This window comes from Chrysemys picta, chromosome 6, assembly GCF_011386835.1.
Source record: "Chrysemys picta bellii isolate R12L10 chromosome 6, ASM1138683v2, whole genome shotgun sequence".
Taxonomy (NCBI): domain Eukaryota; kingdom Metazoa; phylum Chordata; order Testudines; family Emydidae; genus Chrysemys; species Chrysemys picta.
The window spans coordinates 56,430,219-56,569,604 of NC_088796.1; the positions used below are offsets into that span (position 1 = coordinate 56,430,219).

Here is a 139,386-nt window from a genome sequence, read left to right on the forward strand (position 1 = left end):
TTAGTCCTGCATGGGGTAGATGGCTAGGCAGACCAATTAACTCCACTGGCTGCACCTGGCGGAAGAGCCAAGGCACAGGGAACTAATTGGAAGCAGGTTCAACTGTGCAGGAACAGGCAGGGCCTGTATAAAGCCAGGTAGCTGATAGGGACTGCTAGGAAAGGCTGCAGGAAGCAGTCATTTCTTGGGAGGAAGGTTTTGGAGCTGGTACACTCAGAGAGACAAAGGAACCCAGGTGTGATAGGAAGCAGTCCAGGGAAGGAGTAGTGAGGGCTGAGACAGGAAAGCCCAGAACTGCTAAGTTGAGGATTCTTGAACTGGAACCCAGAGTAGAGTGGGCCTGGGTTCCCCTACCAGCCACTGAGGGAGTGGCACCATGGGGCAGTGAGGGGAAAGATTCCTGCAGCCCCCATTGGCCTGGAGCGGTGAACCGCAGCCAGTGGGAGCCGCGATTGGCCGAACCTGCAGACGCAGCAGGTAAACAAACCATCCCAGCTCGCCAGGGCTTTCCCTGAACAAGAGGCGGCCCTAGTTTGAGAACCACTGGACTAGACAGCCCTCTAAGCCAGAATATTGTTTAATTTCAACAGTGGGAACAAAGCATTTAGAGAAAAAGGATTTTAAAACTGACTATATGCATGTCTTTTCTCCAAAGGGAGCATCCTGGATGGGGGCTAAGGCAGAGGGCTTCTTCAGACACCCTGGTGGGTGCTTCTGTCAGCCTCGTTCTCCACAACCACCTCCCTGCTGGAAAGTGTCTCTTTTCATCCTGCCGGAGTTCCTTTGTTCTTGTCAGTTCATAGGGTTTGGGACCTGCTTGCCAAAAACCAGTTTGGTAGGCTCTGTATGAGATTGAGACAGACTCCTCAGATCCAATGACTCTACCATTGTCCTGTAACAGCTTGCAAGAGTTTGCTGAGGGATGGCTTTTCTCAAGCTATTCTACTTCCTGATTGTTTTCTTTACACTCCCATATTTAACTAGACCAATATATTCCTACAGAAAACATTCAATAACTAGATCAATTTACAGTATTCAGAGCAGCTCCACCTCTGTCACGGGATATGAGGGTTAAGGCTGGGCCAAACTTTGCTGCTGCAATGACATCTAGGGGACTATTACAGGCTGACATATTTTAGAATAGCCCCATGATTGCTCTAACTGATGCTGGGAATGTAGAAAAGTGCTTAGAGCTACCTTTGCTATCTCCTTGGCATATATGAGAATTAAACCCCTAGTGTTTGATTTAGCTCAGTGTTTCTCAAACTGGGGTCGCCGTTTGTGTAGGGAAAGCCCCTGGCAGACCGGGCCGGTTTGTTTACCTGCCCCGCCCACATGTCCGACCGATCGCAGCACCCACAGGCGCGGGCCGGGGGACATACTGGTCGCCGCTTCTAGCAGCTCCCATTGGCCTGCAGCGGCGAACCACGGCCAGTGGGAGCCGCGATCAGCCGGACCTGCAGACTGGGCAGGTAAACAAACTGGCCCGGTCCGCCGGGGCTTTCCCTACACAAGCGGTGACCCCAGTTTGAGAAACACTGATTTAGCTTCACACACAGTTTCAAACAGTGGCTTTCTATCTTTTTTTAAAAGATTAGACCCAGTTAAGCTCTAAGTCCTAATGGTTACAAAGTGCATTCAGGAAACTTAATTTATACCCACATGCACATAGGGCATTTCCAAAAACAAATGTATGAAGTGTTAAATTAATGTATTAGTTGCGTCCAAACTATTGATCTTCAACTTCCTTAGAACACTTTTACTATCTGGTGGCTTATATTTATCTGTCTTGATAACAGGCTTATCAGCCCCTGTCTTTCTAACAAGATCATCTCCTGTGTTTTCATTACACCTAATCACTGTATTAATTACTTTGTTTGTTCTTTATCTTCCCTTTACTGTTTACAGACTGTGCTGTGTTTTACATCACAAGAAGTGTGTGAAATTCTATACATCTGAATTGTAATTGTCTTGTTTAATTAATATAAACCTTGAGAAAATTTGGACTAAAACTTTTCCTAGTCTAAAATATATGCAGCAACAGATGACAGGAAAGAAAATATTATATTTAACATACCTCTAGTAACTCAAAGTAAACATTATAGCATTTAATATTTGAGCCTTGTGAAATATTTGCAATATCTACCATTATTTGTCATGTTACTGGAAGTAACTGCAATGATATATTAACTGCAATTTTTATTAATGTATTTAAAAAGAATTATGGAATATAAAATTAGACAGAGTAACCATACTTTCACTTTAATAAAATTAGTCCTATCTTACTTTTCAGTTAATAAGCAATAATAAATCTGCAGATCAGAAATGTTCAAAGACTGATTTGAATTCCTGTTGGGCTTGGTCTATACCCAGATTTTGTACCAGCATAGCTATCTTAGGGGTGCAATTTGGGGTTTTTGGTTTATTTGTTTTTTAAGTTATACCAGTACAGCCCCTCATACTGACACAGTTCTACCAGTATAAAGGTGTCAAGAATCAGGGGGTAGCCATGTTAGTCTGTATCTACAACAACAATAAGGAGTCTGGTGGCACCTTAAAGACTGACAGATTTATTTGGGCATAAGCTTTCGTGGGTAAAAACCTCACTTCTTCAGATGCATAGAGTGAAAGTTACAGATGCAGGCAGGTGCTTAGTCCCATTCCCTCTTTACTTCACTGTGTCCATGTTAAAATTTTAAGCTCTTCAGGGCCTGGACCTCTTCTATTCGTATTGTGATGCACTTTATACATCAAGTGCTGCAAATTAAAAAAAACTGTCACTAATCTGTTCTGTAACTGTTGTTCTTTGAGATGTGTTGCACATGTCCATTCCACTTCAGTGCCCTGAGCATGCATACACTTGGTATGGGAGATTTTTCTCCCCGCAGTACATGTTCCTTGCCCCTCTGCTGCTGCATGATGGTACAGAGGGCAGAGCTGACCTTGACACCACTCAGTTCCTTCTTACCAAACGGACTCTGAAAAAGAAGGAAACGAGTGTGGATCATGCAATGGATATGTGCAACACATTTCAAAGAACAACAGTTATGGAACTCTTTCTTCTTCTTTGAGAGATTGCATATGTCTGTTCCACATCAGGAGACTCCCAAGTAGTTTGATCTGGATGTGGGATCAGAATCTAGCTGAATAAGAGATTGGAGAATCACATATCCAAATCTGGCATCATCTCTATATTGCTGAGAGATGACATAATGTGATGTAAAAGATATGTACTGAAGACCAAGTTGCAGCTCTGCAACTGTCAACAATAGGCACATAGGCTAGAAAGGCTGCAGAGGCTCCATCTGATGTGGCTGAATGAACTAGTACCCCCCTCGGTGCAATTACACAGCCCATGTCATAGCACAAATTTATACAAGAGGAGATCCATGGAGAAATTCTTTAATGAGACCGGAAGGCCCTTCATCCTGTCTGCAACTGCCGTGAACAATAGCAAGGGGGATCTAAATGGTTTAGTCTTGGCCAAGTAAAACACGAACACTCTCCTAACATCTGATGTGTGGAATCTCTCTTCATCCCTATGAGCATGTGGTTAAGGGAAGACAGTTGTTAACTATATTGCCTGATTGATATGAAAGTAAGAAACTACTTTGGTGAGAAATTTTAGATGAGGGCATAGGTATACTTTATTCTTGCGGAGGACTGCATATGGAGGGTCACCCATTCTCCTGGCTGAGGTGGATGACCACCAATAAGGCTATTTTCACTGAGAGATGGAGCGACAAACAGGTAAACAGCAGCTCAAAGGGAGGACCCTTAGGTTTGTTAACACCAGGTTCAATTCCCAAGGCAGAATAGAATCCTCTACTTGAGTATATAACCAGTCCAAACCCTTCAAAAACCAGAGTGACGTGGGATTGGAGAAAAGTGATCATTTATCAATTTGAGGGTGGAAAGCCAAGATAGCTGCTGGGTGAACCTTGATGGAACTAATGGCAAGCACTTGCTGTTTTAGGTATAACAAATAGTCCAGCACATGTTGTAATGGAGTCCAGACCAGGAAAATTCTCTTTTGAGGGGACCAGATGGAGAATCTCTTCCACTTTGCCTGCTAAGTATACCTGGGAGAAGGTTTCCTATTATTCAAGTGGATTTCTTATACCTCCTTGGAACAGGTCTCCTCCTGAGATGTTAACCAGACTGTCTCGTGAAGGGCCTCCAGGTTGGGATGGAGCAGATGACCATGGTCTTGTGAGATCAGGTGTGATGCTGTATGATTGAAACATGACCATTTACATCATTAATATTGCCACTTTTAAACAATTGTAGCAAATCTTGTACGAAGGCTTTGCCTATACTACACAGCTTTTAGAGACATGGCCGTGTCACTAAAAGTCAGGCAGTGTAAATGCTGTTTATCTGCACTTTTGCTGACAAAATACTTCCCCCACCCCCATGAGCGGGGTTCACGTTGTCGACAGGAGAGCGCTCCTGCCAACAACGAGCCATTTACACTGCCACTTGCCGCAGCAAAACTTTTGTCTTGGGTGGAGGAGGAGCTTTTTAAAGCACCTGTGAGTGACGAAAGTTTTGTCAGTCAATTGGCAGTGTAGACAAAGCAAAAGTATACCATGTAAGGTGTCAATGAAAAAGCTGTATGATTTGCTGAGTATGATTATCCTGTTTGTATGCATGTGTCATTTTTGTATGTCAGCATTTATAACTTCAATGTACTGGCATCCTACATATGTGCCGTATTCCTGGGTATCACTCACCAGGTAAAATCTTACATCAAAGCCAGACAGCTTTGCATTAATGGCCCATTAAAGGCAATTAACTCTCACAGTGGGCCATCAAAGAAACTCATCCTGCCCAGCAAGTCTTCTTGTGGACACTTTAGCCAGAATATGGGTAATGGCTGCTCCTATGAATCAACAAAGCATGAAATGGCATGTGACTTGCTCATGTGATCCTGGACTCCATCTTGTGCCAGGAATTTTCCACAAACTAAGACTGAGAGCAGTCCCTCCACATGGGAGAAGTTATAAAGGATCCTGGAAGCATCTCCATTTTGCCTCTTTCCTGCTCTGATCTCTGGACTATGGACTTAAACTAAAAAGAGCATATTGACTATGGACTGAAGATCTTCCAATCTTTTGGAAGTTACCAGAGACTTGGTAAGCCAGCAGTCTGTAACCTCATTGCTACAAACATGTTCCAAGAACATACCAAGATTGTATGTATATGACTTCCTTAACCATTTTAAAACTATCCTCTTTCTTTTTCTCTTATAAATAAACCTTTAAATATTAGATACTAATGGATTGGCATCAGCTTGATTATTGGGTATATATTAAGTTATATATTGACTTGGCTATGGGGATGATCTCTTGGGATTAGAAGGACCCTTTGTTTGATTAAATTGGTTTTAAATAACCACTCATCATAAAGTCTGGTGTCTAGGGGTTAAATGAGTGCTGGAATGCCTAAGGAGACTGCATTTTTGACTTCTTATTAACTAGTGTGATGAGACAGAAGTTTACTTTTGTTACTGGCTTAGTAGATTTGATGGTAGAATAACCACCATTCTGGGGTGTGTCTGCCCTATTTCTCATCAGTTCACCCTGAATTTGGCATCGTCCACTATATGTACTGACCCTGTGGGTGCTCCGGGGCTGGAGCACTCATGGGGAAAAAAATAGTGGGTGCTCAGCACCCACCGGCAGCCCCACCAGAGACCTGGGGGGGAAGGAAAGCATAAAAATGTTCACACCCCTGTGAGGATACATTATACCTCTACTCAGTTTCTTTTAGTTGTAGGCAGTATGGAGGAAGGAGTTTGCCTCAGCACTTCAGTGGGTTCCAGAATAGCCTCATTTTGTAGGGAGCATTGCTCAAGAAGTTCCCACAGATCCCATTCAGAGAGATTCACTGGAGCAGATTGCTGCTATTCGGTACGGAGCCCGGTACAGGAGCAGCTTCTTGCAGCTCTTGACGGAGGTGATTGTGACACCTATCAGAGGATGTAGTGGGTGCAAAGAGGGTGCAAAGACAATTTGGAAACAGGTGGAAACCACTGAGAATTCCAATACGACTACTGATATGGTCCTGGAGCTCCATTCCTTCCTGTCCAAAGGTCTACATCAGCCAGCCGACGTGGAGCTTCTGCTGCATACCAGGGGTGGAACGCCCTCAGAGAAGAGTGGTTAACATGATGCAGCCATGACAAATATGAGCCCACTTCAGACTGATGAAGAACTGAATTCCTCCAACCAAGAAGGGGAGGCTCCTGTTGGTGCCAGAGATCAGTGTCAGGAGCCTGGAGTGGAGTGGAGTCCCTTGCTGCTGCTGAGCCGACAAAGACATTACCATCGAGCCTGAAAGTACACATTAGAAGGCCCGGCTTGTTCTGGTAGGGATGATTTAGTTGGGGTTGGTCCTGCATGGAACGGGGTTGGACTAGATGAGGTCTCTTCCAACCCTAATCTTCTGATTCTATGATTCAATGGGGATGATACCGGTGCCAGCATCCACGACCCTGCCTGAGGTGCTATTAGTATCAGGGAGCGCATCGATTGCGTTCCACCCTCATTCCCTGCTTGCTTACTGAACATCAGTGCCAGGGGACCTTGATCTCCTGGACACAAAGTCCTTCTGTGTCATTCTTCCAGTACCTCTTCTTTGGTACCACAGAAGGAGATCAGTGTTGAGACTCTGTTATTCAGGCAGAATGCTCCTAGCTGAAGCAGACATGCAGTGGGAGGTTCTGGTGATGGACACAGGGCTGCCTCCAACAGAAGGAGGTTTAGTCTGACCTCCCTGACATCTTTAGCTCTGGGCTTAAAGTCCCTGGAAATTTGGCACCCGTCTCTGAAGTGGGTTTCTCTTAGGCACTTCAGGCACTGAGCATGCGGGTGGCGAACCAGCATCAGCTTCTTGAATACAATGCTAGACATGAAGCCTGGGGATCAAGGCATACCCCTGCAAGGGGCACCGGTACCCAAACAGCGGGAACTGAAGAGTACAGAAAATACCCCAGTGAAAGGAAGCTAAAATTAAAAAACTGAGTAGCAATTATGTACAACATTAAGAACAAGGGAAAACACACAGTACCAAGGAAGAACATTCCAACAACTGTCATGAGGCTTGGGGTAACTCTCCCCTTTACACCATCATGCAGCAGCAGAGGGCACATACACCACCCCAACGACTATCACTGAGGGAAAAATCTTCACCACCAGCGCTCTGGGTGCACACACACCTGCAGTGGAATGGACATGTTTAATCATTCAAAGAAGAAATAACTTTTCTGACAACAGACAGGGGCTCCAAACCATGGCTGTGCTTCAAATACTTCACACTGCTCTACCTGCTCAAAGTGGCCATAAACCTGAAGGCTTTCACCTCCCATGTACAGTTATCTGTTACGGACATAGAGCCACTCTCGTGGCCCCTGCAAAGTGCCCCCCCCCCCAGTTGCTGGAGCAGGGAGTGTGCCCGGGACTCTCCTGTGACTTGGCTATCCCTCACTGTTATAGTGTCCTCTTGAGGCAGTTAGTGTAGGTCAGAACTGCTACTACTTGCTCTAACCTATACATGGGAACCACTATGTCACGTACATCTTGTACACTGGGGTGGCAGGGCTGCTACTAGAAGGTCAGGCTTCTGTAGTAGAGATGGACAGGTTACAGAGCTTCCTTCTCAGAGCTATGCAACAGCTGTGTTCACAATAAGATCCTTTAATATTCTGTCCGGTATGGTTGATGTTAGCTTAAATAAGGTGTGTTACACACAGCACCTTGTAGGGGCTGAACTGTATAATACAGTTTAATATTCCACTACAGACCACACAGCAGCCTGAAAATCATAGTGTAAAGAATATCCTTGTCTGCCCCAGCCTCATCAGCTGCGCCTTAGTGCTTCTCCACTGCGGTTCAGGATTTACCTTGCAGGAGAGAGCATTTCTAAGGAGGAGTTTTACAAATGTTTTCAATAACTGTGTAAACACAGAGAACTATGCAACTAGCAGAGATACATTTCATACATAGCTCACATTTCTTGGGAAAGTTCTGTTCCCAATTACACCAGTGTTAAGAGTAATTCTTTTGACTACAATAGCAGAATTTGGCAGAAAATAAAACAGGAGGAGGTGACAGTTCTCAGGCCTATGGCTCATATCTTTTGCCATCAGGGAAAAATATACAAAACTGCATCGTGTTAAAGTCATTATCTTGTCACAGAAATAAGCATCATGTATATAAATACCATAAATAGGGCAGTTCTTTAGAGTTTCTGACTGTGTTGTGAGAAATAATTCTATGATAAATAAAATATTCAATATCAGTTATAAAGAGACTCATTAAACACCAGCAGTTTAAGACAAACTTTCACATACCTATTTGTAAAAGCCTTGTTCATATGGTGTTCCTTATCCTTGAGAAGCATTTAAAACTTTGTGCACAAAATGGTAATGGTATGGCTGGTGATCATCATGTGTTCCCCAAGGGCAAATGCCTTCCAGCTGCCTAGAAGTGGGATTGTCAAAAGTGATTTAGGAGCACAAAGCCTCATGATTCTCAATGGAACTTGTGATCCTAAGTCACTTAAGTGCTTTTGAAAATCCCACTCTAAATCCTAATGTTGGGTGGCCTCATTGCCAGTGGAAAAACAAACCAAAAGGACCTCAGTATAAAAGCAAGTTCAATTACATGTAAAAAGAATTCTAATATTAAACTCATAAGGCCAGATCCTGGGCAGAGCTTTGGACAGGCTTGTATTATTCATCTGACACAAACTGCGGTAAAGCCAGCATAACCAGTGCCATAGAGCTGCCATAACAACTCCCACTCCATCACTCTCCCTGTGGCCACGTAGTGGGCATGCTCCCAGAAAAGAAATCATCCATGGAGTGTCCCTAAAACTCAGCAATCATTAACTGCCCTAATGGTCTCTCATGACCATTGGTGTAAGCTTGCATTCATTCAGATTGCTCTTACTCATTATCCTTCCAGCTCATGACTACAGGAGCACAAAGGCAGCTTTCAGCATACTGAGTGTGCAGGATGCACTGCTGTTTTCTGTTCTGTACCTATGATATCTGTCTCCATTGGGAACCATTGGCAACCACCAAATGAATAAAACCCTAGGCAGAGCAGGACTGGATAGGTTTCTCCTAAAACAACAAAAGAGATGAACAGGCAACGCCTCTGTCCTATCTCTGACCAAAAGGACTGAGGGATGGAGGGGAAGGAAGTGACGTGATTAACAGATCTCTTTTTCAGGAATTCTAGTCTCATGGGCCTGGATGCACAACAGGATTTAGGCAGTGTGATGCTGAGCATCACAGAGCCTAACTTTTAGGCACCTAGAAAAATCACTGGGATTCAGAAAGCCTGAGTTAGGTACTTAGGCTTCCTATACATTAAATGGGGAGGGAGCAGTCCCTAAGACTGCAGTTCTTAAAAGCTAGTATGCTGGGCAAGGAACTGCCTAAAGTTAGCCAATGGGAGATGTCAATCAGAGGGGTGTCTGCTAAGACCCATCCCTATCACAGAGACAGGCACCTAAATCCAGGCTGCAATTGTCTCTTGCTAGTAATTCTCAGCTGTGAACCCTCTCTTGGATTTAGGCATCTACAAGAGTTTAACAAGGAGGAACTCCCTCATAACTTTTAGTTCAGTGGTTAGAGCACTCTGCTGGGATGTGGGGATCCCCCACACACACACCCCAGGAGGGCCAAGGGATTTGAAGAGAGATCTTCTCTCTGATGTATATGCTAACCATTGAGCTATGAGATATTCTGATGTGGGAGTCCCTCCGTTTTCCTTGTTGAAGCTGTTGCACTCTGAATAAATACTCAGAGTCATTTCTGCTACAGCGAGAGAGAGCACAAGCATGAGAATGATTCTAGAGCCTGGTGAATAGCTTGCTCAGCCATGATGTTGGAAACTTAGGATCCAATCCCCCCCATGTGCCTAGGACTCTTAAGTTATTTATCCCTAGTGCAACAACTTCAACAGGAGACACTGAGGCAGCCCCACATCTTACTATCCTAGAGCCCAGTGAATAGGGCATTCACATAAGAGATAGGAGATCCCTGTTCAAATCTTCCCTGCACCTGCTGTGGAGGGAGGACTTGAACTGGGAGTCTCCAGCATCTCACGTGAGTGTTCTAGCCACTGGGATAAAAGTGATGCGGGTGGGCCTCTTTATTTGCTGCCTCCTCAGCTGTTTTGTGTGAACTTGCTTGAGGGGCCTGATGTGGTTGACATGCTCAGAGGGTGCCTATCTGATCGGGCCCTGCACATGACTTTATGTGACTAAACATCTATCTTCCCTTGTTTGTGAATTGTTCTGGGTCTTAGGCAATAGACAGGCATCTGGATGCCCATAGGGAGGCACCAATGCACATGCTCAAAGGCAAAAACATAGGTGCTTAGGGAGCTTTCACTACAAAAACTTAGGAACCAAGTGAGTTTAGGCACCTACAGACATTCAGTGGGAGCTTTGTGCATTGCAATGGTCTCAAAACTGGGACTTAGATACCTAACTTCTTTTATGCATCCAGGCCATGATGTCTTCCATCTGTTCTCTCATTCAATTCCTTGTATTTGTTTGTTTTGTTTTGTTTTGTTTTACACCCAAAAGTCACATGATAGCAAAATATTGTGAGAAGACACTAGTTCGTACTATAATAGGCCCTGCTTTTTAAACTTTCTTGAGACAATTCTTGATGAAAAGATGCAGAAAAAACTGAAGAAGTCCACCTGAGTGTTAAATTTTAACTTACAACTAAGATATTGAACATGATAGCCAAGATTTGCAAAGAGTGGGTAGTGATTTTGGGTGCCCACCTACTGAAAATTGAGCCCACTTTAGTGATGTTGGGTGCCCAACTTGAAACACCATAAGTGGGCTCAATTTTCAGTAGGTGGGCACCCAAAATCACTACCCACTCTTTGCAAATCTTGGCTATCATGTTCAAATGTTCAAAGTCACTAGTCACTTTTGAAAAACTTCTGCTTTCCATAGGCTGAATATACAGCAGAGACACTCTAAGCTTCTTGAGCTTCTTCTCCATTGTACATGGAATGCCTAATGTTTGGAGGCACAATATATTCTGAGAGATGCTTGATAACACTGCACCCATCAAATCTTGTTAACTAAATGCTTCAGAAATCATATTTGTGACTTAGTGATAGCCACAAACTTAGAAATGATTGCCTTGTTTGAATATGTGTATGATATTTGCTATTTGTAATAATCACTACAAGCAAAGAGAGAATGGAAAAATAATGATAAAAAAGCTTAATCCATTCTACATTACTGGGCTGTTAGTTGTCTCATGAGACATAACCCAGTGACAACTGACATTTTGTCCTCTAACCCTACCTAAGTCTTCACACAGTCGTCAATTTCCCTTGAGCTAGGCAGATATAAGCTGTCAATTAATAGATAATGTAAGTTTACTTAGATGTCATGTAATGCCGTTATCCATGTGGAAAGACATCAAATGTCCTCGTTTGCTCTCAAAGCTATGGTGCTTAGTAAAAATCTTCTCCCATGGGAAGCCTAGGCTTGACAAATGCCTGAGGATTAGTCATAGTCAGCCAGCTCTTTGTGATGCAAAATGACACGATCATTGACTTTTTCAAATAGTATTACACTTATACTTTCTCAGAATAGAGAATGCAATCCCAGCATTTTTAGATTATATAGACAAGTTATAAATAGTGATGTCTTGCTAAATCAGAAACACTGTGGAAATCTGATATTTTACATAATATCTTAAATTTCATTAAACTTAGGGATGTTTATAAAAACAGTAGTCTTCCATTCAATATCATGCATTATAGTTCTACTTTATATTGGATTTCTCACCATGTAATAAATGCTTTACACCATTCTCTCTTAAGAGATCATGGTTATGGGCTGGATGCAAGTTTACACAATATATGTTCATTATCATTTTATTGCATTGATTATTTGTATCTTACTGGGGGGGATTAAAATTGTTTTTTAAGCAAAGTATGGCACTGTTAAATTAAAAAAATAAATTTTTAAATAGGACCAAAACTCAATTAAAAATACTTATTTTTCCTAAATCCCAACATCCAAAACATCAGGGAAAAAATTGCCTCTAGGTATTGAAAGTTGTTGCCTTTATCACACTGTGCATCTGAATTCCCAAGGATGATTGATTTAACGAGGTTTGCACATTAAAAGTCTTTTCCATTGTTACAATAAGAGGAAATCACAAGAAAGATTAATGCCCTCTGCGTGGTGCCACCGAATTAAAATATCTTTCAAATGTCTTCACTCCAGGAACACTCCACTATCCAAGCCTGTACTTAGTAAAGCTTTTCTCAGTGTAAAGAATGTATTAGTCATGGCTGATGATGCTGGTGTGCTAGAACATAAATACCTGGAATATGCATTTATTAGGACAAACTGGTCACTATAAAAAGCTTAAAATAAGTGTTCATTTTTACTGATTGGTACAAGGAGATTCCCAGTCAGAAACACACAAGACCACCCAAAGGCATGACATGCTGTCTTGACATCTTGTCACATTGCAATGGTGTTATCAGACATGAAGCAAAGCAATATGCTCTCCCATTACTTTAAAACTTTCCTACACTTAAAGCCTTACTAGCTTTTTATCTGTCTAAACTGACAATGTTTCACCCTAGGATATAATGTATTAATACTAATACAAAAGCTATTTCTTACTTCATCCACTCTCACAATCACTAAGAGAATGGTGCTTACCCCAAGATTTTCCCCCTTCTTCACCTACAGACTTCAAAAGTGGTAGCCACACGGACCTGAGCTGGCTATTAATAGCTTTGGCTTTCCTAACCAAATAAGTGCTATCATATGAATCCCTTGCATGAGAAATTAATTCAACTGTTAATTTAGCCAACATTTAGTGAAGCAATAGTCCGCATGTAGGCATACAGATAGGTTATTAAATATATAGTACACAGTCACATTCAAGTTATGCATAGCAAAAATATGGCGGTCCCCAAAGAAACATGAGAATGTATCCCTGGATTCTGTGAACTATATGGTTCAGAAGATGGCTGATCCATGCATGTGCATGACACAGGATGCCAAGTGAAAATATATACCGAAGAGCACAAAACTGTTGAAAAGAGAGATAATATTAGTGTTTCATGCTGTAGTGTGAGTTGGGAAGTAAAAGACAATAAATATCAGGAAATAAACTTAGAAATGGAAGTGTCACCTCAGGGATAACTATAGCCTCGCCAGACCAATGTTATAACCTGGGTCCACTGTCCTAGTCACTATTATTAGTAATTATTTGTATTATGAGCGTACCTAGCGGCCCCAAGCAAGATTAGGTTCCCTTTGTCCTAGGCATTCTCTGAGAACAGAATAAGCTACAGTCCCTGACCCAAAGAGCTCACACTCTAAATAGACAAGACAAAGGGTTGGAGAAAAGTAGTAATATCATCTCCACTGTACCTATAGGGAACTGAGGCATAGGGAAAGGTTAAGGGTAAAGTTTTCAAACTTGTTTAAGTGACTTAGAACTATAAGTTCTATTGACTTTCACTGTTGAAAATTTTACCTTACTTGCACAATGACTCACAAGAACTCTGTTGCAGAAGCAGAAATTTAAGCCAGATCTCCTGAGTCCCAGTCCAGGGTCTTAATCACAAGGCTATTCACCAGTAACTCCTCACTTAAAGTCATCCTGGTTTTTTTATTAGATTGCTGATCTATTAGATCAGGAGCACTGGGTCGGCAGAACGGGGCAAGCCCCGACCCCACTCCCCAGCTGGAACGCTGGGTGGGCAGAGCGGGGCAAGCCCCTGCGCCCCAACCCCACTATACCCCTGCCTCAACAAGCTTCACTATCATCATTGGTGAGTACAGTATTAAATTGTTTGTTTAAAATTATTTAAAACTCATACTGTATATGTACATAATGTCTTTTGTCTGGCAAAAAAAAATTCCCCAGATCCCTAACCCGCTATTTACATTAATTCTTATGGGGAAATTGGATTCACTCTACATTGTTTTCCTTAAAGTAGCATTTTTCAGGAACATAACTACAATGTAAAGTGAGGAGTTACTGTACCACAGAAGAAAATTGATGTTAATACATGCGCATATAATTATTGAAACAATATCCCTCTTTTATTCTTTGTCTTTTTTCTTTTGAATAATTAAATTGTTTTTAACAAAAAATACAGATGGGCCCCAATGTGATATGGTGGAATGTATAGATGGCTAAATACAGTCCTGCCTATTTTATTATTTCTCAAATGGAAAAGAAACCTTTAAGAAAATATTTACTGTTTTTATAATCTCCATTAAATGAGACATTAAACAATGCTATTTTAATTTAAAACATATTACAAGTATGCAGAGAAAACAATGGATAAATCAGCTAAAAGCATTACATGTGCAATTACATTCGGTGGATAAATGCTAATTACAAATGTAAAAAAAAGTACAAACATGGCACTATTCCACAGCTGTGGGCCATATAAGTGAAGACCTTTGTCTTGCAATTATCTTCACTCTTTGACTAACAAGACAGAGGTGTGTGAAGGGCTGCAATCATGCAGCTATTCTATTCTATGCAGGTTCTGAGCACCTTCCATTAATGGTTTAAGTGATCTGACTAATATCCATCACGTATCTTTCATTCTCATTTCAACTAGCTCTCGGGCAGTATGAAAATATCCTAAATAATTTGACCACCCATTTGAGTATTTTGTTATGCATCAAACCTAAGAGGACTGAAAATCAGGCAGAAATAGATCTAGGAACTTTGCAGCATAAATTATTATTGTGTGAGGTAGAATTAAAACATCAAATTCTATGCAGTGGATCTTAAACTATGGGCCATGGGCCAATAGTTATCCTTTCTAGTGGCCCACAGAATGGAACATTTGAGAAGCAGCTAGTGGAGAACTGGAGAGGTTGGTGGGAGAAATGGTCTGTATTTGGATTAAAAGGTTACCATAGTAACTGGTTCTTTGAGAATTGCCCATATAAATGTCATAGTCAGGAGAGGTACACAGCTGCTGTGGGAGTCTAGGAGCTTATTGTAAACAAAGTATATTAGAGCCATTTGCCCTGCCTCCCCCAGCATTTAAAAGGAAACTGGCCCTAAATATCCTTCAACCTCTTCTACAAACTCCGGAATCCTTAACATACCACTCTGAAAACATGGGAAAAGTGGAACTATCTCCTACATGCTGCAGAAAAGGAAACATTTCCATTACCTAATGGATGATATCATAGCTTTCAGAGCCGCAGCCCTGTTAAGGGGAGGAAAGAGATGGCATGGGAAGTGCAGGGTAGAGTGGCAGTTCACAATGTCATCATGCTTAAAGAGGGCAGAGACAAACAGGAGCAGCTCGGGGTCTTGGGGAGCAAATCCTGTTGCAGCCCTCAGCACCAGCCTCCAACTGCCAGTGGCTCTACTCCCTGTGATGTCTAAAGCTGCAGGCAGTGTTCTCACACTGCATTTACACTCAGGGACTACAAGCAGAATTCTAGCTGTGCGGTTGCACAAGGATCCAATGTACCATCCGCCTGCTTTGTGCATCTGTTCCTGAGCAGCCAGGATACAAACCTTAAGCAATAATTGTCAGGGAGAACATCCATACCAGTTACTGACTGGCTAGAGGAGTTAAAGACTGGAGTTAACTGCCAGAAAATGCCTAACCCAGAGGTCTTTATTGACGTTATTGTATAAATAGCAAAAATATGAAATTGTAGAAAAAAAATAAGTAATTGCCATTTTGATGTATTGAAAAATAATTTGAACTGAGCCTTGATAGAGATACAGTGTTTTGTTTACAATACTGATCATTGCACATCTGTTAATAACCGGTATAATGATCAATACAGAAACAGCACTTTTTTCTCAACATTCCAGTAGATTTAGAATTATTGTAGTGTTTTATTCCAGCAAACTGTCACACTGGAATTTAGAGAAAAATATTGCTTTTGTATGTTTTGCCTAAAAGCACTGACCACACAACTTTGCAGGCTGTTTAATAATTCCATCTTTAAATAAGACATTATTGTGCCTGGATTGATTCCAGGTTACCTTTCGTGATGACAGTGATATCTAACTGCCCGTTATATGCATATTTGTGACTTTCGCTCATGCCTCAATCCTCAATGTGAATTGAAATACGCTGCCCTTAGGAACTATAAATGTGATTTGCCCGTTTCAGTACTGCTGTACATTAGTTGCTTCTCATGGGTGGTTTGTCTAATTGGAGAACAATGAAGCTGGCCCTCATGGCTCAACAACTGGAAAACTGCCATCCTCAGACTTAGACAAACTTTGTTCTACCTCCTACTTGCCCCAAACAACAAGACTGATTCTTTACCTTCCTATTAGATTGAATAGAACAAAACTTCTCATAGCTGAAAATGTATTTTGGTGGATAACCATATTATATATTTGTCATTAATACTGACAACCTGCATGCAACAGATAGTCAGTTTTTTTCAAATTTTGACTATTCATTGAAATTTGTCTTTTGCTTTTCTACTAAAACCCTAAACAATTTAAACAAATTTCATCAAATTTGGAAAAAAAAGTCATTTTTTTTTACAAAAATTCCCTCTGTTTTACTATTTTTTAAACAATTCTAATTCTTACCTCTAAAGGTGGTCACTCTAGAATATAGTTAATATATTTTGATGGAGAAGCTTATGCTGTTACTGGCTGTGATGTATGTGTTGTGGCACCTTTCCTCAATATTACATTAATTCTTTAAAAAAACAGGAAAGTAGAAGGATGGGTGGAAATGTGTTACCTGGTGCCAGAAGGAAACATTTCACTGAAATCTGCACTTTGAATACCAGATTTCCCCCTGTAAAGATAAACAGTAAGCTTTGTTATGATTGCTGCAAACTTCAGTAGAGATGACAATGATGGCTCTTCAGGAGAAGCAGAGGCAAAGTGTATTGCATATCTTTGAGACACGATCCTCTACTATCAATATTTATACAATATTTCAGAGGATAATAGATGGAGAAACAACAGCTCTAAAATGTACCTAAATTAATCTGTTTCAAAATGTTCTATGGCTATAGGAATTGTAAGATGACGACAGTGACTTATCTGAGGAGCAAATTCTTTAGTCCTATCCGCAAGCCAAATTTAATGCAAAATTGTAGATATTCCATTGGACTAAAGTTATATGAAAAAGAGTTGTTTTAAGATTCAATGAAATACTCTGCTTCTCACCAAGTAGCTACATTCAGTTATTTAAAGATAAGAATAATTTCCAGGAGATTTAGGATTAAATTATCAAGTGTTGTGAGATCAGTTGCACACACAACTGTGTGCACAAAAACTGTGTTTGTGCAAAGTCAGTAACTGAATGCATAGATATCCATTTGCACAGGCAATTGCCTATTCATTCTTCATGTGCAGATTTGGGTTTGTGAAAACAGTGGATGCAAGCAAAACTTTTACAGGCATTAATTACAGCAACCTTTGAAAAATGTAGTCCTTAAAATGCACCCAGCTTTCTATTGTTTTTGTTACTTAATTGGGTCACACAAACAACCCACTGCTAACAACTAGGCAACTAATGCAAAGCTGTATTTTTTAATTAATAAAAACACTGAGGGAAGATCATTTATCTTTCAAACTGAATATATATGAGATTCAGGAAATCAATCTAAATTATGCCTGCATGCACTAGAACAATGCTTTGGATGGCCAATGCACAGCAAAATCAAATTCCGACAGTCCACAGGAAATTGGATGTGGTAGGCAAAAGGTATAGGGGTGAACCTGCTGGCTCATTAGTGGGCATAGTTGCCACCCATTTCAACATCCAGCCAGTAGAGGGCTCCATAAACTCCAAATAACAGGATAAGGAGGTAATATCCAGAGGTGAGCATGCTCAGCAGGAACCTAGACACAGGCACCTGCAAAGAGAGGACTGAATTGCAGGCAGCTGGGAAGTGGAACTGTAGGGCCAAAGAGATAGATTTGGACTCGAAAGCTTGGGAACTGGGACTTTATTCTTTTAAACCCCTGTACTGGACTGCCCCAGGGGCTGAGTTAGGAACTGTCATTTTTATCTCTGTCTTATAACTTGAAGTCATTGTGCTTAGGGTAATTGCAACTTTTATTTCTGGCAGGGATAGTAAAGTAATCCTCTTATTTGAAGTCTGTATTTTGGGAAATCCACCAAGGGCTAGAGACTGAAGGGCCTAAGTGCTTGGAGTGCCTACAGTGCTTGCCTCTGAGTTTACGGTATGCCCAGCATGCTACCAAACATCTAGGGGGATTGGTGTATTACAGCATTCACAGCAATGCTCTGCAGTCAGTTATAGTATTTTGGTTCAGATTAGTATCCAAATTTGGATGCCCATCTAAACCTCTTACATCTGCAAATTGGAATGGAAATTGTATGAAAATAGACACCCTCAGTTAGACCTGGACTGAAAATCAAGCTGTGGGGAGGGAATCAAACTTTTTTGTTAAAAATGTTTAACTGAAATTTTCTAACCAGTTTGACTCTCATGAGACTTCTAGCAGTTCCTGCTTCAATTTGGAAACAACCTTTCTTGGGTTATTTTGTAATTTCCAGTTCCAAATGGAACCACAAAATGTCAAATGATGGGGTGGGGGATTGTTTGTTTGTTTTTAAAGCTTTCCAGTCTTTCAAACCTCCAAGAGGTTTAGTCTGGGTTTTTGATGAAGATACAGTATAGTGCTTCTTTTATTGTTGGCAGTATTGTTGTAGCCATGTTGGTTCCAGACCTGAAGAAGAGTTCTATGTAGCTCGAAAGCTTGTCTCTTTTGCCAACAGACATTTGTCCAATAAAAGAGGTTGCCTTACCCACCTGGTCTTTCTAATACTTCTTTTAGTCAGTCCATCCTTAGTCCTGATACAGGAAGAAGCCCAAAGCACCCACTAATGCAATTATTTCCTTACCAAAATGGTTATATTTTACATATGAAGAAAACCTAATAGTTTAAACCAGCTGGGGATTCTCCCAGTGTGGGAGAGATCTCAGAGGACTGGCAATATGCCAGGCTATTGTGCCATCTTCTCACCCAGGTACAAGGTGGGCACCACCACCTCCTCCAACCAAGACAGGAGACTAACTCATTCTCACAAGAAACAACTGCCTGGCTCCAGGAGATGGGTTCCCAGCTGTGGATCGCAAGCACAGCTGGGCACCTCCCCGCAGCCTGGACTTAGGTGCCTATCTCTGTGAAAAGTGTGGGGCTTAGAACACACCTCTCTGGTCAGCATCTCCCATTGGCTAACTTAGGCAGCTCCCAACTTATAGTGCTGGCTTTTGTGGAATGCACTGTAAAGCACCTCTCTCTCCCCAGTCATTGTATAGGGAGCCTTAGAGCATAACTCAGGCTTTGTGGATTGCAGTGTTGTTCCTGTGATTTTCTAGGCACCTAAAAGTTAGGTGTTGTGACACTCAGCATCATAGCGCCTAAGTCCCTTTGTGATCCATGCTTTAGCCTCGCTATGCCTCTGTTCCCCATCTGTAGCATGGGGATATTAGTACTGCCCTACCTCAGAGGAATGTGGTGAGGATAAATAATTCATAAATAGTGAGATGCTCAGACACTATGGTAATCACAGAAATGTAGGGCTGGAAGGGACCTCGAGAGGTCATCAAGTCCACCCACCTGTGCTGAGGCAGGACAAAGGAAACCTAGACCACCCTGACAGGTGTTTGTCTAACCTGTTCTTAAAAACTTCCAGTGATGGGGATTCTACAGCTCCTTCCTTGGAAGCTTACTCCAGAGCTTAATTACCCTTATAGTTAGAAAACTTTCCCTAATATCTAACCTAAATCTCCCTTGCTGCAGATAAAGTCCATTACTTCTTGTCCTATCTTCAGGGACAAGGAGAACAACTGATCACCATCCTCTTTATAACACCCTTAACATACTTGAAAACTGTTATCAAGTCTCCCCTTAGTCATCTTTTCTCAAGACTAAACATGCCCATTTTTTTAACCTTTCCTCTCTGGTCAAATTTTCTAAACTTTTTAGCATTTTTGATTCTCTCCTCTCGACTATCTCCAATTTGTCAACATTTTCTTAAAGGGTGGTGCCCAGAACAGGGCACAGTACTCCAGCTGAGGCCTCACCAGCACTGAATAGAGTGACACAATTAACTGCCTTGCCTTATATACCACACTCCTGTTAATATAGCCCAGAATGATATTAGTGTTTTTTCACAACTGCATTACACTCTTGACTCATATTCAATTTGTGATCCACTATAACCCCCAGATCCTTTTCAGCAGTACTACCATATAGCCAGTTATTCCCCATTTTGTAATTGTGCATTTGATTTTTCCTTCCTAAGTGTAGTATTTTATTTAATTTCATCTTGCTGATTTCAGAAAAATTCTCCAATTTGCCACAGTTGTTTTGAATTCTAATCCCACAATCCAAAGCACTTGCATCCCTTCCCAGCTTGGTGTCATCTGCAAATTTTATGAGCATACTCTCCACTCCATTAAATAGTAATAGACCCAGGGCTGACCCCTACAAGACCTTACAGAATACACCCTCCCAGTTTGACATTGAATCATTGATAACTATGAGTATGGTCTTTCAACGAGCTGTACACCCACATTATAGTAATTTCATCTAGACCACATTTTCCTAGTTTGCTTATGAGTATGTCATGTGGGACTGTATCAAAAACCTTACTAAAATCAATATATATATCACTTCTACTTATTCCCCTTAACCACAAGACCAGTAACCCCATCAAAGAAGAAAGTTAGGTTGGTTTGGCATGATTAATTTTTGACAAATCCATGCTGGCTATTCCTTGTAACCTTATTATCCTCTAGGTCAGGGGTAGGCAACCTATGGCATGCATGCCGAAGGCAGCATGCAATCTGATTTTCAGTGGCACTCTCACTGCCTGGGTCCTGGCCACCAAGTTGGGGGGCTCTGCATTTTAATTTAATTTTAAATGAACCTTCTTAAACATTTTAAAAACCTTATTTACTTTACATACAACAATAGTTTAGTTATATATTATAGACTTATAGAAAGAGACCTTCTAAAAACATTAAAATATATTACTGGCACACGAATCCTTAAATTAGAGTGAATAAATGAAGACTCGGCACACCACTTCTGAAAGGTTGCCGACCTCTGCTCTACGTGGTTAGAAATTGATTGTTTAACGTTTGTTTCAGTATCTTTCCAGATATCAAAGTTAGGCTGAATGGTCTATCACAGGGATCGGCAACCTTTGGCTCGCGGTCCGTCAGGGTAAGCACCTTGGCGGGACGGGCTGGTTTGTTTACCTGCCACGTCCGCAGGTTCAGCCAATCGCGGCTCCCACTGCCCGCATTCGCTGCTCCAGGCCAATGGGGGCTGCGGAAAGCGGCACGGGCCGAGGGATGTGCTGGCCACCACTTCCCGCAGCCCCCATTGGCCTGGAGCAGCAAACCGGTGCCAGTGGAAGCCGTGATTCGCCGAACCTGCAGACGTGGCAGGTAAACAAACCGGCTGGCCTGCCAGGGTAAGTACCCTCATGCCAAAGGTTGCCGATCTCTGGTCTATCATTTCCTGTGTCCTCTTTGTTCCCCTTTTTAAAGCTAGATACAATGTTTGCCCTCCTTCAGTCCTATGGAACTTCTTCCATCCTTCGTGAGTTCCCAAAGATAATTGCTAACAGTTCAGCTAGGACGTAAGTACCTTAAGTATCCTAAGATGAATTTCATGAGATCTTGCTGACTTGAATACATCTAATTTATCTAAATGTTCTTTATACTGTTCTTTCCCTATTTGAGCTTGTGTTCCTTCTCCCCTGATGTTAATATTAATTGTGTTGAGTATGCGGCCACCATGAATCTTTTTAATGAAGATTGATGGAAAATAGACACTAAACACCTCACCCTTATTGATGTAATCAGTTATTAGCTCAGTAAAGGGCCTACACTTTTCTTCATTTTTTTCTTCCTCCTAATGTATTTAAAGAACCTCTTCCTATTCCCTTTTATATCCCTTGCTAGGTGTAACTCATTTTGAGCCTTAGCCTTTCAGATTTTGCCTGTACATGCTTGTGTTATTCTTTTGTACTTTTCCTTAGCAATTCGTCCATATGTAAACTTCTTGTAGGATTTGTTTTTGATTTTCAGGTCATTAAAGAGCTCCTCATGAAGTCATAATGGCGTCTTACTACTCTTCTCTTTCCTTCACATAAGAATAGTTTTCAGTTGTGTCTTTAATATTATCTCCTTGAGAAACTACCAGATCTCCTGATCCTCTTTTGTCCCTTAGTTTTTCTCCCCATGGAACCTTACCTATCTGTTCTGAGTCTGATAAAGTCTGTTATTTGTTCTGGAAATGCCTCATCCACCTCCTCTCATGATTTGGTGGTCCATATTAGACCCTCTACCATGATGTCAACTTTATTTTTTACCCCTTTATCTTTACCCAGAGACTTTCAATTGGTCTAGCTCTTACCTCTTTCTGACCTCAATACAAGTGCATATATTCTTGATGTAGAATTCAACACTTCCTCCCATTTTATCCTGCCTGTCATTCCTAAACAAGCTATACCCTGCTACACCAATATTCCAGTCATGAGACTCATCCCAACAAGTCTCTTTTATGCCAGTGGGGCCATATAACTATTTTTCTATTTTTAGCATGCTAGTTCAATCAAAGCTAGCACACACATCTTAACACACTGGAAGGTATATCACACACCCTTAGATAGATAGATCATAACCATGAGAATCATAATAGGCTTCCTAATTGACCCCTTCCCAGCAGAGCTAAGTGGAAACTCATTGAACCAAAGAATTTGTGACCTTATGTCTCTTGAAACATTTGTATATCAAAGAACAATAAGCACTCTAATTAATATAAAGAAGCTTCACAAAATAGTTCAATACAGATTATGACTCCTGTAAGGTCTCGTTCTTATATGAAAATTGCATCACTTATTGGGGTTGTTCCATAGTCTCTGTAGATCTTGATAAACAAAAGCCTTGTCTTCATTTGTATTAATTACAAGATATTCAATTAATCCATTTTAGAGTCTGTTAAGCACATGAACATTAATGTGCAGTTTGTTCTGTGGTGGCCTCAAAGTAATTGCTAAAGAATCAACAACATGAGAAACAGTATAGAACAATTGTTGGAGACTCTTACTTTCTCTTACATTGCTAACATTCTCATTCAGGATCTAATTCTAGGGTCAGTAACCCAGCTAGACAACAGAAATTCCTACAATCAAGAAACTGCTAGGGCACTGAATAATAATGTACATAAAGGATCCTGTTAGGTAAAGCACTCAAATACTTGCTCAAGTCCATTCCATCCAGCAAGGTGCTTAACTTGACTTCAATGGGACTTAAGAACATTCTTAAGTGCCTTAGGAAATGGGGCCTAAATAGGTTTATCTAAGCTAGTTCAATCCCTCAAAACCAGAGCTTGTATGAAAGAGAAAGGGCTATGAGCAAATCTTGGTTAATATAACAAAATTAAGGTTATAAAACTGTTTCTGTTATCATCTTCTGTTTTAATGTGCCCATAACCTTCTAAAATTGAACTCTGGGCTTACATTTTCTATAGGCTTGTTTACATGGAGATTTAGTGTGTGGCCAGTTGGGGTATAAATCTACAGTGCACTAACTTGATGCACACTCATTGCCCATGTGGAGCCTGTTACCATGCACTGAAAGTTCCATAGCACATTTTGATGTACAACTGTTTGTATGTCAAAGCGCACTATGGAACTTTTTGTGCACTGTAGCAGGGTCCGTACAGACACTTAGTGTGTGGCAAACTAATGCACTATAGATTTACTGCCCAGCTTGCCATGCACTAAGTCTCCACACAGACAAGCCCTATCTTAGTCTCTGCCTGAAACTGATTTTTTTTAAAGCACGAGTAAAAGTCCTTCTGCTGTACTCGAGCTTCATGGAGGTAGGTAGGGAAAGTATTCTAAAACCCAAACAAACCAAAAAACCAAACACTAAGAATTTGGTTTTAGACAAGGCTACCCTACAACAAAAAACACTTAAGTCTGAGGCTTAGAATGGACATAGCCATGTTGTAAAGTGGTGTCTTTGATCGGATTACCGAAAATTCTTTTAAATAAATGCAAGACTTGTAGCAGAGCCTACTAAAGCCACACCTCTTTTGTGACATCACTGCACATTCTCTCTAGGCCATGTCTACACTAGCCAAATTCAAACCTACAATTCACAACCTGCAATGCTCTGTTGATGGTGAAAATGGTGGAAGTGTTAGTGTAGAGAGGGCTCCAGAGCTTTTACCATTGTGTCACCCAGCCCTGCTCAGAGATGCTATTTTTGATTGACTAGAGAATTTTCATTTGATTTTCATTACGATGGCTGTATCTGCAGTGGAATACATAGAAGTGTCTTTTTAGCAGAAGTTCCAGAAGTCAGTCAAAAGTGCAAAAATTCCAAAATCACAGGCTCAACTATTTTTACACTCAAGATTCCTGTTCCAAAAATTAAGGCAGGCTGGTTGAGAGTTTTGCAGAATTTTGCTGAATGTGACTCATAGCAGCTCTTTAGTAACCAGTCCTTCTCTCTGCCTGAATACCCTGGTCAGGCCAGTTAGGATTAATCTACACTAGAAAAAACTGGATCAGCAATTTGCCATTGGTACTAGCAATGATAGAAAGGCTAACATAGACTGGGCCTGGGTCTTCTACTATTGGATTGTCTAACTCTTCTCTGAAAATTTTGTTGTGAAGATACAGCCATCCCAATGAAATCTCCAGCCAAACAGAAAAGTAGCAGCAAAGATGGGACATCCCCTTCTTTCGCTCTATTCTCCTCAATGCAGTATGGGAGAACATCAAAGCCTGGCTGCAATCAATCAGCTGTTCATATCATTAACTACAGGCCACTTCTTTTTCTTCTGTTTTGATTTTTGTTAAACCAAGGAAATTAAATGCCAAACATTCTGCTAATGTACCACTAAAACTGCAACAACAGCAAAGCTTTTTAACTTGAAGATGTTCTTCCACACGTATTACAAAAAATATAAGGTAATGGCCGTAGAGAAGTGCAGTTCTCCTCTCCTCCTTCCTCTTCTCAGTACAAACCAGCAGGAATGAGGAGGGGGAGCCTAGCAATGGCAGTCCATGGCCTTCTACCAGCAAGGATCACTCAGTCAGCAATGCAATTAACATGAATGTAGCTGTGTTCAATAATCTACAGCAAAAATCTTCTTTTTTCATATAAATCCTCCAAAAGCTGCCCTTAGGTAGGAAGCAATCTTTGGAAAAAAACACCACTCTTTTTTCCAGGGTGGATACCTCAGCCACAGTTCAAAGGATTTTTTTTTCAGTAGCTTTCCCAATATGTAGTTTTATAATGATGTAACGTGCATCACTGTAAATTATATAGCATGTGTCAGAATCAAATGCTCTTAAAATACTCTCAAAGGGTGCTAAATATATTTTGTACATTCTTTTCTAACTCTATGTTACAAAGTAACTGATACACAACCCACAAAACATCTAAAAATACCCTTGCAGCCTAAGCGATGCCTACAATTTCATCTGCTCTGTGTAGTTGTGGACCACAAAAAACAATTTGAAAATCCAACTATGGTACCATTCAGGAAGTTACAGATAGGAAACCACTTTCCACAACTCAAACATTTGCCTTGTTTTCCACTAGCTGCCAACATGTCCAGGCTGCTAAGGAATAGAATCAGCCTAGAATAAATGTTTATTTTTTCTATGTGTCTTAATGCTATTTTTCTAACTTCATTAAATAAGATGTAATTTAAAATGTGTATCTAGCAAGTAAGAGATGAGAGGTTTGCTATTTGTTTGTTGGAGTATGTGGTTTAAACAAAGCTAATTCATTTCAACCTGTATACCATGTATCAAGAAACGTTAACATTTATTTTTAATTTGTGTTCTTCCATGACTTATTTATTGCTTTTTTCTTTTCCTTCTCTGTGCTGGTAGAGACCATGTATTCATCTCTATGAACCTGCCCAGTCTTAAATTTGTAGTGCAATATGGAACAAAGACCCAAAATGAAGGACTGTCATAGGGTGGCTGACCCCTATAAATGAAGCAGGTCTAGGGCACCTGTACTAGAACAGGTGTTCTCAGTTGGCCAATTAAGAGGGCAGGGCAGCATATTGGAACTATAAAGGACATGGGAGACTTTAAGAGAAGAAAACTGGGTGAGATGTGGGGATTAGAAGAAAGTCTCTGCAAGCTCTTCCTAAAAAGAGGCAGGTATTATTGTGCAACCAGCAGAGAGAATAGCCTGATGACCATCCTGAATCAAAACTATGGGAAACTAAAAAGGGCTGGAAACTAGTAGAGGGGCTAGTCTACTGACCAGCTGGAGAGGGTTGAAGGCTGAGGCCTTGGCTACACTCGGGACTTCACAGAGCTGCCGCAGCAGCACTGTGAAGCGCAAGTGTAGTTGCACCGCCAGCACTGTGAGAGAGCTCTCGCAGTGCTGTATGTACTCCATCTCTCTGAGGGGAATAGCTTGCAGCCCTGCGAGCGAGCGTGCAGCACTGCAGACTCTGATTACACTGGTGCTTTACAGCGCTGTACTTGCTGTGCTCAGGGGTGTGTTTTTTCTCACCCCTGAGCACAGCAAGTTGCAGCGCTGTACACCGCCAGTGTAGCCAAGGCCTCTGAGAGGCAGTGGGATGTGCCTGCTGGCTCTCTGAATCAGAGAGGGTTGGAAGTGGGGCATGGTGAGGGTCACTGGGACTCTACTTCATATACTGCCTGGACTATGGTTCTGGTGTGGGACTTGTTTTATTATAGTTTTTGTGTATGGGACTTTCTTGGGTAATTAACCCTGTAAGGGATATATACATTCAGAAAGCTGTGATTTCTAGGGACTGTAAGGGTATGTCTCCACTGGAATAAAAGACCTATGGTATAGCTGAGGCTGGCCCAGGTGACTGACTTGAGCTCAGTGGGCTCAGGCTATGGGGCTAAAAATAGCTGTGGAGATGTTTGGGCCTAAGCTCCAGCCTGACCCTGAATGTCTACACAGCAATTTTACAGCCCCACAAGCCCAAGCCTGAGTCTGCTGACCCCGGCCAGCCATAGCTGTCTAATTGCTCTGTTGATGTACCCTTAAGGGTAAACTGAAGCAGGCGCACCTATTTTGATGCAGCCTGCCACAGGAAGACTCTCCAGGCAGCCGTGGGTACCATATTACAGGGAAACACAAAATATAATCCTGCAGACTTAAAATTCTGTGGGGTTCATTCCTTTAACAGAAGTGGTTCTTTCTACAACCTCAGTTTCATGATCTTTTATTTCTGTTATGAATGGTGGTTTTGTTGTTGTTTTTGTGTGTTTTGTTTTGTTTTTTATTCTAAGGTGATACAATCTGTGTGGAACATGATCAGTATACCTAGTGGTCTGAGACAGATTGTCTTTATTTTTTATTCCGTGTTTTAATTCCAAATTCTTCTAAATCTAACACATAAGTGCTAACCAACATTTCTTCTTCTGCCTGTAGGGCATGCAAAAAGCTGCTTTCACAAGCTGATATCTTGCTGTCTGTGACAGATGTAGTCCGCCTTGGCCTAGTAAATGAAAATCACAAGTCAACTAAATTTGCAACCCATCCCATATGATATAAACTTCCACTACCCTGATCTAGGGTAAAATCATTATAATTATACTACATAAACTTGTTGTTTATTTCTGCTAGATCTCTGATGAATTGAAGGGGGCTCATGTCTGCTCATGCAAACCCCTTGTTAACAGAGCTGGCCTTTGTTCCTTTTAAAATAGTATCTGTTTTAATCTTTTTTGAAAAGTCTGTCTAGCCCTTTTCCTTCCAGAGAGAGACTTCTGAACCCGTGCAAACCAATCTCTAAGGTCAAGAGGAATATGCAGCTGGGTTCTTAAGACTAGGGAGGCTTAATGATCTTCTGTGACCGCCCCCCTCCCCACACACTTTATATGGATAAATCAGTTACATTTGAGAATTGCACCCAGGAATGACACCCATGTGAACTGATCCATGTCTGGGAGGATGTGAATATTATAATTTACTCTTTTTAAATATAAGTAGGGTAAAGGTACATAAGTGAGAATGATAAATAATGGAAAATAAAATGCAAACATTATGGGAAAGGAGTAAGAGTCCTATATTTTGAGTCCTGAAACAATATTTAGGTCATATTGAATTATGGGTATGGAGGATGTCTCATGACAAGTGCCTCTAAACACTCTATGTAAATCAGCAGGTATGACCACTTGTCCAGAATGGTTTTGTTACACATCTTTTTCTCAGCCTTGTTGCTACCAGGTTCAAATGATGATACAAGCTCACTGTTTATTTAACAGCGCTAGGAAAAGGCTGTAACTTCATTAGATTATCTCTCATGGAAATTTATCTAAGCTCACTAGAGGCCACTAGCCATCAGCTCCACTATCCTCTCCTACCCTTTATCTATCAACCAGACATCCAGTCTGTTCTGGAGATTCATGTTAAAAGCTGATGTCTGAACAATGGATGCCATCAGGGTTAAATAGGCAGGGCCAGTCACACTAGATAACATTATGCATAATGATCTCGCTACCAAACCTCTCAGTTGACCACTTTCCTGACCCTGTGCCCCATGGCAGGTGTCATCACCTCAGCAACAACTCCAACTATCCGGAAAATCTTTCTTGAGTTCATTCCAGTTGTATTTCAAATGCTGGCTAAAGAGCCAAGCTGAATGATAATTGCATCTAGACTAGTGCAGTGGACTCTCAGTTCATGTGTGAACAGGCCTTGAGTCTTGCTATTATGCCTCCCCACACGTGTATTCTCAGACTTACAAATATCTAAATGTTATAGTGCAAAGCAGTCATTTTCAAATGAGAGCGCCTAGCAACCCTAGATGCATTTAAGGGCGATCAACACAATAATGTTCAGGCTTGAAAAATGTACAGGACAAAATCTAAGTTCCTAGCTGGGGTGAATTGTACTGCCCTGCTTTATGTAGACATTCTGACCACATTTTAAAGAAGTCAAACAGTTGTGTACTGATGTACACAGCATTTAGTGGTATAAGAAACATGAATTTGATTGACAAGGAAACGTTTATTACATTTTAAAACCTTTAGCTTACTCCACTTCTCTCACTTGTATTACACCACTTTTCCTCTTCCTAACTTTACTCTTTTTCTCTTTTCCTTCCTATCAGACATCACAGTGCATCTTTTTCCTTTGTTGCCTTTAGCCTCGTTTCCAGTTAGTCTTCTCTCGCCCTGCCTCCAGGCTATCAGACCCAGGGACAAAGCTGATTCTGATAGCACCCCAAATGTGTTAGGCACTGTACAAAGTCATGGGCACTGCCCTGAAGAGTTTACACAGAGATTCCAAATACTGAGAGGATGATGCAACTATATGTGGTCTCATGACACCATATGCATTTAAAATAAAGAATTAAAATGTGATGTAACACAAATAACTGAAGAAATAAAGTAATTTTTTTTATTAAAATTACAATTCTTCTTGCTTTTCAATGTGATTTAAAATGATGTGGTGTAATAGTAACAATAAAAGCCCCGAAGAGCAATTAGTTCCACAGTATGAGGTACCCTCTATGCAAAATTATAGAGTTAAAAGTATTCTGCTACTCTAGACACCTGATTGGCTGAATGTCCCTAAGTGCTTTATAATCATAAGAGTGCCTGTAAGTGCACATATAAATATATAAGATAAAAATGTTCCAAGTAGACCTTGACACAATAAACCTTAACAGCTCTATTATGGGGTAATGTGTCAAGAATCCCTGTTTTAATAACTAATTGATTACATACTTACCCAATCTAGTGATCATTATGTGTTTGCTGGTAAGGACTATTGGGTAAATACATAATTAAAGAATTATTGAAATATTCACTCTAGGTAATTTTTTCAGCAACAACAAAATACTAACTTAAGAATGCAAAGCCAGTTCAGCTACAAAAGGCTACACTTAAACAAAGCTTTAAGTCTGACTTAAACAGACAAAGGCCAAAAATGTAAAGCTAAGGCTGAGATATCCAGGCTGACACTTTGGCTGTTGTGCAAAAAAACAAAACAAAAAACCCCCACAGAGGAGGAGGAGGCACAACAGAGTGTATTAAGGCTAGAACGTCAGGGCAGATTTTTAACTTTAACTTTGAATTTCCTCGCTTTTGTCAATTTAAGTGTGACCCTTATATTTTATAAATGTATTAATTTGTACTTCATACAATAGGTAAACAAAAGAGGTGAAATTTATTCTATTAATCCACAATGGAGAAACAGACTAAATGTTTCAATTATGCCACTTGTTATAGTACACATAGAACAAGGCACCATAATCTGCCTCTATACATACTCTTCTACAACACCATGGTGGGACTATTATAGTCACTTTACTTCAGCTTTGCACGCTGATTCAGTGATAGAATAAAGTACTTCACAGATTAGCTTAGTCTGCAGCACTTAAAGGTCAGAATTTATTGTAATGTAAATCACAAAGCAATTTTATCTTGACAGAGATTACATACTGTTACAATATTTCTCACTGAATCTTGTGATGCGTTTGCTTTTTCTTTGCAACTGCTGTGCAAATTGGACTTTAGCCCAGAAAAGAAAAAGAGATGGCAGCCTGCTTGGTTTTTCAACAACAGCTTAATTTCTCTGTATTTTTCAAAGCTCCAAAAAAAGTATTAAAAAATTCTTCCATAAATGCAAGCAAACCTTTCACAATATGAAAGTAGTTTATATAGGCATTAGACAGAACATCCACCAAGTTACTTGTAGAATTACTGACACCTGACTCCTAGTGATCCAAGCCAAAAGATGCCATTTACACTATGCTGAGGTACCACTATTTCATGTTATTAAATACACATTTATTTTAAAAATTCTAATGTTTATATCCATATTAAAATTGCCAACAGTAAGAAAATTTAGAGTTGAGGCTAATACTTTATTCTTACTCTGCCCCACTTGGCTTAAATATTGCCAGGATTTCAGAATAATGTACCTCTTACAAATTATTGTGCCACATTTTGCCCCAACATGTTTGGAGGACTGCTACAGGTGCACATATTAACTTGCACCCACATTCTATTCAGCTTCTCATTTGGTGCTCATCGCTGTAGTATTTGAGTATCTGTCCAGTAGTGCATTAAGCAATGTGACTCATATCTGTCATGTTGTTTGTTCTCTTATCCTCTCTCCAAGGGGAGAAGTATGTGCAGAGGAGTGTCTTGTTTTAATAGGGTTTTAGGTTTGGTGGGGGGTTCAGTACTCCGACAGGCAACAACCACACAAAAGTTAGTCATGGATGGAAGTGTCTGCCCAAAGGCCATTATCAAGTATGCGAATGTACAGTCAGCAGGCTGACTCATAAACATGCCTTAAAGGATCCTGTTATGGAGAACCTGTAGGGTAATGTCCCTATGGAAGCCAGAATTACAGTGAGCAATTTCAACCCTGTGCATCCCTTCTTTGAGAGAGACTGCACAAACCGTATAACAATGTGGTCTAATACATATAATGGGAAGATAGGCATGACATGGTGGGCTATAGATAAAGCAAACATCTGATTATTCACCTGATGAGAAGCAGACTTAATTGACTATACATTTCATTATTGCAAAATAAAAGGCCAAATTCTTTCCTGGTATAAATCTATTGAACTTATGCCAGCAGAGAATTGGCTCTGTGCTTCCAATTATACTATACCAATTTTTCCCCCCATGTTAATCTTTTGGACATGATTTTTTCATACATGTTGCATAGGTGGTTAGATGTGTTCTGGTATTACACTACCAAACCACGGGTTCAATTTAATCATAACCCCACCCAAATGTTTTGCAAATGGAAGACAACTAGATTGGACAACAGTTACACATCCCTAATTAGAAAGGCATTTCCATAGATATAAGTAAGGGTGTAGAGCAGAAGCACCCAGAGACGATATTTGTTTATATAGTGGGGTACAGGACATATTAGAAGATGAGGTTGTGTAGCCCAACACTATATGTAGGATGATTATTTTTATAGGAATTATAGTCTCCATTTCTGGCAAGTAACTGTGAAGACTATTACTCTCTCTCATTGTATCATCAGACATCTCTCTTAAAAAGAAAAATATGTGGGAAATTTTAAAGCTGTGACAGCTCCATACTGAGATATTGATTTCTATCAAAATCCTTATTTTTTTAAAAAATAAACTATTTTAATATTTGAGAAAGGTGTTAAACGAACAACCTGGTTCTTCACAGACCAGATGCCATGCAAGCAGTGGAAAATGGGAATATTGAGTAACAGTTGGGATGTAATACTCTTTTTGTATACTGCTTTGCTTAGATCTCTATTGGAAAACTATGCCCAGTTTTGGTGACTATACTTTAAAAAAGATTATGTAAAATCTGGGGAGGGTTCAGAAAAGAGTTATAAGAATGTTTTTGGTCTGGAAAGCACAAATTATTATAATAAACTTAAGGAGCTCAACCTTATTTAGAATATTAAAGAGAAAGTTAAGAGGTGATTTGATCACAGTCTATACATACCTCCAGAGAGAGAAGATATCTTGTACTAAAGGGTTTTTTTATCTAGTAGGCAAAGGCAAAATAAGATCCAATGGCAGGAGATGGCAGGAGGAAAATTTTAAACTGGAAATAAGATGCAAATGTTTAAGAGTTAGGGTAATTAACCATTGGAACAGATTACCAAGGGTTGTGGTACTTTCTTCACAACTTGAAGTCTTTGGAAATCAGGATTGGATGGCTTTCTTAAAGAGATGCTCAGATTCAATGACAAGTTACTGGACTCAATTCAGGAATCACTGGATGAAATTCTATGGCCTGTATTATGCAGGTCAATCCTCCTCTTTGTTTTAAAATCTGATTCTTCTGCACTCCATCCCATTTTTTGGCCTAAAACTAATCTCAAGAGACTATCTCTTGGAATGAAATTATAGTTCATTTTCAGTGCCAATTCATTCCTTCACATTTCTACAGAGAATACCAAATAAGGATGCCAATTGTTAAAGTATCAGTCTTCACTTCAGAGCTGGAGCAGAAAAATCATTATAGACCTATAACGGCTCATATAGTCTTCTCTTGTATTTTAATTAGGGATGGAATAAGTAGTTTGGCTATGGGAAGAATCTGCCTCAGTGTTCACCCAAATCTCCAACTATACCAAACCTTCACCTTTCTAGGGGCTAGACTGTGATACGCTTTATCATATTGAATTGTACTTTTCACATTGAGTCCTATTGGAGTGAGGTACTACTCTTGAGGAGTAAAGTACTACTCACAGTGAGTAAATATATCACAATATGGCCTTAAGTTTGTAGAGAACTACTCTTCCTTTTCTTGACTCCCATGTTATTTCCCCACTCTGTCTTTTCAAGGCTAGCAATGTGGTAGCAGGCCAGGAATTTCAATGAACTCCTCTTGTGTGGAAAACACAGAACAACGAAACGGAAGAGAGAAAAACTGGAAGACAAAATGGTGAGTTGAGAACCTTAGCAGAAGACAGTAGTATTTTCATGGATTTCTGTACCACAGATATGGATTTAGGTGGGGACTTGATAAGAAGTTATATTATACAACCATTTGCATAGTTGTATAATCACATTAATTTCAGGACTCTGAACATAACTGGACTTTCTGAGCCATGTTTTAGTGTGTAGGGCTTGCACTTTGACTTCTGGTTTGGTAGATACATTTGTTTATTCTATGTGTTGGTGATATGTGTGTAAATCAGGCCTGTAATTTGGAAGTCATTAAGGCAATGAACATAATTCTGCATTCACAGTTTCACTTTTCAAAGTACAATCAACTTTACACAATTTTTTTAAAAAATCTATGTTTCTGTTCAAAATGCAGTGCAGCACATATGTATACCATTGGTACAACTGCCATACATCCAGAGGAGCAGGGGGCAGATGGGCTCTATCTGCCCATCTTCCTTCTCAATTTCACAGCTCCTGCCCTGAAATTGACAAGACAGCCAACACAGCAGATGTAAGCTAGGCAGTATCTACACAGACACTGTGTCACCCTAACTATACTGACATAAGCCTTACGCCTCTTGTGGAGGTGGAGTTATGATGTTGGTTTAGTAGAGCACTTACACTGGCGGGAGGAAGGCTGTAGTGTAGACACTGACATAATTAGGTCGACATAAACTGCTTTATGTTGACCTAACTGTGTAGCATAGATGAGCCCTGAAATTGCAACTTAGACTCCGGTGGATTTTGTGGATTCCTTTACTGATTTTCCACCTTTTAAATTAGTTTTTATTTTATGAGATAGGTAAGCTTGGAAGGATTAGAGGCTTTTTTGATAAATGTTGATAAATGTCGATTTCACTGTACCTACACAAACAGGCAAAAAAAATTATTTCCATCTATGATGATCTAAATTTATAGACAGCAAAATTAAGAAAACTGCTGCTTGAGAATTTATTAGAATTTGATTTAAGGATATTTACTTTCTATGTTTTGACATGTGATGTTGATAAATTTGTGTTTTACGGTTGTAAAGCTTTAATTTTTTGAATCTCAATGTCTACTGTCATTAAATAATTATTGGTTGAGCCCATTATTGCCTGAACCGCCCCATAATTTACCACAACATGAAAATTTAAATTCATAAAAATAAACATTGATACTATCCACTGACATTATTTTTAAAAAATGGAATTCTGCAAAGTGTAAAGAAAGGGTTTTAAAATGCAACTAAAAGAAAGAAGGATATATGTAGAATCCGTCAAATACCATTGGACTGAGCCCCAGGTTTGAGAAAGTCACATGTATTCACCACACTTGCTTCTAATGAGCATGAAAAGGAAGTACTAGTGAACAAGCAAAATCCAATTTGTACAGTTTGTGAAACTTTGTATTGTTTAAAAATGTGGAGGAGATTACAATAATTCATAAAGGATTTTTGAACCCCATTAATATACTTTTCAGCAATGAAGTGCTAGTGTAAAACACTGTCAAGCAGCAAGAATATTTTATATATAAAGAAGCAAGAGCGCACAATAATTATTTTCTTGTTCTCTCTAGTCTTGTCTTTGCATAGTTGCTTGAGCAAACATTAAAGCAGACCTGGCTATGCTTGTATTTAAGACATACTATTTATTTATGACTTTATGTATTTTAAAAAAGCAAAAACAAACAAACAAAAAATACTTCTGCATGAGTTTGCCACTACTCTCTTTGCATGCTCTCAGTTCTACCCAGAGATAATGTGTGTATTACAATTGATTTAAATACAAGTATCCTGTGGTCCTTCTTGAGCAAAGATTCCTAATTTATTAGTTTTTACATCATTGTCCTTGCATGTAAACTCCCACTTTCCAAAGAAAAATAGCACAAAATCAGTCATAATTTTTAAAAGCACACATTAAAGACTGCAATCAAAGCAGGTTAACAGTACATTTAAGTAAATTCTATTTATAGATCAGCCAGTGCAAATAATAAAGTTTTCAATTTACAGCAAAAATTTGATATAAATGTCAATCAAGATGTACATTTTTAGATGGTCATGTAGAAATCAGGCTTAAATAAGTGGCTGAAATCTTACTACCTTGTGATGAATTAAAATAAGATCATGTACATTTTTGCAGTTACGTATATATATTTAACTCTTATTGTTTATATCACGTTCATGGAAACTTGAATATGAACTATCCATGTTGTCATTTTCTCCTTCATCGTATTTTTGATCCTTTTTTTGAACAGAGTTAGAAATATAACATTTTGTTTGAATTTTAATGTGCATTCCAACATCACTGATGATCTCAGTACAGCTGTGTAAAGTTAATTGTAAGACTGCTGCTGAAGAAGCAGCAGAGGGAACACAAGACTACAATATTTATAAACAATGGCTTTTTCATTTCCTGTTTTAGGGCCTGAGTATCCTCTCTGCACTTGATCAGGTGGATTTCTCTGTGGATGTAGATGGAGATGCAATAGATTACAGCATTCTTCAAATCCCACTAAACTAAATCAGGTTTAAACCAATATGCACAAAGTTGTTCCAGTGGGACTGTATTGGTTTAACATCACTCCTTTAAACTAGTGCAACTTTGTGTGTACACCAGGGCTGTGTATGTGTACAGACCTGATCTTAGTTGAGGCCTCAATGTATGGGAAAACTGTTACGTTATGTATTCTAACTGTATATTGTGTTATGGCATCGTTTTAAAAATTGTTCACAATCACCATTTTGAATTCTGTAAAGTTGTCTGGGAGCCATGTTGGTCTCCCTTCTTGTTGGGCTTTTGGCGCCCTTCTTCTGTAAGGTGGGAAAAGATTGGTCCCATGATCTGGCAATTCTGCCCAGAGACAAGAGAGTATATAAGTTCCTCTCACAGGCTATAAGGTGCTGTCCATCATGGTGGCAGCCCATGTCCACGTCGGTCATCGGTCGTCATGAGCAGTCTCCGAGAGGCAACACATCACTCACCCCTACTTACCTGAGATTGAGGGATTCTGGTCCAGCAGCTGATTTGATCCGTGTTCCTCCTGTGTACATCACCATCACCAGGCACAGTAGAAGGTCTGGGTTGTCCATCGCACTGGAGCTGAGGCAATCAGTCAGACACAACCCTCCATCTGTGACTGACGTCTTATCTGTAAAGTATAGATTTCTGGACTGTTAGTTCTTAACACATGTAAGGGCTAGAGGGACTGTGCTTCACACCCTTGATTCCAAATCACTGAGTGTTCTTTACTTTCCTGTACCTAATAAACTGTCTTTTCGTTCATCTTTAATCTTGTCCTTCATCTGTTTCACTGACACTATAGGTGACAGACCCTAAATCAGGGATAATCCAAACATCCATCATCAGCAGGGATCCTTCAATACCCTCCCTTTAATTCCCTTTTTCCCGCACATCAAGGGGCTACTGAAATTCAAATAATTTTCTTTTTTTAAAAAAGAACACTTCCATTCTGTCTGCCAAATTTTACATATTTTTCTATTTTATTTAGATCAGTCTTTTTTTTAACACCAAACTACTTCAAAGTGAAAATTCTTATTATTTATTCCATGCAAAAAAAAAAAAATCTGTTCAGGGAACATGTAGGTGGCATGGTTAAGGAATCAAAATGCCAAAAGGATCAAAATGCTAAAGTTAAGGTTGCATTTACCTCATCATATGGAGCCTTTGCCTTAGTTCATAGGCACCTACAGAACATTCATATGGCGTGTAGCATTTCTAAATGAGTGCTTTGAGTTTACTAAAATAAAAACCAAAGAAAACTCCATACTAAATGTGGTGGAGGGGTGCATTCAAAGGCATGCTTGGGGCAAAACGAGACAAGAGAAGAGACATAGATTATGCAGAATTCTGAATACAAGGAGTGAGATTTGGTGTTGTGCCTCTACGGAGGGGCAAAGGCAGTTTTAATCAATCTTTGCACCTTTCTGGTCATGGGTTGCGTTCAGTGCTTAATTTGTGCCAGGGCTTGCCAGGACTGAGCCCCAACACCTCCATGCTTGGCAGTTCATAGCCCCAAAACCTCTGGGCTTACTGCATCAGTTAAGAAAGTTTAAAAAAAAAAAGCTTGAGCCCCAGCACCTCTTTCATTACAAATTAAGCATTGGTTGCTCTTGAGCAGTGGCTCTCAAACTTTTTTACTGGTGACCCCTTTCACATAACAAGTCTCTGAGTGCAACCCCCCTTACAAATTAAAAACACTTTTTTATACATATTTAACACCATTATAAATGCTGGAGGCAAAGGGGGTTTGGGGTGGAGTTGACAGCTCGTGACCCTCCATGTAATAACCTTGTGATCCCCTGAGGAGTCCTGACCCCCAGTTTGAGAACCCTTGCTCTTGGGGCTACCCCCTCTGAGATGCAGAAGAAATGCATCCCTAACCCCACCTCAGACCTCAAGGACCTATTGTCCCCTTCCAGGAAGCCCAGCCAACTCCACCCCTCTCCTTACCCTCCTTGCTGACAATCTTTAGGTCCATCCCATTACCAAGTCCCCTGGCGCTGACAGCAGCCACAGTTTCAGCAGGTTGAGGGCCCAGCCTCCAGAGCAGGACCCGGGTGCTGGCCACGCTCCCAGCCATGTGACGTGTGCGGTAGTTACAAGATGGGTGGACAGCCTTGCAAGTGCGCAGAATACAGGGAACTTTGGTCCCAAGTGGGAAAAAAAACACAGCACATTAAATCTTTTCACTGGCAGTGCAAACACTAATTAGGTGGTAATCCTAACTGCACTGCAGCCCCAGCATAACTGAGACAGCAATGGGGGATTTCTGCCCCCAATACGTCCTCTATATTTGAGCTGGCAAGGGAGTCTCAGAAATCAGCCTTATGGCTGGTGAGCCAGGGAGATTCTCCCACAGCCAGAACTTCAGCTTTTAGAGCCCCTTTATGCTGCTCTGACCTCTTACCCTGTGTAAAAGTGCAGGAATTGTGAGGAGCATTTTGCCCAAGGATCTAAATTTGATATGGAAGGTGGAGTACAAAGGGATCCCACAAATAATCCAGCCTCTAATTAATCCATCTCTTAACTGTTCAAGTTCACATGATTTATCATAGAATATCAGGGTTGGAAGGGACCTCAGAAGGTCATCTAGTCCAACCCCCTGCTCAAGGCAGGACCAATCCCCAGACAGATTTTTGTCCCAGATCCCTAAATGGCCCCCTCAAGGATTGAATTTACAACCCTGGGTTTAGCAGGCCAATGTGCAAACCACTGAGCTATCCCTCCCCCCCCCCCCGACTTTATTAGGTCTGTAACATAATGGTCAGTGATCTTACCATGCAGCTGATTTCTTGTAAAGAAAATACACCTTTTCCTGGTGACATTCTTGCATGGATTACAGTGTTCTTGACATTCTGGAATGATTTTGTCTAGCAGTGTAGGAGCTCCCACTGGAATGTATTGTAGATCTTCAGTGCTTCTGGGCCTGCTACATGCAGCAGTGTGTAGAATTTCACCCTCTCAGATGTCTGTGCTGTACCACTTGTTTCCAGAGAAATGTGAAGTGTTCAAACCACCTCCTCCAGTTCTCTTCCAGGTTCCCTTCCATTAGTTAATCAAGAATTTATTACTGTATTTCATCATTTCATTTCACCAAATTATAAGAACAATCCTGTATTCCTTCCACACCCACAGCTGAGATTAATAGGAATTTTGGGCACACCTGAAACATAGAATTGAGCCCTGCCACAAATTCATTCTTGATTTCTGTTTAATTTTGTCATAGTGGAAGTAGATAGCAAGGTTACCTCTTGGACAAATCATGGCCTTGTAAAAATGACTTTGATTCAATTTTTTCACCTGCTTAAATACATGTAAATAATAAATATATTTTTAAAGTGCTTGGAAGGCTGCCATATGAAACATATCCAAATTCCCAGCACTAGATGTTGGGATAAAATTTTCAAAAAAATCCTAAGTGACTTAGAAGCCATGGGTCACTTTTGAAAATTGAGCATAGGCCCCTAAGTAACTTAGGCACTTTTGAAATTTGTACCTCTAATCTCTAAATACACAGTTACATTGGAAGAGATCCAGCCAGGGCCGGCTCCATGGTTTTGGCCGCCCCAAGCAGCCAAAACAAAACAAAACAAATAAACAAAAAAAGCCGCGATCGCGATCTGTGGCGGCAATTCGGCAGGAGGTCCTTCGCTCCCAGGCGGAGTGACGGACCGTCCGCCGAATTGCCGCCAAATACCTGGACGTGCCACCCTTCTCCGGAGCGACCACCCCAAGCACCTGCTTGACAAGCTGGTGCCTGGAGCCGGCCCTGGATCCAGTTAAAAGGAGCTAATATTTGGTTCACTACAGCATTCTTATTACTTGGTCAGATAATTACAATATTACATATTTTGTGAGAAAACTCTACTGACATAAATGATTTAAACATTATTTAACATTTGAAAAGGTAATTGAAAGATTAATTTTAACTTTTACTCTGTTATCCACTGCAAATTTTAAACAGTCCAAGTACATTATTTTAACATATTGAAATGTGTGAAATAAGAGGAATTGATCAAACCAATATTCTTTCTGAGGAAAGGCAAAATGTTCTCAGCGATTACATATTTACCAATAGCAATGGGAACAACAGTAAAAAGGATCCACTGTGAGCAAATAAGATTTAACTCATTATTTCTGAATGCTCAAAAGGGAATTAGGCACGTCACCAAAATAAGCAAAGACGCAGCCTGTAAAGACTCTGCAAAGCATGCAATCCAGTGGTCCCAACCTTTTTGTGGCCAGTAGCACATTCATGTTTTCAGAAGAGTGTGGCGGGTGCCAACAATTTTTCAAGGCTTATTTTGTATTTGTACATTAAATAATATGAAAAACATCATATTTAATATTACATAATATATAAATCCATAAGATAAAAAAAGTAATTTTACAAGTAAAAGGTATTAATTCAATTATTCGGCAATTACTCTTTCACCTTACCATGTGAATTTGCTCTTTTTTATCTAGCTGTAAGAAAAATTAAGGAGTTTTTACAAAATAAATATCATAAACAGTTTTCATCTTATTTATTTTAAAAAAGTAAAACATTGTTGAACTGCTGATCCAAATATATTTATTATTCTTACTTTAACATAGATAGACAGTTATGGTTAATTAAAAATATTCTTTGTATTGTTACTTATATCTGGATTTCAATAAACAAACAAACAAATATGAAAAAAGTTAAACACAAGTTAATCGTACATGCTCATCAGCACTTAATGGAAAATAGGTATTATTAATTCATGTGTTTTTTTTAATAAAATCAGTGTGATTTTTGGCACTGCATTTCTTCAGCCAATTTTTCGTAGTTGGGAGAGTAGGATGATATTCCCATTCATAAGCATCATCAAGATGGGCATCTGTAAGCCAAAATCTGCATTTTGATTTTATGATGTTCATTGTTGAAAACAGAACTTCGCATAGATAAGTGGAACCGAAATAAGATTTTATTTTGTATGCTACATTTTTTAAGGCAGGAAACTTTTTTCAGTCAACCAGATTCCAAAAGTTTTCATCTGTTGCGCAGGATTTTAGAACAATATCATTTTGAAGGTCCAAAATCTCCAGTTCCACGTCTTCTATTCTTTCTTGAATGAGACTCGCAATTGATATAGCCATTTCTGTTACCTCTATTTGGCAAGTAAAAGGATTCACAAGAAAGGCAACTACAGGCTCAATGATGGTGAACTGTTGAAATCTCTTTTCAAATTGTTCCAGAAGTGTTTGAATGTGGATAACAAATGGTGATGGGTTAAAATCACTGTCACATACCATTTTCTTCATATTTGGGAAATGTACAAGAGACTTCGTCTTCATATGTGACATCCACCAGTTTTGCTTTGAATGATTTTACAGAACCTATCATTTGAGCCATATGTTTGTTTTTTCCCTGGAGCTCAAGATTTAAAATGTTCAATTTGTCAGTGATGTCGGCAAGAAAAGCCAAGTCCATTAACCAGCTGGAGTCTTCTAGTTGCTCAAAGTTCTGATTTTGGACTTCAGAAATTCTTTGATCTCTTCAATTAGGCTTAAAAAATGTGCAAGAACTTTACCTTTGCTCAGCCTTCGTACTTCTGTGTGCAAGATAAAATCAGATTGTTTATCATCAACATCTTCCAACAGGGCCTTAAAAAGTCGGTGTTGCAAAGGTTTTGCTCGAATAGAGTTAATTATTTTAATAACAACATTCATGATGTGTTGAAAAGAAAGAACTTTGACGCACAAAGCTTCTTGGTGGATAATGTAATGATAAGACAAAGTTCAGAAAGGATTCATTCTTCTTACAGAGTGCAATGAATCCATTGGCGCTACCCCTCATTGTTGGTGCCCCATCAGTGGTGATCGCAGACAGCTTGTGTAGTGGCATACTAATTGATGTTGCGTATGATTTGAATAAATTATAGATGTCCTCACCCTTTGTTCACCCTTTCATAGGCAATACTTCTTTTACGGTGAAGTCACTAAATACCATCCTCACCATAACTTCCAACTGCGTGGTATCCAATATAACTGTCACTCATCAAATTGCGTTTGGAGTACTCTGTCCCCAGCAGGTGCGGGGCCCTGGCTTCTCCCCCCTGCTGGGCACTAGGCAGGCCCCGCGCTTGCCGGGGACAGAGAACACCGGCGCCTGCAGCCCCGGAGTTCTCTGTCCCTGGCAGGCACAGGGCTGCGGCTTCTCTCTGGCTTGAGAAGCCATGACCCCGCGCCTGCCAGGGACAGAGAACACCGGCGCTCTCAGCCTGCAGCCCAGGAGTTCTCTGTCCCCAGCAGGCATGGGGCCACGGCGTCTCTCCGGCTTCAAGACGCCGCGGCCCCGCGCCTGCCAGGGACAGAGAACACTGGCGCCCGCAGCCTGCAGCCCCGGAGAAGCTGGAGAGAAGCCGCAGCCCCGCGCCTGCCAGGGACAGAGAACACCGGCACCCGCAGCCTGCGGGCCCCGGAGTTCTCTGTCCCCGGCAGGTGCGGGGCCGCGGCTTCTCCCCCCTGCTGGGCACTAGGCAGGCGCACATAAATGCCCCAGCGGGTGCCATGGTGCCCGCGGGCACCGCGTTGGGGACCACTGATGCAATCTAAATACAACACGACACAAGTGGGCAGTATAAACAGACAAAAAGGCAGAAAGAAAGAATGGGAAAGGGAAGAGCAGTGTGACAATAATAGGATAACATGGATATTAATCAAGCAGAGGCATATAAACATTTGATGGTTTTTGCTATGCTTTTTGGCTAACTTTACCTCCCCCTAACTTTTCATAGTGGAAATAATTTTTTAGGATGGATTTGAATGAATGAGGGATGTACCATAGCAAAGAAGTTGAGGGGGGTGAGGGGGATATTCCACACATGAGGAACAGTATGGAAGAAGGCACAGAGATATTTATGAGAGAAGGAGATGAAAGGTATATTGAGATTGGCATAACTGGCAGAGCATTCAGGTCATGGGCATATATGAGAGAAGACTAGGTCAGAGAGATGAGCAAGCGACTGAGTGTTATAGGGCCTTAAAAGCAAGAAAAAGACATTTAAATTTGAGGCGCAGCACAATGGCAAGACAGTGGAATGACTTAAACAAGCGGGTGACATAGGCCATAAAGATGATTTTGGCAGCAGCATCTTGAATGGACTGATCTCAGGAGCTGGAATTTGCTTACTTGAGGCAGGAAATGATTAGGACAGGGAAAGCCATTTGGCTGTCAAGACAAAGAAGAAGAGATAGCTGTTTCTCTTTTCTTCCTCCACATCTATGAATCAATACATATTTTCTAAGGAATTATTATAAATCATAAACAATGAATCTCTGTTTTCCTTTTCTTTTTATTTCTATTTCACAGTAATGCTGCCATGATGATTCAACGTAGAAATCGGTGCATTTAGAATGTTTAGATTTTATTTGTGCTGTATAGAAGTCAGATCTTAGTTGGCAAATAACTATTCCATGGGTGGAAGAGGCACATTAGGATTTAAGATGTACAGACTTGGTTAGGGTTAAAAGATCCAGTTATAAAACTTCAGCCAGATATTTGATTTTGTTGTTATAACTTCAGATACCATTTTTTAGTCATAACAATAGGTCCCCCTAGTGGATAAAAGAGATAATAAATTTTGTCTTGCTTGAAAATTTCTTCTTGCCACTATACTAGTGTTGGTTATCAAGTCAAAGCCCTTTCTCTCCCACTTGCACAAATGAATAGAGGGAAATGTTTAATAAATGCTTGCACAGCTCTTTGAAAGTGTAAAGCATTTTGTAATGCTTTTTGTAAGCACTTTTTATTGAATTGGCTTATTAAGCAATCAAGTCACCACCCCAGTGCTGTATCTAACACAGTGATCTAACACAAACTACCTAGTAAACACATAACATCGATTACCAAAAAATATTTATCAAAAGATAAAATAATTTTACTGGTGATTTGGTCCTGATTGGTATAATAGATATGTAGGAGGATAACATGTATTATGCTTTTGAAAAAATGAGTCAAGACTTCACAATTTAGTTTTGAATAGCACTTTTCAGAGTCATGATATCCAAGGCACTTCATATAGTAATGAATTAGACACTGGTAATTCAGTGACTTCATTTGGCAAATGAGGTGGCCACTATAAACAGCTATAATTAGTTCACACAGAGACATTAGAACCTGTTTTATTAGGTGAGGAAAACTTCCAATCTCCTGGTCAAGTTATCTTCAGCTTTTCTAAAAGGGGCTATTTGACTTCCACCAGGATAGATATCAAAGGAGTGATCTCAGTTTAGTGCTTCATCTGATGGACAGAATTTCTAATACTACCATTCCTCACCTCCTGCAAGGACAGCCTTCAATATGAATCCAAGCCTTGGAGTGGAGCCTTATCCCACATCATTGTGGCCTACAGATGAGCCCTGTTTTCTCTGGTTTTTCAAATCTCCTGTAAACCAAATAATTAGCAGTTTTTAACTAATTTGTGGCAGTTCTCAAACCTAGGACCCACACATTTCTTCATTGCCTATATCTAGCAGGTGTTTTGTTCCATACTTTTCCCATTCATTGATATGGCAGCTTTTTGTATGATTTCAACCTGTGTTTTGCTCCATATATGCCTCAATAAACAGTAAAACAGTTTTAGCATTTTATCACCATGTTTCAAATAAAATTGTCACTACTTAGTCTACGATAACAAAGACACTTGGCACATCTACATTTTGGGGGTCATGGAGGGCCTCTTAAATAACCTTCTCTCTCAACTCTGTTTACCTTCCCTAACACAATCTTTGGGACTTGTGTTGCAGCAACCCTCCTTCCAGCAGATGGCTAGAAATGACTTCTGTCAAGACCTGACAACCTATGCCTAAACCAGAAAAAGCTGTGGAATGCAACATAAAGTGCTCAGAGTCCCTGCCAACCCAAGACTTACTCAAACTCAGATTGCTAAATGGTAATGCAGGCACTTTCTCCTCGTAGAACTCGTTTGGTCTTGTCACGCAAACATATAGAAATCAAGACCCTCTCAAAAACTAATTTTCTAAGTCCATTACTGACATGATAACTGAACACTGAGATAATGAACTTTACCCAAATGTCAGAACAAACACTTCTGCAAAACAGAACAGTCAATCTTATTTTGAACTTTTTCTAGCTGCTAACAGAAAATTCATCACCCATTAAGAGTAGTCCTTTCCCACTAAACCTATTCTCTAAATATTCCTATAAAAAAAGCATGTCTGTGAGGAATAAACAGTGGCAGAGCTAACCTTCTGTCTACCAATAAGGCAGAGTCTGCTGTAGTGATAGCATCACAGTAATTCTATGGCTTTCAGGATAATAGTTGTGTTCTACCATCTTGGCTTTAAATTTCTTGCAAACAAGAACATGAGAATAGAGATGTGTAAGTTAGGTAGTATCTATTTCTAGGCCATGGCCCTTGCACTGCTACAGCAAAAGGGGAGGCGGGGGGGGGGGGGGGGGGGAGGAAGAAATAGTATGTGGCATTCCAAATGGATGCATGTAAGATGGGTCCCCACTTACTGTTTGATATATGTTCTGAGAATTATCACTTCCTATAGCTGATTAATTGCCAATGTGATCAATTTGCTTTGCAACTGAGTTTCCCCACTAGTGACTTCTGGTGCTTTGGGTAAAAAAGTAAGACACTTTCTGATTCTTCAAGCATTTTTGAGGCTTCTAGTGCCTTCCTATTCATCTACAATAGTGTAGTGAAATTCCAATGGAATCTGTACAGATTTTCCCTTGATATAACTTGGGGATGCTAGAAGAACTTGAAACATTGACCTCTCTTTTTTCTCTGAGGGACCATTTCCCTTTTGTTACTCAATGATGAAAACCTTCTCAATATCCCTGCAGACTTACTTCAATGGCAATTATCTCCCAGCAAGAGTGATACAGAATACGACCTCTGGAAAAGTTTTGCTTGTGACAGCCACTAACTGATAGAACTCCTGACCTAATGAACAAGTACAAAGGAAAAATATAGCTCTTGCTTTAGATATGGCTGATTTTGGAGTAAGGGAAGTTGCATTTACCTATACAGTGATCACCATTAAAAGATTAATATATCAGGAGATACCATGCTGTAGTACTGAACTACAAGTATTTCCCTAAATAGAAATAAACATGGAAAATTATATAGATTATATTCATACCAAAAGCTTCTGCACTTCACTGTTGCCATCTCTTGTGATCTTATCATGAGTCTCGTGATACTGCAGCAAACACAAGATGAGGGAAATGCCTGAAATCTGGAACTGTGGGCTTTATGGCAGCCTTACAGAGCAGCAGATTCACCTTTTCCTCTCCGATTTGAGTACACAGAAACAGCATAAGAAAATCCGGAGGCCTCTCTAGTTACGTGAAGGCAGGTGCTTTGTCAAGTGTGTTGGGAAACTTTGGGGTTTTTCTCTGCATACCATATCTAGGGTCTCTTGTACCAAGGTCCTGGATGCTCTGGGAGCAGACATTTGGCAGAAGCTTTAGCTTTGATAGTGCTAGACACTCTGGAGAGTCCCTGCTGTGCCAAGGCGGGCAATGATGGCATTGATTCCCAGCACTGAGGACCATTTCCACAAAAGGACTTAAGCACTACGACAGATTTTAAAAGGTGTTGTTGCACTCAGCATCATAACCCCTAACTGGTGTGGAGCCTCAATCTCATTTTCAAAAGGGATTTAGGCACTTAGGATGAGACAGTTGGTGGGATTTAGACTCTGTCTCTACATTCCTTTTGAAAATGAGATTGAGGCTCCTAAACCAGTTGGGTGGTGCAACACTGAGTGCAACACCTAAATACCTTTAAAAATCTGGGCCCTAAAGCTTGGATTTAGGTGTTACTGTGATTCACAAAATCCTCGTTCAGTGGATTTTGTAGGTGCCTAAATTTCCACTGTACTAGGTCCCTAAGATTCTGCCTCTGGGCATGCTCACTGCTGTCCCAGGCTCATGCCTGGATGCTTATCACACCCCTAAGCTCTGCCACTAGGCATGATCCTCAAAGCAGGTGAAGCTGGGTAGGCCACTTTAGTAGGTGCATTCAGAGTTAACCTAACTCCACATAAAACATCCTGGAGGGGAGGGAAAAAGTTTCCCAACTATCAGTGGGCTAAAGGTTACTCAGCTGGGAGGTGGGCAAGCCCAGTTCAATTCCTCCATCTGATAAGGGATTTGAACAGGAGTTGCACAGCTCGCAGGTGTGTGCCCTAACCACTGGACTAACAGACCATACTCTGTGGTCCAGTACAAATTTAATAATTTATGCACAGCTTCAAAAGGAGAGTTTGCAAGAGACCCTAGTGGTTAGGGCTTATCTTCCACTCTCAGGCCAGTTTTGTGGAGTTAGGTATGCGCTGCCCCTGTTCTTGCAAGAAATGTCTGGCTTAGGTGCCTAAGATGCCTCCCCTACAGGAGAGGGTTCCAAGCTGTGGATTGCAAGCACTCCCTCCAGCCCTGGGAGGGACAGGGTTTAGGACACGCCTCTCTTTTTGGCAAATGGTACTGGCTAGGTGAGGTGGGTACCCACCTAGCTTGCTGGCTTATGTGGATCCTGTTCTCATATGCCTCTCTCACCCCAGGCATTGTATAGGGAGCCTAGGCACCTAACTCAGGGTTTATGAATTCCACTGGGTGGCTAGGTGCCTGAAAGTCAGGCTTTAGCATTCCAAAGTCCCTTCGTTCTCCAGGCTTTTGTTGACTCAGGCTTTTGCTTTGTAGGTTTATCATTTGAAACCTGATTAATGCCATGCTTACAAGAGTTTCTTAGGATAACTGAAGAAGAGCTTAGAATTGCATCCTATTTCTTAGATGCTAGGTTTTACATTTGCAAACATAACTGGGATTTCTGCACAATGTGGTAGACTTTGAGGCAGATGTTACCATGATGCTTATCCATCTTTGATACTGTTCTGCCACGCTGACATGATTTGGACTTGCTAAGAGGTCTTTCTTCCTCCTTTGATATCATACATCAAGCAAAGGGGGGGGAAAAGAAAGCCAGTGTACTGAAATACTAGGCCAACAGACAAGCAAGGACCAAGAGGTGCCAGCCCCCCAAAACAGAAACAATACAGCAGATATGGAAGTGCTAAGTAACTAGCTCTAAATTGTTGAGGCACCTAAAAAAACCTTTGGCACCAGTGTCAGCTGAGAGCAATGGTAGTGCTAAAGCACCAAGAAAAACCAGCAGAAAATGAACCAGCAACACCAAGGCAGAGAAAAGCTTTAAAGCATTGACAGGTAGGGAAGCACTTAAATGATGGCAGGTAACAAACCCTTGTGGTGCTGGAATGAAAGCACCAAGAACAGGCCCTGAGATATTGAAACAAAATAGGTACCAAAGTGTCATGATACCACTGTATCATTTCTTCTTTTGCACTCCCCCATCTATCAGCATCTAGCTGTTGTCTCTTCTCTTATTCTTACATTGTAAGCTCTTTGGAGCAGGGAGCATCTTTTTGTACCTAGCACAATGGGGTTCAGGTCAATGACCAGGGTTCATAGGTGCAACAGTAATAAAAATAATAACTAGGGGGGTCATACACTTTATAGCTTCCGTAGGCCAATCCCACTTTCCACACTAGGAGCTCCTTGCATCCCTTCACTTTGCACTATCACAAGTCCCCTGTGTGTCACCCTCCCATCCTCCTCTATTTCAGGCACTCCATGCAACTTCCCTCACCCCATCCCTCATGCTTGGGACTCTGTGTATCCCTCATTTCCTCCTCTGCCACATGCTGGGAGCTCTATGTCCCCTTCCCCCTCCATGCCAGTAGCTCCAGTGGCTCCCCTTTCCCCCATGTCAGGGGCTCTGTGTGGGAGTCCCCCGATTCTGCTATCCCCATGTTACCCTGTTTTTCTGTGTGATGGTAATGTGGGTGATGCAAAACTAGTAGAATTCATCTATGTAACTGAAGAATGCTTGCTCATTTAATAAGTCATGACACACAACGGAGGTACAACTATAAATACCCAACAAAAGAATCCACTATTACTTTTGAAAAATAAAGCATATTTAAGACTAACAATTTAAGTTACAGTACAATTCAGTTTAGGATTAAACACAAAAACAACAAGACTTTCAAATACCAATAATAAAAGAACATTTTATTAAAAATGGAAGTTTGTTAAAACTTTATATATCAAAACTAAGGCCACAGCTACTGCTAACAAAGTAAACTTCAAAAGATTTTTAGAATATGATTTAAGTTAGAAATCTCATATAAAGCTATTTTACAAATGAATACTCAAACATTTCAAAAACTGAACACTGTTTACTCCAAAAAATAATGTTACAAATTACTGAAGTATCAGTACATAAAACGTATGTTTCTTTTGGTCCTTTGAGGAAAATAATTTTTTTGCATGGGTCCAGCTACAGAAATAAACAGAACCATAAGATGGCAATTGCAATGTTAACAGCCAATAATCCTCCCTTTTTTGTTGTTGAGTTCATTTTCTTGTAACTTTAAACGTCTCCAGTCATAATAGCAATGAACTCCTCCTGATTGACTGTGGTAAGAGAGACAGAAGGTAGTTAGACAAACACACTAGAGGTCTATGATAATGACAGAAAAATATTTTATGTATATGTTGTACATTTTATTTTAAAGCTTCCCTTTTGTATTCTTAGACACTGATCCAATGCACATTGAAGTTAATAAACACAGGTCTGGATTTTTTGCTTTCAATTTATAACAAGTTAAGACTCTTTATTAAACAAAATGTATTCACAACACTGTTTTCACAATTTTTAAAAACATAAGCCAGAAGTTCAGTATTTAGGCATTACTATAGAAGTCACTGAAGCCAGAAGCTCAGTGCACAACAATATTATCTTGCCATAGCAATAGTTCTATTTACCTATTATAAAAAGTAATTAAAAAAGATAAGCTATTAAAGAGACTGTAAAAGTCCAATATGGAATACTGTGCACAGTTCTGATCACTCTTATTCAGAAACAACAGAGAAGTTATAAGGAAATGTTAAAGGTATTCAACATTACATCACTGGAAAAAACCTTTCATTGTGGAGGTGTTAATGTCTCTTAATGGTTATGGCTGAATTTCAGTTTGCCTTTAAAGCAGGGATTCAATTACTTTGTTATGTATAAAAAATACACTATCTTCCCCAAAATTATAGTACTTACAATGAATTTACAAGTAAATTTGTTAATTAGTTTGAGTTAAAATTAAACTGGATCCTTAAGAAATTTAGCTTCTGTTGCAGTGTTTCCTTTGCCCCGAATAATTTTAATAATGGAATAATAATTGTGACAGGCTGCCCCCCCATAGGATGCCACCTGATGTGCTAAGATACCGCTGAACCTGCCTGTTATGCCCGCCTGGGCACCCTTTTTTACCTGTCTTGCTGAGCCAAGCTATTAAGCCTCCTCCAGCACACACACAGGCAGGGCCACACCCAATTGCAGAACGAAACAGACACTGAGATCAGTTCTGGGAAGGCTCAGCTTAAAGGACTTGCCCCCGCACTGATGTGTCCACCTCCCTTGGAGTGCAGATCCAAAGTTATATTATGAAATCTGCCTCCATTTCTTTATCAGCCTATAGGTACCTCAGTTCCAGGGCCCTCTGATGTGCAGCCTTTTGCTCATCAATTTCCATCTGTTTTAATTCTAACTATCTCTTATGCATGTTTTGCTTTCTTCTACTTGCAATCTGTAGCGCTCCAACTTTTTGGTAGCTTCACTTTCACTCATTTTGCTGCATTTCTGCCTCTACTTCCCTTCCCCAAAATAAGCAAACAGAAAATAACAAACCAGTAACCACTTTGTCTGTTCTCTAGTCACCACACTTAAAACTCACTTAAAATCACCACCAGTGTTTCAGGGCAATAAACTGTGCAAACTATCCTCCCTACTATGCCACTATGACGGGTTGCCCCCCTTAGGACACCACCTGATGTGCTGAGATACCACTGAGCCTGCCTGGGCACTCTTTTTACCTGTCTTGCTGAGCCAAGCTATTAAACCTCCTCCAGCACACACACACAGGCAGGGCCACACCCAACTGCAGAACGAAACAGACACTGAGATCAGTTCTGGAAAGGCTCAGCTTAAGGGATTTGTCCCCAGCACCCAGGTGTCCACCTCCCTTGGAGTTCAGACCCAAAGGTATATTATGAAATCCGCCTCCTCCCTCAATGTGGAGGAAGGTATGCACAGCCTCTTACACACACACACACACACTTGTGAATTGCCCAAACGGGGTTATATTATAGACAAGAAATAATTTTATTAACTACAAAAAGTGAATTTTAAGTGAATATAAGAGAGACAGAACAAAGCAGATTACTGAGCACATAAAACAAAATACGCAAGCTAAGCTCAATATACCTAAGCAGCAGGTTACAAAATATAATTTCTTACCCTAAATGTTATTTTAGACAGGCTGCAAAGTTTCTGTGATTTAGAGTTCCGGTTATTTTGCTTTTCAGACTGGACTCCTGTCTCAGTCTGGACTGCCACCTCCGGCCCCCGCCCCTACTTTGGGGTCTGGACCCACAGTTTGAGAACCCCTTTGTTACATCAAGGTTCAGACCTAGAGCTGAAGTAATTCTTGAAGAGCCATTTTGACATCAGAGGTAACTCCACCAATCACTATACTTCCTCTAAAGCTAATCTGCACACAAGTTATTGAAGGCTGATATTACATATATTCAAATCTAATAAATACTGCATGGAAGCATTCTCTCTAGGTTGTTTGCTTAGTGTTTAGGCAAAACTTGTTCTATTTGGAAGTTTTAAAAACCAAGAAAATTCCAAGACCAAAAAGAAAAAAACAATTGAAGTTAAGAGTTCATGTCATTACCTTAAGAGTGAAAGTTACAGGGATGTTGTACTTAATATCCCCAACTAAGCACTGCAAACGCCAGAGTTAAATGTACATGTAAATGAAAGCCAAACATGATAAGCAGTGGGTATGCATAGTTAAAGCACCCAAAAGATCTTAATTTTAACCTGTCATGACAAGATAAAGGAAAAAAAATAACAATATAATCTGGGAACAAAACACTGAAATGTCTTTCTCGTAATCACACGCTACAGGACACAGTTAAGGTTGAATGGATGACTTAACTGCATTTCCACAGATCAACGTGTTTGGATTTCTTTTAAACCCTGTTATTCCCTCCTACCGTTAATTTACTGATATTTACCCTCAACATTAAATCCATTTTAATGTAGTTTTGTCTTAGGTCATCATTTACTATTACATTCTAACAGAGACTGGTCAAAATTATAACTAGGATTAAGGTTAAAAGAAAGTTTATATGTTGATAAAGTGTTCAGGAACTAAAGGATAATCCCACCAATTAGAAACTAGGAATAAATAGGCAACACAGACCAAAACATTAAATATTAAAGATAACAGACATATGGAATACATTACTGGAGTAGATGTATACAATATATAGGGTATAAATGAGTACAAGATAAAGTTTGTTGGTTTCTAGAAGAGGTGGAGGCTGAAGGACATAGCAAAAAGCAGAAAGACAGGTTTAAGAAACCATAAAGAGAGGATGCATGCCAGTCCACTTGGTCTCCATTATAACAGCAGCATATAGTCAGTTGCAGTTCAATACTTGGTGTATATCATGTAAAATCAGCTTCTGTGTCATGCACAAAAGCACAGAAGCTTATTTTCCAAGCTATGTAGTATAGTAATGTATTAAATTTAAAGCAGTAAAACATGGCTATGCTTCAGGTTTACTAGTAGACATATGATAAACAAATATCAATGTGCATCATGTCTCACAGTATTTTGTCCTACTGAAATTACAAACTGACTTTAGGAAATATATAAGTAACATTTTAAATATGGGGGAGGAGGGAGAGGGAGAGAGGGGAGATGCTGCCACAAATTAAAGTAAGTAAACTGCAAGAAAAAATTACTCAGAAACTGTATTAATGCCTTTTTCACTTCTCTAGGTAAGCATGGGGATGTGGAGAAGAGAGACATATTGTACCAGCATACATGTTATTACTTTACCTAGGGGTGAGCAAACTTTTTGGCCCATATGCAACATCGGGGAATAGAAATTGTATGGTGGGCCATGAATGCTCACAAAATTGGGGTGAGGGTGTGGGAGGGAGTGCGGGCTCTGGGGTGAGGGTGGGGGTGGGGCTGAGGAGTTTGAGTAGGAGGATGCTATGGGCTGGGACCGAGTGGTTCAGAGGGTGGGATGGGGATCAGGGCTGGGGCAGGGGTGCAGTTCTGGCTGGGGGTACGGGTTCTGGGGTGGGGTTGGGGATGAGAGGTTTGGGGTGCAGGAGAGTGCTCCGGGCTGGGATCAAGGGGTTTGGAGAGCGGGAGGGGAATCAGGGCTGGGGCAGGGGGTTGGGGCATGGGGAGAGGCTCAAGGGGTGCAGGCTCCAAGTGCTGCTTACCTCAAGCGGCTTCCGGAAGCAATGGCATGTCCCTTCTCTGGCTCCTATGCAGAGGCACGGCCAGGCGGCTCTGCACACTACCCCATCTGCAGGCACTGCCCCTGCAGCTCCCATTGGAGTGCATAGGAGCCAGAGCGGGGCCATGATGCGGCTTCCGGGAGCCACATGGTGCAGGCCCCGGCCAGAGCGGGGTCGAGCCACGTTGTGCAGATCACGGGCCAGATTAAAACGGCTCGCAGGCCAGATCCGGCCTGCACCCTGTAGTTTGCCCACCCCTGCATTACATAGTTAGTTTTGAGATCCACTGAGAGTCCACAGTGGCTTTTTACCAAGCTACATGGAATGTAAATTCAGGGATCAGAATTTGACTTTAATCAATCAATTTTGTTCTCAGAAAAAGACATTGGGTGTAGCCCTTCACACTTAGCAAGTTACCAAAGTGGCCTGCAAATTCTGCCCACATTCCTAAAATATAACAGAATAATTTGCATGTACTTCAAATGTCTAGCATAAACATTAAGAATTAGAAGATGAAAAGTGGTAATGTCAGAGACAGTAGTATTACTTATTTGTTTTCTGTCAGACCATATTGGTTCCAATCAGGATTGGACCCCACTGCACTAAGCACTGTATAAACACATAGGGACAGCATCAGTAACTATGTTCACAAAGCTTTATTCACCATCTGTCATAGAAATTTAATTGCATCTTCCATCCACTATTGTGAAGGAGAAAGTCTATTTGTGTGCCTTTAATTGTGCCCATCATTTGGAACCAGGCTGAAGGGGCTACAGGCAAGTATGCACTACAAAATTAAGTCAACTTAAGTTACAACAACATACAGCCACCACAGTAATTAAATCGTATTTGCGTGTCCACGCTATGCTCCGTGTGTCAGTGATACACGTCCTCACTACTAGCGCCTGCATCGATGCAGAGAGCTGTGCACCATAGCTAGCTATCCCACTATGCAACTTGCTACCACTTAACACAGGGTGTTTTAGGAAGGGTTTGCAATGTCTCATGGGGGTAAATGAGTTGCACCGGGGTGATGGGAAACATGGTTTCAATGTCTCATGATGCCATTTTCTCCATCCCATAATGTTCCCTGCATCCCATAATGTTCCATGCCTCTTTTCAAAAGTCCCACAAACCCGCACGTCCACTCTCTGTGTGAAAAGCATGGATCCTGCACAGCTCTGCACGATTGTGATGAGCGTTGCGAGCACAGGGCACCTGATCCTGCAGTATTTGCAGAGCCACCAGAGGAGCCGCAGGGAGCGTGACCCGATTCTTTGGAGGCTAGCTTGCTGTGGTACATAAAAAGAAACAATTCAAGGTTGTTGTTGGCATTCACAGAGCAGCTGCAGATGGTTGGATGCCAGTTCTGGGCCCAAGATACAAGCGCTGATGGGTGAGATCGCAATGTTATGTAGGTATAGGATGATGCACAAGGCCACATTCCTGGATTTGTGTGCAGAGCTCGTCTCAGCTCTCCAGCACAGTGACACCAAAATAAGATAAGAGCTGCACTGACAGTGGAGAAGTGAGTGGCGATCGCTGCATGGAAACTTGCAATGCCAGATTGCTACTGATCAGTCAGGAATCAATTTGGAGTTGGGAAATCCACCGTGGGGGTTGCTGTGATGCAAGCGTGTAGGGCCATTAACTGTGTCCTGCTGTGAAGGACTGTGACTCTGAGCAATGTGCAGGACAGAGTGGATAGTTTTGCAGCAATGGGGTTCCAGAACTGCAGCCCCTATTTTGGCACCAGACCACATTGCCACAGAGTACAACAACATAAAGGGCTACTTTTCTATGGTACTGCAAGCGGTGGTAGATCACCAGGGAAGTTGTACTGACATCTGTGTGGGATGGTCAGGGAAGGCGCATGACACTTGCATCTTTAAGAACACGGGCCTGTTCCAGACCAGAGGATTACCATGCTGATCCTTAGAAATCCAGTCTACCCCTTTCTCCCGTGGCCCATGAAGCCGTAAACCGATCACCTCGACACCAGCAAGGAGCCCTTCAACTACAGGCTCAGCAGGTGCAGAATGACAGCTGAATGGGCCTTTGGCCATTTGAAAGGCTGTTGGCACAGTCTACTCATGAGATTAGACCTCAGTGAAAAAAATATCCCAATGGTTATAGCTGCCTGCTGTGTGCTTCATAATATCTGTGAAGCAAAGAAGGAAAAGTTTCCACTGGGGTGAAGGTGGAACAGCTGTCAGCTATAAGAAGAGCTCAACGGGGAGCTATATTGTTCAGGGAAGCTTTGAAAGACCATTTCAATAGTGAGACACAGTAATGCACGTTGCTGTAGCATGATCTGGCATTGTTTTTTGCACCCCAATATGAACCTTGTAATGAGTGCTTTGTGTGTAGTAATATCCTTGTCCACTCCATCCGCTTGGGCAATCCTTCAAGACTTGTGCTGAGTATCTGAAGCACCAGAGGTTTGCAGGATCTCTTGGAACATGTCATCCTATGTCCTCTTCCTTCTCCTTATCTGGCTGAGTTGCTCCGCTGGTGTGGATGGAGAGACCCCCAAGGCCACATTTCCAGCAGCAATGTGCAGAGGTTCTATTGTGAGTATATTCACAAAATAAATGGAAACTTGATATAATGAACTCACTGCCCTTGATATAATGAACTCACTACCCACACAAGTTGCAAGCACTATATTCTCACTCCTGGGGATTCACAGAGCACGTCAGGAGTCCCAGACTGGGGAGGGGATGCGTGTGGAGTTCGGACAATAAAGGGGAGGTAGCTCACAGACATGCAGATAGGACAGTTGAACTGAATACAGGCACCATTTTCCACAGGCGGTGGTGATTTCAGATGAGATATCTCACTCTGGAGAGGCTGAAAGGGAACAGTTTTTGCACACTTCCAGCTGCAGACTTGGTTATATGTTGTTACCCTGTGCGTTGCAACAGTGCCTGCTGAAGTAACTACTGAGTGGCATGGGAGAATGTCCTACCACGGCATAAGAAATAAGGCAGCCCTCCCCAGAAACCTGCAGCAGAGGATTGCAGACTACTTTCAAGAAAGTTTCCTCAAGATCTCTATGGAAGATTCACGGGACATCCTGGTGCACATTAACAAACTGTTCTGCAGGGCTCCCTCTGCCTAACTGTACAGGGGAATGAGAAGCAGATAGCAACTCTACCTCTATTGGATATTTAACTCTCTCTCTTCTAGCATGATTAAGAAAGAGTAAATGAACAGATATGTCACTACAATATTAAAGCACACTGCAAACTTATCAGTGATTACTTCCCCTGCATCAGGCTCACCTATGCTGGACTGCAGGGACTCGCTCAACTGCTCTGGAGTCAAAAAACATCCTGGCTTGCTGAACCACTGAATCCCTCGGTCGTTTGTCTCCCATATTCCTCCTCCTCCTCACTGTTCACTCCTCTAAAGTATCCACGGGGCTCTTTGGGATGGTTGTGGGGTCTGAGGATGGCAGCTCTTTGTAAAAGCGGCATGTCTGCAGCTCTGCACTAAAATGACTGTTAGACTCCTTTGCCTTCTGGTACGCCTGCTGCTGCTCCTTGTCTTTCACACTGCACTGCTGTGGGCCCCTCTTGTAGCCCTACTTCCCACAATCCCCGAGCAATCTGCTCGTAGATATCGATGTTTCTACAGCTGGATCGGAGGTGTGCCTGCACAGCTTCTTCTCCTCACAGATCCAGGAGATCCGTCACTTCTGTGTATTTCAGGCAGGATCATGTCTGCAGCATGGAGCCTGCATGGTCAGCTAGGCATTCGCTAAGTGAGCTCTCCACACCAAGCAAACATGGAATTTCAAAAATTCACAGGACTTTAGAGAGGAGACGTGTACCCCTGTATACCTGGCCACTGGGCAGCAGAGTTCAAAATGGTGACCAGAACAGTCACCATAGGGCATTGTGGGACATCTCCTGGAGGCCACTAAAGTCAACATAAATAACACTGTGTCTACACTGACACTGCGTCGACCCAACTATTTTGACCTAAGCATTATGACTCTCACAGTGGTGGAGTTAAGTTGGTGTAGCAGGTGAGTTACATTGGCAGGAGGAACATTTTAGTGTAGGCGCTTACTGAGTTAGGTCAACGTAAGCTGCCTTGCACTGACCCAATTCTGTAGAGTAGATCAGGCCTTCATCTTCATTAAAACAGATTCAAACAGAAAAGGGGCTTATTTAGCTGATTTCAGTTTAGCTTTCTCTCTAATTTTTCCATACACACAGATATACAACACTCCCACTCACACACTAGTCCCTATAACTTAATCAAGCTATTCCTCTTACAGGAAGCAAGAAAGATCCATTTTTATTTTTAATTTTAAAATACTGTAGTAGGTGCTCCGATATTATGGCAATCGAAGTCATACAAATAGAGCGGAGAGATATAGGCTTTAGGCTACCATTGCGTCATAACGCTTGCTGTGTAAGCCACCTGAAATTAGTTGCACAGAACTAGAACATAAAAATGCAAATCCATTGATATGTCCCAAAGGAGACAAGATGTCAGAGTACCTAGAACAGGTGTTTGCTTGAGTAAGACAATATTCCTTAATACTGCAAAAACCCTGTTTTTCTATTACTTGCTTTTGGATTTTCCCCATCTTTACTAAAAATTAGGTTCTATCTAGTAGTAATTGTGACATTGCGTTGAATACTGATAAGACTAGAGATTTGTTTTGAACATAAACATGGAAAATATAAGCCATTTAATACTATATTTAGAGAATTAGTTTATTTTAATTTACTAACTAAATCTCTTTGAAAGTGTCAAAAGCACTTCGCACTGAGTCACCATAGCAAATGTTAAGTTTGTTTTTTAAACATTTTGTGTTATCCAACCCTAAAAGTGTCTATAAAGAAATTAAGACATTTTCCCCTACATGTTTACAAAACTCCAAAAGAACTCATGTGATTGAATTAAACCTTTTCCAAAACAATCATCAGGCTGAGATTGCCAATCAAGGCGGCCTGGTCTCCCTTCACAGCCCAGCAATATTTATCCTGCATTTGACCAAAAGGTCATTGCAGCATAATGTAAAGATCTCCCACATGGGAAGTACACTGCCTCTTCAGGAGCTCTCAACATCTGAGAGCTCAGGTCAAAATACCAATTGAGTCTCAAATTGTGCTACTAGTGTACTGCTGTTCCAATGCATTTTTATTATTTTGGAGAGCGAAAAATACCATACCCAGAATATATCTACAAAATCCCTCAGACAACAAGAAGTAGCTCATACAGGTACAGCATTATATTTCTTGTGCCATATGCTTACCCCTCAAGCTACAAAGCTGCCAATAAGCCACTGAAATGTGTGAAAAGTTACTGAAAAACATGACCTGTGTTTTGCTGCATGTCACCATGTAATGGATAGATTACAATTTTAATAGGCCAGTTTTCCGGTACATCACTCTTGCCTCCCAGCAGAGTCCCAGCTTGGAACCCTTTGTCCTAGACAGGTTGTACATCACAGTCATGATTTTTAGTAGCAGACCCATAGATCAGGGGTGGGGAAATTAAGCATCCAGCCCACTGCTTAATTTAATCTGGCCCGTGGCAAGTCTCTGCGCCATGGGCTGGAAGTCCGAGCCTTGGTGCCCCCACCCATGCCTGGAGCCGCGAGCACCGGCTCACCCTGCTGTGGGGGAGCTAGGGTTGCCAGGCCGTTAAAAGTCTGGTTGGCTTTGCGCAGCTTCCTGGAAATGGCCGGCATGTCTGACCCCTAGGTGCAGGGGTGATCAGGAAAGCTCCATGTGCTGCCCCCGCCCCCAACTCTGCAGCTCCCATTGGCCGGGAACCTTGGCCAATGGGAGTTGGGGGGGGGAGGTGCACCGAGCACAGCCACCTGGCCACGTCTCCGCCAAGGGGGCCAGACATGGCAGCTGCTTCTGGGAGCAGTGCGAAGCCAGGGAACCTGCCTTAGCCCTGCTACGCCGCCGACTGGGAGCTGCCTGAGGTAAGCGCCTCCAGGCCGGAGCCCACACCCCAAACTCCCTGCCCCAGGTTGGAACCCTCTCCCGCACCCAAACTCCCTCCCAGACCCTGCACCCTGAACCTCCTGCCGCAGGTCAGAACTCCCTCCCAGAGCCCACACTCCCTCCTGCAACCCAGCCCTCTGCCCCAGCCCGGAGCCCTCTCCTGTACCCCAAACCCCTCATCCCCAGCCCCACCCCACAGCCCATACCTCCAGCAGAGCCCGCACCCCCTCTGGCACCCGCACCCTGAACCCCTCATTTCTGGCCCCACTCTGAAGCCTGCACCCCCAGGTGGAGCCCTCACTCTCTCCCCCTGCCCCAGCCCAGTGAAAGTGAGTGAGGGTGGGGGCGAGCGAGCAACTGAGGGAGGGAGGGAGACTGGAGTGAGTGGAGGGCGGAGCGTCAGAGAAGGGACCGAACCTCGGGGAAGGGGCAGGGGACAGGGGAAGGGTGTTCGGTTTTGTGCATTAGAAAGTTGGCAACCCTAGGGGAAGCCCCAAGCCTCCGCGCCACCCCATGGGGCTGGAGCCGCAAGCGCTGGCTTACCCCGCTGCAGGGGGAAGCCCTGAGCCTCCGCACTCCCCCCTTCATACCTCATGGGGCTGTGTGTGGCCCACGATTGATTTTTTCTGTGAATCAATGGCCCCTGATAGAAAAAAGGTTCCCCACCCCTGCAGTAGATCATCAGATAGCTAGGATTTAGGCTTCTTTTCAGGCTTACCAAATTCTACCTCATCGCCTGATATCAAAGTGTATCCATGCAGCTCGACCACTAGGGTATAGGTCAGCGGTACTCAAACTGTGGGTTGAGACCCCAAAGTGGGCTGGCTTAGATTTGCTGGGGTCCAGGGCCCAAGCCCAAGCCCAAGGGCTTCAGCCCTGAGCAACGTGGCTAAAGTTACAGACCCCTTTCCCGGATCGGATGCAGAGGCAAATGTATGGAGAATTTTCTCCTTTCCTTCTCTGCTGGAGCTTATGCTCAGCACATTGCTATTAAAAGTCTTTGTGCAGTAGAAGCCACTGAGAGGCTACAGGAGACTGAATGCTGCTTCAAGCAGTATTAAGTTGTGATTTAGTGTAGCTGGAAGTCATGGATTTTATATGCTGTTCCACTCATGGTCCCAAAATACCATAGAAACCTAATTTCATGAAGCTCCAGCAGAGAAGCTGTTAGAGAGGAGAGAATGATGCTCTGGAGCTGTACTTCAACTGCCATTTCTGCTCTCCAAGGACAGAACCAGTAGATTTGGGTAGCCTCTGCTAATGGAAGGGAAAGGGGACAAACTAGCACTGGTTGTCAGTGGACATTTGTTCTAGCACAAAACAATACCATTTTCACATAAGAAGGGTGTTAACACACAAGAGGTGTTATTTCTATCATTATAGTATATTTTTAAAATGATAATAATAGTCAGTTTTAGATATTTTTTCAGCAGGGAGAGTTGTAGTAAAGAAGAAAAGATTTTGTTACACAGCCCAGATGTTTGGAGCTAAACAGAACAACAATTCACTGATTTATTTTTTTTAGAATGAATCTTTAAGTGTAAGAAACAGCATCAGTTTGCTTTAGAGAACTGGAAGAAACACAAAACCTTACAGATAAACAATGTCCTAGATAAATATTATGCTGTCAATCTCCTACATACATTCCTGTACTTGAATATCTAATGAGAAGAATGAATGGTTCAGTGGATAATAGGAAATGGAGACTTTCACTGCTAGGTCACCATTTTGAATACAGAAATGTCAGCAGTGACCCAAAGTAGTTACAACTCAGTAATCTTTGCAAAATAAATTGGTGGTCTCTATTCAATTCCTACTTACAAGGTGTCCACATAACAAAAGTTACCATCACAACTGGCACCCTTGTTGGCAACTTCAGCAAAGAGGCCAAGGACTTAATATGCTTGCAGACTGAACTACTCTCTCAACCTTAGAAATCCTCTTTTCAAAAGAGCACTGAGGTCAACTGTAAAGATGCTGGGGCAGGGAGAGGTTGAGGGAAGGGAGGAAGGAGGCGGCTTGCACCTACAGCTGTGTATGCTGTACCTATTCTGAGAATAATTTGAGGATTTCAGCCTACAACACTATTAATGTAGCAATTTTTGAGAACCAAATTCACTTAAACTTGAAGGAACTCACAGGACTTTTTTTTTATTATTACAGTCACCCCATTTAAAGATGAAGATATTCCCAAAGGAAAGTATCTGATTAGAGTAGCAAGCATTCTAACTGATGAAGAAAACTAACTACCATCATCACTTGTTCCTTACCAGTGGTAGCCATGTGATGTGTTCACGTATGGCCTGTTTAGGCCTGAGATACTTAACTAACAGTCCTTCACTAACTCCTTAGTGGCAGTTGCTAATAGATATAGCAATTACTTCTATGGATGGCCTTTTCAGGGACATCCTTTGTGATTTTCCTTTGGGATTTATCAATTTCACCATATTCAATAATTCAATTAAGTATTTCTTGATTTGTGTGGAAATGACTGAAGTGTAGTTCAATTCTAGAAGTGGCATAATGAAGTTCCGTGTTTGACTCAATTACTTCCAGCTTCAACTGCACCTTAACTAGACCTCTAGTATACCCCAGTTGTACTGGATCACGTTCAAACAAGAAAGAACTCAACTTAACTTTCAGGTCCCAAGATGTGTTCGCAGAGTTAGAAATGATTAAATAAATAATAGTAATCAATCTCTTATTTTGTCAACTGAGCAAATTTGTTCTGAAAGTCATTAAAAGACAAACAAAGAATTTAACACTGACCATTTTACAGTCACTTCTCAGACCAGAACCACATTTTAAGTCAAGATTGGGACAAAAATAACAAGGCAAATTAAAATAACAAGGCAAGATGAGTTTTGTTTTGTTCAGTTCAACACTTACTTTCTCCATCTCCATCTTTATCAAATTCTTCAATCATAGCCCGTAGTTCTTCATCAGACATATTTTCACCCAGTTCTCTAGCAACACGGCGCAGGTTTCTCAAGCTTATTTTACCTGAGTCATCATCATCAAATAATTTGAACGCTTTGAGTATCTCTTCTTGTGGATCTCTGTCCAATATCCAGTCTGTCACTAATGTAGGGAAAATAAGATGCCATTTTTTAAATAAATGGTAATTTCACAGTGTCCCAGCTCTACTTTCTAAGTGAAGTTAGTCCTTTTTTCCTAAGCTTCTGGTTTCTAAAACTATTTCACCTGTTCAGATTTCTCTTAGCTTTCCATCAGGCATTTTAATTGACTATTAAAGGCTTAAACATTGGTATTTCTAGTTAGTTATAACAGTTTTGGGGCTGTTGCACAATTCCTAAATTAAGATCTGTTGAATACCCCAGACTCATCTTTGTTTCACATCTTCCATTCAGTTTTAGTGTCAACACTAAATTTTAGGATTGGGCCAGAAAGGAAGGCTGTCTTCAAACACTGTCTCCTGTGAAGACAAAATGTCTGATTAGGATGTTAAATGTTTGCTGTATTAAAATCAAAGGCACCAGTTGGGGCACTGCATGGCTAGTGCAGCATTATTCCAAAGCAAAAAAAGGATCGGTCTGGAAGAGGAAACTTAAGCCAAGTCTCTTCAGCACTGTGCACTTCAGATTTGACAGCAACTGACATGGTACATTCTTAGAAAGGATGCTTAAGGGAACCACTCTGAATCTGCCTTTCTTTCTACTTTTTCTAGCAAAAGTGGCTTAATCATTGTCACTTCCCAATACCTACATTTTCAGGACATATTTTATAGACTAGAGCAGGGGTTCTCAAACTTCATTGCACCATGACCCCCTTCTGACAACAAAAATTACTACATAACCCCGGGGGGAGGAGGGGAACTGATGCTAGAGCCCACTCGAGCCCCACTGTCCCACATGGGGGTGCCAAATCCAGAGCCCCACCGCCAAGGGCTGAAGCCCTTGGGCTTTAGCCCTGGACAGCGGGACTTGGGCTTCACCCCGGGCCCCAGCAAGTCTAAGTCAGCCCTGGTGACCCCATGAAAATGGGGTTGGGACCCACTTTGGGGTCTTGACCCACCGTTTGAGAACCTCTGGACTAGAGGAAGCCCCTGACCTAGAAGTATCAACAGTTCAAGAAAAATTCAGCAATTAAGAAGGTGCTCAGACACCAACACGAGGAGCATGGCATAAATACCTAGCTTAGATAGACAAGAATGATCCACAGTGATTTTCTTATTTATATGCTTATAAATATTCAGGAAGTGAAGAAGAGTTGTAAACTCAGGAAGACAATATAAATAGAAATATAAAAGTTGAGGGTGGAGAGTCACTGGACATATACTTTTTAATAGCACTTTACACTTTCACTCCTGCATTTTTCTAGTTCAGTTCAATATGCTTATGCCTCATTTATTTACCGTATTTTCCGGCGTATAAGACGACTGGGCGTATAAGACGACCCCCAACTTTTCCAGTTAAAATATAGAGTTTGGGATATACTCGCCGTATAAGACTACCCCTCTTCCAACGCACACCAAAAAAAAATTAAAAAAACATCAGATTTGATTTCAATATGGTAATTTTAATTCAAATGCTTATGACATTCAGGTACTTAGCAGGAAAACTGTCACTTATAAACATAAGGCTGTTTGTCATCAAACATGTAAACATAAAACAGTGCAAGTGGATTAAACTTTTCCTAATTCACTCTAAAGCTGAAAGGAAGGATAAGACAATAAACCCATGGGAGCTGCCATGCTGTTTGTTTTCTAAGCTGTCAACCAAACTGGAACTGATGATGATAGGAGGAAGATAAACAAGAGAGAGAGAGCAAGTGCCGGGCAAGTCCCTGGCGAGTTAGCAACGCCCATCATAACTGCAAGCTACGGTATTTTTACAGGGTTTGCTGGCGTGACAGTTTCCCTTTAAAAGCCTTCAAAATCCTCCTGTTCGTCATCTGATATCATAAGTACATCAATGACATCTTGTGATACATTTGTAAGGCAGTCATCGTATGGATCAAATTCCGTATCAGATGGTGTGGTCTCAGCTTCGGCTTCCTCTTCATCTTGCCACAAGTAGTCGTCCTCCATACCATCTAATGAATTTGATATGCCACACTTCTTGAAAGACTTGATTACTGTTTCTGCATCAATATCATTCCAGGCTTTTATGACAAACTTGCACAAAACATCCAACTCTGGAGCACGCATGTTTCCTCCTTTTGTGAATGACTTTTCGCCGCTAACCATCCATTCATTCCACTGTTCTTGAATGTGATCTTTAAATGGCTTGTTTAGGCACACATCCAGTGGCTGTACCAACGATGTCAATCCTGCAGGAATAACTGCCGCATCTGTGTTTAGTCTTGCAAGCATTTGCTTGGTGCTGGGAGTTAAATGAGCCCTGAACATATCCCACACCAGTAGACTACATTTTTGAATAAGTCCACCTGGTCGCCTGCTCCATACATTATCAAGCCATAGCTTTACCCCTTCTTCATCCATCCAGCCTTTTTCATTCACATGTACAAAACAACCAACAGGGAACTTGAATTTCGGCATTGTTTTTCTTTTAAAAATAATCATTGGTCTCAGTTTGGCGCCATCAGCTGTGCATCCTAGTACCACTGTAAAACTGGACTTCTCATGTCCTGTTGTTTTAATTAAAATTGTTTTTTCACCTTTTTGATGGACAGTTTTATTTCCAACCATATCAAAATTCATTGGAGTTTCATCCATATTTCCAATACTACTTAACGCATAGCCATGTTTAGTGCGCTGTTGTATTACGTATCGATGGAAACTATTTACTTTGCTATCAAGATCTGCAGGTAATTTTGGGGCAATTTTCATCTTTTGCCTCAGTACCATATTATGCCTTCCCATGAATCTAGTACACCAGGATACAGTGGCCTTAAATCTGTTGCTGTGATCTGGGTTAGATTTGGCCCACTGAAGTGCAAACAAATGTATTTTATTTCGTGTCACTACATAACCGTTTTGGCGATGCTCATTCACCATGTCTGCTACATGTTTTTCGAGTTCTGGCCAATGTGGAGTGCCTCTTCTTAATGCACACTTACCCCTTGGCATACTCTTTAATGCTTTTTCATTTGCTTTCCAGTCCCGAACCATCTTTTCTGTTACTCCATATTGTCTTGCAGCAGCGCAGTTATTATGTTCCATGGCAAAGTTTACAACTTTAAGTTTGAAACTGGCTTCATATTTCCTTCTTCTTGCTGGTGGAGCCATGATGGGGTTTTGACTGTTGGACATTTGTATACTGTACTGTATGTACTGGTGCTATACTGTATGAACAGGTACAGATACTGGTGCTGTACTGTATGTGGTACCCAGTATACAACAACCAGCCAATCACGGCAAGCGATGTACCTTACCGGCGATTGGCTGGTTGTTGTATACAAAGCCTGCTTGGATTGGTCAGCTCTCCCTGCCTGCCCAGCCCTCCCTATCTCCAAGACTATCAGAGCGGTAGCGCAAACACGCATCTTTCACCCGTCTGGCCCGCCCTTGTATCCTATTACCTCCTTCTCTGCCTCTCAGATCTCGCACATGCGCGCCTGCGCCGCTTCACTGCAGTCCTCAGGAGCGAGATCTGAGAGGCAGAGAAGGAGGTACGGTAATAGGATACAAGGGCGGGCCAGACGGGTGAAAGAGGCGTGTTTTTCTGGGCACAGCGCCGCTCTCTCTCTTTTTTCCATACCCCGGGCGTCCCGGACGCCTGCAGCTTGCTCCGCCCTTCACTTACACCTTCCCGGTGAGGCGCCCCCTCACCTCGTCATCGGGCGGGGATGCGGCCGCGGCCGTTTTTGAGCTCCCCCCACCATATGCGGCGACCGCAGATTCTCCAGTCCGGCTCGGAAGTTTCAGCACCCGCCCTATAAGACGACACCCGGCGTATAAGACGATCCCCGACTTTTGAGAAGATTTTCCTGGGTTAAAAAGTAGTCTTATACGCCAGAAAATACAGTACTTATTTATCTTATTTCCTTCTATTTTTCCTGTATCTCTCTCTTTGTGGCATGTCCAGTTACCCTGGAGGTTGAAAAGCAGTTTAACCTCATTTGTGCTTTTGATACGTAGACCTTTCCCACAGCACCACTCTGTAGGAGGCTGAGTGTACACAGCCATAGTCTCTTTCAAATTGGTGCTTTGAGGGAAAACTCTACTATGCAGGATGTATAGATGTGATTGTGTTGCTTCTAAATTTTGTGGAATCCTCTTGATACTGAGAGAGAAGCAGTTGGGCACTAAAAAACATGGGTATCTAAAAAAAGAGAGCTATGATACAAACTGCAACAAGAATAAAACAGTGAGAGTAATTAACCATTTGAACAAGTTACCAAAGGTTAGGGTAGATTCTCCATCACTGGAAATTTTTAAATCAAGATTGGATGTTTTTCTAAAAGATATGCTCTTGTTCAAACAGGAATAAAGTCAGGGAAGTCCTATGGTCTGTGTTATACATGAGGTCAGACTAGATGATCACAATGGTCCCTTATGGTTTTGTAATCTATGAAAAAAGCCCTGACTTTCCAGGGCATTGAGGAGGCTTTTACTATATAAGGCAAGACGCTAATCCAGGAAGGCTTAATCAATCTTGATTATTCTTTTTATCACATCCATTTGTCAGTCCTATAGCAGAGAAAAGCAAGACAACATAATCTGTCGTGTCAAAATATTTTGCTAGTAATTGCTTCACCCATTTCTGGAACCAACAGAGAAAATATCTTCACACTCTTTGTACTTGCTAAGTCTTGTATTACAGGACTTGCTATTTATGACTTTCAACAAGCCATTATAAATACTTCACCCCAGCTGGGGTTTACAGAACCATTTAGAACTTGCTATTGTTTGTAGAGGGAATGAACTGTCTGGTTTAGTGAACTTGACAGGAAAAAATTAGATCTAAGCTCAGAAATTTATTGTGGCTCTGCTGCAAAATTTGAGTGTATTGATTTAGCTTTAAAATAATCATGTATGTATAGAGGCATTACATTATTTGAATCATCTTAGTTGTCCTTTGACCATGACAAATTTAGATTTACTTATCCAAAGAGCACTCCAAATAACTAATTGAAACATATTATCCTAAAAGACTGAAGATACAAAATATATGTAAATTTCAAAGAGGTTTTGGTTTTATAAACCAAAACAAATATAAAATAGTTTGTTCATTTTGTTTTTTGTGGTTCATTCCTATGTTTAAGCTAGTAAACAACTTGCAGTATAGTGGTGAAAATGATTAAGGTGTATTTCTTCCCTTCTAATTTACATCAAAGAAAACAAAAATGTGGCTCAACTAATTTTACTGTGCTGTAAATTCCTGTATCTCACATTCCTCCACTCAGTCCAGCTAGATGAAGTATCCCATACCAGTTAAGGAGAAAGAGCCAAGTGATTTTCACCAGAGCTGAAACTGACTCAATGTTTAGAGATGAGTTCATACAAGAGTATCACCTTCCTATGCTCTAAGTGGTTCTGTCCAGCTGAGCTGCCTCATAGCCACTCAAAGCAGGAATAGGGACAGAAGAATAGAAATTGGTTGAACATAAGTGATAAGAGGGGGAAAAACAGGAAAGCACATACATAAGGAAAGAGAAATTCCATCTCACCAGAAGCAGCACCTGTCAGTCAGACAAAGAGTACTTCCTCCAGAAAAATCACTTCTTATATGTAGATGCAGTACAAAGAGTAGGGAGGTGTGAATCAATTTAGCTAAGTTAAGAAAAATGCAAAAAGCCCCAAAACCATAGCAGGGAGGGGAGAGAGAGAGAGCACGTGTGCGCTAGCAATAAAGTGTTTCTTTAACATTTCCTTTTGGTAGATGGGGGACCTAGGGTCAAAGTCTATTAAACTGAACATCTTCCAATAAGACCTCTTCCCACCCATCTTGAATCAACTGCAATGACAGTATTGAACACCAGAGTTACAAACTGACCGGTCAACCACACATCTCATTTGGAACCAGAAGTATGCAATCAGGCAGCAGCAGAGGTAAACAAAACTTTCAATGTGTACTTAAAATCATATACGTACCAACTTCATTAAAATCTTCAAAGGTGATTTTGCCTGTTGCATCTCTATCATAATCTTTAAGTATTTTTAGCACATCAGCTTTTTTTACATCAAAACCCAAGGCTCTCATTGCCACCTTTTGGAATAAAACAGAAGTACAACAATATAACACCTTGAAAATATAAATCAGACTTCTCTTTTTATGTAAATTAGTACTTATTATCCAAGATTAAATGTTGGTAATTGGAGAAAGGAATACTTTAATACATACACTCATAAATAAACCATCTTTGGTTACAAAGAGTTCTCAAATGTAGTACTTATAAAAAGGCCACAAAGTGAAGTCAAGACATGTAAAATGTCATGCTTTCCGAGATTTTATAAAATGTGCCAAATACCTCTAGTGGGCAAGCATTCACTCTAAATCACACTTGTCAAATCAACAAATGGTTGGAAGGAGTTAGCATGGCTCTACAGAGGTAAGACATTCAAAGAACGGGAGTCGCAAAGTAAATAACCCTCTTTTCTTCCTTCTAGCATTGCATTCACAAAGCCACTGTACAAAGCTATCTAGCTATTTCCTCCCAGAAAAGCCCTACTAGTTACATAATAAGAGAAGCACTGCCCTCCAGAAAACATGATCCAGTATCAAGAGAATACTGATTCATACAGATGTGTACCAAGCTCCATATATCAGCCCTATCTCCAGCAAGGGGGACTGGCTGGCAGAGGCTGCAAATCCAAGCCTCTCCTGGTTGTAGTGATGACCATCAGGATGGAGGCCTGCAGCAAGCCGGGGAACAGAGAAAGATTCCAAAGACCCTTACGTAAGTTTGGAATACCAAATTTGAGTCCCATGGGTCAACAGGTTCCCTGTTAAGAGGTACCAGTTAGTAAATCCTGGTCCCCAGCCCATAGTTTAATAAATTTAATGTGCATCTTTCATGTAAACAAGTTCCTCAAAATCAATGGATTTCCACAACACAGCCAAAGCTTTCAATTTATTGTGTGATTATGGAAATCAGGCTGCTTTTCAATAGCCTCTCCCACTTCCTGTTCTACTCAAGCTGGAGAACCCAGATCTGCAACTGTACTGCTACAGTCCCTGCTGAGGGGGAAACCTCAACTCTTCCACCCTTAGTGCTTCATTTGTCAGTGAGATGGTTGGAGCTCAGACCCCTGGTACCCAGAATGCAGATGTTACTATACCACTCATATGGGTGTTTTTGTGCGTGAATATTTGGGACTTTGACTCAAAATCCTGCTGCTTTTGAAATATAACCACTCCTTCACCAATGCAGGAGCTCTTTGATGCTCAGCACTCCTGAAAATAAGGCCAATTTATTTACCTGTCTAAATATGGGCTGAGCTCTTTTAGAAATATAGCCAATCAAAAGTTAAGTGAAAAACAAAACAAAAGTTACCTTTAATTCATGATAATCTATTGCTTTATCTTTGTCTGTGTCAAACAACTCAAAAGCATCTTTAATTTCTTGCTTCTGTTCTTCAGTCAGTTCTCTTCTTTTTTTCCTTTTGGTTTTGTCTACCGCAAGATCATTCCTACAAGTTAAAAAAAATAAGCTCATTGTAAATAATAGTAGGATTTAACATTTTCAAAGCACTTTACAAATGTAAACAATACAACAACATACCTGGGAGGTAGGTAGATATTCTACCGATTTTGCACAAGAAGAAAAATGAGGAAGAGAGGCTCAAGTGACTTGCCCAAACCCAAAGAGGCACAGCAAGGATTATTTATTTATACAGACTTGTAATAGAGTATCTAGGACATACCTCTAGGTCAGGAGTGGGTAAACTTTTTGGCCTGAGGGCCACATCAGGGTTCTGAAACTGTATGGAGGGCCGGATAGGGAAGGATGTGACTCCCTAAACAGCCTAGCCCCTGCCCCCTATCCACCCCATCCCACTTCCCGCCCCATGACTGCCCCCCTCAGAATCCCTGACTCATCCAACCCATCCTGCTCCTTGTCCCCTGACCGCCCCCTCCCGGGACCCCTCACCCCTAACCCCCCACACACACACACAACCCTCCCTCCTATCCAACCTCCCCTGCTTCCTGTCCCGACTGCTCCGACCCCTATCCACACCTCTCCCCCCTGACAGCCCCCCCGGGACTCCCACGCCTATCCAATCGCCCCCTGCTCCCTGCCTGCCCCTCGGGACCCCCTGCCCCTTATCCAACCCCCCCCCCACACTCCCTGCCCCCTTACCATGCCACTCAGAGCACCAGGACTGGCAGCCCCGCCACCTGGCCGGAGCCAGCCCCGCCGCCACACAGTCTAAACCACTTAGGGTGACCAGATGTCCCGATTTTATAGGGACAGTCCCGATTTTGGGGTCTTTTTCTTATATAGGCTCGTATTACTCCCCCACCCCCGTCCCGATTTTTCACACTTGCTGTCTGGTCACCCTAAAAGCACTGGAGCAGGCCGGCGGCTCTTGCAGCTGCGCTGCCTGGCAGGAGCTCGCAGCCCCGCCACCCACAGCGCTAGGGGCATGGCGAGCTGAGGCTACGGGGGAGGGGGGACACCAGGGGCAGGGCCGGGGCTAGCTTCTCCGGCTGGGAACTCAAGGGCTGGGCAGGAGGGTCCTGTGGGCCGGATGTGGCCCACGAGCCATAGTTTGCCCACCTCTGCTCTAGGCGCTCTAACAGTAATTAATACATACAGTCTCAAAATCCACACATCTAATGATTTGCTCATACACTCCATATAACTTTTCCCACCAACACAATAATAATCATAATCACTCCATATCTGACCACCCTAAATCCCTCATTTCAAATCCTCCCCAAATGCCCAAGAGAAATAAACCAGGAAGGTTTTACTAAGTGTCTGGAATACTGATAAATCTGGCAAACCAAGTGGGACAGTGAACTCCAGATCGGAATACCCCTCGTGGAAAATGCCCTGTTGGTAGCCCCTTTCATTTAAACCAGGGGTGCCTCACATGATCATAAATGTGTTTTCGCACAGCCAGAGAGGCAGTTTCTCAGGTAACAAGATCTCAAACCATTTCTTTTATTCATTTATATTTATAAAAGATACCTACTCTACACTCTGGGTTACAATTTCATTAGTAAACAAACTGCCATAAAACTTCACTTATACAATGCTCCAAACAGCAAATAATGCTCCAAAGAAATGCATAAATTTAGCAATTTACAGGTTAAAACTTAAAATCCTAAACTCTGCTGGAATGGCAACAAGCAGATAGTGAAAATGGAGCATGTTTCGTAAGCGCAACTGGAAAACTATATGCAGATCAAACCCATTCTGCATTAGCTTCAGCTTTTTAATGGTCTCAAGATGTAGCACTACGTAGAGTGTATTACAGTAGTATAGTCTTGTAGTGACAAAGGCAGCCAAAGCGGAAAAAAAACCATGAGCCACAGTTACTACCGAAATATCTGGGAGAAGGCCAGGAACTAAGATGCCTGAACTACAAATACGTTATCAATGGCAGCCCATTTGCTCAAATAAGGGTGCAGACCCCTCCCTCCCCCCCCCCCCCCCGTTTCCCCAAAAAGCTCTTTTTAGCTCTTCTGGCTGTAACCCCCAACTTCCACTATATGATGAAAATCACAGGAAAGAGGAAACATAAATAAAAGGATTCCTGAAACAACACACAGATGAATTGAAGTGGAGAGATGGAGTGTCAATTGAAATGATTTAACCCTGAGGAAAGCTTATTTGCTAAATGTGGTTAAAAATGAAGTGATTGGAACATTTTGGAGGCTGCAAACAGCATATAACCTCTGGCCACTACAGCTACCGTTAATTAATGGCCAAAAACCTTCAAGCCTTGCTTACACTAGAAAATTGTTCCTAAATATTTTCCACTGTTGCTACCTTCTGTTCCATTCCCTAAGAGGTAGCAATGATGGGAGCACAAGTTTAGACAGTTTAGCAGACAGCTATCAGCACTTTGCCTATGACTTCTCCCAAAATCACTACCACATATGGAGCTGAGATGATGGTACTAGTAGCAATGGTGAGAAATTTTAGGAAATATTCCCTATTGTAAACAAGGCCTTGCACTAGCAAGATGAGGGTGAGAATGCTAGTGGTAGCTATAAATTCAAATTTCTAATAGACTACTTTTTAGATAAATAGCATGTACAAAAGATTTATTTTTAAAAAATCCTTTAAAACACACACTTTAAGGCTTTTTCTGCTCCCCTGCACATTTTTAAAGAAAATATTTGCAAATATTGTGCAAGTACATCTCTCTTTCTCTTGGCATGTGAAAAAAAAGATGAAGTTCTTGAAAAATATGGATACAGTACATTGTATGGCATGCATGTAGGGAGTGAGAGCTGTGAGGATGTTGTGAACATGACAGTGGAGTGTCAACAGTGTGGAACTGGAAGCATGTGCACACAAGATATGCATAAAGGGTCAGCTAGTGCATATGCAAGGAGCGGTTGTTGTATGCTGGGAATATGTGTGCTAGAGTACATAAGAACAGCCCTACTGGGTCAGACCAAAGGACCATCTAGCCCTGTATCCTGTCTTCCAACAGTGGCCAGTGCCAGGTGCCCCAGGGGGAATGAACAGAACAGGTAATCATCAAGTGATCCATCCCCTGTCACTCATTCCCAGTAGTAAGGCTGTTTGGATGTTAAAGAATTATGGGAGTGTGTAGATTCCTACCGTATAGTGCATTCACAAGGATATTTGTTAAAGGGAAGAGGTGTTGATTCAGGATAAGGGGTGCAGGTGTTGTTTGGATATAGAGGATTGTTTGCTAAGGGGGACTGAGTACAGTTTGGAGATATTGATGGATGACCCCAGGGAAATTTGCTTGGAGGGTATCTGTTTAGAATGGGAATGTCAGGTTGTGCACAGGGATTTTTGCTTTGGCAGTCTTGAAGCTACAAACTATTGTTATTCTCTGTGTATACACACATTCATTGGCATGTTTACTGGGGTGTTATTAGAGACATGGATATGTGTTGAGGGTGTTTATTTAGAAGGTGTTTGTTCAGGATAAAGGTGTTAGCTTGCAGTAAGAGTGCTGGATTGCAGATGAGGGTATTCACTCAGGTTGTTGCTGCATGCGAGGTGTTTCTTTGTAGAGGGAGTTTGCTGTGTGGACTGGCTGGTGTTGGCGTGTGCATGCATTGGTGACTGCTCAATGAGGGCTATTGACATGATGCTAGAGCAGTGGTTCTTAAACTTTCACATAGCAAGCCTCTGAGTGTGACCCCCCCCTTATAAATTAAAAACACTTTTTTATATATTTAACACCATTATAAATGCTGAATGCAAAGCAGGGTTTGGGTGGAATCTGACAGCTTGAGACCCCCCCCATGTAATAACCTCATGACCTCCTAATGGGTCCTGACCCCCAGTTTGAGAACCCTTGTGCTAGAGGACTGTTACTGAATGAGTAGGTGGGACAGTTGGCTGTGATGGGTGTTTACTGAGTATTTGTTTACTGCATACTCTTACAGAAATTGCTTCTCTTCATCCCCCGGAAAAAGGGCAGAAAAGTCTGATGGATGATAGAGTACCCTATCAGAAATTGCTTGCCCTCACCTTTCCTTGCCCCATTTACTTTGTCAGTAACACCAGCCTAGACAACTCTTTGCTTCTCACACAAACATCTCCATACTTTCTTCCATGGTGACCTTATACCGGGAACTCTCACCAAAACCCTTGACCTCTTCTATTATAATTATATATTACATGTATTGCAGTAGCATCTAGGAGCCCATTATGCACCAAAATCCCATTGGGCTTGGCATCATACAACAGCACAAAAAGTCGCTATCTCAAAGCATTTATACTTGGGATTCTGTCATCAGCAACCAGCCCATGGTGTAGCTGTACCAGTGCAAACAAAGTATATACAAGAAAAACTAAGGCTTGCACTAGCTGAATCCACCTTGCACTCTTATCACTAGCTGGTGAAGAGTTTATGTAGGGGACCACTCCAGCCATTGAAATTTTGTGCATCCCATCCTCTAAGCTATGAGAGGGCTAAAATAGCCCTCAGTTAGCTATAGAATGGGGACTTGGAAAAGTAGTTTAGATCCACCCTTCATAGATTCTAATCTAAGAACAAAAGGGACCACTGTGATCATCTAGTCCGACATTTTGTATTATCACAAGCCATAGAACTTTCACAAAATAATTCCTGGAGTATCTATTTTAGGGATCCAAACTTGATTTAAAGTTTGTCAGTGATGGAATATCAACCATGAACCTTGAGAAATTGTTCCAACTTCACCCACTTCTTCACTGTAGGAATGAAGTTCACATTTTTAAAAATCTTAAATAAATTAGATATTAATTTAATAAATTAAGCTCTTTGGAGACAGTACTGGGTCTACCCAAGTGTTTGTTTAACACTTAGCAAAATGGAAGTTTGATCCCTGAAAAGGGCCTTAGTACAATAGTGAAATGCAAATAATAAATTACTAGAGCCACCTTCCCCTCCCATTCTGCAGGTGCACTGAGTACATACTCAGTATATCTGAAAATTGAAAACCAGGTGCATTAATGTATTGATTTATACAGACAAAAAGCAGGATTTGGCCAAATATATGCTTTACAAAGCTCTAATCATATGTATACCATTATTTACTGTATTGATAATATGTGAAATGCGACAGAAAGATGTCTGAACACTAGATTCTGAAATCTTATTTATTTTTGATACCCTAGCTGCTCTCACAAGCACAACAAACTTATTGAAAGTCATTGCAAAGTTATGATTTGAAACTAAATGTCTGTTTTAACAATGACGTTCCTGAAGCAAAACTGAACCAAAAAAGCTGAACTTTATGGGTCTTGTACATACATATGGCAAAAGCCCTTACTAAATAATAGTCTGTACAGATTAACCAAAGTGTTAAGTCCCCATCTGTCCAAGGAATCCGCACTGATCCTGTGGAAGGATCACCCTGAGCGGCTAAATACTTTAGCTAATCCTAATGACTATTGCTCGGTGTGGGCTGCCGTCACAGGTGGACCGGGGGGCGGACACAATCAGCTTACAGAAGGGCTGTAGGTCACCGAGGGGCTGCTGCGATGCTCTGTGCCAGACGCTCCCCGCGGCCTCACGCCTCCGCTCGGCATCTAGCAGGACACGGGGCCTTGGAACTGGCAGGAGTCCTGCAAAGCGCTAAACCCGTGTCTCGCCGGAGCGGAAGGGCCCGGACACAATGGTCGGTTGTGGCAGGCAGCTACTGGCGGCAAAGCAAAGAGCTGGGATATATGGGCCCCAAGGTGCCTCCAAAGCCCCAGCGCTGGGCGGGGGCCCCGAGTCGCCCCAGCCACTAAGCAACGCCGGCCCTTCCTCCCCGCCCCCACCTTCTCTGCCCCGGGCCCGCCCACTGGGGTAGTAGCCCTTGAGGGAGCGGCCTCAGCAAGCGCGCTCGGTCCCGGCGAGGTCACAGCCTAGGCTCAGACCCCGGCGCCTCGCTCCATCCATACCGACCTCAAGGCCAAACTCATGGTCGCGTCCCCACCCCCGGCCAGACCGGGCTGAGCCGCACTGGGTTTCCCCTGCCGTCACCGGCACCAGCAACGGCGCCACCACCGCTCCAGCTTCCCCTTGGAAACGCGATACAATCTAGGCACGAAAAGCCAATCTGTACGCTACCGCTAATCTAAGTGGCTGAGCAACAGCTTCCTCCCACCCACCTTCCTGAAATACTCTCTTATTGGTTGAAATGCTTGTCAACCAAAGGGGAGTCCCCTCCTTCTTCGTAGTTTGGTTGACGTGTGCGGCTGCCGATTTTACCCAGAATGCCTCACGGCTCAGGCTTTGCATTGGGAAGCGGCAGTTAAATTTCAAAAGCGGTGGGAATGCGGGTGAGAATGCCGGATGTAGCTTTGAGGCTCCTCCCTCCCGCTGGCGTCGGGCCGCCCCTGCCCGGGGTTTGTAGTGGGCCAGCCTGTGACGCTCAGGAGGCTGCCGGGGGAGGCGGAGGCTTTTCAGTCAGGAGGAGGAACGGTGAGGTGGGCCGGTCCCAGTGGAGCCGGACGGCGCTCGGGACCTTGCCTGGATGGAGCCCGTCTAGGCACCGTTTGAACTCTGCGCTTCCCCGCCCCTATTGCTCTGTCAAGGCTCGCATCCTCCCCGAGACATGGGGCCGGGCAGAGATGGGCGCAGGGCTGTGCTCTCATCTCCCGGCGCTGGGAGCTTGGCCTCACTGCCCCAGCCACCGGAATCCGCTGCCGCTACTCGGCTCTCACTGTCCTTTACTGGCTGGGGCCCGTGGAAGACAACTGCTAGTAAAAGGCTCGGGTTAAAACCCTGCTGAAGATCGATGTGGGAAAATATAGTAGATGAGCATGTAATTAATAATTGTGCGTAACAAGCATTATGATACTAGGGGTTAGGAATTAAAGTTGCACAGCTAGAGTTAGTTGTGCTATTTGCCAACTTTTGAGCACTTTGCCATTTTTTGTACCAAGTATATATTTAAAATCCCTAAACTTTTTTTTATTCACCCATGGAGATTCATGCCCCAGGTGGGCCCTCCTCTTTCTAAGAGAGTACTTTTGCACAGGACAAGAGAATTTTTGTTTTATCAACATAACATGTTGCTTTCTGTCATAAGTAATATAAGTAGCACAGTAGTAGAGTAGCACCACTCTACTATTGAATGAAATTGAAAATAAAATAACATATTGATTCACCTTCCTCTAAGGGAGTAGAGTGAGCCTATTTGCTAGCACACCATTTCTGGTTCATTGGTTTGATCTCGGAGAGTGTCAACTGTAGATCAGTGTACAGTAATCAAGTAAAAAAAAAAAACCCCACAAACCATACAGATTAGGGATGTAAGAGTTTAATCTGTTAATGATTAAACTCCGCCAAGGGTCCCGGCTGCCGGCCCTGCACCTGGGATCCCTCCCTGCTGCCACCCAGCATCCTGGCATGCCTGGGGCCCGTCCCGGCTGCCGGCCCCGCACCTGGGGTCCATCCTGCTGCTGCCCGGTGTCCCCGGTGTCCATCCCAGCTGCCTGCCCCAAGTCCAGGGCTCTGCTGCTGCTGCACCTGGGGCTCTACTCTCACCCGGCGCATCCAGCATCCCAGCTGCTGACCTCGTGCCCGGGGTCCCTCCCAATTGCCAGCCCCATTGCCACCCTGCGCTCTGCTGCCGGCCCTACTAGATCCATTTATATATATATATATATATAGAGAGAGAGAGAGTCAATTCAGATATATTTCTTAGTACCGGGTTTACCATGGCACCAGTGGCTTCATGGTGCTGGGCCCACACTCAGAAGGGGCCCCAGTGTCCAGACTGTGGCCCCACCTCTCCAACCCGCTCTGCCTGGGTTCTGCTTGGATGAGGCCCCACCCACTGTTCACTCCTCTTCACCCCCCTCTTTCCCGCCTAACCCCTGGGGTGTGAGTGGTGGGCTGGGCCCCAGGGCCATCCTTACCCATATGCAAACTATGCAGCTGCATGCTGCTCCAGCGGCCAGCCTGATCCCCTGGCCGGCTCAGCCGGCCAGGAAAGCTGCCTCCGCCCCTGCTCCCAGGCGCCACCGGTGAGTGCTGGGGGTGTGGTTCCCCCTCCTTTCCCCCAAGGCTGAGAGCCAGGGGAGCAGACTTGTGCTGGGGGGCGGTTTCCCTTCTGCCCCCCCAAGCTTGCTCCTGCCCCCACAGACTTTGGGCACAGTTTCCCCCCCCCCATGGGGGGGGGGCTGCATAGGGCACCACAATGTCTAGGGATGGCCCTACTCTACTCCTCCAGGCATGTGGGTCCTGAAGGAGCCTGGCCGGGGCAGGCCGGGCTCCCGCTCTGTCCTGGCTGGTTGTGTCGCTTCCAAGGGGCCAGAGGGATCCTGGACTGGCCCCAGTAGTGCTGCAGGCTCAGCTCATGCATGGACATAGTCACTTCCAGCAGGCCGGTGAGTGTGGCTGGGGGGCAGGAAGGGTGTGGAGGAGTGGATCTCTGGAGGGTCTGTGGGGGGCAGTGGGGGTTCTATGTAGGGTACTCCTGGGAGAATGAAAACAGATCCCCTGCAGATTTCTTTGCTTCCCTTTCAAAAGTGACCGAAGAACAAAGGGAGGGGCGTGGCAGCTGAGAACGCCCATGGGCTTAGTTTGGGGGCAGTGCCCCCAAACAAAGGTGAGGCATGGAGGCACACAGTCACATGCCACTGCCTCCTCCCCTTTCTGCAAGCTGAAAAAAGAGGGTGCTGCTCAGAAGATGCCACTTTCTGGGTCCTAGTGCTGGTTGAGCTCCCCTTCTGTGTACTGGGAGCCATCCTGTTTTCCATACAACAGTGAGTGCCTATGGTGGGGAAGGGCAGGGGCAGGCTAGGGTTAGGGGGAAAGAGGCAGCAGAAAAGGAATGCGGTAGGGTGGGGAGGAGATGGAGCGGTGGGGAAGGGGGATGGGATGGGGAAGAGAAGGGGGACGGGGAAGCAGGGGCAGGGAGAAGAGGCAGTGGGGAAGGAAGGGTGTGGGTTGAGGAGGAGCTGGAGCAGTGGGGAAGGGGCATGGGATGGAGAAGAGAAGGGGATGAGGGAAGCGGGGCAGGAGGGAAGCTGGAGCCCAGCATGCGGCATACCCTTGGCAGAAGCTGGGGCTTCCCTGTTAAGCAGGCCCATTGAACTCTCACCCTGACAAGCCTTCACCTGGATCCCCTGCAGAGCCCCATTGCCCTTGCACCTGGAACCCCCCAATGAGCTTCTGTGCATCCAAATCTCCCACTGAGCTGCCCGCACCCAGATTGCCCCACAGAGAACTCTCTTACCCCCACAATAAGTCCCTCTGCACTTGGGTCCTGCTGCTGGGCTGAGCCTGCTCACTCGCACCTGGTGCGCCTGGCACAGGGGGGCAGGGACCCAAGGTGTTTCTGGGGCAGGCCTAGTCCTTGCACTGTGTCAGGGTTGGGTGCAGCGTCACTGCCGAGTCCCTGTTGTGGGGTGGGGGGAGGCTGCAGGGTAATCTCCCACCTCCATGCAACCAGTGGCCTGTGCTTCCCACTGCCATGTTGGAGCCTCCACATTTATTTATTGATAATTAAAATTTGCAGAATTTTAAAATTGTGAGCAGAATTTTTAATTTTTTGGTGCAGAATCCCCTCAGGAATATGGGGTGTTGTGTAGCTGTGATGGTGGGACTGTGAGGAAGGTCGTGGGCAGTGGCGAGGTCTATGGATGGGGGGCGCTGGGCGAGTGGTGTGATGTGCAGAGTGCTGTCCAGTTGTGGTGGGAGGCCAGCGGGGGAGGTCTCTGGGAGGGGTGGGGGCTGGGCATAGAGATCTGTGGTGGAGGTCTCTGGGCGAGGGGGCGCTGGGCATAAGGGTGGGGCACTGAGCTGGGGGGCGGTGTGGTGCGGGCCTGCCCTCAAGGGGAAGGGGCATGCTGGCAGCACAGGGCTGGGCAGGCCAGTGTGCGTCTGGAAGTTGCAAGTTTGTAAACAGTGCCCTCCTGCTGGGCTGCTCCCACCACGCTGTGCCTCATTGCCCCCAGCCCGCCCTTCACTCTGTAGACTGACCGTCCCACCCCTCTGCACCTTGCCCCATGGGGGCCCACAAATATGTTTGGGGCCAGGCGCACAAAAAGTATCCTATCTTGCAGGGGTTTTAGAGAAACTAAGAAGCACAAATGACCAGTGTTTTCATCTTGTAATGGCAGGAAATTGATCTTGTGATCTCTGGTTAATCTTCTTTTGGATGGTGAAAATACTCCAAAGGTCCTACCAATATGTCCTTTGTTTTCCTGCCCCAAATACAGCAAGCAGTTAATACTATGGATATAAGAATCACTGCAATTAACATCTAACCCTGCACTCCTGGCCCCTGCCCGCCCTCAGCTCGGCCTCAGCCTCCACCCCCTTACCCCGTCCATGTCCCGTCCCCTTCCCCCCCCCAGAGACATGGCTCTGCTCCCCGGGGCAAGGAGGGGGCTGGCTTTCAACACCCCCACTATTTAAAAATGTTCCAGCGTCACTGGTTCACAATGAATCTACTGCACATATATATTATCTTTGTCAAGTGCTTTTATTAACAACAAAAACAGCCAGTCTTATGTAAGTAAAACTAAAACCTACTTTTTTGTTTAACTTTTTACATAATATCCGTGAGCCGTCCAAAACCACAAAAAGTCAGATCAGAATTTCAACTCTACTGCTGATTTTTTGTTAAGAAAAATTATCATGTTTACATGCTCTGGTGTCAGTCTTGTGCGTAGCCAATTAACAGTAAGGCCACAGTTGAAAAACACATGTTTTGCAGGCACAGACGTTCCTGGAATGCGCAGGTAACTGTTTGCCAGTTTTCCGTATGCATTGGCCTTCCACCACTTCAATGGACTACATTCCAATGAAGGACAAGGCTCCCTGAAGTAATTTTCCAGTTCATTTTCTACTGCATTCTCCTTTTTGGCGTGCTTTTCACGTAAAAGCATCACTACAGCACTCTTCTGAGTTTCATGCATTTTTTCCGGTGCTGGCTCTATCGGCTAATCCAGTTCTCGGTTCAGCCCAAGCACTCGGAGGTTCTTCTATTTCTAACCTTGATGCAAGTCGCTGCTAAATCAAAGCTTCTGCAATCTGGACAACAGGTAAAAGAAACCGCATGTGTTCATGACGTGGCTCTAACAAGGAGGCAATAAGTGCAGGTTTGGCAGTTAAGACAGGATCATTGGGTTTCATGTGATGCTCCAGAGAATGACAAACAGCAGCCTTGAAATCAGCAACTTTTCCATTTTTGACAGGAGCTTCGCTTCTGAGGTCAGTTTGGAGAAGACTGTTGCAAATTGGATAAATAGTTGAAATTGACACTGACTATTCAGCAGACATGGCAGCTGTAGCACATTTTAAAGTGGAAAGTACTGGTAAGATATCCTCTATGAATTCCCAGTGCTCATCTTGCAGCTGAAGAGTTCGGGTGGTCTGGAAGGGTCCATAATCTTTTGGAACTTTGCTCTATTTAAAATTAATGGAGAAAGGACTGTTTGTCCCCAGGAACACTGTGGACATAGCGAGGATGTTGTTGTTCTGGGAGACTGGCTGTATCCTCTGCTTGGATAGAAGGAAAAAACAGTTTAATATCGCCTCAGTAGTTGCAGACTGTGCATTTGAAATGGAGATGGTTCCGTTTGTGCAATAGGTTGGAAGTAGCAGGAAAAAATCCCAAAGATTAAAGCAGCTTGTTGTATTTTGCATAATATTTGTGAGAGTAAGGGAGAAAACATTAGTGATGGGTGGGAAACTGAGTTGCAGAGAGTTGCTTGATGGTATAAGCAGCCAGCAAGCCGTCCAATACAAAGTGCAAACAGGCAGGGTGATATTGTCAGAGATGCCTATTGCTCTTATTTTGAGTCTTAGGCCTGAAATTGTGCAGTTGTACATCCCTCTGTTAACCGATGAGGGGGAAGGGGAGTTGGACGTTCTTTGTGCAGTTCATTGTTATTTAGGGTGGTGGAAGTTCACTGTTGTGGCAATCCCTATTGTACCTGGCGCACTGGACCTAGTGCAAGATCTGAGGCCTGAACCAGAGGCTGTGAACCAAAGTCAGGCCATGTATTAAAACACATGCTTACAAGTTCACGGTCCAGTACATGAACTTGGCAAAGTTGCTGCTAGTGTAGTAGGCACTAGATATTTACATAAATATTTTCCAGCTAGAACAGATACATCCCAATCTAGTACAATATAAGATGGCTTGACAAAATAACGAATAGGGATGAATGGACTGAGCTGAGTCCATTGTAACCAGCATACATGTGTTGATCCAGAAAGCTAGTACCATGCTTCATTGACAATAAACTTGGCCAAGCGCCTTTGCCACCAAACTGCCGGTGGTCTTCCTTTATTAGTAACATTGAGGTTTGCAGAATTAATACGCTGCACTATATACTAATAACATTGGAGCTCCAAGGGCAGAAGCACTGCAGCCTAAACAGAGTTACCGAGGAAATGACATTCCAGCCTCCAGCACTTAACCGCACTGGGTAGTACTGTCAAGATCTGCTGAACCAGCTATCTGCGCATTGCTGGGATAGCACACGGAAAAAGCACAAATGTGCAAGCCAACTGACAACAGTGTCTTTGCTTACATGTGTTTGGAAAACATTAGGAATTAGTGCAAACTTAATTATTGTCAGTGTAAAATGAATGGTTATTATTAAACAATCTGTTATATACCAAACACAAATTAACCTAATCTGAAATGAAAACCACTTTTAATTATGAAACAATATATTTAAAAACTCTATCTAACTACAAAGAACTCTTTCAGTATACAAGCAATGAAACAAAACCGCAGAGTACAACTGTGCAATGCAGAGCACAGTGCAAGGGGTAGAGAGGGGCTTAAAGTCATAGGTGAGTATATGTCTTGGCCCTGCCTTTTCTTGTTTGTGGAGCTTATGGTGTTGAGTACCAAGGCTGGTACCAGGGGTAATAGAGGGCTCAAAAAAGCTAGGGTTCCATGTGCCACTGTTCTCAGTGTCCTGAGCTGGGGTCTGTAAGGGGAACTGCCTCTGGGAGCAGTCCTGCAGGTACAGCAGGGAGGAGGAGTTGTTCCCAGTAGTCTGTATTGTCCCGGAGGTGGATAATGTGACTGGGGGTTGGTTTGCAGTACTGCATTGCCTTCTTCCCTAATAGTAACATGTGGGGCAGTAGGGCACTTTGGCTTTGTATTGCCGCCAGGAGTTGCCTCTGCATCTTCCTGTCTTTTCTTATACTGTCTTTGGCCATGACAGTGCTTTCTCTGGCAAATGTGACGCTATCCTTTTCCACTGCAATGATCTCCCAGGAAAGCTCTTTGCCAGATTGCCTCTCTGTCCTCAGATACTGCCTCCACCTCTGCATTTTTTTTTTAATTTTTTTTTTCCGTGGAGACAATGTAATGATATCTGTGAACATTTCATCATGACTCTTTTTTTTCTCCCCCTCAGGTTTGCTAGACACTCAGTCACTGACAGTCTCTGACCTCAAGGGTCTGGCCAGTGCAGGTGCCGTAGTGGTGGGATATTAGGAAAAAGACATTTATTGTTCATATTTGGGGTGGTGCTTTGATAGCATATTTTTACATGCATTTCTGGTTTTACATCCCTGAGATTCTTCCCAGCCTGTGGGGGAACCTCAGAGATGGTAAGTGGTGTGTGAATTGGGATTTTTGTCCATTCAGTATCTGCTGTTTGGCTTTGCAGTTGTACCCCGGAGATTTTGTGGGAGGGGATATATGTTCCTGGTCTGGCTTTGCAGTTTTCCTGTGCCTAGGAGGTGCTTATATAGTATCAGAAGAGTTAGTGGGGTGAATCTAGGGGTGAGTTATCTAGTAATCCCTTCAATATTTAGGCTGTCCTGACCCTGGATGACATTACCTTGAGGCAGGTGAATAGGAGGCAAAGAGTGACCTTATTTAAAAAAGGCAAAGGACAGACCAATGAGAGATGCTGTGAAGTTATTCACCAAGATGGTTCCTCTAGAAGTGCTGGAGGAGTGGAAGAAGGAGCTTCTGACTGCAAGCTTTCCCTAGAGAGGGGTGGAGTATGCAGCTCTTCCTCATAATCTCTGAACAATTTTTCAGCCTTACCTTTTGCTTTATCTCTCCTACAGACATGTTGAACGTGCAGAGAAAAATAGGGTTCTGCAATGATTGTCTGAAGCATTCACTGTTACCAGGCTGTAAGAATGAGTGTTTACAGGGCATTTGTAGGGGATCAGTACTCTTTGTTGCTTTTACAGACATGCAGTGTCAATGTCTACCTCATGTAAAGTGAGAATGCTAATCACACTCTCTTTCTGTAACCACTGCCTCAGTAAACATTACAATTTTCACAAAAGAATGTTTTCCTTATTTGAATCCCCTGCAGGGAGGGAGAGGATAAAAGCTGCAACTGTGATATGCTGCCATCCACCATTTTGATGGCAAATGTGGGAGGGGAAGAGATCATTTGCCAAGCAAAGGGAAGGGGAAAGAAAAATAGATACATGAGCATGTGCCTTCCAGTGTGTGGTCTTGAAAATGGTAACTAACTGGGGCTTCATCATGAGATAGAGGCCAATTATTTGGCCAGAGTATCCACCATTTTGAAAAGGTGTATGGAAGACCGAGGGACAAATAGACAGCATGGGCTGATAGAGGGAGCAAGGCAGGGACCTGGGACTCAGAAAATCTTCTAGCTCTCATCCGCCTAGAATAGCTGCAGCCATGGGGCACCTCGAACAGAAGCTAGTACAACACTATAACATAATACCTTAAAATATAAATATTAAGGTATTATAAAAAGACATGCCAAGGTTTCCTTCACAGGCTCTGCCTCAACCCAGCTCCAAGAAGTTGCTCAAGGCATATTGTAGGGCTCTTAGAATATTATCACAGCTATTGTAATAAAATGGAAATCAAGAAGTAAATAGACAAAATCTGGCTGTACTCCAGCTTATAAACAGGGGAGGGAACATCTGGTCAGCTTCCTCCCAGAACAGGGGAGGGCACGCAGGTAAACAGAGGCCAATAATGGTTACCTGAAAAGTACGGTAGGATAAGAATTGGAAGGCTGCCAAAGCAGTTTGCAGTAGCATTGCCTACACATGAACAATAGACCGAATTAACTTGATTTGCAGCAAAGTTAGTACACTTCAAAAGAGGACTCCAAAATTTGTAATAAATGCAGTCGGTGCGCTATAATGAATTGTATCCTGTGTACACAGGTGTTTAGTCCTGTTTAAACTCCCTATGTAAACCAAGCCTGTCTTTTATTATGTGGCTGAAGAATGCCTAGCATATGGGGCCTTGATTTTAGTTGGGTCTTCTAGCAAAAGCTCTGACAGAGGGGACCAAAATGGTCCTCGTCACTATAAAATTGTGAGACTTGGCATCACTGTTGCCATCCTCAAAATTTTAAGTCATGAACTAAACTCCAAAAATCAAATGATTCTGGTCTATCTTCTGATTTTTGAACTCCTGCCCATCCTCAATGCATGTGAGACAATTTTAGGAGTTCAGAAATCAGACAATAGCCCAGAATCTTTTTTTTTTTTTTTCATATATTCATGATTTTTGGAGTCTGGTTCATGATGATTAAACTTTTGAGGTCAGTAATAGTGAGGACCCCTTAAGTATTCACTTATGGGAGGGCTCAATGCCTTAGAACACTGCTACTGTATTGGAGCCTTTCCCCTCTAGGTCACCAGTCTGAATCCAGCCCAGCTCAGTAGAGAATGAAGTTTGTTTCCAGCTAATGGATCTTTGGTGGACTATATGGGATGTACTTAGTGGATCTTCGTTCCAGCTCCCACATCACATTCTCACCACAGGCTGTGTTCCTAGAGCATCTCTGTTACTATTGCATGGGCATGGCCTCCCTTCCCTTTGGTAGGCAAATCCTGCTCCTGTCTCTCTTCCATTTATATTTTGTGGTCTTTGTCTGTCATTTTGTTCCCCACTTTGTTTTCTGCTTTGCCCTCTACCCCAGGATTCCCTCCCTGCTGAGTGTGGCCTTTACTGTGCCCTCTATTTTTTTCCTCCTTTTCCTTACTCTCTACTACCTTGTTTAATATTTTTCCCCTTACTCATGACTCTTACACACAGAATGGAAGCTAACCTCTAAACCACTGGAATAGTCCCTGCATGTTGTTGGCAGCTAATGAAAGAGAGCAGCTTGAAGAACCAAATATTGATTTTTCAGAACAAATCACTGAAAATACTCTTGGATAGCACAGTGATAAGATGGTTTGAAAATAAAGAGAAACATTCTACAGCTAGATTTGAGTAGCAGCCCTGTTAGTCTGTATCCGCAAAAAGAACAGGATGCGTCCGAAGAAGTGGTCTGTAGTCCACGAAAGCTTATGCTCTAATAAATTTGTTAGTCTCTAAGGTGCCACACGTACTCCTGTTCATTCTGCAGCTATTTAGCTAAATCTTGACATTTCTAACTTCAGATGTAGTTTCACTTTCATGTTATTTTGATGTATTCTTCAGAGGGATCTGCTCCCTTTCAGTATCTTTTTAAATGTTTCTGTTGTTCTGCTAGTTATCAAAAGGACAACACTCAAAAAGGATTTCCTAAAAAAAGGAGAATGATGGTTGAGCTCTAAGCTGTACATATGCAGGTAAACCACCAGATGGCATGTATCTGTCACTTATTCAGTCACTTGTTATGAAATGACTGGTGAATCTCAATGAGTGAACAAATATGTTTACTTGCATTTACACTGGTTAGGCTTATAGCTAATGAACACTAAATAACTACTGTGTTTATAAAGGCAAGGAATAGCAGTGACAAGATACTATAATTTGGTTGTATTTTCTTTAAGGCGGTATTAACTGATTTACATAAAATATGAACTGACCAAACCATCACCATAACTTGAACCAAACATCACTTAAAGTTCAAATAACGTTTAATTACTGTTTTCCCATTTTTCAGTTCTCCATGCTTCTGCACTTCCTGGTTCCATTTGTAAGTGAAATGCTGAAATATCTCTCGTGTCTGAAAAATTGTACCGTGTGGTATTACTGAAATCACTGTAGTACTTAAGCAGTAAGTACAATAATTAAGAAACACAAAATTAGTCAAAATGGACTCTGTTCTGTCCTTAATTTAACTTTGAAAAGTGTTATTTTTCTTCATCCATAATTCCCTGCCTATGCCTTTTCCTTCTCTCCTACATCTTAATTTTTCGTTTCCTTTGATTGCAGCTATTTTTCTGCTCTAAGAGCAGTTGGACTAAGGTTCATTCTGATCGCTAGTGATACATGTTTGGGACCCAGCAGTGGAGATGCCTTGTTTCCTGCTCCTGAAAATTTTATCCTTAGTAGTGAGATTTCCTATTTTTCTAGCACAATTCTCTTGCAGAGGAAGAGATGTTCCCTGATGACAGCAGTGTTTGTTTGAGATAAAGAGAAACTAAGATACTAGAAGTAACTGAAAAGATTTTTTTTAAATTGGCAAATAAAATGTAGACACACTCTGTGGTCATTGACTGAGGACTGCTACAACATAATACAGTTTCTGCTGTGAAGTTACGGAACACAAGGTTTAGTTTGATATAACAAAACAATACAATTTGAATGTAGAACACTGCTCATACAAGCATCTAAAATTTCTATACATAAAAATGTACAAACCCAGAAAGCAACTGAAATAAAATTGATTTTGAAAAATATAGGGAAAAAATTACGTTCCTGTTTTTGAGAGGTACTGTGCACCTGAAGCTCCTAACATTGGACCAAACCACTGCCAACTGCTGTGAAGAGCTTTCCTCCTGCTTCACAAAAGAGTTGAGATGAATGCACACAGGAAGGAAACTATATAGCAGATCAAATGACATTACCAACTCTGCCACTTGTGTATATTTAGCACACAATGAAGCTGAAGAAACACTGAGAAATTTTTGACACATCACCTGCGAAACTGAGGTGTATCTCTGGGATGAGGAATGGCAATAAAGAAAACTGTTCCTATTGCTAATAGAAATGGTCAGTGAAAATCCTACTGAAAATTGTAACAATGTTCATGATTCTCAGAAAGCCAGCATTTGACTGAGAATCTCCAACTCATGGATACCAGTACTTTCTGAATGGTTTTGCATGTTTCATCTAGGTATGACTTTTGCTGACATCTTGGATACCCTGCAATTCAACTTCAGACCAAGACATGGCATGGAGATAGCCCTAATAATACTAAGGAATGAAGAGGACAATCTCAGATCTCATAATACGTAACCTCTCCACAACTTTTGACTGTCAACTGCAAGGCATTGCTGACCCAGACATCAGAGCAATAGTGCTCTAATCATTCTTTTCCAACCGGCTCAGAGAGTAATGATGGGCAACTGCTCCTCTTCCAGCAAAGTCTTCATTTGTGGAACTATTCTGTTCCCCCTCCTCTTCAGAAACCAGGAGACCACTTGGAGAGGTGCTGAGACATGTTGTTTCATTACCAAAAATACACAAGACACCCAGCTTTATTTCTGATTTATTACAGATGCAACTGATACCCCCACTAATATGACACACTGGCTACATGACAAGGACAGCTTGCTCAAACTTGTCTACATGGGGAATTATTTCAGATTAGTTCCATGGCTGGACATTCTTATTCCAAAGTGAGAGTTTTATTCCAAAATGGGTTAATTCACTGAATTCACCCTATACTGGAAACCTACTCACCGCTATACTTACCTACATGCCTCCAGCTTACATCCAGGACACCCCACATGATCCATTGTCTACAGCCAAGCTCTAAGATACAACCGCATTTGCTCCAATCCCTCAGACAGAGACAAGCACCTACAAGATCTCTATCAAGCACTCTTAAAACTAAAATACCCACCTACTGAAGTGAAAAAAACAGATTGACAGAGCCAGATGAGTACCCAGCAGTCACCTCCTACCAAGACAGGCCCAACAAAGAAAATAACAGAACACAACTAGCTGTCACCTTCAGCCCCCAACTAAAGCCTCTCCAGCGCATCAAAGATCTACAACCTATCCTGAAAGATGATCCCTCACTCTCACAGATCTTGGGAGACAGACCTGTCCTCGCTTACAGACAACCCACCAACCTGAAGCAAATACTCATCAGCAACCACACATCACTGAACAAAAACACTGACCCAGGAACCTATCCTTGCAACAAAGCCCAATGCCAATTCTGTCCACATACCTATTCAAGTGACATCATCATAGGACCTAATCACATCAGCCATGCCGTCAGGGGCTTGTTTAACTGCACATCTACCAATGTGATATGCCATCATGTGCCAGTAATGCCCCACTGCCATGTGCATTGGCCAAACCGGACAGTCTCTACGCAAAAGAATTAATGGACACAAATCTGACATCAGGAATCATAATACTCAAAAACCAGTAGGAGAACATTTTAACCTGTCTGGTCATTCAATAACAGACCTGTGGGTGGCAATTTTGCAACAGAAAAGCTTCAAAAACAGACTCCACTGAGAAACTGTTGAGCTGGAATTGATATGCAAACTAGATATAATCAATTTAGGCTTGAATAGAGACTGGGAATGGCTGAGCCATTACAAACATTGAATCTATCTCCCCATGTAAATATTCTCACACTTCTTATCAAACTGTCTGTACTGGGCTATCTTGATTCACTTAGTTTTTTTTTCTCTTACTTAATTGGCCTCTCAGAATTGGTAAGACAACTCCCACCTTTTCATGCTCTCTGTATGTGTGTATATATATCTCCTCAATATATGTTCTATTCTATACATCCGAAGAAGTGGGCTGTTACCCACGAAAGCCTATCCTCAAATAAATTTGTTAGGCTCTAAGGTGCCACAAGTACTCCAGTTCTTTTGCGGATACTAACACGGCTGCTACTCTGAAACCTGTCACTGAATTTATGTAATTTGAAATAATGCACTCTTATTCTGGGATAAAAAGCCTCCACACATGGAGTTAATCACGAATAGTTAAATCTGCTTTACATTCACACCCCCTTTTATTCTGGATTAATTTTCACATGTAGACAATCCCTAAGACTGAAATGTTGGTAACTGAAAGAGGAAAATGCTTTCAAGATATTATAGGAGATGGAATGAGTGGAATTTTACCTCTAGAAATAAGAAAATGTGGAAATATGCCAGAGGCTGAAAAATAAAAAATCTTCTCAGTGGAAGATAGTAAACTTCACATACAATGCTCAATTGAACCAAGCAACTGCATATATGATGTCTGATGCCTAAACTGAATGGATATCTCCTATTTTATCAGTTGGGTTAAATGTCAACACCAGTGTGATGCAATCAACAGAAAACATTCTTGGCAATAAAACAAAATCAGACTTGGAAAATCATTGAACATGAGGCTTGTATGGAAGAACAGGGAATTGGATATGTTTGTAATGATGCAATTCAGCCTAATGATATACATTTAAATAAAGATAGAGGAAAATGTCATTATCAGATAGACCCTTTTCTCCAGGCACAGACATCTTCGTCTTTTATATTGACATACCAAAAAGACCTAAGTTGAGTCAGAGGGATTTTAGTGTGAGTGTAACAGTAATTCCGTAGTCCCCATCTATGTGCATCCGTATACTGACCGGCAGACGAGCATCCATCAAAATGCTGCCGACAAGCAGCGTCTTCCAGAGGCGTCGCTGCTGAAATGCTGCCAATTTTCGGCGGTGACGCCTCTGGATGACGCTGCTTGTCGGCAGCATTTCTGGCAGCGACGCCTATTGACATTGCCGCTTCTCGGCGGCATTTCAGCGGATGCTCATCTGCCAGCCACGGTCCACGGTGGCTGAAAAAGGTTGGGGACCACTGCAGTAAACTTACAAATTATTTTCTTTAAGAGTGCCTGGGGATCGATCTCCCCTGCCCACTGTCCGCTTGGCCAGTGCTCACTGGATGTTAAGTGTTAGTGTTAAGTAAATGTTTTCTTTTTAAATCTGTGAATATGATGGTTTTTTATGTGTATATAGAGGCCATGTATACTACATTGTATTAAGTACAGGGTTAGATTGTAACGCTAAAACTAAAAGCCTTTGTACGTGGGATCTTTATATACATGTTACATTGAAACTACTGTATTCTCTATATCAGTGGTTCTCAATTTTTTTCCCCCCACGGATAACTTGAAAATTGCTGAGGGTTTCAGCAGACCACTTATTGATCTTTCCAAATGTTGTTTGTACCGTTAGCTAACTATTGTAAAGCGCTTTGGATAAAAGTGCTATATAAAAAAAACTAACTGTTTTTGTTGTACAAATAAAAGCACACAACTCATTTAATATCACTAGTCTTACCTTTCTAATGCGATGAATGTGCCCTCTCTTTCCTGCCGTGGCAGCCCCCAAGCTGGGGCTGGGAAGGAGAGGGGTCGCCACTGGGCTGGGAAGGGGGGGCAGGTCTCTCCCTCTCTCCCCCACCACAGTAGCCCGAGCTGGGAAGGAGGGCCGTCTCTCCCTGGCAGCCGCAGCCCTGGAGTGGGGAAAGTCGCCTCTTTCTCTGGCCACCGCAGCCCTGCACATCCCAAATTACCCCCACCCCCGCTGTCCCCTCCCACCTACCCCTTATTCCCCCCAAGGCCACCACCTCACCTTACATGTGCATCTTTTCTCCAGGGTACAGGCACCTAATTAGTGGAGTCACACCTTTCAATTAGTGGTCTTTCATTCTCTTGTGCGTGCCTGGGCGGCTACACATCTTAGAGGGAACTATCCGCAGACCACCTGAATGGAGCTCACAGACCACAGTTTGAGAACCTCTGCTCTATATGTGTTAGGTATGTTATGCAGTCTGTCTTATTTTGCTGCACCACTTTATTGTATAATTCTTTATTGTATTTTTTATTAAATCCTATGCATCTTTTCTTGCTTTAGTAAACTTTTTTAAAATTATTTCTGTTCAATAAATTTCATTTTCAAAGAATTTCTGCTTCTGTCAATCCTTGAGCAGAAGTCAGTATCAGTGTCCTTTCAGGGGTTAGCAAGACTAGTTTTCTCTGGGAAGCCCTCTGCAGGTCAGAGATAAGCCCCCTGGTAAAACACTGGCAATTCCTTTCAGGCGGGCCACAACCTTGTTACTCTTTTGTTAAATTAGAAGCGCTATTGTAGGCTAATTTAATTGGCATCTAAAATTTAGGGTAACACGTCCTCCACATCCTTTTGTTTGTGTAAAACTGTACTTCCTATTTTTGGGGATGCTTCCTGGCAGCAGTCTTTTTCTAATAAAAGAAGAAAATTGTATTATATAATCATGTGTGGATTTTGTTGAAAGAAACTTAAGATGCTTTTTTTGTACAAACACATTACTAAAGAAAGGACCAAATCATGTCTTGCAGCATCTGTCCATCATGAGTACGTTTACAGTGCAGTTTACATTATTAGGATAGAAATGTAATTATAAAATTTACATTTACTATCCTCTTCCATTTGAACAAAGATCTTAATTTTTCTGTTAAAGAAAAATATTCCATTTAAAATATATACTAAAATACATTAAGGCACAGGAGCTAGTTATTCTATTCTACTCTGCACTGGTAAGGCCACAACTGGAGCACTGTGTTCTGTTTTAGGTGACACACTTTACAAAAGATGTGGACAGAGAAGAGCAACAAAAATGCTAGACAGTTTAGAAAACGACTTATGAGGAAAGGTTAAATACTGGGCATGTTTAGTCTTGAGAAAACAGTACGTGTGTATGACTTGATAAGTCTTTAAACCGATTAAGGGCTATTGTAAAGATGACAGCCCTGTCCATTGAAGGTAGGGCAAAAAGTAATTGGCTTAATCTACAGCAAGGGAGATTTTAGATTTAGATACTGAGGAAAACTTTGTAACTATAAGGATAGTTAGGTACCGGAATAGGCTTCAAGGGAGGTTGTGGAATCACTGTCATTACAGGATTTTAAGAACATGTTAGACAAACACCTTAGATATATACCGTACTTGGTGGTTGGATGGACTGGGAGACTGCAATCCCTTCCAGCTCTATATTTCTAGGATTCTAATACATATGAAAATTATAACTGGATACTATTATGATAACACTTTTATTATGAGTATCCATGGCAAAATAAGATGCAATACAGTTTTATCTAGAAAACAGAGAGCCAACATCAGTAAAGTTCTGATAGAAGACAGACCAAGTTTAATATTTTCTGTAAAACCTCCACAATATTGAAAACAACAAACTTAACACAGACAGTGCTTCCGACTTTTTACAAACAACAATTCTAAACACCCCAAGTTTTGCTATACTTAAACTTAACCGATTTTAAATATATTTAATCAAAGTAATGTGAAAGGGACACTGTCAAACTCTTAAGATCAAAATCTGACAAATAAAAAAAAATAGTCTGAGAGAGGAAGGCCTCCAGATATTTTATAGAGAGGATATTACTTGCCTAACAAGTTATTTCTTATAATTTAAAAATAGTTGCTATTTTAAGATCCACAAAACTATGATTTTCTGTGCATCTGGAGCAGCAGTATACTATTAAACACCAGTCCAAGACTGTATTTATACTGGGTCCATTACTGATTTAGGCAAAATTAATGGAGGAAGAAATCTGACAATTACTGATATTTACTGATATTATTGATAATTACTGCTCTTTGACACTGGCAAAACACCCAGTGAAGTCAGGGACTCTGTAGTATGAAATAGTTGATGCTGGAGCACAAATTCTGTGTTTAAACAGTACAAAACAGCCTTTCTTAGCAGTTACTGAATCAAGGAGTCCTGTTCCAACAGCTGCTGCAAGTCACCCAGACAATTCAATGCAAATCCAACCTTCTTTGGTAGATACAATATGCTTCTTCAGGCATTTTGAATTTTCTGCTTCCCACAACAGTTCTCCAACTGCCAACCTGCCTGCTTTCCAGAATAATGCTCATTGCAGTCTAAATACATGTGGATAAGAGAAAACGTCAGTCAACTGAAAAGAAGAGAGGCCATGATCTGAAGTTTATTTTGTGGCCCTTCACTAAGTGACTGACTTTTCAGGCCCACTTTTTTTGCCTTTCTTCTCTGGTATTAAAGAAAAGTAGCAACTGAGTTAAATAGCTTCATTACTGAAGTTAGTTCAGGAAGAATATCATCCACAGTAAACATTCCTTCACATAATCACAAAGGAATTTAGATTTCTTCCTCAAACATCCCCGCCCCCCCCCCCCCCCAAAAAAAACAACAACAACAACAGAACATATAATTGCTAACCTGTCCTCTGACTAGCCACAGTCTAGTGCAGGGGTAGGCAACCGAAGGCAGCACGTGAGCTGATTTTCAGTGGCACTCACACTGCCCAGGTCCTGGCCACCGGTCTAGGGAGCTCTGCATTTTAATTTAATTTTAAATGAAGCTTCTTAAACATTTTAAAAACCTTATTTACTTTACATACAACAATAGTTTAGTTATATATTATAGATGTATAGAAAGAGACCTTCTAAAAATGTTAAAATGTATTACTGGCACGCGAAACCTTAAATTAGAGTGAATAAATGAAGACTCGGCACACCACTTCTGAAAGGTTGCCGACCCTTGGTCTAGTGGATCTGTCCTGCCCACTTACAGTTTTGCTCCAGCTTACATTAAATAGGCACTGTTAAAATCTAAATAAATGTGTCATGCCTTTATTAAACTCTTTGTAGTGCTGCTTTTGGTGAAGAATATATGAAGTAAACAGCCACAAGAGGAGAGATGATTTACATAAGATCTTCACTTCCATAACTTCTGGGCAAGAATGCTTATTAATTTGTGATTAGTTTCCATAGCAGACCATTCTTTCTCCCAAAATTTATGTTAGGTCAGAAAGGCCATAGATATTTTCTTCTGAATAGAGCCCAAAATATAGTTTGGTATGATCACATAAAACCATCTCTTCGTATAAAGTCAACTGCAAACAAAGTAGTAGGTTAATTTTTAAACTCCACTTAAACATCGTAGATACAATAAATTTGCTAAACTGGAAAAACAAAATTTGCAAACAAAACTCTGTCAAACTTGTTAGGAAGGTAAAATATATGTAAAAATAATCAGACAGTGTCCATTTAAATTGTTAAATAATTATGCACATATAAACTAACTTGTTTAACATCATTTAAAATAACACTTCAATTTTAATGAAGAAATTATTATATGTCTTAGCAATTTTCATGGATGCATTTAATCTGTTTTAGGAACAACAGACTCAAATGCAATGCACTTTACTTCTTCAAAAAGCAACAATATGTACTGAAATAGTTTATAAACAAATAGTAAACAGTTCAAGTTACATTCACTTAAAAGTAATAAACAATGTACTGGATGTTGAATTCAGTACTTATAATAGGACAATGGAATGTTACAGCTATCTTTTCAAATATAGCACTAACAGCTAAATTACATTTCAACCATTTAAAAAATACACTTTAAACACAAATTGAGCCTTTAACCTAACATCACATAAAAACAGTTAAGTTTCAGGCATAAATGTCAAACTTTTCATTTTGGCATATCATACATATCCATCAGAATAATATCAAAAATAAAACAATATATTTCAAACTGCAGTCTAATGGCATTCATAAATCATGTGCAAACATGCCTTGAAAAACAGAAAGAAAAGATAGATAGTAGCTTTTGCATAGCTATAGCTGAAGTTAATTTTATAAAATAAAAAAGCAAGCAAAAAATAAGAATCTTTATGACTCATTCATTATCAGTCTGCCTTTTCTTTAACAATACACACTGCTTTTGTTTGCTTTCTATCAACACTAGCTCACAAGCCATTTGGTTTTACAATAGTTTGGTTTGATATTGACAAAATCAACCGACACTAAGAGGTGCCTCTAGAATTTGTCACATGAAGAGCTAAACTTGCAATGGACCTCATGGCACAGGTAGAAACTTTGTGACAAACTCCAGCTTTTGAAATGTAGTTGGAAGCTAAACGATATAGCCTTTCAGCTCCAAAGGTGTTAAAATGCCCTGGAAGCACCTTCTCCACAAGACCTCTGTCCACTAATTCTATAAGACGCTCACAACTTGTGACATAATCACTTATCTTGCTGTAGGGAAGCCAGTCAATCATCGATCCATCATAAACAACATCTCCGCTGAACAATATCTTCTGATCTCTGTCGTGTAAGCAAATACTTCCTCTTGAATGACCAGGCATATGCATGACAGTCAGTTGTCGGTCACCAAGGTTGATTACGTCCCCTACAGATTTAAATATATTAAGGGAAAATATATGCATTTATTATGCATTGTAAGCCAAAACCAAAGTGTATACAGAGATCTATGCAGTAAGCAAATTATATATCTTCTAAAACAGGGGTCGGCAACGTTCGGCACGCGGCTCGCCAGGGTAAGCACCCTGGCGGGCCGGGCCAGTTTTATTTACCTGCTGACGCGGCAGGTTCGGCCGATCGCGGTCCCCACTGGCCGCGGTTCGCCGTCCCGGGCCAATGGGGGCAGCGAAAAGCGGCGCGGGCGAGCGATGTGCTGGCCGTGGCTTCTCGCCGCCCCCATTGGCCCGGGACAGCGAACTGCGGCCAGTGGGGGCCGCGATCGGCTGAACCTGCCGCGTCAGCAGGCAAATAAAACTGGCCCGGCACGCCAGGGTGCTTACCCTGGCGAGCCGCGTGCCGAATGTTGCCGACCCCTGCTCTAAAAAGACCAAACATTGGAAAGAAAATGTGGAATGGGACTTAATTTTTAATCAGGTGATCTGAACTATGAAGAAATTTGGGCAGAAAGAAACATACATTCTAAAAATCTACTGATTTCCCAACTTCGGTTTCTCCTGCATTTTTAATACCGAGGATTTTATGGTCTTTCAAAATTTATTGTTATTTAGCTATCTCTCTGGACTCCAACACAGTTATTTTGAGATCTGCAGTGACAGAACAATGTACATGATTACAATGGAAGCAAAATTGGCTCCCAAATATACTACTTTTGAGAATACCAGTATTGACTAAGATATACGAAATTAAAGGAAAGTTGGAGTAGTCATATTTTAGTTCATATTCAGAACAGATTTTTAAGATCCGTTTCACTAATCACTAATAGCCATTGCATTGATAGTTTCAGCAGAAGCTCAGGTTGATGATGTAGAACAGGTCAGACAATATAGCTAATTCAGCATTTGAACGTTGATTTTTTTTTTAATCTCTAGTTATTTTAAAAGAAGTGGTTAAAAGTAAGATTTACAACTTCAAAGCCTAGTCTGTCCCTGCTCTCATAGTCAGGACTTACTTCAACAAATACCTCCATAAAAGCTGCTGATTAAAGAGTGATATTAACTAATTCTAAAGGAAATTCCATCATCTTCCACAACCTAAAGGATGGCAAGCATGATACAGGACCTACATAATGACTGTGGTGAAGCTAATTTAAAATAAGAAGGATGTTTAACACGCCATCATGCACGAGGTAGTCCAAAGACTAAGGAGAAATTACAAAACATCTAGTCCTAGCCAGGGAATCGAATGGGAACCGACGAACCAGTTCATACCAGTATTTTTACTTGAACTAGAACCAAACCTGAACCATGAATTTGTCCTACCTACTGAACTTGAACTATAAAATAATTATTTGGGTTTCTGGTTAAAATAAAGGTTTCATATTTTTTTAGGCTTAATATTTAAAAAACTACTGTGATCTTATCTTGTTGTCTTGTTTTATAAAGTAACAAATAGGCATACCTGAAGGCATGCCTCAGTATAACAAGACGAAAATGAGGTCTACAAGAGTGGGAAGGAAGATGAGAAGCTTAGGAACTGCTTGCACAACACATGTGGAAGCAATGGATCCAGAGAATGATAGAAGGTCCATCTCTGAGACTTCCCACTGGGGAGAGAACATGTGGAATGCTCCCTGGTCCCAGAAGTTAATAATACCTTTTTCCTTGTACTTGAAGAGAGTTAATGGCTACCCAACCCTTCTCCCCCTTAGCCAGGCCTCCTCCCACCCATCCCCAACATTGCAGCAGCTCCCCCTCCAGTTGCCCAACTTATCCTTTCACTGAAAAGATCCAATATGGATGGGCAAATATTAGAAGATATTATTTTAGTTCTCTCAAACAAATTGTTCATAAAAAAAAACCTGTTTAGTTGACAATGCAAAACCACTAGGAAAATGCATGTAAAATTAAAGTTAAAAAATAAGTAAATGGTCAAAATTCAAAAGAGTTTCCATTTTAAGTTTGAACTCTTTTTTAAATTTATTTCTACTGAAACTAAAATTTTATTTGAACTGGCTCAAACCAGTAATCGAACCGTTATTTTTGTTTGGTGGCTTGAACTGGAACAAAACCCAGTTCCTGGGCCAGGAGTCGCCACGCTCTGGCAATTCATCTCTGAAGGCAGCACAGAAGTAAGGGTGGCAATACTGTGACACCCTTACAATAACCAGATTTCCTGGGGGAGACTAGATTTCCATGGCCATGAATTTGGTAGGGCCCTACTTATCACTGCTGCTATGCCAGGCCAAAGGTTTGAGATCTCACCAATATCACAACATTAAAACTCAATGCAGATTTGACTACCCGGTGCATAGCATAGGGAAATAGTATTGTCTCTACGTGAAAATTTGCTACCCAGTTAGTTAGTTTCAAGTTATTTGGGGGACTATTGGTGTTAGCCAAACTCCCTTTTGAGGATATGTATGGAAGGCCTAGATAATAGTTTAATAGCATGAACACTGATAATTTTATATAGAAGATACAGAATAGCCAAAGTGGTGAACCAGATGATCGTGGCAATGAGGAAGTTGGAGCTGTGAAGTGCTCCAATGGGCTTCCCAGACCCAAAATAACATCATACTAGAAAGAAAATTTAAAGAAGAGGCTAAAGAAATGGACAGCATGTAACAGCCCGAATTCAAAGAGGAGGAAAGCACTTGCAGAATTAAGGCGCAATCATCAGAGTAGCTTGAAGAAAATTAAGTACACCAGGAGTGTAGCAACAAAAAAATGCAAGGATAAAACAAAGACTATTTAGGCTAAAAATCAGTGAAATTTTAGACAGGATGAACAAATTAAAGTGGCATTAGTAGTCTGAGAGATTACATATGACTAATTTCAGAGTAGCAGCCGTGTTAGTCTGTATCCACAAAAAGAACAGGAGTACTTGTGGCATCTTAGAGACTAACAAATTTATCTGAGCATAAGCTTTCGTGGGCTACAGCCCACTTCTTCGGGTGCATGGAAAAAACTAACCTCAATTAATTGTTAGGGCTGATAAATTACATAGGTCACAAAATTCAGAGCTAAAGTGTCTAACAATGTTAACTCTGCCTTGTTGCTTACCTTGTATATTATGGTATACATTTGTTATCCAACAACAACAGTGCTATTTTACACATACAAACATCAATGCAAAGTACTACATACACGTAAAATGGCTAAACTGATGCTGTTTCAGAAAAATCAGAGTTAAGGTTTCCAACTGCTGCAATGTTTTAAGTGTAGACCTGCCCTGAGACTCTGAACTGGTAAGACCCTTAATTTGCCTCACTATACTTTCGTATCTGTATAGAGTGTAATAAACTTTGCAGAGAGCTTCTGATGTTTTGTTTGTTTGTTCATAAGGCACAGAATCAGCATGGAGGTTATCACAAACAGTTCTAGGGCCAAGGAGTTCAAATAATCCAAATACCATGGAATTGGTTTCTTAAAAAGAGAATGGTACCTATTAATATTAAAACTAAAATCATTCAAATAGAGGGAGAAGAGAAGTGTTCACATTTTAACAACAATTTCAGACAAGATAAGGAAAAACAGTTGAAACTGAATAATTTATACTAAGTGGGATTATAAATAGGTATAGAATAAGAAAAGGCTAGACAGTGTAGTCAACAGGTGATTACACAGCTAAAAGTTGACTTCCCCAACCTTGTACCACTCGCCACTTTCCAGAAATAAAGGGTTTTTATTGCTAGAGTGGAGGGGGCAGCACAACAATCCAACTAAACATAATTTATTACAATTTTAACACTTTCAAAATTTTAAACTATTGCCTCCAATAAGGAGAAATCAATCCCCAATTTTAATTATTTTCATATACACATTTGTTTTATAACTAGCTGTCTTAGGCTGAAGTATGCAACTCAAAAGCCTCCCTGGTTTCAGATATTTACCAGCTCCTTGCTTTTCATCTGGTTAGATTCCATTTTCTTTCAAAATGAAAGTCGCAGCCCAAACAAGCCTCATCAGGAGAATAGTCCTAACTGACAAACTATATCACAGATGATTATCACAGATTTGAAACCTTATTTTTCACTGTATATTCTCTATCAGTTTTCTTTGCCGCTGAGAAAGGAATAAAGCTAAATTCGCTTCCTTGCTCTGAGATCAATGGGGGGGAAGATATAGGTATACCTAGGTATTAGTCATGTTGTTAATGCAATAGAGGGAGATTTCTCAGGGTACGTCTATACTTACCCGCTGGTTCGGCGGCAAGCAATCAATCTTCTGGGATCAATTTATCATGTCTTGTCTAGACGCGATAAATCAATCCCGGAAGTGCTCGCCGTCGATGCCGGTAATCCTGCTCCGCGAGAGGAGTAGGCGGAGTCGACGGGGGAGCCTGCCTGCCGCATGTGGACCTGCGGTAAGTACCTTTAAGTTCGAACTAAGATAACGTAGCTGAAGTCGAAGTATCTTAGTTCGAACTGGGGGCTTAGTGTGGAGCAGCCCTCAGTATAAAATAATTGAGGGGGAGTTGAGGCTTCGGAATCTCAGATCTTCCCCACTTTTGTTATCTGTAAGTCAGTTCCAATGCCCATCCAACTAACAAACCGAACTCCAAATACAAAAGCTAACACAGGTCAAAAGAAATTCTGAAAGAAAATTCACCATGAAATTTTCATATTAACAGATAATGTTGAATTATTACTTCCATCATGAAACTGTACATTAGGGTAATCAATTATTTCTTGTCAAGGTCCAAATTTCTTGGTCAAGGTATAGTTAAGGTCCAGACTCCAGAGAAAATAATACAAAACCAGTAATGAAAATAAGTAGTAAATGAAAAGATTTTGCAATCTGTTCAAAAGCATCTGACAATCCAGTTTTGTCCCCTGGGGCTGCCTTGACTACCCCTGCTGTACACGATGGAAGCATGCATCATCACATCTTCTCCAAATTATTGGTGACTGATAGACAATTCTCGCCTTAGATCCAGATTCTGTTCACCTTCAGTGAAAAGACTTCCTGTAACAGAAGAGCCAAAACTGAGAGGTGACACCATTCCTGGTAGTGTTATCAGCAGCCTGCTCCCCATCGGATCTGGTTAGATCAAAGAGGAGCATTATAATTTTTTTCCTCTGTTCCCCAGAGGTATGCAGGAAAGTCAGAATTGTAACAGACGTGGAAGAATATTTTTTGCCTTATTCAGCTGATAAAAATAATTTCCTTTAGTAAACCACAGACCTGATTCTCCACTACCCTGCACCCTGTGCAGTCATTCATGTGAAAAGGGGGTGTAAAACAATACCAAAATCAGAATTCTCTCAGACTCATATTGCTATTAGCATTTTACACCTTTGCACAGGTGTAGAAGACTGACAAAGCCAAGGCTGCAGAGAATCAAGCCCTTTAGCTGAAATTGAGGTACACTGATTCACAGGCCCTATATAGACATGCACCATAAACATACATCCTGATGCATTATATATGATTCACTTCATATAAATTGACTGATTACTATATGTAGTACAAACATATATGAAAACACCACAGATACAACATATCATATCCACTGATGCCCTTTATATTAAAAAAATGTTTTATATTCGAGTGCCGTACAATATACTAACACTATAAACGTTAAGTATATATTTAGATACATATAAACATGATGCACTGTATATAAGCTGATGTTTAATCTAGTAGCACTAAACACAGGTGAACTGACGCAGGCAGGGCCGGCTCTGGCTTTTCTGCTGTCCCAGGCAAAAAAGCCCCCCGCCACTCCCCGCAGGGGAGCGCGGCAGGGGAGGGCCCCGAGCCTAGCCGCGGCCCCGCTCTCCCCGGCTGGCTGGAGCGCCGGGGGGAGGGCGGCGAGTCCGGCTGCGGCCCCGCTCTCCCCGGGTGAGCGCCGCCCCCCTCCAGGTGCCGCCCCAAGCACATGCTTGGAGGGCTGGTGCCTGGAGCCGGCCCTGGACGCAGGTAAACAACAGATGTGCACACATGGACGTGTATTAAAGACGCAAACACAGCATATGCACACCTCCCACATACAGTAGTACAGACACAGTCTCACACAGATATACTTTCTTATACCCCCCCAAACACACACAGTAAGGCACGCACATGCAGGTGAACCTCCTGAGCCCATCTTTTCAGGCTGAGTATCAGTGTAGAAATGTACTATACAGATACAACACACACTGATGCACCTACATCCTGTTGCCTTACAGAGATGCACAACTCACCCTCTTAGCCCCACTTTACTTACACACAGATACATAGGTGCTGGTAACCTACACAAGTGTCCAGCTCAACCTCTTCGTGTGTGCAAGCACACGCATGCATACATGCCCAACAGACACAACTCAGCCCATCCCACCCGCCTTACACACACCCCTATAAAGACGCCAGCGCAAGTGCCCTATGGAGCCGTCACTGCCCCGCTCGCCCTCCCCGCCGCATGAAGACCCCACTCTTCTCCCTCACACACATCCCTCCCCCCGGCGGAGCGGGGCTGCCCGCCTGTCCCTTACCCTCCTGTAGGATGTGGGTGGGCTGCACGGGCTGCACTCGGAACTGCCGGGCGCTCCAGCCGGGGCTAGGCGGCCGCACCACCTCGCTATCCGACAGCCAGGTGACAGTCTCGTAGTTGTCCCCGCGGAGCAGCGCGCCCGCCTCGGCGCTGTGCACCGCCACCTCGTCGAACTGGTGCAGCCCGCCCGCGTGATCGAAGTGTACATGGGTGGCCACGGCCAGCAGCGGCCTCCTGCCCCCGCCCGCCGCCTCCGCCTCCCCGGGCCCGGCGCCCGGCCCCAGCAGCCCTGCCGAGTGGAGGTAGTCGGGCAGGCTGCGCAGCCCCAGGCCGGTGTCTATCACCACGTCGCGCTCCGAGCCCCGCACCAGCCAGATGTTGGCTCGGTTGCCGGACTCGTAGAACCGCTCCTGGATCCAGTAGATGCCGCCGCCCAGGGGCTTGTGCGCGAACCACTCCAGCGCCGACATGCCGGGCCGCACACAGCCCCGCACTGCGAGGCCACCGCCCCCAGGAGGAGCCTGCGCGGCGCCCCGACCCACTGCGGGTTGCGGCAGCGTAGCCGGGGGCGGGGCTGGCTGACACGTGTTCTCATCTTTTTTAAGTTCTCAGTTTTAAAACAGCCTCACAGTTTTGATTAAAAACGAAAAATGGAGTCTTGAGTCCAGTTTGATTTCTAGACAGAAGTATTTTTTTTCCAAGCTGGAGATCACAATTGGTCTGAGTCTTGCAATTTAAAAAATACCTTTTCTTAGTCCTTGACTTTTTTCCATCTTAATTTTGGCTTTATTTTTTGTGATACAACTAGAATCTAACAAAGGGTGTAATATTTTTAGTAACTCCAAATGGCTGGGTCAGGGAAAGGAAGAGGACGTGCTGCATTTACTTTCAACGTCGAGGCTATTGGCTTTGCCAAAGGTGAAACGCTACCTGAAGTAGCATTCAAGCCCCCTCCACTGTTTCCTGTAAGTACAGAAGCTTAATTTTAAGAGCTTGTTGCATGTCTGTGTAATGTACTTCATTTTCATATTCAGGTAGTGAGGTTAAATGTGTGGAAAAATCCTAAACACTATCAATCAGTTTTGAAAGTAGGCTCTAGGGTTACCATACGTCCTCTTTTTCCCGGACATGTCCAGCTTTTCGGCAGTCAAACCCCCATCCGGGGGGAATTGCCATAAGCCGAACATGTCCGGGAAAATGGCGGCTCTGCTCCTCCCCTGACTCTTCGGCTCTGTTTAAGAGCCGAGCTGCCCGAGCGCTATGGGCTTCAGGCAGCCCCCGTGCCTCCGGACCCTGCGCCGCCGGAGCCCGGGAGGGGAAGTGCCCGGCTGGGGGCGCAGGGTCCAGAGGCATAGGGGCTGCCCAAAGCCCGAGCGCTACCGGCTTCACGGTTTGCCGGGCAGCCTCCAGACCCTGCGCCCCTGGCTGGGCACTTCCCCTCCCGGGCTCCAGCTGCGCTGGGGAAGCGCCAGCCGGGGGCACAGGGTCTGGGGGCTGCCCGGCAAACCGTGAAGCCGGTAGCGCTGGGGCAGCCCTTTCCCCGTGGCTGGGAGTGGGAGGGAAGAGGGACGGAGTTAGGGCGGGGAAGGGGCGGAGTTGGGGCGGGGCTAGGGTGGGGAAATGGGCGGTGCCAGGGCCTGTGGAGGGTCCTCTTTTTTTATTTATTAGATATGGTAACCCTAATGTAACCATGTGCTCCCAGTGATAGAAACCTCAACAGAGGAGACTATGTAGGCAGGATTCAGGTGTTTTACACTGTTGTCTGATGATAGCATAAACAGTCTGAGTCTTGTCTATACTACAGCCTCACTGTTCCTGACTATACTACAGCTATTACCAGTGCAGCTGCACTGTGAGAGGAGTACAGATCCCATGTTCTCTAATGTAGACAAGGCCACAGTGGAAAGAGACTTTTTTATTCTTGACAACAGATTTGTTACATTGTATTAGTCTGTCCATGAGGTAACTAACATGATTTTATAAAACCAAAATAATCGGTCCACATTATTCAGATTAATCATGTTTAGCACAGATCCAACTGTATTTTGGGAAGAGGTATTGCTGAAGTTGTTCTCTGACTTAAGATAGCAGTACAGGGTTCAGAGTAGGTTAAATCAGCCTGAGGCACTGCATTTGGAAGGATGGTGTGGGGTGGGATGGATGATGATTTGCACCTTGCTTCACTAATCTAAAGTCAGTTGAATTAGATTTTTATGTTTTTTAATAGTTAAGAAAATGCTTTAGATACTTGTTTTCTTCCTTTCCTAATAGAGATTAAGTTCTGAACATATTGTCAGAATGCAATACAACATATTTGCAAACTAGCATAATACATAATTGCACTCCTCCAAAAGTAGCAGCATTTTTTCTGCGGCTTTTTGTGTTGTTGTATGTAACGGATATTAGCATAATAATGCACCTTAATAATTTACACAGCCAACGGATTTTAAGCCAGTGCCTCTGAAAATGGGAGAGGAAGAGGATTATATGTTGGCCTTAAAGCAAGAATTTAGAGCAAGTATGAAAAAAATGCCTTATTTTATGCGAAAAGAAGATGAAAATCAAGGTTTGTTCTGCATAAATGTAATTTTTAGAACAGCAAAATGTATTTGTGTATGAAAAATGTAATAATTAGCACTTTATATGTTCAAGCTGTAGTACTGACACTGAATAGTGAAAGGGACAATGTCAACTTGAAAATTACATTTTGCAATGAAACTTTTGCACCTAGGAGAGGTACAAACAATGCCTACATTTGCTGTAACTAAAAAGTAGTGTACGTGTTTGGGAGAAGTCTGTTCTTTTCAATTTGTTTTGTTTGTGTATTTCACAATACTGTTTAGTCAGTCAATTTCTTCCTTGCTGAAAATGCCCTTATAATCATTAACAGTGGAGCACAGAATCCTCTATATAAATATATTTTTAAAAGCCCAGGTTCTAATAAGGACCCTTTAAACTGTAGCCAGATTATTTAAAAATATTATATACAAATTAAAAATAATCAGTTAAAGGTTACTCTATCACAGCCCAAATTAGTCAGTGCTCCTTTATAATCTTCACAACATCCCTGAAAGATAGGTAGGTATGATAAGTAGTATTACAGATGGGAAAGCTGAGAAGGAGAGAGGTGAAGAGATTTACCAATGCTTGAATCAGTGGTGGAGGTGGAATTAGAAATCAGGAATTCCTGACTGCCAGCCCTATGCTTGTTTCAGCTAGACCATAGTATCTGTTCCCCTTTTTTTAAACCTTTATAAAACTGCAATTTAATTTTGAAAATATTTGTTGTCTTCCTCAGTGTTGGCTGACATATTGTATTTGACATCCAATACATATGTTTTATCTTTTCAGTAGTTTGTTGATTAGTGTTGTTTAAATCAAAGCTTCCAAGTCTTTGTTTGAAAATTGCATTGGGGAAAACAAAGGACCCAAGTACCTCCCAGCTTCACTGCAGGAGTATCAAAAATCTAGCAATCACAGAAGGCTCTCATTATTCAACCTTTTTTGTCAATTCCACCATCTTCCTATGAGCCTAGCCTGACTACCAGGTATGGTAAATGGTGTTGGCTGGGGACTTTAAGGAACACAGAAATTACCCACTCAATCAGACCGAAGGTCCATTTAGTTTAGTATCCTGTGTCTGATGGAGGCCAGCACCAGATATTACAGACAAAGCTGTAAGAATCCTGCAATAGCAGATGATCTAATCTGTTTCTCCTTACAGAAGTTAGACCCATCAGCACACCTGACCCTGATTATCAAATACACAGTCATTAAGTAGTTAACTGGTGAAAGGAGTATTTTGTTCCTTTTTTGTTTTCTTGGATTAAAATGATCAAATGCTCTTATGAAATGCTTTAAGATGGCAAAAGAAAGATATGGGAGAGGATATTGCATCTTGGCAATATCACTCATGGATAATATTTTTAGTATGATTTTTTTATTTTTTGTAATGTTAATATACATTTGAGCCTGTGGGAGCTTAATTTTAATTCTTGTTTATTTGGGATATGGTGGGAAATGATGTGTGGGAACTGGGGTAACATCCATCACCTGAACTGAGAAGATCTCACTTAAACACAAGTGTATTCTCTTGCCTGCAACTTATCGTTACTATCAGTCATGCTGAAAAATATTGTCCATCCTGCTTTCTCCTGAATTTAGTACATGCATATTAAAATGAATGATAACTTTTGAAACATTTTAATTAGCCATAAGATGGGTGCTTTTACAAACTATGAAGGCCTGGTCTACAGCTAAAACTTAGGTCAACCTAACTAGGTCGCTCAGGGGTATGAAAAATGGTAGTTAAGCCAACACAAACCCCATTAACCTACCTACCGCCTCTTGCGGAGGTGGATTTACTACACTAATGGAAAAACCCTTCCATCACTGTAGTAAGTGTCTACACTACAGTGGCATAAGAGCAGCTGTGCTGCTGGGTTTGGATTTGCCCAGTAACTTTGGTTGGTTAAGATCAGTCATTGGTGCACACAGATTTTACTGCATATGTTAGCCAGGGTGGATAAAAATCAATGGTGTTTTTTTTTTTTACTCAAAAAAATCAGATTATTTAAATTTAAATCTGATTTTTTTGATAAAGTGCTTTTTGAGGGAAAAAAAACTATCTAAAAATAGTTTTAATTAAGATACATTATAGCTCAAAGATATCTCATCGTGGAATAGGGATTATACATTCTAATTCTGTAGTATGAGACAATATATTCACATAATGTTTAAGAAAAGTTTTCTAAATGAGTTCCAATAGTTCATGGATTAGGGACCCAATCTTATGGGGTTCCACAGGCTTCTGTATAGATTTAGGTTAATCTTTCTATCTACCCAATGGGACTCAGTGCTCAGTCTAGAAGATATCATCACAGCTGCTTAGTTTTGCAATTCTCAAACTGTGGATTTGTGTCTCCAGAGGTAACATGCTTGTTAACAGCAAAAATGTTTTAAAATAAATAAATACTATATAGAGGTGAGAAATAACAGATCTCAGCTCTGTTGTCCTTCTGCAAAATTGTGTACACAGAGTCAATCCTTTACCCCTCTCTAAAAGTGAAAAGTTTCAAAAAGTTCAATGAATATACAATTGTTGGGGGCGGAATAGATCTGGACAAGGAGAAAAAGTCTGGAGATAAATGTGAGAAGCAAGGGACATATGCTTGTGTTGTTCAAATATTATATGTTTGCTGTTGAAGAAAAAAATCCAGAATACTTAATGTTGTTTTAGTGAAATAAAACAATTTAAATGTCTGCCTGGTGATGTTCTCCTCCTAATACAGCATGGCAAGAAAATCCTCCAAATATTAACGATTAACTTGTTGAATTGGAGATAGTTCACCTCCCAATGACTTCATAAATATCTGCTTCTTTGATAAATGAAATAACCAAACAATAATTCATTTTCTGATATAGCTGTAAAACGAATTTGAAAAGTTTTCAAAATAAATCACTGTTTAAAAATGTAAAGTGTGTACCTCCTAAAAATGAAACCTATATCTATCTGAGTTGTGAAAAATATGTATTAAGGTTATAACAACCAACAAGAATGCACTTTTATGTAGAAAACCATGATTAAATCGAGTCTTCCTGACTAGTGATTTAAATCAAATCCACCCTGATGTTAGCAGTTGCAATAATGTTCTTCCATAATGAACTTCACCTTGAAATCAAAGCCACTGGTTTTTCCTCTCCTGACATTGACAGTTCATACAAAAACCACCCAACATCAATTACTTTAGGTACCCCTTGAGCCCCATCATTTTAAACAAGAGCTTTTGTTCCACTATATTTCTTAGCTCTTGTGCTTGCATTTGCCCTGGTAACAGACTGGAAGCCCAAATTATGGGGAGTCATATATGTACAGACACTCCCCGGGTTATGCAAGACCCGATTTATGCAAATTCGCACTTACAGAAAAAGTTATAAGCCAGAAATAGGATTTTCGAGTTGTGGAAATTTTTGCGTAACGTACGGGTATACGTTTCCGACTTACGCAAAATTCTAGTTACGCAAGGCTTTCCGGAACAGAACGATTGCATAAGTCGGGGGGCATCTGTAATTGATTTAGAGTTGCATGTACTGTTACCTTTCCACCTCCTACATCCTAATTTGTCTCATTATTTACTCTATGTCTTGTGTAAATCTTAGCCTCTAAGCTCTCTGGGGTGGTTTGTTAGTACAGTGCCTAGGATACAGGGGGCCTCATCCCTTTTGGGGATCATTAGGCATTACTGCAATAGAAATTAATAATTTTGTATTGAATGGGTATTTATTTTTTGTTTGGAGGCAGTATGGTTTATAGTACTAAAGAAGGACTAACAGTCAAGAATGCCGAAGTTCCAGTCCCAGGTTGTTTTTTACTGAGGGATGGCTTGTCTATCTGGGAAGGTTTTTCATTATAATCTAAGGTGTGGATTTAAAATGATATAACTCTTCATGTAGACACTCTTATTTCAATATGAGTGCGTTTTTTCAGTTAAGTTTATGTTGCTTGGGAAAGGGATTAAGCCATCCCGGAAAAAAGCCACATACCAGAATAAGACTTTGTCTGCACTAGGCAGGGTTCATAGTATAAATATACCAGCAAACCTTCTTAATGGAAGCATAATTTAGATATAGCTTATACCAATTCCCTGAATAAAATAAGCTATACTGGCAAAAGGATTTTTTTTGCTAGTATAACTGTGTTGACAGTAGAGCTTTTGCCAACGTAGCATACCTGTATACTAGATCAGTATGAATGGTAAAACTTTTCCATGCAGGCAAGGTCTAACTGACTAAATCCTCATCTACGCTGAGGCCTGGTCTATACAAGGAAATTAGGTAAGTATTCAGGGGTGTGAAAAATCCACACCCTTGAGTGATCCTGTTAAACCGACCTAACCCCCAGTGTAGATAGCGCTAGGTTGATGGGAGAATTCTCCCGCTGACTTAGCTACTGTCTCTCGGGAAGGTAGATTACGTATACCGATGGGAGAACCCTCCCATCGGTGTAGGTAGCATCTTCACTGATGCACTACCGTGGCGCAGTTGTGATGCTGAAAAGTGTAGACAAGTTTAAGTGTAGTCAAGTCTTTATGCATGTTAGTAGTCCCATTGATTTCAAGGGAACTGCTCGTAGTACAGTTAAACATGTTCATCATCTGCACAATGGAAAGTGCATCTGCATAAAAAGAAGGGGTGTGTGTGTGTGTATATTTGGGTCAAGAGAAGCATATAATACAGTGTTTGGATTGCCTTGGTTAATAGCATGTAAATGAAATAGAATTCAATAACTGCACGTTTTTCTTGTTCTCTAGGAATTGAAAAATATAGTAAAAAGTACCTGCAGATGAGAAAAGAATCCATGGAATGGACCCCAGGTAATAATGTAAATTACAACAGTGAAATTCTGCGTGGATCTTGAATAATCTGCGAGTTTTCTTAAATGCCTGGTGTGACCAGAGTCCCAGGGGAGCCAACTGAGGTCACTCAATTAAGGTGAACTGCAAAGAATGGGGCAGGCAATCCCCAAAGCTGATGGATATTCCAATACTTGGATTTATCAAGCCAGCACAAAACAGCTTCTGTAATACCTCACTGGTTACCCAGAAGCCCCAACAACACAGTTCCCTTGAAGTAATCCAGCCTTAGGCCTCCACCCAGACACGCAAGTCAAATATGATGAGGATTACTGAAAATCTTATTCATCATAAAAAAGTTCTACCAATCCCAAAGGATCGGACACATTACCTCCCAAGTTAATGAATATTCCAGATCTTACCCAAATACACGCTTACAACAGTTCTTATTAACTAAACTACAATTTATTTTAAAAGAAAAGAGAGAGAGCATTGGTTAAGAGATCAGTATACATACAGACCACGAGTCAATCTTGAGATTCAGATTCATAGCAGAGATGGTGAGCTTTGTAGATGCAAAGAGTTCTTTCAGAAATAGTTCATAGTCCAATGTTTATATTCAGGGTGGTCCAGTTAGGACTGGGATCTCAGTTCTTATGGCTCAGGCTTCCCCTGCATGAAGCCTCAAGCAGATCTGAGATAAAAAGGATTGGGACCCAAACATCTTTATACAGTTTCAGGCTTTCTTGTGACAGCTTGTAGTCCTTTGGTGAACAATAGGAACTCACGTGGACTATGAAGTGGACCCATTTCCTAAGCATCACTGGTAATTATTACAGATTAACATAAGGCAATTGCCTGTTTTTTCCACCATTCACAGATGATTTGCTATATGTTTCAAAGAGAAATGAATACAGTGATATCCTATGTTTACAGTTCATTTAAATGTTAAGATGTTCTTTTGATCTCTGAATTAACAGATTACAGCATAGACAGGGACTGTTTGATTACATTGTTGATCTCTCTACCAATATATATGTAAAAACACAAACATTATCTACCTATATGTTTTTACGGGTTGAATTTGAGTCATTTATCCTGCAGGATGCTTAACGCTTTCTGGTCATGCATCACACCCCCAATGCAAGATTGATGTGGAAGGGAGCTAATTAGAACTCCTGGATACACCTCAAGGATCTCCCAACCTTGACAAGGCATCAGCCACAAGATTCTCTTTCCTTTTATATGAATTATGTCCATATCAAACTCTTGCAAGGCCAAACTCCAATGGAGTAACCTAGAATTGGTTCCTGTTGCTTTGTGTAACCACACCAAGGGAAAATGATCACTGAACATGGTAAACTTCTTGTTATACAAAGAGGGTCTGAGTTGCCTTACTGCCCACACAGTTGCATAGCATAGCATAGTGTTGTTCAGTGGGTGTAAGTTTTTTGCTTAGATATGCAATGGGGTGCCTTTTACCCCCTTCCCTGTCCTGCATCAACACAGCTCCCAACCCCCTCTGTAAGCACAATTCTTCAAAGGTTTTTCTGTCAAGATCTTCATATGGTCCTGGCTCACTCATTGTAACTGATTTTTAACCCTTAAACTCTCCAATATCAAAATTACTTTTTGATCCAAAAACCCAATTAAGGTGTGGTAATGTGTATCCAAGCCAGACTAGGCTCCCCTGGGACTCCAGTCACAGTGGCAAACTTAGGTCATTCTATTAGAGTGAACTGCAAAGAATGGTCATGTGTCACACCCAGTTTCTCCATTTTAAAACAATGCCAGTCAAATGACACTTGCAACCTTTCTAAATTGTGTATTCCTTATGGAGGCATAGACATATGTTTTACCACTGCAAACTTGACAAACCTGTGTTTGAGCTGCCTGAAAAAATAAATCTGATTTTTTCACCCTTCATTTGCAACTCAGTGTCTCAGACTTGCATCACATTTTCCTCAAAATATTCAAGCTTGAGCTGAGGATTAACATGAGAAATTTAATCAATGAAAATTTGTGGTATCAGTGACCTGAAGATTTAGGGTTTGGAATGGAAAGGTCAGCTCAGCTTTATCTATATAGCTTCACTACTGCTAATTATTACATGTAAATTAAAGGTTATTAGATTCACTTATGTCTGAACTTCAGTTGCTTCTTCGGGGAAGAAACTCTTTTTTGTTATATGGGTCTGATTCTGTAAATCTTTACAATACAAAACTTCAAGTACACAGGTAGTGTGTTGACTTCAGTGGGACTAGTTGCATACCAAAAATTTGAGCCTGTTTGCAGTATCAGAGTCTATATTTATACTGCACTAAGCACAATAGGACCCCACCCCTCCTTGGGTCCTTTGGGCACTAATGTAATACAAATAAATAATAGTTCCTATATATTAAAATTATTTCTTATGCAGATTGGAGAAGGCTCCCAAGAGAGATGAAGCCAAGGAAAAAGACCAAAAAAGGTAGCTGATGAAGTTTTAAGGAGCATTCACAGTACCTAGCAATTAGGTGTGAGAGAGACTATTGTTAGAGCTGGTTGAAAATAAATCAGTGGTAATAATTTCTGAAACAATTTGACTAGGTTTTTTTGTTTTTGTTTTTTTTGTTTTTGGGGGGTTTTTTTGGTAATTTTTTTAAACATTATTTGACTGGTCTATTTATTGTTTTATAGGATGCTTTCAGAACTACCAAAAATTAAATTTTGATATTTTAAGAAAATAATAGTGAACTTATTGGAGCTGGTGTATCTGTATTTCCTGCTTTTCATACCAATATGTCTTTGAATGCTGATGGGGTAGCACTGAGTGATTTAAAAAATACTTGTATTCTTTTGCTGTTGCTTTCAGAAGTTTGCAAACATCTTTAACCACTGTTTTCCCATATTCCATGATTTTTTTTCCTGGTTGTGATTTGGTTGGCTCTTCTGTTTATTTTAGTTTTTGTATGTGATTTAATGTAACTTCTGGTTTTCCCCATTTTTCCTTTTTTGTTTATTTTCAGCTCTCTTTGACAGAATTGTGAATCAGATCCTTCAACAGCAGTTAGAGGGTATTGGTTGCTCTTAAAGAGAAAGGAGTTTAATTTTCACTATAAAATGTATTTATTTTTCAGTGTTCCCCAGTAAGCATGACCATTATTCTGTTTTTCTCTAGAGAACTATTGTTTTGTTGACATAAAGCAACCCTTTGACTGGTACCTAGATGTCTGTTATGTATAATTATTTACTTTCATTACCTCTTGTCCAAGTCTTTAGTGTGTCATCTTTCAGTTCAAGGATAAAATAGAACACAGAAGCGTGAATGTGCAGTAGCCATGGAGACTGGTTCATTTGGAAGCTTTGTTCCTTTTAAGAGCCTCATTGAGAAGCACGGTACTAAAAGTAGAGTGCAAGCATTCTACTGGAAATTAAATTCTTATTGTCAAGATTGTCAAAGAAGAATAACCAGTATATAGCTGTTGTTCAACTTTGAGCCAGTAATTAGCTCTCCCATATCCTAAGAAAATCAGCTGCTGATTTGTTCCTTTGCTGGAGTGACATTAAATGATGACATAAACATAGACTCAAAGTCACTGCCTATTAAGACATATTTTTATTCATTTGATCTCACACCAAAAGTGACCATTTTTCTCTTTAATAGCAGCAACAAAAATCAGTTGAACAGTTTAACTTCTGTGAGCATAAAAAAGATACAGATTCCTTTAAAAAAAAAAAAAAGTTTAAACCGCACCCAAGTTAATATAGAATCCTTTCAGAAAACATACACTGCGAAGGTTTGTAGAAAGGTGGCCACTAACACATTAGTACGTTACATTATCTTGGCATATTCGAGAACAATATAATCTAGATCAGTGGTTCTCAAACTTTAGCAGGACCCCCATTTTGATTTAAATTTTTTCGCAGACCGACAAGTTGGCTTCTAATTTTCCCTGGGGATGCTCAGCCCCTGCTCTGCACCAGGCCCTGCCCCCGCTCCACCGCTTTCCCAAGGCCCCACCCCTACCCGTCCTCTTCCACGCCTCTTTTCGCCCCTCCCCCGAGCACGCCCTGTCCCCGCTCCCCCTCCCAGCTCCTTCTGCATGCCGCTGAACAGCTGTTCCGTGGTGTGCAAGAGGCACTAGGAGGGAGAGGAAGGAGTTGATCAGTGAGGGTGAAGGCCCCAGACGTGACTCACAGACCCCTGTTTGAGAACCACTGACTAGATAACACATTATAATCAAGTCAAATGTGTATGTTTTTAGAGGAGGGTGGTAGTTTTGGGTTGTTTGTTTTTCCCCTCTTAGTGCAAGTCAGTTTTTCTATCTTGGAATCCAACCCAACTTGCTTCGCCCATTCTAACTATATATGTTGCTGGGAGTGATTTTACTTCTGGATAATGACATTGCCATGATTAAAGGGCTAGTTGCACCTCTGTTCCTTTTCTAGTCTCTGAGAGCACCCTGTCATGTTTTAGGCTTCAGGCTTTTATCTCCCAGGGGTGGAATTCTGCAGTTCTGCCCCTCTGAGACCCTGCCCTTTGCTACAGCATGATGTGTTTCAACCATGCGTACCCAGCAGGTGCAACTGTGTTTGGCATCTTTGGTTCTGCCCTTAGAGAAACTGACCAGGTGTATGTAGTGACCGGTCACCTTAGAACCAACGTATTATTTATTTTAACAGAAAGAACAAAGCATTTAGAGAAAAAGGATTGTAAGATAATAGTTTTACATGCCAAAAACCCTGTCATCCTGTGATGGTGACCTAGGCAGGCCTAACTGCTTCAGGCCCCCCAACGAGTGTCTATGTGTCCACCAGGTTCTCCTGAACAAATCTTCTCCCCATTCTCTCCCTCCTTCCTCCCCCCAAAAAACCAACAACCGTCTCCTGAGAGTTTCTTTTTAAACTGCTATAGTCCTTTAGATCTTTTGGCTTCCCAGGCCTTTTCGTTAGTGACATTGTTTTTTAACAGCCCTCAAATGTTTTTGGAGAAGTAGCTTATCTTAAGCCCTTCCTTATAGCCCTCTATAAAACTAAACCAGTATATTCAGAAACAAGCATCCTCATAATCATGTAAACATACAGTTCATAAATTATTACATAGCAGCTCCACTTGCATCAAAGATGTACTGTGCTGGATTGTTAGAGATATGCTAAAAATAATATTTCCTTGTTGCCACAGCATCCCTATCTAGATAAAATATTCAAGTGAACATCAACACTGTCAACAACAAATGCTTCCTACATAACAGAATCTATATCTTTCTGTCAATCTTTAGTCTTTTCTCAAAAGCTAGTCCAGATAAAACAAGATCAGGTTGTGTTCCAGTGTACTTGAAAAACCACACAGCCTCCAACATTTTATATAAGTTTCCTATCCTCATCGTTCAATAAGTGAAGAGTAAGTCTTGTAATTCTAGGGAGGTTATGTTGCATTCTTCTTACAAGAAAAAGAGGCTGACTCCCTACTACAAGTGCAAATCTCCGCTCCTTTTCTACTATAGCTCTATGACTGCCATCTTTGTAATTTTGCAGTTTGGCTGTTGTAGGTTATCACGTAAAGAGGAATTAATGCTATATCCCCATTTGAGAAATCCTTGTCTAGTGGATAAAGCAGAGGACATGGGATCTAAAGATCTGTGTTCTATTCTTGGCTTTTCCATTGACATGCTAATTATTTTTGGATAGTCACATGGGACTTGACATTTTTGAAAATTGGGACCTAAAGTGCTCGGTGTCTACATTTTGTCATTCCAAAAATGGAACTGCCTCTTAGGATTCATTATTTTACAGTTATACTGTAGGCAAGACCCTTCCATAGCCTGGTTTAAAACAAAGTCCATGTATCTACGTAGAATTAAAAGCTCACTCCTTTGTGGGGTTTGGTTTTATTAACAAAGAATGAAATAAAGTAAAGGTCATCTCAAGCCTTTTCTACAGGTTTGGCCTAGGATTTATATGTCAAGATTGCTTAGCCCACACCCTAGGTTATTTCTCCCTAAAGAGAGACATCTACTTCACTTATATCCATGTAATAAGCAACCTGGAGTCAGCAGAAGCTACTTAGCCCTTTCTCAGCTGGATCAACAGCTGTTAAGATGGCAGGATGTTTGAAGGTGAGGACTACCAGTCTGCTACAAACACCTACTATGATCTTGAAGCTACGTATGCTGAACAAGAATTAAAATGATATTCGGGGGTTTCTAATATATTTAAGATGATGGAAAATGACAATAATACATATTTTCTTCTGTATGTTCTTAACCAGCTTTGAATATATGTTTGAAAATTATTTGACTGAAGCTTAATATCATAATTTGGACAAAGGCCTATTCAAAGTTGAGCTTCAGATCTGCCCTAATTATGGAAAAGTGCAATATTTACATAAATTGGGCTATTGCAATTCAGTGCAGGGTAAAGGATTTGCAACTGTAAAGCAAGGATATAGCACAGACATTACATTAATTTGCCATGAGAGATGTTAACAATGCTGTAATCTCTAACAGTCAGTAATGTGTATTATCTATGTAGGAATTAAGAAGGTACATTAGGTAACTTATTATTTTACTTCAGCAGGTGGAAAAACGAAAAAGGCAAAAGTTGCCACACCCAAAAGTAATGTGGATGTGTTGAAAAAAATTGAGGTAAGATCTACTTGATGCAAAAGATGCAGTTTCTCTGTATAGCCTCTGTTGTTCAATACAGGCTTACTCTCGAGGGAACTCTGCACCAAAAAATTAAAAATGCTGTGCACAATATTTTAAAATTCTGCATGTTTTATTTGTCAAAACACTCTGGTTTCAATTATTTAGGTAATTTATTTAAACTACACTACAGTGGATGGAGATTGGGAGTGGAGAGCATTGGAGGAAATCCCCAAGCCCCTTGCCTAATAGTAATGTAGTTAGGTTTGATCCTTTATTTCTATATATTAGTCAACAAATATATGCAGCCATATGCTCAGTGTTACATCATAGGCAAATGAAGCTGGGGAATCAAACTCACAATTTATATTGACTTCTGATCATCTCCAGAAAGGTCAGTAGTAAACAATTAATGGAGCAAATTTTGATAGGAAATTTTTTCAGTTCAAAATTTAGACCAGTTCTAATCACTGAAGTACCATACGCATTTATAAGCCATATTGTCCTTTACACCACTCTGGCAATGTAAAGGAGCCTTAAAACTTTTACACCTCTTTTATACTCCTGGGGGAATTCACAGGACAATGGCAACAATTCACTAAGCAGGCAGGCTGCTACATTCCGCTCTGCCTGAGTGGAAAGAGCCTGCCCCATGCCTACCTCCTCAGAAACACCCCATGCCAAGCATGCCGCAATAGCGAGCACGAGGGACAGTGTGCCACTCTCTCACACGCATTACTGGCCAGACCCTGCCCCCCTCACAGCGGTGATTTACGTCTCTACAGGCTGCTCCAGGTGCCTGAACTGACCTGCCCGCACTGCTGGGGAGAGGTGTGTGACTGCTCTTTTGGCTTCCCTTTGCTTCCTCATCAGAAGTCACTTTTCCCGCAGGGAAGCAAAGAAATCTGTGGGGGACATAAATTCTGTGCATGTGCAGTGACACAGAATTCCCCCCAGGAGTAAAGCTGCAGGAAGAGAATTCAATAGCTGTTACATCTCAATCATCCTACATTGGGTGGGACATCTCACACTTTAGCCATTTCTCTGGCCTTGCCTTGCTGACACATGACTGTATGGTGTCTGAAGAGATGGGAAGAGGATTGTCTTTGTCACCAAACTCTGTGGTGATTCCCCTCTATACACTGCTGCTTTTTCACCCTTTGAACAAGATGTCTGGCTGTTCATTCTCACTGGGAGGGGATGTGGCTTAATTGAACAAAAGGGTTCTCTGAAGAGATAACAAGAGAACTTGGTTGAAGTGCCTCCCCCAAAGGGAAGGAGAGGTCTATCTGTGCCCTCTCATCCTACCAATGTTGCAAACAAACCAATATGGTGAGTTGAGAAGAGAAGGAGTGTGGAGGGGACACAATAGCTGGGCAAATTGGGAGGAAATTTTGACCATAATTTTGGAAGTATGTGTTGCGCACAATGGTATTAAGAGGTTGAGAGGCAGAGTTGCCATATGTGTCTTTGTCTGATTTAGTACATAAGCACATTGGAGCAGATGTTATGTGGTGTTTTGTCTTATAAAGCACCATGTGTGCTTGCACAAATAATTACCACTTTACCCTATGATAATGGGGAAGGGAACTCAGCACTGGAGTACTGCACCAAATGTGCTAAAAACATAATGGCTAGTATTTGGTCTAATAAGCTCTAGGAAAATCCTGGCACTTAGTTAAGCAACACGATTGCCTGTTATTTCTACACCATTGTTTGGTTAGTTGCCTTATTATTAGTTACAACAAAACTAAACTCTGCATTTTGATAGCATGGAGGATATGTTGTTGCTAGATTCCTTAACATGTTCTAACTTGTGACAGGAGTTGGAAAAGAAAGGTGATGAAGAAAAATCTGATGAGGAAAAGGAGAAAGAAAAAGACAAAGAGGGTGAAGAAGAAGAAGAAGAAGAAGCAGCAGCAAATGAACAAGAAGAATATGATGAAGAGGAACATGAAGAGGTACAGCTTCCTTTTCCAGCTCTAACAAAACAGACCCTATTTGTTAGAGGTAAATATGATGATAGGAATGATGACTGAAACCAAGTGTACCAACAAAGTTGTTAGCTGTTCTGCATTAGAGGAAAAGTTGGTATGAGAGAGACACTATTATGTGGACAAGCTGCACATTATGCTGCTCAGTGCTGTGATTGATTTTAATAGGTTCTGTTAAATATGTTAGTATCACCAAAATATTGCAAAATCTTGTTTCAGCAGTTAGGAGTGAGTCCTGTCACTAACAGTGGATGTCATTATTTATCTGTATCACTGATAAAGTGCCGCAAGTTTATAGTGATACTTTTACAAAGACCTAAGACAGTTTTTCGTAACATGCTTTCAAACTATATGTCTTAGTTCCCCAATGTTATGGTGGCTGTTGGCATCTGAAAACAACAGAAGATTTTTTTTTTTTAAATAATAAAACAACCTCCAGATTGTATCTCAGGCTGCATTGGAGTGTGACCCAAATGGCTCATTGCCTTAGGTAACTGTAGCGCCTCCAGGAAAGAAAGTGCTAGAGGCACCATGGGTGTGTCCATATATAGACAAACTTTAAACATCCCAAAATGTAAGTCTTTTCCTCTCTCATCAAACTAGGAAAGGAGGATGTAGCCCTGCATATTCTTCTTTCAAAATCATACTGTATTCTCCTGATTAGCATTATGAGGCAATATGCCTCGTTTAATAATGGTGCATTTAATTGTCTCATCTACATCAGTAGTAACTTAAAGTATTTTGATCTATAATGTATTTTCATTTAGGAAAACGACTACATTGCTTCATATTTTGAAGATGGTGATGACTTTGGTGCTGGCAGTGACGACAATATGGATGAAGCAACCTATTAGTTATTTGTATTAGATTGTGTTGTACCCTGGCCTTCTAATACATCCACTAAACCATTTGGACCTAGTTGTAGGTGGGCTGAGCACCTGCAACTCTTGATGCGGCTACTTGGAGTTGGAGCGCTGAGTTCACCCTCAGATGAAAGGGCATTTTTTTTCTGATTTATTTGATGGGGTTGAAAAATGGGAGACCTCGCTGCCATATTCTGTTCTTCCCAAATGCTTTGGAGACAGATATTTATCACTGCAAGGTTCTCTAGAACTCCCCGATACAGAGTACTATATATGCCTTTGTATTGCCTCTGCTGCACTGGAAAAGAATATGCATTTTGACTGAATTGTGCCTAAGCATTTGCACTTCTCCATTCTATGCATGAGTGGAATCAAATCCTGTTCCAGATTTGAAGTCATACTTCAGAGGATACTGAAGTCAGTAGCAAAACTTGTATTGACTTAAGTGAACCAGGATTTGGTCCTTTCTGAACACAAGCTGTTCCTACTTAGCTGCTGACTTTCTAAAGGAATTTATTATAATTTCTGTAATCAGGGTATTGAAATATAACTGAACAGTGAGCACTTTCATGAACAAAGTAGCCTCAAAGTACTTTGTTACTGTGGACTAACAAGGTAAGGAGATAATTTTGAAAGGCTCTTGCGTTCTAATCAACAGACTTTCATAATTCAGCACTTTGACCAATAGGGAGCATCTTTCAAATCAGGGCTTGCTGGGTGTAAGGAGACTTAATAAATTAGATTAGATTATGTTTTATGAATTACTTTTTGCTGGAAGTGAGGTCTAGGGCTAATTAGTAGTTTCATTTAGAGAGGGTTTGTCGCTGAGGTTTGAGCAAGGGTGTGGGAAACCAGGAAATCCTGATATCTAGGTTTGGCTCATCTCTGTGGCCTTGGACAAGTCCCTTAACATCTCTGCATCAGTTTCCCCAGCTGTTAAATGGGGGGGAAATACTACTTCCTACCTCATAGTACTGTTGAGAGTCGATGTTTGTTAAAATACTAGCTATGTAAATGTGAAATATTGTTTTTATTTAATTTACTTCCCAACACAGCCAAAAAATCAGACAGTAAAAGAAAGGTACATATAATAGAAGAGTAATATGCTATGGTAAACTGTAAAGGTGGTGAAAACAATGAATTTTATAAATATTCTATATTTGAGGATGAATATGTTGCGACTCTAATCTTTCCATTACAGTAATCCTAGGAGTTATTTGTAACAATAGTTGGTAGGTACAACATTTTCAAATGTATCACTAATATTTTTGTGTTCCTAAGCAACTTAAAATTAGTCTCATTTTTTAAAAACTGTTTTGTTTTGCTTAAATTCACTCAAAATGAATAGAAAGCACTGGATCCTAAAATCTCAGCATCAGCTGAAACTGTCACTGTTTCACTTATGGCCTTTGATGCCTTTTTGAAGTAGCCACAGGAGCTGTCTTCATAAAAGGAGAAGCATGTGGTTTTATAGAATAGGCTTTAAATTTCCTTTCTGCCAATCTTCAAGGAAACGTAAAGCTTATTCTTATTGTTTTTTGTTTCCTTCATGCTGCTGTTTTTCTCTGTATTATTCCCAGCTGGACTCACAACTACTCTCAAAGACAGAGATGCTGAGGATAAATCTAAAGCAAAATCAACAGAAACCATTTTAGCTGACTTGAGGATTAGGGGGGGGCTTCAGATTTTTTAATTTAATTTAAAATTTAATAAAAATGAATGAAAAGTTGAAAATAAACTTTTTCCTCTAGAATTATTAATCTGGGAAATGTCACTAAAAGGCTCTACCCTATGCTTTTGTTGTCCCTCTGCACAAATTGGAACCTGTGTTAGTTGATCATATTGGTCCTCTTTCTTTTCGCTCTTTAGCTGTTGAGAACTAAAATGTGTTCTTATCCAGTGAGAAACTGGTTATTAGTTTAAAAAAAAAATCTTGTAAAAAGTTTGTTTCTTGATGCTTGGGGCACACATTTGCCAAACAATACTTTACCTCAGTGCTAACTCTGTAACAATAGAGAGATAAAATCCAGAAAAGCTATTTATCTATACTAATGGTTGTGTAATTTAGGGCATGGCTGTATTTTTCCCGTGTTAATTAAAATGCTCTGATTAACAAAATGTGAAACAATTCCAAAGGATGAGGCAACTAAATCCAATGCAGAGCACACCTCAAATGTATATTTTAACTTGATTATTTTTAAATGTTAAATTGCTATGTAGGAAGATATAGCAAAACAATGTATAACAACTTATTTCTGTATTATTAAATACTATGCTGTATTGCAACAGAAATTTACTCTGGTCATTAATTGGGACTTTATGTTGAAGTTAATTTTCTTATAACTAATAATGAAGAGTTGAGGACTAAAGTTGTGGGTTTTAAAAAATGTTATAGTATGGTCTGCATTTATGCAAATAGGCTGCCTCTATATGGCCATGGTCTGTCCAGTTATTTCTCTACCCATCCTTGCATGTGGGCTCCTGCACCAACTCAGGAAGAGAGAAGCTGAGCAGATGCCATAATAAAGTCACCATCTTTGGAACACTCCAGAAGTTCTGCAGCTGATCCTAATAAACTAGAGAAATACAACTTAGATGGAGCTACTATAATGTGGGTGCATATCTAGGTGAAAAACTGTTCCCAGAGAATAATTATCAGTGGTTCACAATCAAGCTGGAAGGGCATATTGAGTAGGGTCCCACAGGGAACACTTCTGGGTTTGGTTCTGTTCAAGATCTTCATCAGTGATTTAGATAATGGCATAGAGAGTACACTTAAAGTTTGCAGATACCACTAAGCTGGGAGGGGTTGCAAGTGCTTTGGAGGATAGGATTAAAATTCAAAATGATCTTGAGAAATGGTCTGAAGTAGAGAGGATGAAATTCAATAAAGACAAATGCAAAATACTCTTCTTACAAAGGAACAATCAGTTATACACATACAAAATGGGAAATGACTGCCTGGGAAGTAGTACTGCACAAAAGGATCTCGCGGTCAGAGTGGATCACAACCTGACTATGGGTGAATAGTGTAACACAGTAGTGTGACCAGAGAGCAAGTCTGAAAAATCGGGACAGGGGGTGGGGGGTAATAGCCCATACTAAAAAAAGCCCCTATAAAATTGGGACATCTGGTCACCCTAAACACAGTTGTAAAAAAAGCAAACATCATTCTGGAATGTATTAGCAGGAGTGTTGTAAGCAAGACACGAGAAGTAATTCTTCCGCTCTACTCCGCTGATTAGGCCTCAACTGGAGTAGTGTGTCCAGTTCTAGGTGCCACATTTCAGGAAAGATGTGAACAAACTGGAGAAAGTCCAGAGAAGAGAAACAAAAATGACCTATGAGGGAAGACTGAAAAAATTGGGTTTGTTTAGTCTGGAGAAGCAGAGATGTAAGTTTTCAAATACATAAAAGGTTGTTACAAAGAGAAAGGAGAAAAATTGTTCCTGTTAACCTCCTGAGGATAGGACAAGAAGCAATTGGCTTAAATTGCAGCAAAGGTGGTTTAGGTTGGACATTAGGAAAAGCTTCCTGTCAGGGTGGGTAAGCACTGGAATAAATTGCCAAGGGAGGTTGTGGAATCTCTATCATTGGAGTTTTTTTTAAGAGCAGGTTAGACAAACACCTGTCAGGGATGGTCTAGAGCAGTGATTCTTAACCTTTACTGCAGCCTGCACCCCTTTTGGTTCTCAAAATATGTTCTCGCACCCCTTATCAAAAATTGTTGAAGTAGGTCAGTTCTTTAAACCTAGATGTATCATAACTATATATAAATATATATATATATATGCCACATCATCAGCGGCGCATGAGTCAAGAAATACCCCGCAACGTGGCGGTACACTGTATTTTGTAGCGAGATAATTTCACAATTAGCTTAAAAACTTGAAAATAAATGTTTTGTTTGTATTACAGTAATCGTTAAAAATGTTAATATATAGGGTTTGATTAAACAAAGTAGTTATACTTGCGTGCCTGTGCTTAATATGTGTTTTCTAAAAAAATCTGGCATGTCTCACCCCCCCAGAAAGGGCATCTTGCACCCCAGGTTAAGAACCACTGGTCTAGATAATACTTAGTCCTGCCATGAGTGCAGGGGACTGGACTAGATGACCTCTCAAGATCCCTTCCAGTCCTATGATTCTAGTAAGGTAGATTTATGGAACCATTATGCCAGCAACTACTTCCTTAGGTGAAATGTGGAAAAAGTAAGGCAGGATTTTATCAAATGCAGTCAAAGATCACAGAATAAGGAAATAGTGAGATACAATGCAATCAGAAGAAAGAGTATACAAATATAATGGGAGAGACAAACCCCAAGAAACCACCTTATTTCATTGTCCAACAGAAGGCAGTAAGATTTAACATGTTCAGAAATGACTTTCCACCAAAAAAATTATGGTTATTCAAGAGAAAGAGCAGGGAATGGCTTCAAGATGCAGTAGCTGAGCTTCTTCAACTCTCTTCTGATGTTTGGGACATCAATTCATACTTGTCCAGATAATCCTTTCTGCAGGTAGGTTCCCCCATCTCCATGAACAATTAAGACCAGAAGGGACCGTTATGATTTAGTCTGAGCTCCTCCATAGGCCATGGAATCTAATCCACTAATTACCAGATCAAGCTCATAAGTTTTGTTTGAGCTGTCACGTATCTTCTAAAAAGACATTGTCTTGGTTTATAGACTTTAGCTGAACCCAGCTCAGGGTAAGTTGTCTTGTTCTTGGAGTTTTCGGTACCAGCAGCAGAGTAGGAGGGTATTTGAGGGCTTGAGTGTACAGGAATGGGGTCATCAGTAGAGGTCACTGATGTACTCTACAGCACCATTGTCTCCTGCACAGCACCATGAAGACTGAAGTTATTTCCTAACAATTCGACTCTGCCAGCAACCAGGAATCATACCAGTGTCAACCAACATGAAGACACATAGGAAATATAAACTGCATTTATAAAAGTGTGTTTTCAGAATGTGGAGAAAGATGAGGTGTAATGTTACAGGCAAATATCTCCCATACCACACACTGCTCAGGTCCCAGTGACTTGGAGAATTTGCTTATGTAGTTTACTGAAAACAATATGGTTGTGCTGATCAAGGATATTTTGTTAGCCAATTTAAGTATGAGGATACCCTTCCTGCCATTTTTTGTCTGTAGTCAAGCCTTGAACCCAAAGCTGCCTTTCAGTGATCAGTCTCAAGGCACCAATAACTTACTGGTAGCTTTTTGCCATCTGTGCATTGTACCACATGTACTCAGATGATCCTGGAGCCATTTATGGCTTTCCCTTTGGACAGTCCTCCTTCCATTCCATCCCTGTACAACTGGTGGGGAGGGGGGAAGATGTTGCATTCCCCTCCCCGCTCTACAGGTAGAGAAATGTGGCTATTAGGGCTATAATAGCTACCATGGCTGGTGGTGAATACAGATAACCATGCAGCAAACCACTTCAAGCATGATCATACCTTAGCATAGCCCTTTAAGAATAAAGCTTGGTAAAATTATATTGATTGTTCACTCCGTTGAACAGGATCTGATACAAGAATTGAACTTAGCAGCATGCCTGTGAATGTCTACCTCTTATAGGGAAAGATGAAGATGAGAGAGTTAAACTATACTGTTCAGGGTCTACATGAAACCTGGAACTACTTTTCAGATAGCATTCCAAATTGGCAGTATCCCTTTAACTATTTAGAATATGAATAATATTCCCCAATGTTAGCAGAGTGAACAAAACATTGTTTACTTGGGTTTAAGAAAACTTCTGACTCCGGATAACTATTTTACAAGGTAAAATAGGATTTCAGCTACAAATTCCTAGGACAGTGGCAGGTGAAAGTAGTATAATATACCACCAAAAAGGTAGTTTTGCCAGCCTGTGAAAATGTTGGCATCTGAAAATTAGCCTCACTAATAACTGGGGTTACTTTTCTTGGGCCTGTTTTTTAAAGCTGCCTCATGCACCTCATGGTTTTTAGGTAGGTCAAAGGCAGTCATTTATCTGAAATTGAGAGTCTACTCATACAATAGGGGGTGAATAACCATACTGTAATATAATCCATAATAGATGTGACTATTGTACTGAGCTCTACACAACATATAAACAGAGATATTCACCAACCTAGGAGTTTAGTTTGAGGTTGTACATAGGCTAATCAATATCAGCTTGAGAGACAAGTGTGCAACTTCCTCAGGAAAGCAGATGCAGGGACAAGAACATGCTCTCAAGTTCACATTTTGCTGCACACAAAAATATTTTATTAGACTGCTCAGAGCTCTCCCAAAACTATGAAGCAAGTAAAAGGAACAAAAGATTTAATAAGAGGCTTACATCTTCAGCACTGCATTATTTCACATCTAATTACATTTTGATCCTGTATAAAATACTTTGTTATACAAAGACCATTTGTGGTAGTGTACTCCAAAATATATCAGATTTAAATAAAACATTTACATATGTGCCAACAGTGCAATATGCACTTAGATTAAAAATTGACTTCCTGAGCAAACCATGTTTTGTATTTAATCTAAAGCATGATTCTTCACTTGAATGCACCATGTAATAAATTTCTTTACAATTCCAACTTCACTGTTAAAACAGTTTTGACAGGAGTTTGGCTTTACCACTTCACTTCTAACTATTAAATGTAAATCTGTATCATAAAGAGCAATCAGCCAGTTATTTACCGCTACAGGTAAATAACTGATACTGCAGTATCTGTCATCGTAGTTTGGAAAAGATAGTACAATTGCAACAGAACAAGGCTGCCCACAGAGAAGCAAAGTGAAATTCATGCAAGCAACTCCCTTTAGTACTAACAGGAGTCCTATATTCAAGGGAAACCTATGTCAGACTCCGATAAAATTAACTTTCTGCTCTTAAAAATGTTGTTATATAAGGTAATGGAATGTTGTTCAAAAGAACAACAGTTTTTTCTTAAGTATTATTTCAAAAACGACTTTAAAAGATAAAGTTTATGCCTTTGCTGCAGTACACATTTTTTTTTTTTTTTTTAGGAAGTACTCATTGACAATAAGTCACAAGTCTTCTCAGACCTTAAAATAAAACACACAAATTTGACTTGTATGAGATGTAACTAAACAAAGGCTCTCAGTATATAATGCCACAGAGCAACATAAGTAGCAATGTCTCTTTACTTGTATTTTAACAGTATAGAACCCTTTCAGATTCTAATTCAAGATATGACCAAATCTGATTATAATCTATTACCAAAATATTAGCAATTTAATATTTTCTTTTGTCTGCTCATGTGTGTATACAATTAGTCACACTTACTGAAAATAACTAGTATGCAACGTATCTTTTGAAAATCCCAAACAAGCTCATTTCATGTTATTCAGCTTGTTAATAATTCTCTTGAGTTTTTTTATTGTGATGAAAGGACCAATCTCTGACATTATAAAGCATTAACATTTTGTAATTCCAAAAGTAATCATTGACATAGGGGACAAGAGGTTAGTTAAGGCAAGCAAAAAGAGCAAGCCTAAGTTCGTTCAGAGCACAGAATTGTATTCTATGCTTAAAGAGTTCCAGATCCTACACAGATATGATTTCTATTAAGGCACCTTCAAAGTAATGTTGAAATCATAGATTAAAGCAATCTCAACTGTTTCTAAACTTCAACTGTTTAATGTTTTGACCCATTATGTTTGTAAAAGTTTATATAACTATTTCTAAAACAAATGTTAAATAATTCCTACTTGTATAGCTAGTTTGGTCTTCTCTGGAAGAAATTTTACATGATCAAATTCTTCTGAGCGCAGCCACTTTATCAAACAATTCAGAATAGCTCCAAAATAAAAATTCACAGGATCAAAGCGTACTTCCACCTGCCAAATTTTAGACCAGTTGAGCCTTAAAATGCAATTTTTGTATTGTCAAGTTTTACAATTTTTAAATAAAAATACAGCCAATTAACCATGTTTGCGTCATTTAACAATAAACTGCATTTGCCCTCCTTAAAATCTGCAAGACATCAGAATTTCTAAATTGAGAAAGTGTTTGTAAGTACTGCATCTTTTAAAAATATGTCCATTTCTCAGAATCACTTTTATACTGTACACTTGGACAAGACGCTGTTTAAATACAAAATATAACATTGAAGAGAAGTATTTTTCACTCAAGTCTCTTTTGCTGCCAAAGCCTATCCATTTACTCATATGGTGAAATAATTATGAGTGGAGGATAACAGTGAGAACCTTGCTTCAGGGGGCAAATATGATGGGATTTAGTGTAAGTTATAGGCACTATCTTAATAAATCCCTATAAAGGAATACATAACTACCTCCACTTTCCTCTTTAAACAAAAATTAGTAAGTTCAAAACTAATTTCCCTCTTCTCTAGCTGTAACTTTCTTAGGAAAAATGTAGGTGACTGCTTAAAGGCAGGGACCAGCCTTCTTCAGGGGAAGAAATTTAAGAGGCTGACAAGGATCATGGGGGCAGTAAGGTACTGCCAGTAGCTGCACCCTCACTGCAGGCCAAATTTCTCTTCTAGATGCCACAGGGTTTCCCTCTGAAGTGTTGTGGGAGTGAGTTGAAAAAGAGTGGTGCTTCTGAAGCCCTCCTACATATTACCGTATGCATCCACTCAGACACCTGAAAACACCAGCTGTTTCAACTGAGGAAAACCAGTTTTCTGCACTGTAAGATGTAACTAGGAGAGTGACATTTCCTTAATAATACAAAAAAGGTATGGAAGGAAATGCTACATTTTTTGTTTTGATTGTTTTCTCATACATGTTATTTAGCCAATTTCTAATTATTCAAATTTAAGCAGCTAATTATTACACAGGACAAGGACTTCTGTCTCAACAACTGGATTGTGTTTAGGCATCAGAGCATAGCTCACTTATACACAAAGTGACCTCAAGCAAGCTTCTGAAGTACATTTAAAAAGATGGCTTATGAGCCTATTGACTGGATTGCAGCAGAAAATGAGACCCAGTCTGAACTTTGGGCCTTACTTGTAGTAAAGTAAATTTGCTTATACTCAAAAAGGAGGAATTTAATAAACTGTTTGGTTGTGCACAGATTGTGAAAAGGTCACAAACTTCTATTAAATGTCTTTGCAATCTCACCACTTGATGTCTATTATATAAGGCAGTAGTTATAGTGCAAAAAAAGTTCAACATAAGCACTGCCCTATCAGTCAACGAAGCTTAATTTAGTACATCTTTCTACTTAGTCAACAGTAGCTCTCAGCCCTATATATTCATTTTCCTTTCAGAAAGTCTCACATTGATCTAAGGAAAAAAGTAGTTTGAACTTTATATATGGAAAAGGTTTTACACACAGAATTTACACCAGCCATACACTAAATATGTATTCAGTGGTATATATTATGAAGTGGGAAGTAGATCTCTTCAGTTGATAGCCGTAAACTGGGATATTAAGATAGCCCATGTAGCATGTACCATTAAATATATTATAAATAAAGCATGAAACAATATTTATTTTTAAAATTAAACATGCTGAAGCAGATGCTTTCACATAGCAAATTATAATCAACTGTACTCATTTATCTCATGTTTGTCAGAACTGCACCTTAACAGCAATCATTAATTAAAAACAAAACAGGTTATATTTAAATAGAAAAAAGTGCAAAGCCTTTCAAAAATACCTGTTTACATACACATTTATACCATGACAATCTCACATTAAATCTGGTAATGTCATCTGTCAACATGCTTGACAGTTTAAATGACCCACAGAAGGATCATCTCCTATGTAAATATATCAGGTTCCCACAACTATTTAAATAAAGGAAGCAAAGCATCCTTGTACTTTAATACTGTCCAAAAAGAAGGAATGTATACATCAGTAATATCTATTCTTTGCATTCCAGATGCATTTCGCATTCTATACTGTTTTTCTCTTCATGTGAAAGTTATGTTAGATGTCTATGAACAACAGTCTCCTGGGACTTTCCATTGTAATGCTGAAGTTCCTCCTCACTCTCAACATTCATGATGTTTGCTGGATTTATTCCATTTTCAATTTGTTTTTGTTGTGATGGTGCTGTGACTAGTGAGTGGGCAGATTCCATTGTAGAATGGTGACTAACGTCCACTTTCACTAAAACCTCATAATATAAGAGATAAAAAACTGGAGTTATTATGCCAATCACCAACATTATCACCACTGCTGTCCACCATCCTATGCCCCAGTCTGCTCCGTAATAGGGATCTTTCCGCTTTTTGGTTTTAGCATCAGGTTCAAAGCATATCTGCTGTGCGGATAAGGCAGAAACAACTTCATTAAGATTCTCTCTTTTTGTATCATTGCACTTTACTATTTGTTCTATATCGCGATCCACTTCTTTCAAGAAGCTGCCTACAGTCTCATTACAGGAAAATGAATCAGAAGCTGGTGATGTTCCTTGGGATTCTGGGGAAAACTGAGTAGATGATAAAGGTCTTGAAACTTGCTTGCCTTTTGGAGAGCAATGCGTTTCAGTCAATACACTGAACTTCTTCACTGGAATTTTGATAGATCTCAGAGCAAAAAAATCCTGGTCAGTGATAAGATTATTAACCCTCTTAATGTCTGCAACCTGAAAAAAAAAAAAAAAAAAAAAATTAAAAGCAACGTAGTTTAAACAATATGAAAGGTTTATTAAACCTGAAGAAGAGCTTTAGCCTCCCTGAGTAACAGAGTACACCCCTAAAAAAGGAAATCCCACATTATAAATGGAACCCAATCGAAAATATTTTGATGCAAAACATGGAATCAAAGAGTTCCAAATACAAACAAAATTTTTGAAACAGACAAGAACTGAAGTACAGACTGGAAGTCAAGAACTGTATTCTAACGCAAATAATCACCCTGACTCCCTCTGAACTTGGGGGGAAAATGTCACTCAACCTGTGTCTCAATAACTATTTATGAAAATGGAAATAATACTCCTCCCTCCCTTTCAAAGAAATGATGACCATTAGTTTATGAAGTGCTTTGCAAACAGACATACTATTACTGTCAAATGTGGTTTGGTTATTCTAGACCAGGGGTAGGCAACCTATGGCATGCGTGCCAAAGGCGGTACGTGAGCTGATTTTCAGTGGCACTCACACTGCCCGGGTCCTGGCCACTGGTCCAGGGGCTCTGCATTTTAATTTAATTTTAAATGAAGCTTCTTAAACATTTTAAAAACCTTATTTACTTTACATATAACAATAGTTTAGTTTTATAAGTCTATAATATATAAGAGACCTTCTAAAAACGTTAAAATGTATTACTGGCACACAAAACCTTAAATTGGAATGAATAAATGAAGACTCGGCACACAACTTCTGAAAGGTTGCCGACCCCATTCGGGAACATCTAGGTAGATAGAAGTTCTCCTACTTTACAAAATTACCCTCATTCATCTAGTATAGTTCTTTCTTCTCTGCCTCTGTATTGCCAAGTGCAACAATAGGCATAACTCAGGCCATTAAGTCTTCCTTTGCCCCTCTTTCTTTGAGAAAGGGCAGGGTTTCCTACAGATTTAAGAGCTCCACTTACTAACTCTCGCAAAAAATATTCCAGGACAGGTTATATTACAAACAGCTACAAAAAGTAAGCTTGTGAAGGATACAGAGAAGGGGGGGGGGGAGAGAAAATGATTAAAAAGGGGGTAGTTTAAAAAAAAATTTTTTTTTTCAGTTAAATCAAGTGTTCAGATACTTAACTTTTTAAAGCTTTTCATCTTACAAGATGAAGGTTCCTCAGGCTTGGTCTCTGTAGACAGGCTCTCTTCCCTCCCCACCAATCCCACCCAGAGAATAGGAGCAAAACATCTGAGAACAAGTAAATAAGGTTTCTGATTCACTCACCAAGTTTTTTTTTTTTTTTAAATAACTGCTTTACAATCAAAATGGCTAGAGAGAGTTGAAAGTTTACATTTTGCATGAAAAAAGCCATATAAGAACATCTCTGAGCATTCCCTAGAAAAATTTTTTTTAATTGACCAAGTTACGAGCTTTTGAAAGCTGCATGAGCAAATGTAGCTCAGATTTTGTACAAGTTTCTCACTACTCTGGTCAAGAAGGCTATGCTACCACACACGTACAGGTAGTTTAACTACCAAGTGAGAAGTGTACTGAAGGTTCCCTTTAGCTGAGGTAAGAGCTCTGCAGAAGCCCTTGGCTCAATACTAGTAGAGTATGCAAGAGTGCCAAGAAGCTAAACACTACTCATGCAAGTTAAAATCCTAAAACTGGAGATGTTGCAAAGTTGGCAGCACCCTAAGGCTCATGTAAGAAGAGTGTTCTCTTGGCCTTCCTAAAGTGCATAGGGAGGGAGGTAAGTGGTGTCTGGACAAATAGCACATGTAAATAACATCAGCTAATACCCATTTATGGCTAGTCTTCAAAATTTCAGAGTCCTGGAGAGCAAAGTTATTTTCTCTTATCTATTTTTCTTTTTAAAAAATTAAAGTACCATATGAAAACTTTTAGTGAGCCCTGCTGTTATACTGTTAGGCATCCAAATCAAGAAACGTCTCCATACAGGTTGCTCTATTACAAGTCTGCCCACTTGTGGCTATGCACTGTGGTACAGAATTCAGATGCAGCCTCACCTTCTTTCTCAGACACACCACACTTTTTTCCAAAATGCATAACATCCAGGAAATGCTTTCAAGAATATAATCTGTAAAATGTGGTATGAAGATTTGGAATGAAAATGTGACTGCAATACATGACTTACAACATTAAGTCAAGTCCTTTTGTTGTGTTCTTATGTGCTGTTGAAGAGTGGTCACATATCACCCCAGAGGGAGCTATAGTTCAAAGATGTGCAATGTCAGCATATTTTACACACAGTAAAGTTTTTAAACATTCTAGGTTCCATTTGGATGAAAGGTGCTACTGTATATACATTCAAGATCATTATAGCCAAGCCAATAGTTTAAAACACTAAAACCTTTTTTTATATTGTAAGACATATACTAATATTTTGTAGCATTTCTTTAAGTCATTCATTCCCAGTACTTTTTCCAGGTCCGAAGAGGCGCTCTGTATGGCTCAAAAGCTTGTCTCTCTCACAAACAGAAGCTGTCCAATAAACGTATTACCTTGCACACCTTGTCAGCCTTAACTTGGACATTTCTTGATTTCTGGGGCTTAAATATCACGCAACTTACGCATTCGTGTTGTGTAGTTTCCGTAGGGAACACTCTGCGTGTCCCGCTGGACCTGAGCGGCTCGTGGGCAAAAATACAGACCGCGCTGGGAACCGCTCTGTACACGAGACTCACCGAGCAACAATACTGCAGCGCTATCGCGTTTAAAGTCTCGCCTTCCTGGATGTCCTTCGTTAGTAGCACAATATCATCCAGCCGGTCTCGCGAGGTACTTCGTCGGACCTTCTCCCTCCCTCTTGGGCGCAGCTCGGACACTTCCCCGTCCTCCTCCTGCGCCTCGCTGTCCGCCTGGAGACCGTTTCCAAACGGGTAGGCTCGGCTGCTGCCCGCGGCGGGCAGGGCTCCGGCTGGGGGCTGGCTCCTCCCGGCCATTCTCTCGGGAAGCCTCTAACGAGAGCAGAGAAACACCTGCCACCCCGGGCAAAGCCTTCCACCGCGCCCAGCGCCCCTCGCCCACCCGCTGCGCTGCCTCCGGGCGCCCAGCCAGGGCCTCCCCACGGCGCTGCTCATGTGGCGCTACACTGGGGGCGGGCCGGAGGCTCTGCCGCGGCGGGCTAGAATCTGCCCCCCCGATGCCAGGGGTCGCGGGACTCAGGGCGGCCGTGCTGGCCCCTCTCCGCGGGGGGACAGAGGGCGGCCCGCGGGGGGTAACACTTACCTGCCGCTCCCCCAGGAACTCTTCATGGCAATGGCGCCGGGCGGCCGCCTTCATCAGCGCCTTCCGCGCGGGGCGGCCTGTCGCGGCCGCCACGTCTGCAAAGCAGCCCCGCCCCCAGCGCTCTTAAAGGGGCCTGCGCGTCGGGCCCAGCTGCGCATGCGCATTGAGTAAGGGACGCTGTAGAACGGGAGTCAACTGTTCCCTGAGCTCCGGCGGCCGGAGCTGCTCGCCGAGGGCCGTACAGCTAGCGCAGCCGCCACAGGGCTAGAACAGGCGTGTCCCTGGGGGCCGAGGGGGCGGGGTGCCTGGGTTCCCCTAGCCAAGCGCTGGGGCAGGGCGGCTGGTGCTACACCGGCAGCAGTGCCCACTCCGAGCGTCTAGAGATCACGAGACTGGCCCCAGGATCCTGGGGGGGTTGCAAGAGATACCAGTCGGGGTGGGGTGATTTTGGCCCCAAAGCAGGCACGGTGGCTTGGCCCGAGATCAAACTGCAAAGTTATGCCCACGTTATAAAGTGCTGCTGGATGGTGCGGAGTCTCCAGCCTCAACCCGGCCCTAAACAATTCGAGTGAGTTAACTTGGTGTCCCAGGTCTGCCCAGCAGAGCTGTAACTAGGTATTTTTGCGCCTGAGGCAAGAATATAAAATTTTGCCCTTCCCCAGGGCCAACTCTTCCGTGACAATTCAGCGGTGGGTCCCTCAGTCCCTCTCGGAGGGAAGGGCTTGCCACCGAAGAATGAATGAAGGGGCGGTGGTAGAGCCTCTGATTTTGGGGAGGTCAACTCATGATTTTTGACTGCTTGAGCTGGTAATGTTGCTTCCAAGATGTTCTTTGGTTCCAGTCCAGTTCTAATCCAGAGAGGGACTCACAGGTTAAGAGAGGAGGGAGGTGCTGGATATCAGCAGTGGCCACTAGGGATCAGCATGTGTCCTGAGAATGCTGGGAGTTCAGGTTTGCAGGGCAGGATCAGGGGTGGCACGTTTGTAGAAATTTTGGTGGTGCCCAGAACCTGCCCCCCCCACCTGCCCAAAGCTCTGGGAGGGAGTTTGGGTGAGGGAGGCAGCCTGGTGTGCAGGCCCTAGGCTGGGGCAGGGAATTGGGGTGCAGGCCCTAGGCTGGGGCAGGGAATTGGGGTGCAGGCTCTGGGAGGGAGTTTGGGGATGGGAGGGGTGCAGGGGTGAGGGCTGTGGGTTGTGGCTGCAGATGAGGGGTTTGGAGTGTGGGGGGGCTCGGTGAGAGTTGGGGTGAGGGCTCTGTCGGGGGCTGGAAATGGGAGGTTTGGGGTGTGGGAGGGGCTCAGGGCTGGGGCAGAGGGTTGGGGTGTGGGGGGTGAGGGCTCTGTCTGGGACTGGGGATGAGGTGTTTGGGGTGCTAGAGGGGCTCAGGGCTCTGGCAGAGGGTTGAGGGTGCGGTGGGGGGGCAGAGAGAAAGCTCTGACTGGGGGTGTGGGCTCTGGGGTGGGACAGGGCTGGGGATGAGTTTGGGGTACAGCCAGGCTGCTCCAGGACAGGGGCTAGAGAGGAGGACTCCCCCCCCCAGCCTTTTCCCTGCTGGCAGCAGCAAGCTCTGGGGGAGGAGCTCCCCTTTCCTGCCCGCCCCCCAGCTGCACACTGTCACTGCATGTGCTCCTAGGGCCCCTCTCAGATCCAGGAATCTCCCTCGCCTCCCGCGTGGTGGTGCTGGGGGGCACTGTGTGCGTCTCCTCCCCTGCTGTTGCCCCTGACTGTAGCCTCACTGGGGGTGAGGGATGAGGCTATCTCCTTGCCCAGCATGGGGCAGGAGTGGTGACTGTGGGCGAGGGGGCTGTGCTGCTGGAGGGTCCCATTGAAAAATGAAAGGGTCTGAGGGGGAAGGGCAGGCTCAGAGTAAGTCTGAACTCTCAGAGAGAGATGGGGGGCACTAGGACCCTGCGGCAGCAGTTGCTGCAGGGAGGCAGCATGGAGCTGCTCTGCTCTGGTCCGGGAAGGGGGGGAAGCAAGTCAGGGCTGGGGGACACTCGGGGGAGGCGCGGAGGGAGGGGGGCAGCAGGTGGGGCCGGGGGGAGATCACGCGGTTATAAATATCTCTATGCCAGCGGCTTTTTTTTTTCTCCACCACTTTTTGCGCCCCTCGGCTTTGTGCACCCAAGGCAAGTGCCTCACTCGCCTTGCCCTTGTTAGGGCACTGCTTCCCAGTGCCCCAACCCAGCTGTGCATGGGCTGAGGGTCTCAGTTAAGGGTGGGAAAGGAGGTTTTGTAGGTGGCTGATTAGCAGAGTTCCTGTTAAAATGGTCATTTTCATTATTTTATTAGAATACTAATGATATATTAGGTCATCTAGAGCCTTGTATAGGTGTCTTAATTATTTAAATATAAATAAAATACATTGCAGTGTGGTAATATTGTTGTGACGGGTTGAATCACAAAAACCCCCTTGGGGCTGCCAACTGATGTGCCAAGACTACTGCCCCTGCTTTCCCTCCCGGCTCGGGACCCCAGCACTCTGTCTTGCTGAGCCAGACACGCCTGTCTGCTCCAACACAGACCCAGGGTCTGAATTACTTTCCCCAAAGCTGCAGACTTAACTGAAAGCAGCTTACAGAAGTGTTCTTGTTTTTAACTCTCAGATGCCCAACTCCCAATGGGGTCTAAACCCAAATAAATCCGTTTTACCCTGTATAAAGCTTATACAGGGTAAACTCATACATTGTTTGCCCTCTATAACACTGATAGAGAGATACTACCCCGCAGGGTATTAACATATACTCTGAGTTAATAAGTAAAAAGTGATTTTATTAAATACTGAAAGTAGGATTTAAGTGGTTTCAAGTAGTAACAGACAGAACAGAGCGAATTAACCAGTACAATAAAATAAAACACACAAGTCTATGTCTAAGAAAACTGAATACAAATAACACCACACCAGTTCCAGTAAGCTTCCTTTTACATACTAGTCTCCTGCTAGTCTGGGTCCAGCAATCACTCACACTCCTTTGTTCCAGTTTCTTTCAGGTATCCTTGGGGGTGGGGAGGCTTTCTCTTTAGCCAACTGAGGACCAAAATGGAGGGGTCTCCCACGGGCTTAAGTAGACTTTCTCTTGTGGGTAGAGACCCCCCTCCTCTCTCCTATGCAAAATCCTGCTCTAAGATGGAGTTCTGGAGACACCTGGGCAAGTCACATGTCCATGCATGAGTCACAGTTTTTACAGGCAGAAGCCATTGCCCACATGGTATCTTGAATGTCTCCAAGAAGACTTCTTATGTGGATTGGAGCATTCCAAAATGCATTGTTCCTTAAAAAGAACAGGAGTACTTGTGGCACCTTAGAGACTAAAAAAAGTATTAGAGCATAAGCTTTCGTGGACTACAGCCCACTTCTTCGGATGCATAGTGGGCTGTAGTCCACGAAAGCTTATGCTCTAATACATTTGTTAGTCTCTAAGGTGCCACAAGTACTCCTGTTCTTTTTGCGGATACAGACTAACACGGCTGCTACTCTGAAACCTGTCATTGTTCCTTAAGTGCTTCTTGATTGGGCACTTAACTTTGCGAATTCCTTTCTCCAGGAACTGACCAAATGCTCTACTAAGGTTATTTAGAAATCAAGCCAGTACACGGCCAATATTCATAACTTTGAATACAAAAATGACACATGTATACAAATAGGATTAATAGATTAAGTAGATCATAACCTTTACATAGATATGTTACATGCATATGTAGCACAGAACATATTCCTGTTATGTCATATATATTCATAAGCATATTTCCATAAAGCCTTATGTGGGGCGCCATCACAATTGTAAAATAAGGTCGTGCTGCAGTGTGATTTTTAAATCACAACAATGTAATGATGTTTTGACAATAGATTTTTCCAGGAAGCATTGCTTGAAGGATGTGAAATTGCCTCAGGAAACTGGGGATGGCTCAGACAAAATTCTGGATACTCTATAGTAATCCTAAGCCTTATTGACAGAGCCAGACAAGTACCCAGAAGTCACCTCCTACAAGACAGGCCCAACAAAGAAAATAACAGAACACCACTAGCTGTCACCTTCAGCCCCCAACTAAAACCTCTCCAGCGCATCATCAGAGATCTACAACCTATCCTGAAAGATGATCCTTTACTCTCACAGATCTTGGGAGATAGACCTGTCCTCGCTTACAGACAACCCCCCAACCTAAAGCAAATACTCATCAGCAACCACACATCACTGAACAAAAACACTGACCCAGGAACCTATCCTTGTAACAAAGCCCGATGCCAACTCTGTCCACATATCTATTCAAGTGACATCATCATAGGACCTAATCACATCAGCCATACCATCAGCGGCTCGTTCACCTGCACATCTACCAATGTGATATATGCCATCATGTGCCAGCAGTGCCCCTCTGCCATGTACATTGGCCAAACCGGACAGTCTCTACGCAAAAGAATTAATGGACACAAATCTGACATCAGGAATCATAATACTCAAAAACCAGTGAGAGAACACTTTAACCTGTCTGGCCATTCAATGACAGCCACCCGCAGGTCTATCTTACAACAGAAAAACTTCAAAAACAGACTCCAACGAGAGACTGCTGAGCTGGAATTGATATGCAAACTAGATACAATCAACTCAGGATTGAATAAGGACTGGGAATGGCTGAGCCATTACAAACATTGAATCTATCTCCCCTTGTAAGTATTCTCACACTTCTTATCAAACTGTCTGTACTGGGCTAGCTTGATTATCACTTCAAAAGTTTTTTTTTTTCTCTTAATTGGCCTCTCAGAGTTGGTAAGACAATTCCCACCTGTTCATGCTCTCTGTATGTGTGTATATATATCTCCTCAATATATGTTCCACTCTATATGCATCCGAAGAAGTGGGCTGTAGCCCACGAAAGCTTATGCTCTAATACATTTGTTAGTCTCTAAGGTGCCACGAGTACTCCTGTTCTTTTTGCCGATACAGACTAACACGGCTGCTACTCTGAAACCTAAGCCTTTTAGAAACTCTTAAGAGAAATTATGCCAATAAGAAAATCAGAAGTAGCAAGCATCAACAGAGATTTTCTATCCAGAGCAGTAAAGGTGCAGTACCTAGGAAGAGAGAGATTGTGGAAAAGAACATAACTATAATGGGCCATATTCTCAGGTGCACTGTGGAAGTGTATGATAGGAGCAAAATATGTGTTGGGTCCAAGGAAGGGCACAGGCAGTGCAGGAGTGATTCTGCACCATTTTAAAGTAAGCATAGTGACACACTGCAGAGCTCATTTGCTAGCAGTGTTAATGGATAATTGTGTATGTCCAGTACAAAATTGGGAGTGATCAAAAGAAGCTAATTTATGGGCATCTTCATCTCAGCATTAGGTGTAAGGGTACGTCTTCACTACCCGCCGGATCGGCGGGTAATAATCGATCTATTGGGGATCGGTTTATCGCATCTCGTCTAGATGTGATAAATTGATCCCGGAACTCCACCAGAGTGAGAGGCGGAAGCGGAGTCGATGGAGGAGCCACGGCCATCGATCCTGCGCCGTGAGGACCCGAGGTAAATCGATCTAAGATACGTCGACTTCAGCTACGCTATTCTCATAGCTGAAGTTGCTTATCTTAGATCAATCCCTCCTCCCCCCCCCAGGGTAGACCAGCCCTAAGATAGCTCTAGCTACCCAGAGTCATCTTTAAACTACTATAACCCCTTAAATGAACTTCGGGAGCTTAACAATGTTATGTTTCCGCATGGTCCTTTTTCTTCCTTGCAGAGTGTATTTGGTAGCATCTTCCCAATACTTAGCCAGATCATTAGATTCGTTGTTTTAAGAGCTATTTCTTGTTATGGATCAGATCTCTAACTGGTGTAAGCTATCATAGCTCCATCAGAGTCCCTCTGTGTATAAGCAGCTTTCATGCACCAGTTTCAATTGCTAGCCAGATTACCTAAATGAACTTGTTTCTGCCCCAACATGCTCTTCTGTAATACAAGCAACAGCAAATGGTGGGGTGATTAAATCCTCCTCCAACTACATTAATAGAGAGTGTAGGAAGCCTTATGCAAGCTGACAATATTGGGTTAATTATTTACAAATCAAGATTTTCTCATGGTCTCTCCAGATGACAGAAAATAGTAGTAACAAGGGAGTGGGAATTTCAGCTATTAAGAAGTGTCACTGGATTCTTGGCAAGGAGTGTCTGAAACACCGACTTGTCTTTAAAAAGGAAGCTTTCAGCAATAGAAATGAAGCAA

General features: G+C 41.7%; 4 protein-coding genes and 2 long non-coding RNA genes across 9 annotated transcripts in view; 3 read left to right on the top strand and 3 right to left on the bottom strand.

Annotated features, from left to right (window-relative positions):
- The window catches only part of LOC135984295 (uncharacterized), an 8,452-nt gene extending 6,245 nt beyond the window's left edge, over positions 1-2,207 (top strand). For both annotated transcript variants that reach the window (XR_010602223.1, XR_010602224.1), the window contains one exon: positions 656-2,207. This is a non-coding gene — a long non-coding RNA (uncharacterized LOC135984295). The remainder of the gene's footprint in view (positions 1-655) is intronic.
- A 46,850-nt stretch (positions 2,208-49,057) lies between these two features.
- Positions 49,058-76,004, bottom strand: CETN3 (centrin 3). Of its 2 annotated transcripts, XM_005288138.3 has the most exons (5): positions 75,846-76,004; positions 69,800-69,935; positions 68,397-68,511; positions 62,267-62,458; positions 49,058-49,483 (listed from the first exon to the last, which is right to left on the bottom strand). In XM_005288138.3, the coding sequence occupies exons 1-5, from the start codon at positions 75,860-75,862 to the stop codon at positions 49,440-49,442; spliced, it is 504 nt and encodes a 167-aa protein (XP_005288195.1). In that variant the 5' UTR covers positions 75,863-76,004; the 3' UTR covers positions 49,058-49,439. The 2 variants fall into 2 exon arrangements, with proteins under 2 accessions (XP_005288195.1, XP_008165681.1); XM_008167459.4 differs by lacking the exon at positions 75,846-76,004 and having other exon boundaries at positions 69,800-69,976.
- Positions 76,005-76,015: 11 nt separating this feature from the next.
- Positions 76,016-93,988, top strand: LOC135984296 (uncharacterized). Its single transcript, XR_010602225.1, has 2 exons — positions 76,016-86,872; positions 87,031-93,988. It is a non-coding gene; the product is annotated as an uncharacterized LOC135984296 (long non-coding RNA).
- Positions 92,941-102,996, bottom strand: MBLAC2 (metallo-beta-lactamase domain containing 2). The gene is made up of 3 exons (XM_005288136.4): positions 102,528-102,996; positions 94,035-96,017; positions 92,941-93,718 (listed from the first exon to the last, which is right to left on the bottom strand). Exons 1-2 carry the CDS (start codon positions 102,994-102,996, stop codon positions 95,632-95,634), a joined length of 855 nt encoding a protein of 284 aa, XP_005288193.1. The 3' UTR covers positions 92,941-93,718; positions 94,035-95,631.
- An 85-nt stretch (positions 102,997-103,081) lies between these two features.
- Positions 103,082-121,647, top strand: POLR3G (RNA polymerase III subunit G). 2 transcript variants are annotated; one of them, XM_065599185.1, is made up of 7 exons: positions 103,082-103,491; positions 104,963-105,092; positions 109,837-109,899; positions 112,298-112,348; positions 116,434-116,504; positions 118,328-118,514; positions 119,266-121,647. In XM_065599185.1, the coding sequence occupies exons 1-7, from the start codon at positions 103,372-103,374 to the stop codon at positions 119,292-119,294; spliced, it is 651 nt and encodes a 216-aa protein (XP_065455257.1). In that variant the 5' UTR covers positions 103,082-103,371; the 3' UTR covers positions 119,295-121,647. The 2 variants fall into 2 exon arrangements, with proteins under 2 accessions (XP_065455257.1, XP_005288192.2); XM_005288135.4 differs by having other exon boundaries at positions 118,328-118,465.
- Positions 121,648-125,595: 3,948 nt separating this feature from the next.
- Positions 125,596-135,520, bottom strand: LYSMD3 (LysM domain containing 3). The gene is made up of 3 exons (XM_005288134.4): positions 133,167-135,520; positions 132,623-132,895; positions 125,596-129,937 (listed from the first exon to the last, which is right to left on the bottom strand). Exons 1-3 carry the CDS (start codon positions 133,218-133,220, stop codon positions 129,272-129,274), a joined length of 993 nt encoding a protein of 330 aa, XP_005288191.1. The 5' UTR covers positions 133,221-135,520; the 3' UTR covers positions 125,596-129,271.
- Between the last annotated feature and the right edge of the window lie 3,866 nt (positions 135,521-139,386).

Bases quoted from the DNA above. Each gene is read 5' to 3' on its own strand.
- CETN3 (XM_008167459.4), bottom strand. From the start codon at position 69,961: ATGAGCTTATTTTTTTTAACTTGTAGGAATGATCTTGCGGTAGACAAA. The intron at 68,512-69,799 runs GTAACTTTTGTT...TTATTCCAAAAG, and splicing joins TAGATTATCATGAATTAAAG to GTGGCAATGAGAGCCTTGGG. The intron at 49,484-62,266 runs GTAAGTGTTGAA...CTCTTACCACAG, and splicing joins TAAAGATGGAGATGGAGAAA to TCAATCAGGAGGAGTTCATT.
- MBLAC2 (XM_005288136.4), bottom strand. From the start codon at position 102,996: ATGTCGGCGCTGGAGTGGTTCGCGCACAAGCCCCTGGGCGGCGGCATC. The intron at 96,018-102,527 runs GTAAGGGACAGG...TTAAATCTGTAG, and splicing joins CACCCACATCCTACAGGAGG to GGGACGTAATCAACCTTGGT.
- POLR3G (XM_005288135.4), top strand. From the start codon at position 103,372: ATGGCTGGGTCAGGGAAAGGAAGAGGACGTGCTGCATTTACTTTCAAC. The intron at 112,349-116,433 runs GTAGCTGATGAA...ATTTTACTTCAG, and splicing joins AAGGAAAAAGACCAAAAAAG to CAGGTGGAAAAACGAAAAAG. The intron at 118,466-119,265 runs GTACAGCTTCCT...ATTTTCATTTAG, and splicing joins ATGAAGAGGAACATGAAGAG to GAAAACGACTACATTGCTTC.
- LYSMD3 (XM_005288134.4), bottom strand. From the start codon at position 133,220: ATGAAGGCGGCCGCCCGGCGCCATTGCCATGAAGAGTTCCTGGGGGAG. The intron at 132,896-133,166 runs GTAAGTGTTACC...TGCTCTCGTTAG, and splicing joins AGTTCCTGGGGGAGCGGCAG to AGGCTTCCCGAGAGAATGGC. The intron at 129,938-132,622 runs GTGAGTCTCGTG...TTTTTTTTTCAG, and splicing joins CGCTGCAGTATTGTTGCTCG to GTTGCAGACATTAAGAGGGT.